The 144,179-nt window shown below is 39.8% G+C and overlaps 2 protein-coding genes and 2 long non-coding RNA genes across 20 annotated transcripts in view; 3 read left to right on the plus strand and 1 right to left on the minus strand.

Annotated features, from left to right (window-relative positions):
- Positions 1-426: 426 nt before the first annotated feature.
- PHYHIPL (phytanoyl-CoA 2-hydroxylase interacting protein like) lies at positions 427-56,482 on the plus strand. 8 transcript variants are annotated; one of them, XR_014948497.1, is made up of 6 exons: positions 30,128-30,330; positions 48,133-48,329; positions 51,666-51,840; positions 52,791-52,908; positions 53,427-53,623; positions 55,214-56,482. XR_014948497.1 is itself a non-coding variant. In XM_085553990.1 (6 exons), the coding sequence occupies exons 1-5, from the start codon at positions 30,225-30,227 to the stop codon at positions 53,604-53,606; spliced, it is 696 nt and encodes a 231-aa protein (XP_085410116.1). In that variant the 5' UTR covers positions 30,128-30,224; the 3' UTR covers positions 53,607-53,623; positions 55,214-56,482. The 8 variants fall into 8 exon arrangements, 7 of the variants coding, with proteins under 7 accessions (XP_015721481.1, XP_015721480.1, XP_085410115.1 ...); XM_085553990.1 differs by having other exon boundaries at positions 53,507-53,623; XM_015865995.3 differs by lacking the exons at positions 30,128-30,330; positions 53,427-53,623 and adding an exon at positions 427-555.
- Positions 56,276-92,843, minus strand: FAM13C (family with sequence similarity 13 member C). Of its 6 annotated transcripts, none has more exons than XM_085553982.1 (14): positions 92,651-92,843; positions 88,794-88,966; positions 87,023-87,206; positions 84,082-84,203; positions 80,778-80,841; positions 74,442-74,592; positions 70,532-70,742; positions 69,655-69,793; positions 68,901-68,982; positions 66,536-66,747; positions 61,573-61,668; positions 60,212-60,408; positions 58,984-59,085; positions 56,276-58,176 (listed from the first exon to the last, which is right to left on the minus strand). In XM_085553982.1, the coding sequence occupies exons 3-14, from the start codon at positions 87,095-87,097 to the stop codon at positions 58,053-58,055; spliced, it is 1,575 nt and encodes a 524-aa protein (XP_085410108.1). In that variant the 5' UTR covers positions 87,098-87,206; positions 88,794-88,966; positions 92,651-92,843; the 3' UTR covers positions 56,276-58,052. The 6 variants fall into 6 exon arrangements, with proteins under 6 accessions (XP_085410108.1, XP_085410107.1, XP_015721473.2 ...); XM_085553981.1 differs by having other exon boundaries at positions 60,212-60,411; XM_015865987.3 differs by having other exon boundaries at positions 60,212-60,411; positions 88,910-88,966; positions 92,651-92,832.
- Positions 92,844-123,990: 31,147 nt separating this feature from the next.
- On the plus strand, positions 123,991-132,499 carry LOC107315540 (uncharacterized). Of its 3 annotated transcripts, XR_014948498.1 has the most exons (4): positions 125,550-125,687; positions 130,363-130,411; positions 132,084-132,272; positions 132,441-132,499. It is a non-coding gene; the product is annotated as an uncharacterized LOC107315540 (long non-coding RNA). The 3 variants fall into 3 exon arrangements; XR_004307700.2 differs by lacking the exons at positions 132,084-132,272; positions 132,441-132,499 and adding an exon at positions 123,991-124,109 and having other exon boundaries at positions 125,481-125,687; positions 130,363-131,095; XR_014948499.1 differs by lacking the exons at positions 130,363-130,411; positions 132,084-132,272; positions 132,441-132,499 and adding an exon at positions 128,293-128,398 and having other exon boundaries at positions 125,549-125,687.
- Positions 132,500-137,966: 5,467 nt separating this feature from the next.
- LOC146759938 (uncharacterized) overlaps positions 137,967-144,179 on the plus strand; it is a 7,558-nt gene continuing 1,345 nt past the window's right edge. The window contains exons 1-3 of one of the 3 annotated variants that reach the window (XR_014948858.1): positions 137,999-138,501; positions 142,053-142,202; positions 142,920-144,179. The exon at positions 142,920-144,179 is cut by the window's right edge and continues 1,345 nt beyond it. This is a non-coding gene — a long non-coding RNA (uncharacterized LOC146759938). Of the gene's footprint in view, positions 138,502-139,800; positions 139,909-142,052 lie in introns of those variants that run through there. The other 2 variants (XR_014948856.1, XR_014948857.1) reach the window with 2 other exon arrangements.

Below are 144,179 nucleotides of genomic sequence, written 5' to 3' on the forward strand. Positions count from 1 at the left end.
TAAGCTTCTCTTTCCTGGGTAATTTCTCAAGACCTTCACTGTTACTGTTAGAAACATTTTGTTTTGTAGAATGGTGGGAGGAAAATGTTGAAAGTGACTGAAGTGGCTAAAGGTGGCTTCTGACATCGTTTTCCTCTTAGTGTCTTTGTTTGATATAAGGCAGAGAAGTATAATTCCAGCATTCTAGGGCCATACTCCCCACTAATCTCAGATCAGCAGAAAAGGCAGTTTCAAAGCAGAAACCAAGCTTATCCTTGGCACAGGTTCCCTGTCCCATTTCTGAACCATTACAAATCAAAGTGCACATGTTCCTGACGTGCAGACGCATTGTAAACCACAAATAGCAACATACAGGAGATTTCTTTTGTCTGAAACAAATGCCAAAATGCCTTCAGTGGTTTTGGACTTTTTTTCTTAGCTCTGCCTCATCATAACAGCCTCATATTAAAACCAACACAAGCTCTGAGATAACTTTTCATCCACAGCTTTCTTCTGGTGGACTGTGGCAGCATTTACAGACTGAGCAATGATTTCTTGCCAGAAATGCAGCCAAAGGTAGGCTTAAGCTTTCATGGCAGACTGATCCAATTTTCCTTGAGTTGCATGAGACTGAAACAAAAACACTGACCACCCAACTTGAGTATTTCTAGGTCTGGTGTGTCTTTAGAAAAATAACATTAAGAGCATTTTATGTAAACCACAGAGTTAAGTAACTGCTTTTTGTTGTTGCTGTTAACCACAATGTCTGAAATGTTTTGATCTCTCTATTCTCTCCACAAGTGTCTGGATTCATCATTCAACTTGTAGCGTATTATGTGAGGGGAAAAATAACAAACCTTAAAACAGACATTTTAAACGCAGGACTCAAAGAGCTGTGTGTGCTCAGCAGGTCACTTCAGCTCTAAAACACTTCTTTAGGTCTATTCAAGTGCAGCAGATTGTGCAGCCTCTTTGGTAGCTTACAGATGAGGTGGTGGGCTGGGATGTACTGCTCCACACTGTCCTGTAAGCTGAGGGCAGGGAGAGGTGCTGCTGGGGAGCCACTGAGAAGCTTGTGTAGGCTGGTGGTTGAATGGTGTTATAGCTGTAGAGCATAATAAGTGTTTTTGAAATCCTGTGAGATAAGAGATGTCATATAAATGTAGTAGACTGGTGTGAAAATTTTGTATCTATGCTTATTGTATAGGTCTCATTCTTTTCCTTTAGTGCAGTACTCTTTTGTGATAGAGAGTAACTTATTTTATTCATTTGCTTTCAAAATACTTTTACTCTTAGCAAGGCACAGTCACTGAAGCCTCCTCAGTACTACTGCCTTTGTCCTAATTTCCGCCTTGAATGTGGATTTGGACGTGGGTGATTCCCTTTGGACTCCACTGTAATGTCCTTAGGCAGCAGCTGGGATTCTTTTGGCTACCAGCCTTTCTTTCCCTTTCTCAGCTAGGGGTTTTGTGTGTCCTTTTGTCAATGTGTCTCTAGCCAGTCAAAACAACGTCAAAGAGCTGAGGTCAGATTTAACATCTGAATGCTCTCCTCAAAGAACTGGGTACTGTTTTCCCTTCTGATTCCACGAATTGGTGCAATAAACTTTATCAAGCTCTGTATAGCAATTCCCTTTTAAGCAGCAAGACATTCCTTCTGGCTCCCGTTTGCATTGCTCCTGATGACTCGGAGGTCTGTGGAGCTGCTTCCCCTGCCGGGCTCACTCTCGGTGGGATGCTTTTGCAGCTGGTAGTTTGGATGCATGTGAACAGACGTGTGCTGTTTTCCAAGGCAAGCACCCATTTGTTAGCACGAGCTGCTCGCGCTCTCCTCTCCATGGGAGCTCTTCCCTGCTGAACTTTTGAACCACTGAAGCAAATCAAATTGTGTAGCTCCACAAAACAGAAACTGGCATTTGAGCTGTTTCAAGGAAGTGTTGCAGCCTCAGCACAGTTGCCCCGGGAAGCAAAATCAACAGAGAAACACATTGTCAGGGATGGCAAAAGAATAGCAGCCTGGTAAATGTGTCTTTTTTCTCAAGCTTCTTGTGTCTTACTTGTGCTATTTCTTAGGCACGGCCATGTATGTAAGATGATAAACTTGTGTGTGATTTTTCTGTTTGGCTGTGCAGTATCTGCTAATATAGTTTCCTGGGTTGGTAAGAGAGTAAGAAGCACTGCCTGAAATAATAGACTTTAGTTTGTGAAGTCCTTATGTGTTTCCAGTCTTGTGACCAGGGAGCATGCCAGAACTTATCAAATTGCTCTGCTCCCTATGCAGGAGATCCCCTGAGGCAAAGCTGAGTGGTGGGCTGCTTGCTGCCCTGCCATCCAGTAGCTCCTCAAGTGACAGCAGGCCACATGTGGGCACGGCAGTGAGCACTGTTCACTGAGCAGTGTGCCTGGCAGGTCAGGCATCCCTGTGTTCCTCTTATTTGGCAATCTGAGCAGCAGTGTGGCTGGGCAGAAAGGAATGGTAGTGGGGCACCCAGCCGACAGTGAGCGCTGGGTGGATGTGCTGAAGGAGGTTTAGCTGAGGATGCTTAGATCTGACAGGTTGAGTTTGGTGAAAAGTGGAGGCAAGAAAAGTAATGGGTTTCTCTTTAAGCCTGCAAATAATGATTGAAGAAAAAGGGGCTGATCTGTTGAATGAATCACTTACAAATATCAGCATTAAATAAACTACACTTGGTGCACAGCTCAGACCTACCCCTTATATGTGGGCCTTATATGAGGGCCATACCTGCCCTCAGAAAAGCTGTGGAACTGGAGACTTACAAAACAGATCTTGACCAGAGGCCTTTTGTCAGCCCTGCAGAGTTGTGTGTTGGAGTAAAGAATCTTTACTAACTGACATTTGAGAAAGTTGTTTCCCAATAATAGATTAGCTCAAATCCTGTCACACTTCAGGTCTATATTCTTCAGTACAGTGTCCTCAGGCTTGAGAGAACAGCACTGATTCAAGGAGACTCAACTTAAACGCCTTCATCTTTCGCTCAAAGATTTGTGTGAGCTTACACAACAGCACTGAGTCATGCACATAGGATCATGTTTTTATTCATCTAGCAAAAGTAAAACTGGTGTTCTCTGACCCCAAACCCAGTGTTCCTATACATGGAGCGTACATAATGGATCTGCCCCATGTCCTGGAAAAAAGGATGGATTTTAGTAGGTGATGAGAACTCCATAGTGGACAATCATTCAATATTAACGCGTTTTTCATGTTCCTTTTCCTTTCATCCAAGTGGAAATGAATCTGAATGACATTTCTGCACTTCAACTGGGAAAGGAAAGGTCAAAGGTGCTAAAAGGCCCTCTCAGTATATGAGATACTGCAAATAGAGGTTTGCTCTTTGTCCTTAATACTACCTTAATTAATCCCGTTAAGGATGGTGTGTGATTTACACATGCTTTAACAAGTGAACATCAGTCTGTGACTGAGGATTTGGTAAGTCCCTTTTGCTCCTGCCTGACTGTATGAATGCAGTCATCTCATGGAAGTGGGCTGCAGGAATGCCAGTTGTAATGCACCGCTGAAACAAGTCCTCGGGGCTGGATCAGACTTGTGGAATTAAGGAAAGAACAGCAGCTTTCACTGCAGCTGGGATCAGATCTTCTGTATTTGGTTTTCTAACTTGCAGGTTCCTAGCCACAGTCAGTCATCTGGATAGAGATTGGCTGGGGAGATGGTCCCAGTGCAGTAATGGCTAGTGTGATGTGCTTGTCCTATTGAATGGGTTGTAGAGGGGCTCTATCATATACATGGCTGTACGTGGCTAGTGAGATAAATGCTGACTCTTCATTGCAGTCATCAGCTCATGCCAGTTGTATAATCAGACCACACTGTAAAAAAAAAAAAAAAATAAGAAAAAGGCACGTTAAGCAAAAGATACATGGCAGCAGGGAGTTTGGTCTTTCGGATTTTTAAGAAATTATTTGGATCTTTTAGTTGTTGACCAGTGACATGGGATATATTTGCTTTCAATTCTAAATTAGATTTCAATATGTAGAAATACATCATGCCATGTCCAATAAGCAGCCATGTTGTGTAACACTTGAAAGCACAGCCATTCCAGTTCAGTGTATTTTCCTGAGCATTACCTTTCTTCATTATGTTCAAGTAGGGACCTTTACATGGTACAAACTTGAAGACAGCATAAAACAAATGTGTTCTGTGTTACTATTGTTGCTCAATCATTTTCATGGGATTACACTGGTTTTGTACTGAATGATGTTTAGACATGAATATCCATGGTTATAGCATGCTGACAGCAGGCAAAACAGAAAATACGTGTGCTAAATTTGATATACAAATCAATAAATCATTTGTCCCTTTAAATAAAATGAAAGTAAGGGCTTGTATTGATCTACATCAACTGTGATTAGCGCTGCATGGAATTCTCTTTTGGAGGAAAAAATAAAAGAAGCAGGATAGCTGCTGCTAAGTGAATTATAAGCATCAGCTATTGCGTGGCTGGCTCCCATGGCAGTCAGTTAGAAGATCTATAACAAGTAAGAATCCACAAGACTTTTCCAGCTTCTATAAAATGTTGTGCATTTGAAAGATGGGATTTTAAAGTGTATTTTCTACAGCTCAAGTGTTCTGCTGATGGTAAGGAAAGCACCTCAAACACATAAAGAATCCTATACCTCTGAGCTAAAGAAGTGTCAGTGCACTTTGCAGTTTAAGATTTTGATTTAAGGCAAGCATGTGAAGTACACAGTAACCATGCCTACAACTCCCATTGTATTCTTGAGAGAAGGGAATGTCTTCCCAACATTCATCTTCACTTTCCTATGGCACATAGATTTTAAAGTAGGGTATCTGTCTGCTCTGCAAACTTCCATGTTCTTATTTACTGACCTGTGCTGCTCTGCTGGCTTGTGGATGCCAGACTGATGTGTCTTCTGCAGCCTTCCTTCTGCATGGGAGTCAGGCTGGGTAATGCAGCCTGCTCCAGCTCAGGCACTGATCAGATGCCAGGACTTCACAGAGCCCGAGTTCTTCTCTGGCTTCCTTTGCAGCTTGTTCAATTGCTTTTATTTGTGACTTGGGCTTGAACATGGCATGTATCTGATTTGTCTGCTTTGGAAACGCTTCATCATCAGAACTTGTTTTGAATCAGTTTCACTTTGCCCTTGATTGCAGATTTCTGTTTGCATATCTTTCCAGGAGTTGTGTGTGGTGATATTTTCTAGGGTGATATTAAAAAGAAGACACTCTTGAGGTTGTTACCTTACATTGAAAAAGATTAAAAGTCTTGCTTTCCTCTAGTGTTGCAAACTTAATGTCCCCCCTATACCTGTGTGTATTTTTCCCATCACCTTACCCCACCCCTCTCCTGCTGTAGATGTAGAGAGATGGACAGATTATTATTATGGCATGTAGCACCCTAGCCACTGAGGCTGTGCTGAGGACCTTAGTCTCTTCCTTAGCCCTGGTCTGTCAGCTAAATTCTTTCAGTGTTAATTGTTTTGCAATACCTCAGCTTTGCATGAAAGTAAGCCAGTGCGTCTTGTTCATGTTGATTTCAGTGATTGCTCTAATTTCACAATATGTGTTATTAAAGGATATCGCATCATCTTTTACACAAAAAAGCTTTTCACAAGTTAAACCTGCACACCCTTCGCAGTGCGCAAGTGGCTGATTTCCATGCCACGTCTCTGCAAAATGGCTTTCCTGATGTACCGTACTGCAGGATTACTGGCAGACATTTGTGAGGATGGAAATATGTTGGCATACTGTGGGGGTTTTTTTGAGCCTGAGTTGGAGGAGCACATGTGAAAGAGGAGCAATAGTAGTTAATGCTCCTGACTAATGTTTGTACAGAAAAACACAGCTGAATTTACTCCAGGAACAGAGCTTGGGAGAAATACTGTGCCATTCATGGTTTCCGTTTGTCTCATCTTCATGTTTTTCTCACAATCCTCTAAGAACTGCAGGCAAATCAATTAATTGAAGTTGCACTTTGAAAATAGTGCAACTCCTTTCCTTTATCCGAAGGGAATTTGGTGTGCTGCACCTCCACAGGCACCAGAAAATGCATCCTTTTTTAATGTAGCCCTTTCTCAGTGGTTATTGTTGAATACTTTTTTATGCTGATTAAGAAGTACTGGCTGCCCACAAAAGATTAAGAATCCATACGGATCGCTTATCCAAGCTCAGATCTTGTCTGCAATTAAAATCCTCCTGCAATTTTAGCTTGGCTTTGAAATTCAAATGGATTAAGAGAAAAGCTTCTTAAGCAGATTGCAACTAGTTAGATATTTTATTGTGTGTAAATTGTACGTACATGCTTACAGACAGATATGCATAATGCGATACTATAGTTTGCTTTATCAGATCCATAGGTGGATTTAGGAAAGTCCCCAGTTCCAAACTAGCAGTAAGTCACACAATGTCTCTCTGCTGCAGATAAGATCCGTATGTTGTCCTTGTTCTTGAAAAATCACAGATACTCAATGGTAGTTTAAACTTATATGCAGAGGCTATGTTTTATGTCTGACAGCCCACGGAGCAGCACATCAGAGTGAAGAGGCAGAATACTGCTGATATTCATTAGGAATTCAGCTGCTAGATCCTTCAGATGCTTTGGAAAAATTCCCATCCAAACATGGAAGAAGGAGAGATGCAAAGCAGATATAAAACTTGCTTGGAACAAGTTTTATAAACATCAGACCGTGAAGCAGTTTTGAGGCCCTTCCTGTCCCAACACTCCCCATTGGTTCAGTGTTAGACACATCCTCAGCTCTGTGGAACAAAATTATGTACTTTAAAATCTATCACATTTTCAGGTGTGGAAAGCCACTTTTTCTGCTCAGATTTGAACAGAACCTCTTTTGGGCTTCAACTGAGAGGTATTTTGCAATGAAATGGCTGTATTTTAATGTGGAGAGTGGGCTGGTAGTGCTAGCAGCCTGAATCTGCTCAACAGAATAAAAACAGAATGAGTCCCAAGAGAGTTACTGGACAGAGGGAAGAGAGAGTAATTACAGGTGTTTAATGGGTGTATTTGTTCAATAGCTCTGTGGCTTATTGCAGGATATCACTTCCAGGCATTTCCGGCTGTATGTGAAATATGTATGCTAGCCTTGTCTGTTTTCTGCTTGGATATAATGCTTCATGGGAACAACAAAATTGGTAGAAGTCAGAGATCAAAACTGAATGCTGTTTCCCAAATAATAATGATACGCTGAATGCTGTCATGGAAACCTTCCTTACAGAGTGCCCTTAGTGTAATGGGCAATCATCCCACACTATGCTGCACAAGCGCTCATCTGTCACCACATCAGTCTATAAACTGTAGCCACAATGAAGCCACACTGTTTACTCACATGATACTGCTCACCTTGGATAAATGCTGCAGCCTTCTTTTCATATCTGCATACCTGGCTATGCAGTGCAAAGCTAAGTGATGTCAGATGGACTTTATTTCCTTAAGAAAATGGGAATTTCACCTTTTCTCTGAAATCCATATTAACTTCAAAGGTTTCATGAACACTTCTTAGCTCGCTCCTGGTTTTGGGTGCAACTCCTGCTTAATCTGTTCCACCAAGGTCAACATCCCATTGCTATTCACCTATGTCTTAGTGGTCTTTCATAAAATCCTTTTGACTATTGGTTTTATCCTGAATTCAGTGATCCCGCTTTAGTACAAAAATGCATGGTTCCAGATTTCCAGACAATATATCAAGGAACATTTTATCAGTGTCTATCAGTGCAGGTGGTTAAGTGCCTATAGGCAATCTGTGAATATTTAAAAGGATTCCACTAATTAGAGTGCGTCAAAAGAAGATAAATCTAATTTTGCATGGTGGGATATACAGTGAATCCTACTACTTAATGTAAAGAAATTACGAAGCTGTTAGGGGGTAAGCTTGACTTATGATTCTCTACAAGTTGGACAAAGTAGGCCTTATGGAAAGGAAAGCTCTTTTCAGGTTGAATATGTGTATCTGCAGTGGTGTTACCTCATGCTGTGCTTCTTACTTCAGAACACATTGTTGATGGCTCAGTGTGTGACAGATCTCTCTATGCTGACTGACCACCTGCCCCGGTTCTCACCTTCTGTTTTAGTTACGTTGTGATAGTTGCAACAAAATGGGATATTTAGAAAATGAAAAAGAAGGTCTAAGTTGTATGCGTCTTCCCTGCCAGACTCTAGGAGGCTCTCCTTATTGTATCAGAGGGAATATTCATCCTACCTGGCTTCAAGGCTACACAGCTGCATCAGGAAAGAGTATTTTTCCCCCAAAATAAAGATACTAAATAATAGCAGCTGGCTTTCTATTTAATATTTAAATAGCTCTGAAGCCCCAGTAAGTTTTGGAAGAGGTCTTCTGCCTTCTGCTTTCATTTCCTCCCATGTAATAGGAAACTCTTTGTTCCTGCTACTGAAAGTGAAGGAAAGTACAATTCATTAAGCCTGCAATTGTTTAGAACTCAGAAGTGTAGATTGATTAGCAAATACTCTACAATAACTCTTATAATGGAGAGCTCTAAATAAATGGGTTTAAAACTATTCTTACTGTTCCTAGTGCTTTTTCTACAGTCTAAACATGCTGTGTACACTATTCTTTGACTCTGCTGTGTTCCTGGAGGGGAATGAATTGGAATATTCTGAATGCCTTATGTAACGTGTTTAGAGAACTTTCTTGTTTGTATCTTTGTTTGAATTTCTTGGACGGAATTAATTAATGGCAAAGTATAAAGGGCAACTTTGAAATCCTAGCTGACTTATACACTAGAGCTCAATTTGTATTCTACATCAAGGAAATGCTTGGATTTGAAAGAAGGATGCCATTATCAAAAAGATTTCTGTAGATGGCTCTGTTCTTCAGAGCACCATCTCTTCACCACAGAAGTGCGGTTTTAACACTTGGGTGATTTAAAAGGAAATTGATCTTTTTGATCAGAGTATGTATTTAATTCCTTATTAAAAAATAAACGCAGAACAGGAAAGAGTAGCTGATTTGGGAAAGGATAAATGTTACAAAAATTAGGTTTCCTTGAAGCAGTCTTAATTTCAGAGGGATCACAAACAGAATAAAGTCTGTAGCCAACACTTTTATGGTCTTGTGAAAATCTGACGGGGTAACAGCTTTTCAGAACCATATTTGCGTTTTGATTTTGTAACTGGATTCCTTTGTACAAGATCACAACAATGTGTAAGATGTAGTTCCTCAGTGGGTATAAATTTGTCAAGCTGTACTGAGGACGGTGGAATTAAGATAACTTGCATCAGCTTTTAAATGATTCCTGCAACAAGCCAAGAGGTTGGACAGGGACATCCTGCCTTTTGGCCCTGTAGAGAAGGAGCTACTTGGTGAAATGCCACATTGTGTTTTAGAGACAAGCAAAGCAGAGTCTGGCAGTGTGTACACAGGGATATGTGCTTTACCCTGCTGTCTGCTCTGCAGTGGGGTGGGCTGAAGAGAGGAGCTGGAGCTGCTGCTTGCACACTTACGCTGCCCTAAGTTTCAGGTTCTGCGTTCAGGGCAGGCTCTCACTGCAGGCAAGGCAACTCCTGCAAGCAGTAAATGAAGAGAAGAAAAAATGTGATTGTTTTATGGCACATGCACCAGCGCCTGCTGAATCTACTGGAATTTCCCCAGAGTTTACTGTGAGAGCACCATTAACTCTTGGTCTGTACATGCTGGGACCCTAGAGATGTCTGACACCCATACTTGGAGAAGTCAAGAGCAGGGCTGGCGTGACAGCTGTGTCAAGGGAGAACTGCTGAACCAGGAAGGCCAGGGGATTGCAAGTGAAGCTCAGATCATACAGGGGAGACTTTTCTAGGCTACGGATGTCGAAAGTTGTAAAGGACCAACAGCACTGGCTTCCTTCTGGTCTAGCTCTGTGTTCTTGGGCTTTGAAATTTGTACAAAGGGGAGAGTAACGCACTGGTAGTGCATACATAGTGCCTAGTGGTAGGGTATTAAGCCTCCAGTGCTGATGAAAGGTCTTGTCTCTGTGCTTTCCAGGATTAGCCTGCCTGGCAAAGAGAACTTAGATGGGAAGGCGGAGGGTGTTAATAATTTTTACTACTTTTGAATACTTGTACAGTATAGAGAGGATGGGTTGGGATGGTCTGTTCTGGTTTTAGAATTGTTTTTTTCTTGCCAGTGGTAACTCCTTTTTACTCCTTAAGCACTGTGTATTTTCTGCCTCATTTATTCATATTTGCACAATGGCATGGTCCTGAGAAATGCTAAACATTGTCTTTAGAAACAGTGGAGCATCACACTGAGTGAGAATATTTTTTGCAATCCAATCATAATCTCTTGTCTCCTCTGATGCCAGAAAACTTCCATGTTGTTGAAATAGATAGTGGGTTGAGATACAGGCAGTAGTTGCTGGTGTACAGAAAGGTGCCCAGTTTCTCTAGTCTGTTTGACACTGGACAATTGTGGATTTCCTCCAGCACTGTTGACTGTGCTGTGGACAAGCCTGTGTTTATGCTCAGGCAGTACAAAGTGAGCAGTGGCACTGAGGTTGCTGCTGGTCTCCTGCCAAGAGGCTCCACAAAGGCAGCCAGATCATCTCTGTAATGTGAATATGATGAGAGCTGTGGCAGGACAAGCGTGGTTACAGCCTCCTCCCCCTCTGTCCTCCCCAGTTCTGGTGCAGAGTGTGTGTGTGTACCTACCAGGAGGTCTCCAGGAGTACTGAACGTGAAGGGACCAGGGGAGGCAAGCTGTCTTCTGAGCTAAGAGCTCACATCTGCATGGCTTTGGGATGGTACCAGTAGCATCCCAGATCCTGCCTGGCCCTTCATTTCCGGTGCCTTTGGAGTCTGGCTGTTGGCCACAGTGGGCAGGGCCATTCCACACAGGGGCCCCAACACCACTCCAACAAAATTTCTCTTTGCCTAATGAGGGGACCAGCGGGAGTAGCAGCAGAAGGCAGCACAGAGCCCTCTGACAAGTGGGCATCTCCAGCATTTGTGAGGGAGGCTCCTTGAGCAGGGATCCAGCCATCATCCTGTGCATGAGGTATGGTGGTCCTGGGGCAGAGTGAGACTGGGAAGAGGGAAGGAAGGGAACTACAGCAGAGCTGAACAACCAAGAGAGAAAGCAGGGAGAAAATGGTGCAGGGAGGAGCAGGATTGTTGTAGAATTAAGGGATTGGTGCAGTCCTGAATGAAATGCCTGAGGGATTTGGGTGGGAATGCCTATGTTGTACGGATATATCTGATGTGCACTTTTCTTTACATTTTTAGTCTGATGAAATTAAGTAGGCTTGCTGGATCCTGTATCTCCAGAGTTGAAAAACATACAATTGCAGTCTTCTATATTTCTGATCTTCTAATCCATGGAGCTGGGAAAACAACTTTCAAAACCAGTTTCTCCTCTTGAAATCATTAAGTAAAGGATCTGATTCATCTCAGGCCATAGGTCTTCTCATCTGTTTGAAAAGTTATGACTCTTTTTGTGGAAAAAAATGCATTTTATTTTATTTTATTTGGAGGTGAAGAGAGAGTGCATGAATGTGATTTGGGAAGAAAATGGAACGGATAGTGTCCTCTTCTGGAGGGATTGTTAGACCTGCTCTTTAGCATGTGATGAAGCTCAGACACAATTTGTTCTCTTAGACATGAATGCCTTTGAATACCAGATGCTCTAGGATAAAGGTTTTCTTGTTTGTTTGTTGTTGGATTTTGTTTTGTTTTCTGATTGGGGTTGGATTTATTTACACATGTGCAAAATGATCTGATTTACTGTGTAGGATGTCAGACTATTTATGTTGATGCCTACTTTTGGGAAGCAGGTGATTTTACTCTGCAGCTGAAGTTAAGTCTTATGGTTGTAAAACCCAATGGCATGGTGGGACTCTGGAAAATGAAAAATGACAAGCACTTGGCTTCGTACATTTCTGAACACTTTCTATGCTGCATAAAATCCCTGCATTTCCTTCCATTTTCACAGATCTCATGTTGATCAGCATGCTCAGATTTGATGATTCTTATTTTATTTTATTTATTTAATTTCTTACTGGAAAGCTAATTATGTGGAATATTAAATTCTGACTATCCTTATTATAGAATCACAAGAATCAGTAAGGTTGGAGAAGACCTCTAAGAGCAACCATACTCTAGTCCAACCATCTACCTACCACCAGTGTTCTCCACTAAACCGTGTGCTTAGTGCCACATCTGTGCATTTCTTGAATTGATATTTCTTCAAAGATCTGTCTGTTATTTAGAAAAACATGCTGGAGGCAGCTGGCCAATACAGCCAAGCTTTAAGCCTTCTCTTAACTGTATTAAAGGCACAAAACATACAGAATTGAAAATGGGATGGGATCGCTATCTTGGGAGTTGCTACCAATCAGACTTCACTTACCAGATAGTTTTTGCTGGCAGCAGGTAGCAGAATGCTACATCTCAGCAGTGGACTGACCTCTCACTGGCAGGAAAAGTGACATCTGCCCCCACCATGTTCTGCCATGGCTGCCTGCTGCTAAAAGCAGTCTGCTGATACCTCACTTTCCGGAGCAATGGTGTAGCATCTTTGTTTTCATTCAGAAGGTGCAATGTTGTATTTTGATCTGTGATGTTAGGGAATGTTGCCGTTTGGTATTTCTCTACCAATATAAATTTCAAGCTTTTAGTCTTAAAGGGTAGAGCAGAAAAAGAATCTTCCTTCTTTAAGCTTATGGCAATCAACTATAGTCTACATTTACAAGGCTTACCGAGAGCATCGTATTAAGGAAGTACAAGCCATTAACTTTTCAGTAGCACAACATAAAAGGCCCTTCTTATTATTTGGGTGGGAAACTATAAAACTTAATTTCCTACACATGAAAATACATTTTTAACATGGCAGTAACATAAGCACTGTGATGTTTTCTTAGTTTGAAATAGTAATGTCATTTAGTGCTGCCTTTTCTTCCCCTCACCACCCTACTTTTCTAAATTCCTTTCTAAAAGGCAGTTATGTTTTTTGCACACTTAAAAATACAAACATGGGTGATGTGCTGTAGGTTGGCATTATGTATCCTCATTTTGGATGCTGGTTTGGAGTCTGGATTAGTGCTGTTAATGAAAAAAGAATTATCTCTACTAGTAATGTATAGTTTCTCTGTGGATACATTTTGTTGCATTTGTTTTAGAATTTCTTGGTGTTGAAAACTATGCTTATCGTGTGGTAATATCCTACATTTTTGTGAAAGAGAAGCCATTTCCTTAGTCTTAAAACAATAATTTTAATGTTCTTCCTATTCCTAATCACAACAAAAACATGCTGGAAATCAGAGTTCTTCTGTATGGTTGGACATATGAATGACACGCAGAGACTAAATCTCACAGTAACAGATTGTTATGTGCCCTGGCCTTGAGTCTGCTGGGAAAAGGTGCAATGGTGAGCATTACACTGCTCTTCTCTGGGTAATGCAGTTTGTGGATTACTTCACTATTATTTCACTGGTTGTGTGCGAGATTTCAAGAAAGCAGTTTTTGCGTATACGGTATTCTAGCACTGATGATGTCCTGCTGATAATTACACATAGAATCCTGCTGCAAATGCAGACAAATCTCAGTTTCTTCCTCCAAAAGGCTAGTCAGGTCTTTGCATATGACGAGAGATTTGTTGACTGCAATGATAACAGCTACCATATTGCTCTACTCCCACATCAACACAAATGCTGGCAAAAGCTACTGTGCCAGCTGCCCACTTACACACTCTAGTGGCACCTTTGGTATTCCTCAAATCCACAAATTGCCATTCTGCTCCAATTAATGCTCAAACACATTTTTTTTTTGGTCTCATATATTTAACAGATTTTTGTGAGAAAATAAAAGATGAAGGTAGATACGCAGCAGTCTGTCAAGCCAATAACCCACCTGGTACCACTAAGCCTTTTTTAATGCCAGGAAATACCCTAGCATTACCTGCAGAAACATTATGAAAGAGCCACAGATTAGTCCAGAGAGTGAGGACATGAAACATTAGTTGGAATGAGTGCCGGTGTTCATTACAAGACATGTAGCTATACTTACAGCTGTGGTGGTGCTCCCTGCAATCTCAATGGTCCTGCCTCTCATCTTACTCAGGGACTGGCCTTCCTCAGTGTCTGCTTGCAGACACGTTGGTTGGGTTGTACAGGAACAGGCAACTAGAGAAGGCTCCCCATGGCATGGTGCTTCTCTGTAACAAGATAAGATGACTTCCGTAATGGCCATTTTTATCTAAACTGCCCACACAGGCTTTGCCCTCCTGCTCCCAGAACATGCTTTTCCAGCCTATGGTTTATTTACTGGCGAATCAAGCATGCATAGAGGCAGAGGATGCAACCATTTGTGATAACTTTCCATCTCTAGAAGTATTTCTTTCAAATCTAAATCTCTGACGAAGGAACGTGCAAAATATGCTGCAGGATCCTATTTAAGACTAGAATTTGTTTCTGTTTTTATTTTTACATGTGTTTGCCTGATTTTAGTGGGGCTACATTTCTCACATTTGGGGAAAAAAAAAAAAAACACCTAAAAATCAACAGAATTTGGTGTGTGCCATTTCTGTGGCTGTGTAATCACTTTTCTCTGTCCGTGAAGCTTCATTATGATTATCATAAACTGTTTTATGCTCTGTAGATTTGTGACAAGCAGGAGGTGTGTAAAGATCATACTGTGGTTGTTGCTGACCATTGAAACAAAAGGAAAAACCTGCAACTTTGCTGTGCATTCTTTAAGAACTTGATGGCTGCTTCCATATTCAGAAACAGAACACTGACAGAATAACAAAATAAGTTAATGACATGCCAAAATGCAAATGCTGCCTATCTTGTCTGAAGTTTGTGTGCTAAATCAAGAGGGATTCTTCTGGGGGGTTGAGTGCTCTCAAAGCTTCTGGTCTTACAGTCCATCACTGTTCGGTATTTTATTGTCCTCTGCAGAGTGCTCACTTTGAGATGAAATACGAGAGGGCCATAGTTAATCCTTTTAGCAGTTCTAGTTCTGTCGTTGCAGCTGTGTGAAACCATTTACTCTTAAGTAAAAACCTCTAGGGTGTGTACATTGCAATGGTATTTGCTAGTATTCCCTTCTGACCTAGCCCATGTTTTGGTGTGATGTTGTTTTGTGGGATGTTTGAATAGTTTAGAAGCAATGTCTAAAAACAGGCATCCACACGCATGCCTCTTAAAGCAGGGCTCGTTTTCTGCCTAGGCAGAGTTTCTGATATCCCCTACTGAGGGGTTGCTGCACAGAAAATGTTCCTACAGATCACTACAAATTGCTTGTTTACAGTTTCAGGGCATGTTGCCTTTAAACTACTTAGATTGTGTCATAACAGGTAAAAAGTAATTATTCTAGTTAACATTGAAATATGGTGTTGTCACGTTATGGGTGTCATTTCAGAGCATCTTCCTGTGAAAATTCTTCTGTTGAGGGTAATTGGGCCGAATGGTTTTGTTGAGACCTGTGCACTGACATCAGCAAACTTCCTTCCTGATAATCTTGGTGCCACCGGACTTTTTGTAAGAGATGTATTATCCTTCCGCTTGTCCTTACCATCTGTTTCTTACTTGGAAAATACATAGGTGCTATTTAATAGAAATATTTCCACATTTATGCTTGGTTATCAGGTGAATAAGTCAAAAAGATAACTTGGCAAAAGAGAGTTGAGAGGGGGAGAATGAAAACCATGACTTCAGTATAAAAGGAATAGCGATAAGTTTGTAGAAGCAGAGAGAATGTGTCACTTCAGAATTCTAATATGTAGTTATTACTGACTTTTAAAATAGTTGTATCTTCTAGGGCATGTACAGAGGAGCACTAAGAGAGCTCAGCTTTCTGGTGACTGCCAAATGACACTGCTCTGCAGCCACTGCCTGCAACACAAATAGCTCAGCTACCCTTAAGTATTCATATTGGAGGCAATCAATCACATCTGAAACAGAGCAGCCATAAATAAGATCTCCTGTTAGTGCACATTCTGTTATTTTTGCAACTAAGCTGTATTGTGTCCAAAAGAAATATTTGAATAACTGAATGTCTCCCTCCTAAAAGTGAGTGGGGTGAAAAAGTGTGAATTGTCAGTGTAGGTCAAGAAATAATTAAAATTCAGAATTCAGTGTCTGGATGCATTTCATCTTCTGAACCAAAGCACTGCCACCCTGTGCAACCTTTCAAAAGACATTGGAGCCTCAGGCTTAAGTACCTAAATGTCACAGCAAATGAAGAGATCCAGACAGCCAACTTACTGCTCGTGATGGAAAAGAACACTGCAAGTGGAAGGAGGGTGAGCTCTGTAGGAATGTTATAAAAACTGTAGAGATAGCTCAGGATTAATAGAAAAGGCATCTTGGAGCAGGGAGTTCCTCATGTCTCTATTTCTCAGTTGATAGCAAAGCTCTAAATTTTTATTTTTTCTATGTCTGTCCCACAAAAGAGAAAGCTTGGTTTAGAAATCCCAGTCAAGTATGTACCTGCACACTGTTGGTTACCAGCTCGGCAGAACTTGCTCAAGGAGTTTATCTCAAGTTGGATAACACAGCTGTATCCATAGCAGCAGCAAGGAGCACAGATCCGGGTGCTGTGCACAGGGCAGCAGAGCAGGAGGCTGGCAGCACTGGGTGGCTTTTATCAGTAGTGCTGAGTTGCGGAAGTAGAGAGCTTGGAGGGGTTGACATCATCAGCTGCTGAGGTGACACCTCAGTCACATGTGGTAATTCAGTACTGAACATGTGCAAGTCTCTCCGATTGACTAAGTCCAGCTACGTGATCAATATGTCATAACTGGTTTTCCTCTGTTAAATAAGAACATCTCCAACTTCCAAATCGGGTGGATTTTTTTTTCTTCCTTTCCCTCTTTTTGGCAATTTTTTCTACCTTATACTTCAGAGCTCTTCTGGAAGCAAAGATAGGTGCAAATACTGTGTTTGGATCTGTTCCATCTGTGACATTTTGTTGTAACTGAAGCCAGCACTGAGAGCTTTAACCTGTTTTTCCTTGACTTTGCCCTTAATCTTCTTGCCAAAGAAATGCACACCAACTCACGTTGGTGTTAATGGAAACAGGAAAAATTGCAACATTTTGAAAAGAAATCTTATTAACTCTTTTGCTTATAACTGATATAGCAAAGCATCGGTGAAATTTCCTTTCTTGCTTGTCTTTAAGGTTCTGGTCTTTGCTGTTGCATTATTCCAAATCATTCACCGAATAATTTGCATAATGATTTCAGTTTCTGTGAATCTCATCACCAGACAAATTTGTCTATTAGAACATATGCGAAGGACATTGCTGAACTGAATTGATTGAAGAGTTTGAGCAAACACTAGTGAGTGCTCTCTTGGCATATTCTCACCTCTCTTCAGTACTGATTCAAATCTCAAATTAAAACTGGTGAAAAACAAAATTCTAGGAACAATCACACTGAGATTTGTAAATCTGCCAGCCTTCTATGCCCTGTGCATAGAAATAGAGACAAGACAGGCTGCCTCCTGATTCTGACCTTTTTTTTTCCGTAGATGTTTTGCTGAGTTCTCACGTTGTTCCAAGCAGCCTCCGCCCATGGGCATTTTTAATCTCTCTGGCGTGTTCAGGTCTTGCATGTTGGTGTTTTGCCAGTTTATCTGAACACTGTGTTCTCAAAGCTTACAGGGTGATAAATGATATCACAAGGAAAGATAAACAAAGCTGACAGTAATAAGTATGAATTTAAAGGGGAAAAGGGGGAAGATCGCATGTTGGGGGAAATTTTTCAGTGTGACTGTGATGAGGAGCTGAAATAAGCTCCCTGAGAAGCTATGGCTGCTCCAACACTGGAGGCATCAAGGCCAGTTTGGATGGGGCCCTGGGCAACCTGATCTAGTGCCTGATCTAGCAGTGGCAACGCTGCCCATGGCAGGGGTTTGGAACTAGATGATCTTTGGTGTCCCTTCCAACCACATCCATTCTGTGACTTGGTGATTCTATCAGTAGACCCTCTTCCTGATTGCTGTTCATTCTGCTACTCTTGCTTCTTTCTCCCCTCTTTTGTTCTCCTCCCTGTGCCACTGCAATTTTAAACAGTTCAAGTCCTTCCTTCTCTTTCCCTACTTTAAACATGAGTTATAAGGAAGGAACATCAAGGAAGGAATGCAGCACTCTTTCTTAGGATCAGACAGCAGCGTGCTTACAGCAGGAGCCTCTGACACTGCACACACAGAGTCTGAGAACAGAGACAGTAGCCTGGCACCGGTTCCTAAATCAGCCTGCAAAAGGTGTCAGACTGCTTATGTCAGCCCATGATAGCTGGTTAAGAGAATCCATTCCCTTTTCTCCAACCTCAGCCTACCCCAGGAACAACCCATTTGCAATCTCTAGACATTACATTTTGGAGCTTTTCATTCTTGTTTTGGTTTTACTTAGGATTAGAATTTACTTGCTTAGATACCTGCCTTTGTGTGGACTGAACATGCACGTAACTAAACATCAGCTAGTGGATAGTCTCACAGGATTCTGTGGTGAGATAAAACTCTTATTTAATTTTCTTGTATCTATTTAAAGTCAGTGAATTTTATTTCAGTCGGCTCTTTTCTAGCTTTCGATACTCAGAAAAGACTGTTAAGAACTCAATACCTGTGCTGAGGTCTAGATCCCCTGTGGGCATTCTACTCTGCATGTTTGCTTTCTCAGTCCTTATGTAATGAGATTACATAAGCTAAGGCTGTAATGTTCAAAACCATTTACCATATTAAAGAGCAGCTACCATCAATGGATCTTTATCAGCTGCCTGAAGCAGAAAGGATGCACGTGGCTGTGCATTTGGAAACTGGTTGTTTACAATATTCATCAATGCTTGTTGCCAATCCTGGGCAGATGTCATCAAAAGTCATTACGCAGATCTGAAAATAGAATCAGACTTGACCTAGCCAGGCCCTTACATGATCAATAATCTGTCTCTGAATGATGCCAATGTTGGCCCGTTCTTTCTGTGAGCATTCTGTGGCTCACAGCCCCCGCAGACTTGGATCTAGGGCAGTGTGAGGACAGGTAGGCATTTCAGTGTGTGTTTCAAGTGAAGTTTCCTCACATGTAAGAGTCCGAGTATCTCACTGTGCTGCAATCTGTCCTCACAGAGAGGCATGTGACCTGCATATGTCTGCAGAACAGAGCCCTACTGCACTGCTCATTACCTCCACATGGAAAGTTACTTGTGCCTTGTGTTGAAGCTCACTTTTTGGAGTAGGAAAGGCAGCCTTAGGAGCACCGCTGTGGTGTGTTTCCTTGGCTGCCTCAGCCACTGGGCTGTGGCCTGGGAAGGGAAGAAGCAGTGTCAGGGTGCACTGAAACTCACGTGCTGTTATCTTGCCTGCTTTTCTAAAGTGTGAGAGCCCAACATGGACAGCTAGCTCTGCGAGGCTGTAATTGTTGTGTTGTGTGTAGGGGACAGCCTGCCATGTTGTAATGTTCATACGTTTACTCAAACCTGACTTCTGCTTAGCTCCCATAAAAGGAGAAAGAGTGCAGAAAGCAGTATTCGCTCACCTTCATTCCCTCTGCCCTCACATGAGGCTTGGGAGGAACATTGCATTCTCCTTTCTTTTGAGAAGTGCTGGCAAGCACAGGCTGTTACAGTCCACCTTGGCATCAGAACCAGTCAGCTGCTTCCATGCTCCCATTTGCTTGCTGGCATGTGGCAGAGGGCATGAGAGAAAGAGAAGCAATGCTATACTCCTGAAGTATAGCACTAAAGTATAAGACACAGCAAATGCAGCCTGCCCCTGGTGTTTGTCTGCTCTTTAGTTAGAGGGGAGGACAGGGCAAGGGATTTGTGCAGAGTTCCTGGTTGACAGGAAGAGAGCACAGTCGTCCCATTGTTGGTGAGGACTGGTCATCTTTTCAGTATTTGTTGCTCCTCCTTTACAGTCTCTAAAAGTGTGCATGTGGAGGGGTTTGCAACCTGTCCGCCTTCCCAAAGTGCCCTGCAAGAAAGACATCACAGCAATGGCCATAATAATGTTGATGCGAATCAAAAGTTGTTACAAGAGACATAACAAGCTATGCTGTTATATTTGTGCAGGGAGTGATCTTTTTATTTAAAGGCAGTTGCAGCAACTGCAGAAATATTTGTGATTACAGTTTCTTTTTATTGTTATTTTTTTTTTTTCCACTTTAAAAAGCATTCTTCCTCTCCCTTTTTTCGTTGTTCTCCCTCAAGTTCTGACATGAGATCAGGGGAGCTTTAAGAGCTAAAATGACTTCTCAGTGTACCATCATTTCAAGATGAATAAGCGTTCATGGAGACAGCCTGAGGGAGGGGAACTGATGTACTATTTAAACACCCTGGCTCATAATTCATAGGAAACTCAGCAGGAGTGTGCCCAGTGCTGAAAACTTTGCCTTGGGGTCCACATGGATCAATCAGTGATAAGATTGCATGAGGGTGAGGGTGAGGAAGGAGAGAATATTTAAAAGCAGTGAAAGATGTTCCCAACTATTGTTGCCAAACTTTTTCTCCCATAGCCTGTGGAACCACCACAAGAAGGGCTGGAGAACTGGCCCTGCTCTGTGGAATCTAATCCTACTGCTTGGTCCCTTTTTTATTATTATATTACATTTTTTATATATTTACTTAGTATTATATTATATTTTTTCTGTGTTGATGTTCCTGGCACCCCTTATGTTGGTGTTCTGCAACCAGCAGCCACAGGTTGGGAGTGAGCAGCTTTGCCCCAAGTGGCTATTACTTTGTGTTGTTGGTGGTAACAACTGTTCTCAGAAGTCTTCTGTCTCTGTAATCACTCCTTATTCCTCCTAAGCGTGAGAGAAAACACTGAACACATCTTGGAACGCCCTACTGTTTTTTCTCCCTATATTATTTGCTGTCGTGTTTTTGTCAGATATCCCTACTGTTGTGATGGAAGCAGTAGGGTTGCTTGCAATTCAGGTAGAGGCTAGTCATGCATTTTTAGTGGTTGCGATAGACCTGTTATTAACTCCTGAAGGGGTGAGACTTAGTGATCAGGCTATAGATAGCCTATGGATCTTATATCTAGTAATCTCATTAACCTTGGATTTAGCTTGATGTGTGCTTCAGTTGCCCGCCCGACTTCATAGTGGCATATTATTCAGCTTCAAGAAATAATGAAACCACAGGGTAGACAATAAAAAGTGATGGCAGAGCATTTTTGCTAAGGTCTCAAACTCTGCAGAAATCTATGGAGGATTTAGATGTAATTTAGTGCCGCTGGCATCGTTTCTATTGCACTATTAGGCAAATGTGAGAAGTTCTTGGTCAATGCTGAAGAATTTCAGTTTTCCATCTGTCTTTTGGGTCACTCTGTGCCGTGTCTACCTTTGCTGAATACTTCACTTGAATCAATTTTATGAATGTAAATATACAGGTAGTGGTATGTGTCTAGATTTTTTTTTTTTTTTTTTTTTTTTTTTTTGCTATAGAGGAACATTTGGCTCTGCTCTCAAAATACACACAAGTTTCAATATTATCTTCATACCAGGGCTAATTTGGTTCTGGCAGGTGTTTGGTGGCACAGCACAGAGAAATTAAGGGTACTTCTGAGTGGTTTTTCTATACAGTTTTTGTATTACTTCAGCTGTATCACTTTAGACATGTGTATAATTAGGCAGGTGCAACCTCTAAATTAATTTGATGTAGCTATAAAACATATTTTAAAGGGTGGTGAATATTAAAAGCAATAAAATAAGGAAGTATACCATAGTGGTGTAGCTATTTGCCAAAGCTAAATGGTGGAACTGATCTAGGTGATTTAACTCCAAACTTCCATGTAGCTCCATCTCATACAGTTTTTTTTTTTTGTTGATCTGCTATTCTAAAACTTTCACTTATATGCAAATTTATATCTCTACAGCATGACTAGGAATATGTTACAGGACTGATAAAATCCACAGAGACAGCTTTATTGTTTAGCATCTGCCACTGTAACTAGTCATACTAAGGACAAGACACCAGTAAATTTAATTTCACTAAAAAGAACATCTTCAACGTTGAGAGTAATTGCTTGACTTGTTGTCGTTGTTGTTCTCTACCTCATTTCTCCTCCCCACTCAGAAATGAGCAGGTGGATGTCATGTGGTTCAAACCTTCAAAGTATTGTCAGTGGCTAAACTGAATTTATGTGGAGATACGTTAATCAGAAGTTGGTGCTGAGATGGATGAGGTTAGACGTGGTTAGCCTAAAAACTGAGAAAAATAAGACAGAAGATGAAAAAGATGAAAAATATTGATACCAAAAGGAAAAAACAGAGAAATAACTGTAGTGAATGAGATAAGAAGAGCTCATACAAGATAACAGGTTAGCAATTAGTGAAAGAAAATTAGAACAAATGTACAGATGACAAGCTTTTGATGTGAGTTCAGCAGGTTACAGATAAGCAGCATTCAGACCAATCAGAAAACAGGTCCACCCTCCATCACACAGGACCACAGTCAGATCTCTGCCATCAGGCATCAGCTGTGCCTGGACAAATGACTGCTTGCCCTGTTTTGCAGCCAGCACCATCCCTGCAAGTGTGTGATGTATGTTAAGCCCCCCGAACTTTGGACGGGGAGGTGAGAGGCTTTTAGGAAGGCTAACATTAGCACAGCAGGTACAGCTTTAGCCACATTTGTTTGCTGTTCTCGTTTCTCATTACAGAGTATCCTGCAGATTATCAGTGGCAGCTGTTATGAATATATAAGAATAATCTAGGGGGTATTCACAAAGACTAGCTTTAGTTTCAGTATGCTTATCTCTTTCACCATCCTGTAAAATCAAGAGAAAGCACTTCTATGGGGGTAACTGAGCACATCTACAAGGCGCTCTTGTGGAGACTTGCTGTCTGGGACTTTACTGCTCCCACTGGCTGTCAAAGGATCCTAAGGCTAAGAAGCCCCTTTGGCTAACAGCAACCTTTGCAGTAGTCCTGCTGTGCGGCCTGCTGTAAGAACCAGGAGCAGGGAATCATTCACTAAACAGTTTTGGAGCAAGTCTGTAACGACTGCAATGGTGAAAATAAATAGCATCCTGTAGTGCTGTCATACATTCAGAACACAAGTAACGGCGATAAGATATTGCTCAGAGCAGAACATGGTTTAATTCAAATACTGGTGAATGTTAAAACAGTGCTATAAAGCTATGGTTGCTTTATTGTTTGCATACTCCCTCTATTTTATCTGCCTGGATATGGCTGCTGAAACAGGCATACACTCCTATAAGAGCAAAAGAAGACTTGTAAAACACCGCTCTTAATTGCTGCTTCTAATGCGTTTCTTTGTGAAATTCTAATTGTGGATGCTGTACTTAATAATCAGAGATCTGAAAGAGAGTATAAAAGCTAGTAGTAAGTGACTATGAGTCAAGTGAGTGAAATATAGACTAGTCCCACTGCATATCTAGGCTCTAAGCCAAGGAGAGGGAATGTCTGGGTGTTCCCCTTCTCATTCATTTAGCATAATTTTCCTTCTGTTTCCTTAGCAGTTAATTAGCTTTTCTTCACAGCAGCAGCGGGGAATAAGACAATGATGTCTTTCCTGTCTTACCACATCACCTGAGCCGTAGTAGTCTTGATGGCACAAAAACTGGCAGGCACCAGGATTATTCTGGGATGACCATCTTCTGCGCCAATACAAAAACAAACCTAAAGCTATGTAGGTGTAAGAGAACTAGTTTGGTAGATGACATTGAAGAACCACTCAGACTTTCTTTATTCCTTTTATGTGTCGCTTCCTTCATGGATGTTTAGAAAGAGTTTCTATGTCACCCAATGAAGAGGTGTAGTCTTATGAGGAAAATCTAATGTGCAGAACCATTCAAAATAATCATAGAAAGTCCTTCTGGAAAGGGGAAGGGCTGTGGGAAAGACTCTTAGTTACTGTAATGGAATGCCAGCAGAAATGTTGTATCTTGTTCCAGTGAAACTGGGAAATACTGAAGAAATGAATTGGTCACTGTGGGCTGCTTAAACAAGTAAAAGTAAAATATTAACTACACTGAAAACTGGAGGGCCACCAAAATAGGCTTTTACATTCCAATTTAGTGCATGTGAGAAAAATAGGAATGGGCAAAGGATACACTGAAATGGCTGCCAAGAGGTTAAAGATAATGTGAAGAGACTGCTTTAAGTCCTGAAGGCACAGTACAGCAAAATGACTTAACCAAGGAAATACTAGTGGTAATTAATTTGTAATGGGGAGATAAATTTTCGGACCAGTTCTTATCCCCACTAAAACTAATTGGACTTTTGCCACGAAGTTTATTGGGAAGGTGATTAAACTTTGAATAATGAGTTGGTTAAGAAATCGTTGATGTAATTGTGAACTGCTAGGAAAAAGTAAGTAAGAAATACATAATGAAATATCATCACTTGAACAAATATAGTTGAGGTGTCCCTGTGGGTATTTATGGAAGTGATGGAACATCTAGTTAAAATATCACAGGGAATTGAGGAGCTATCAGGAGTATAATAAGTGCCAGCATGACGCAGGTCTTTAAAAATTGAATTAAGACTGACTGTGAAAATTATTATTTTTAGAGCATAGTTCCAGTGCTGCAGTAAACTAAGCCGTAATAAGAAAGTTCCTTCCTGCATGTATTTTATTTTTCTTAAAATGGTGACAAGTTGGTAGAGTACAGACAGGCATCAAAACTTTACAAAGACATTTGATGACCCATTGCAGAATTTCTTTAGGGAAATACTGGTTCAAGTCAATTTGGGCTAGAATTCATTTAAAGGTATTACAGGCTGGCCTCAGAACCATAGACAGAAATTAAATCTGAATGGAGGTCAGCATGTTTAAGGGTGTGCACTCAGTATTATCCTTTAAAGGTCAAGTTATGGTTCAACATTTGGAGGATAAATCACTAATTAAATGTGAAGATGATGCTAAAGTAAGGAGCATGGTTAGCAGCAAAGATGAGAGAGGGAATATAAAAAGTTCTAGTTGTTCCCCAGAGATACTATGGATCTAGTAAAGCGGGGCTGAACTTAAAGAAAAGCAAATAAATAAATGATAATGCCAAACATTAACAGTACTTGGTGCCCATTAGGCAATAAATAAATGTTATGAAGCCACAAACACATTACAGTCATCTGTGACATAATCTGTCTTTTCTAAATGCTTATTTGGGCTTTATAAAGCAGATGAGAAAAGTGAAATTCAGAAAGCACCATAAATAGCTTTAATGAAATGATATTTTGCTTGATGTTTTTCCATTAATCTGAGAGGAATGTTTCCTTTTAACTGTTTACATTGCTCAGAGTAGGTTGGGAGTTGCAAATCCAGATGGTACAGCTGGAATGTGGCATACTTTGGAGTGTCTGTTATGAATGGGGATGAGGTAGGGAATGGGGAATAAAAGGGGCAGGTACCAGGGCAATTCCTTGATGTGCTGAGTCAAACCTAACATCTACCAAGTCCGTCTTCTGCAGTGGTTGTACATGAATGTTGAGAGAAGATGAATAGCAGGATAAGCACATGTATATACTCAGTAACACTTCCCCAGTCTCTAATTGTTTTCAGCTCAGGGACCTTGAATCACTTGCTCTTTTAGTAACTCTAAAGGATTTCTTTTCAGCCTCTCCTTGAACTGAGATAAACTTTTAGCATTGACAGTCTCCTTTGGCAAGGAGCTCTACAAGTCTAACCACTGCCACCTCTTTCTGTTTGTTTTGGAGCTGGTTGCTTTGAAGTGCATTTGACACTGTCTGATACTTGTCCTGGGAAAAGAGTCAAACTTTGGTTGCCCTGTTTGTGCTAATTTTGTGACCCTCTCTTGCATATCTGCAGAGTTGCCTCTTTCCCTCATTGATGGGTTTTTTGCTTGCATAATAGACTAGTTTTCCCCACATAGATTCCCTTCCCTGCTATACAAAAAAACTAGGTTCCTGAGTGCATCCCATGGCACCAGAAAGTCGCAAGATTACCTCAGAATTTTGTCTTTGATGTTCAGTAGTATGCTTTAGAGCCTTGCAAGAATAGCCTAAATGCATGAACTGAATGCAGTTGCTGCAGTGAAGCCTTCTTAAGAGAGAAGGAGAGATATTTGAAGCTGTGTGAGCTATTGTATTTATCTCACTGGACAGTTTCCAGAAACTTTGAGGGCTTCCCAGCATCTCTAGCACCATCAGGGAAGAAAGCAGCAGACCCCTTCCAGGAGGACTGCAGCCTGCCATTAGGGTGCCTGGCTGCAGTGCTCACCCTGCAGAGATGGGGGGGGAAGCTCAGGAGTGCTCTGCAGCTCTGCCTTGGATTTTCCCAGAGAAAAAAGGGTGCCAGTTACCATCACCCTCCCTGTCTGAGCGTTTGAGGGGGCCCTTGCTATGCTCTCTGAGAAAAAGCAAAGAAATTCCCAGTGAGATACTGTGCCTAGTGTGCCAAACTGTCATACATCAACGTCTTTCTCAGTGTAGAAAAGGAAGCTGTGTCACACTGCACATTAACTCGGCACAGTCGTGGCTTTCACTGGAGGGTCTTAAATCTTTTATCTTTTTTTTGTCTTCCTGTCATTACTGTGAGGATTTTCTTCACTCCTGTGGTGTTTCAAGAATATCTTGTATGCAATGCTTTGCAAGTATGTGTCTTTTTGCCCTGGAACACTGCAATGTCCCCTGAAGACAAAGAATGGCTGTGAAACCGTGGAGTGTTTTTCCCAAGAAACTTCAGGAGTTAATTGCTAAATTTAGTCAATGCTCCTTTTTAGGACTGATTCAAAATACTGGATGGTATTTTTGACCCTTCCATATTTCTGTCCTTTAATGTTTTGCTCTTCTCAAAAGCAACGTATTAATAGAAAAAGAAAAAAAAAAAGAGGCCTTTTTTTCTTCCTTGTTTTCCTTTTCTGAAAGCCATGTCTGTAGCCTTTCTGCCTTCTGTTTCCACAGCCCATTGAGCAATGACATAAGTCTTCTTTATTCCCAAGTGGGCAGGAATAGTTGGAACTCTTGCTGAAGTCTGAGAAAGGAGGTTTCTTTTTCAACTCTGCTAGTGTGAACTGTGAAAGTGTTTTCAAGTAAGAACAATGCGGTTGCCTTACTGCTCCGTGCTGCTATGGGGTGGCTTTCCCAAAGTGGGGTGCTAAATAACAGTGGCAGGACTGAACTTGTAGTAGGCTTCTAGGAAAGAAGCTACGCACTTGTGCAGGGGATGGCTCTGCTTGTCTGCTGTACATGGCAGCCCTGCAGTGAGACCTTTGTGGCAGTTGCACCTGGCCTGGCACAGGGTGTGTGCCACTGCTCATGTTCCTGGTAGGTGTAATGTGTTAGAAAATGCTGCTGCTTTCTGCTTGCACAAGTTTGCTGTGATGACAGATAAACTCTTGTTGAGCTACAGGAACTGGGAATACCCTGTTTATCTAATGCCGAATGTGCTAAAGGTTGCTGTTCTGGTAAATCATAAGCATTTGCAGTTCTGGACACATGACGCTGTTGTCTCTAGTATTCTGCTGCCATTGGCAGCCATCCCATTACATAATGTTGACCCATATTTGTGGTATGTGACATTTTTGCTAAACACTGTCAGGGATAATCCATCTCAGAATAAACTTTTTGATTATAGCTGAGGCTCTGTCATCCCTGAGCATGAACGTAACCTGTCTCTCAGATAGTACTATTCCTTGTTCAGGAGACAGCCAGAGTACAGCTCTTTTAGGTAAGAGGACCACAGGCATAGTTCTGTATGCTTTGAGACTGAAATATCGACGGTATCACCAAGTGATTCCAGTACAGCAAATGGAATAAAGTCTGTGAGCAATTTGAGCTATAAGAAGTGTTTCTGTGTCGCCCAGGTGATGGGAAAAGCTGTTGGCTGGAGGAAGCGTGTCAGAGGAGTGACTGCAAAACGCTGTCACAGGCAGGTCTGGCTCATTTTGTGCTTTAGAAGGGCAGAGCTGTGGAGTAGGTTTCTCTGTGGCACCACTCCACAGAAGTCTGCCACTGTTTGTAGACTAACTGGTCTTTTCTTCAGAAAGAGTCTGATGGTCTGGGGAGGTGAATAGATGCAGCTCAGTCAGGGGTTATTGCCAAGAGGCAGCTGAGAAATTAGAGGCCTTGGAGGAATGGGAACACTCCCAAGGCTGTCTGCTTCCAAAGATCTACACAAAATCCAACAGTTCTTAAAAACTCAACCTCAATAGTGCAAAATAAAAAGTAGGGGAAAGAAAAATGTACAAAACAGAGAGAATAGTAATTTTAAAAAAGCAAATTGCCTCAATATTCAGCAAAAATGCTTGCTTCAAACAGGCTTTGTGCAGTGCTTTGGCAAATAAGCAGCTCAACTGTGTGAGCTGCTGCAACATTTGACATTGTTGTGGGAAGGAGTGAACCTGGAACATAGTGCCGAGAGACTAAACACACCTTCAGTCATCAAACAGAAATCACCCAGCCTTATGGAGGAATGATGGTGTGCTAAGAATGTTCGCAGCATTGAGTAGGAAGGGTTTGCTTCTGTGTGGGAATGAATGCTTGTCAGAGCCAGAATTAAACCTGATGAATGCAGTCTCACCCACTTCCATTTCTCCCCTCTCGAATTCTACGTTTGTCCTCATTCTGTCTGTGTGTTCATTCACATGTTCCTCTCCCTTCCCACCTCCCCATTGACTCACACTCCTTCCCTGTCTCTTACTGCTTTCCTTTCATTTTCCTTCAGGTTTCCTTCCACTCACTCCATTTTTCCTCTGCCTGACACTTCTGTTCACATTTTCATCTGAGGTAAAAAAAAAAAACAACAACACAAGAGAGAGACAAAGAGGGAGGATCAGATAGAAGGTGAGTAAGGAAGCAAAGTGCAGGCAGTGCGAGAAGGGCTCTCACTTCTCCCTGTGCTGCACCACAGACGTCTGAAGGTGCCAGGCCAGCAGCCACGGCTCCGTTCTGCTCCTTTTTCCCAGACAGCAGCTCGTGGCTATGGCTTTGTGCACAGTAATGCCAGAGCTCATTTCCTCAGATTAGTGTCTCTAGAATCCTTTATCAAGAACAGGATGATCCTGCAGTCGGGTGGAAATCCACCTCTGTGACCAGCATTTGGTCATGTGTGGAGCTTGCTGTCATTTTGGAGCAGAGAGAGAATGCTGGGTGTCTCCTGGCACTGCAAAGCAGGTGCAGACCAGGCGTACCTCAGGCTCACAGCAGGGACTCTCAGACATTACGCTGTGTGCTGCCACAGGGTGCAGTTTGTCAGTGGCTCTATGGAACCACATATGACCGTGAAAAAGCAATTGATGGGTTGGGACTGTTTTGTGCACTGCAGGGCGGGATACAGGCTTACACTGGCTTCTCAGGATACAAGCTTTCCAGCCGTGCTCTATCCCAGAGCTGGCTCTTGTGGAAAGCACAGTGTGCTCGCAGGGGCCTAGGCCTTCATCTCCACTGAGGCCTATGGAGAGGGATCAGGGTTCTCATAGACAATTAAATTTCCTCCTTTTGAGCCCAGTTCTTGTTCCTGAAGCTGTTTGCTGAGATGGAATTGTTTTTCTCTGATAGAAATGAAATATGCCTCTTGCAAAAGGCTGGGCAGGGTTGGCATGGCATGGGGTTGGTCAGTGGGGGTGGTGTTGATAGGGATAGCATTGGTAGCAGTACTGGTGGGGATAGCGATGGTATCGGTGAACTCTGGGTGTTATTTCTGCACTGAGAGCAAGAGGAATGTGTGCAAGGCAGGCAGGCAGAAATGACTAATTCTTGCACCCTGTCCTGACATGCATATCCCTGGTTTAGCAACAGCCAACATTTCTTTAGCTCCTTGCGTAACTAAAGGCACTGCAAGCAGCACTGCAGTTCCTCGCCATGCTGGGTGCACCCACCCTGATTGCTCGCCGTGGGAAGCCAGGGACCGGGGATAGTGCTGCCCTGCTCGCGGGAGCCCTCGGCACGGAACCTCAGGCGGCACAGGGGAGGGAAGGGAGGCGGCGGAAGCGCTGCGGAGCCGTCCTGCGGGGCGCCGGGGGCACGAGCGGCCGCGGCCGTTGGTACCGATCCCCGTTAGTAGCGATCCCCGGCGCAGGGCAGCGAGGGGCCGCCGGGGAACGAGCGTGGAGGCTCCGCCGGCGTTACATAAGGGCGTGGGGGAGGGGAGCCGGCCGAGCTGCCGTCGTGCTTCGGCGGCGGCGGCCCCTTTAAACGCGGCTCCCGGGGTGCGAGGAGCGCGTCTCTCTGCTGCCCCCTCCCCATCTCGCCGCGGCGACAAATCCGCTGCCGCCCGCCTCCTCCGAGCCCAGCCAGCCGGGCGGCGCCGGGAAGCGCGGCCGCGGCTCTGCACGCCCGAGCTCCAGCCCCAGCCCCACAGCAGGGAGCGGCGAGGGGCGCGATGGAGGCTCCGCGCTTAGCGCACGCCGTGGGCAGCCCCACGAGCCCCTGCGAGGAGGTGATCAAGAACCTGAGCCTGGAGGCGATCCAGCTCTGCGAGAGGGACGGTGAGTGCGGCTCGGCGCGGTAATCCCCGGGTGCGCGCTGCGGCTGCCCCGGCGGATGTAAGGCGCGCTAATCCCTCCGGCGTGCGGCCCTTTGTTAGCCCCACTGCGGGGAGATGTCCCCGCGCCCACCCCGCCCGCCGCCCTCCCGCACCGAGAACAAAAGGCGGACGGAAGGCTGAGACTTGCGGGAGGGAACGGAGGGCGCGCCGCCGCGCCCCGAGCACCCCCCGGTGCGGCAGTGCGGCTGTCCTGGCGGGGAGCTGCGGCACGGCCCGGTGTGGGCCGTGTCATCCCGCCGGGGCTGGAGCCCCGAGCTGGTTCGTGTCGCAGGGCAGCGCCCGGGTGCGTCCGCCGAGGGCGAAACTTGTTGCCGATGCCGGCGCTGCTCGGCGCGGAGAGGGACCGCGGCTGGTTCAGCACCGCGGACAGCACCGCGCTGGGTGCGGGAACGAGCCGCCTGCTGCCACCACGGCGATGGAGATCGCAGTCAATGCTGAACGCGTGTCTTAGTGCACAAGTAGCAGCGACCGACCAGACTGAGCTGGAGGCAGCGATGTGCAGAACAATGAAAAATTATTCCATAGGAGGGCGGAGTATCGGTTGTGTCGGTGTACCGGGCTGTTCTCCTCATTTGTGTACGTAGCGATCAAAAATAACTTCCCGTTTCTTAACGTGATCTGTTTCGATCGTGTTACCTGCTAAATATCCCGGGGGATGGAAATACCACATCAGTGAGTGAGATAATTGAGGAAGCTATTTCCTTGTTGTGATACATCTTTGGAACGTAAGTGTTGTAGGTGATGTTTATGGCAACAGCCCAGCTTCCTCAATTACTGCTTTTTTTTTACTGATTATTTGTGTTGAAATTCTTCACTTTGATGAAGATACACTTAATAGTTACAACATTCTCTTGAAATATCGAAGAAATCGCTGTGGAATTGGAAACTCTTTTTCATCATCATTTTTATGGTAGCTTTGGAAGTGACTGGATTCTCTCAGCGTTTGATCTAAGGCAGCATTACTCACTCCCATCCATTCATGCCTAGCACACCACACAGAGAAACTGATTGGCGTATATGGTGTGACTGAGGCCGGGCTGTTGTTTTGCTGAGATGCTTTTTCAAGTTAGCTTTTTTTTATTGCTTATTTTATAAGTTATGCACTCCTTAATATTTGTCTGTGGTGAAGCCCTCCATTTTAGCCACTGCAGGCAATGTTTAATTTGACACAGCATAGTAAAGCACTGCTTGATTTCTATGAAATAGCCTTATACACACCAGCAAATGGAAACAATGCAGTGTTTTTAATTTATAATTTTAATTCTCATTTGAATAGACTGTGCTACAAAGCAATGTTGTTCCTATAGCTCTGATTTTAGAAAATGGTCTTCATCAAGTAAGCCACTATCATACAGGGTCATTGCTTCCTACAGTACAGGGTTGAATTTCTGAAAGAAAAACCTGTATTGGACATATAAAATATGCAGCTCGATGCCTTACTTGGCACAGGGTTGTATTAGAACATATTTCAATACTTCCTACAGGTGGCACTTATGTATCAAAAAGATTGTTTAAATGGGATCGTAAAAACAAGCAAGCAAAGATTTGGCCATTAATCTTTCTAGATAAGCATGGAAATGCATATACAACCCATTTAGATCCCTAATTGTGCACGTGGGTTTAGTTAGCGCATTTATATCATGATTTATTTTAGGATATCCCAATTGTGAAAGAGTTAGCTCTCAAGGTAGTGTGTTGGTATCACCAAGGTCAGTCAAAGTTTTGCAATTAACATTAATGTATTACCTGTAGCGAATTAAAAATAAGCTAGATTTTAACCTTTGGAAAATGCCCGTTGTCCCCCAGCTGTAATTATGAAGGCATCCAGCCAAAATGATATCCTTACAAATTCAACCATGATGAATTCTACAGCGCATTTAATTTAGAATTACAGACACTGTTTTAACAAACATAAGCAATAATGGAGCATTTACTCAGAGACCAAAATATTTTGTCTTGTATTTTTTAAGATGAGGGAATTAATATTGAACAATGTTGTGCTTGGAAAATGGGGTTATGCGTCCTGTAGTGGAAAATGCAGGAGCCAGAAATCCAGGAATTGGAACAAGCAATTTATGATATTATGATTCGTATTTTTATAGTATTTTTTTTTTGTTTGTTTTAATGTTCTTACAAGCATCACCACATCTCATAGTGAATCAGACCATTTAGAAGACTTAACAATTTCAAACAAAAATAAACATATGCCTTTTGGAAATCTTTGAATAAAAACATCTGGTAAGGTTTGGCTTAAAGTGAAGGCAACATTACAAAGCCAGTTATCAGCTCTTACTTTCAGTATGTTTTGTGATCTGTGAATATATTTAGCATTTCTTATTTTCAGTGAGTCTACAGGTACAGCTTTGTGTATGTCTGTTGCACAGTCTAACGTTTAGCTCCTTACAACTCTGATGGGTTCATCTTGTGTGTTGGTTCCCTCTGTCATATGTAGATGGTGCAGCCATGTTTCTGTGGACTTTGGCCAAGAAAGAATGTTTGAGTTGTATTAAAAATTCTGGTGACCATTTCATAAATGTTGTCTTACCCCTACCTGGGCATTAAACCTTCAGTAGATACACAACTTCTGTGTCATAAACAGGCCAGTTCTATGGAAATATATATAGCAATGTAAAATTATAAACCTTTTAAAAAACAGCCCCTTCCAGATACTTGGTAGAGCAATCTTAGGTTTTAACATCTGAATTTCATGAAGCTTCACGTTATTGTTGTGCAGGGCTCCCCCTACAGATACTGCTCTTCAGCTGCTGGCCTCCTGCCTGAGGGAGAGCAGCGGCACTGTCTGCTCTTACAGTTGGCAGAGGTGGTTGGAAAGAGAAGACAACTTATGTGTAGAAAGAAGAACAGAGTAACAAATCTTCAACAAGTATTTTGGAGCTTGGGTGGGTTGGACTGGGGAAAAGAGTCAGAGAACTGACCCAGAAGGCACGTAGCTTTGGAGCTAGTAGAGACAGGCTGAGGCTGGTCAAGGGTGGAAGAACAAGAAAAACTTAATAGGTGGAGATGTTTGTGAGGATTAGATTGAATGTGAAAACAGAGGTGGGAATAATGACTGAGTGAAGAATGAAGGAGCAAGGGAGGAAATCTGAATTGAGATGGGATGCATGGAGAAATAAAGTTGGGAAAAAATATGAGGTTATGTTCATCTAGTTTAGATGGGTTTGATAATGGAGAGTGGAATTAGAAAAGGGAGCCTGTGAAAAGTAAACCTGGAGACTTATCTGCAAAGAAGGAACAAGGTATGAGAACGTGGAAAGGGGAAGTACAGACAGCAGAGATTAGGAATAAATAAATGTAACTGGGTCTTGCTCAGTGAAGAGGCCAGGATTGAAATGGCAGCCTTAGGAATGAAGAACAGGACTCCTGAATTGTGACTGGGGAGTAGGAGGGGTGGAATGCAGATGAGCTCAAGAAACAGTACAGAAGTAGCTGTCTTTTGGTGTGATAAACAAAGGTCAATCTGTATGAGTGTATGCAGACTTCAAATGCCAGACGTGATCCCAGGATACCTTGTAGTTCTTGTTCATTTGCCAGCGAAGATATTTGAAATCTACTGGCAAAGCATGACAGTCCTTTACTGTATTTGTTCATTTGAAGGATGGTAGTCTGGTATGGCTGATGGTCAGTCCTTCAGCTGAGATGGTAGCTATACGGGGAGATGGCTGCTGTGCAACTGGGTGTTCCAGTATGTTACACGTATGAGAAGTGAGATGAAGATATGAGTAGGATTTTACTTGTTTTTTCTTTTTTTTTTTTCTTTCTTTTTTTCCTGATGTTCTGTAAATGCTAAGAAATTGCAGATATAGTAGATTACCAAGGTATGCACTCAAAGCCTGGAAATGGTGAAAGTTTGGTCATCCTCTTCACAGGCAGAACTGGCATGGTGATAGGATACTTCATGTTGTACAGCAAATACTGGATGTTTTGAGTGGCATGTTGGGAGGTAGGGGAAGAAATAATGGAGAAAGAAATTTTAGTTCTGACCTGAAGGCTATTTCAGACTTTCTGCATGAAACTGAGCAAGAGCTACCTAATTTTCAAAGTGGGCTGTTACTTGTTGTGTTCCTCCTTTTTTGCTTGCTTAATTCTAGTAACATGGAATGAGGCTTTCAGGAATACTGAGAGTCAACAGTGGCAACTAATTTCATTGAGTGAGTGAGACTTGGAACATGTAAAACACAGTGCTAAGTGCTTTGAAGAAAGGCTAGGTTATCCATCTTAAATAGGTACTGAAAATCACTATTTATCTTAACTTTTTTGTGCCTCAGTTTTCTCTGTGTAAAATGGAAGCCATACAATTGCCTCCCCTCCAAGAGATGTTTTTAAAATAAACTAATGAATATTTATTAAGTATCCAGGCACCATAGTCGTCTGGAAAACCCTTGAGGTGCTTGGAAAAGCCCATGATGAAATTCATTAATTTGTCTTCAGAGCAGACTCTGAATAATGTGTAGCAAATAAGTCCTGGAAGTACTGAACAATGGTGAATAGCTGATAAATGAAAAATAGTTCATTAAGTACACACTATTCATTATGCTGAATGAGTCAGAATTTGTGTGGAAAAATAGTATGTAATCATACAATTAAAGACTGTGTCATAATCTGAACGTACAAAGGTGCCGATCTAAGGTTATTCAAGTATGTTTCATTCCAATATTTCTCCTTCTTGATGGCTTAAGCTATACAGTCTTACTAATGTCCTTTTAAAGTTGTTTTTTCTGTGTTTGTTTCCAATATATGAAGATAATATACAACTATCAGGATCACAGTTGGAATTGGTGTCTTGGCCAGTCTCAGTTGCATAAATCAGTTTCATTCTCATCCAAACATTTGAGACCATCAAAACAGTTATGTTTAAAAATCTTACATAAATGTTTTACAAGATAAATGTCATTTCTGTCTTAGGTAAACTATTTGCATCCCTTAATTTCCCTGTTTTTTGAGGATCTATCTTGTTTTCTTATTTATTTCAGAAGTTTTTGGTTATGCAGAATGCTCTGCTTATCCAACAACATATTTTTATGGCTTGTAGGTGGGAGAGATGTTCTTGGCCAGGTCATGTACACGTTTCCCTTTTGTACAGAAGGGATATAGTGGCATCATCCAGCCCCTGAAACCATTCTTCAAATCCCTCTCTGAGCTTTATGAAGCAGCATCATTGCTGTTTCGGAAATGTAATCATGTAAGTCTCAAAGACAGGAAACAATTGAATTTCTAGATGGACTCTCACGTGAAGGACAGCTGAGAGGTCCAAGTTTGACATTAATTGTTAGTGTCCTGAATGGTGCAACTTGCATAGGTTGTTGCTGAGTTTTATTTTAACTCTGAGAGTTCTGAGCATAGAAATAAACAACCCATGTTTTCATGTGAAGTGATAATAATAGAGACTCCTGTACCTGTGACACCCAGATAGGACACAAAGTCAAAAGTTATTGTTGTATGTAATTACTGTCACTATTGTTCCTCTCCCAAGTTACAGTTCGGAGAATTATGTAAGAGAAGGAAACTTGTGATTTGCTATATCTTTCACTTCAACTCACTGTAAGAATATTGTTTCTATCATAAGCAACAATGCCACTAATTAGCTGGACTTTGCTAGAAACTGACTATTCAACGTTCCTGTATCAAGAAATACAGTTATTCCCATTCTTCCTTATTGTTCCTTAATTTTTGGAGTCATTTTACTTCCTTCTTCCTCCTTCCTCATCTCTTTTTAGTGCTTTTTGCGAATCTGTGATTGATCAATAACTCTTTTATCTGTTAAAGACCGAACTGTATGTGACTAGCTGTCTAAATCTTGTCTGCTTTTATCTGTGCCCCTAGTTGATCCAGTTACTGTTCACTGAAACTCTTCTAGACCTTCTGTAAGTCAACTGAAATTCTTGGTGTGTAATTATGCCGGATCCACGTACAGAAGTACTTTCCTTTCCCAGTACTATGAGCTGATATTACTAGGTTGCAACTCAAAGATATATTTTTTGCAGTTAATTTTCACCCATTGTTAGAACTAGGGCATTTTAGCTGTTACTGTTTCACAAATGTCCTTTCTTTGTGTCTCTGTGTGTGTGTTCATATTATTATTTCCAAGTGCATTATTATTTATTCTGAATCCATTTATTACTTCCTGTTTTCCAAGTTTTGTGTTTGCAGGTCCTTCTATTTTAATATCATCTGCTATACAGAAGGGTAATAATCTTTTTTTCCAAACATTCATAAAAGTGCTTATTTAGGCTGGGTTCTATGTGCTTATTTAGGCTTATTTCATGGGTTCTATGGTATAGCCCATTAGACTCCTTAACTCCTTGCATGCTCTGCAATTGTTCAGCCCTCCAGATTGGAAGTTCTTAGTAAATGCAATGGCAGGAGGAATCATTTAAGGAAGAAAACTTCTGCTGCCTCCAGCATTTATGAAGCTGGACAATCTCAAACACAGAAGCTGTTTTTCTTGAGTAAATGTTAAGCTGTTAGTAACTTCATTGTCTGTTTCAGCTTCTATCTTAAATTATATGCAGTTTTCTTCTCAGCCTACTAATTAATCTGATGGTTCTGCCACATCTGGTAAACTGTTCTGGGCTCACTTCTCTGAATTTTCATTTACATTGCAGTCATGCCTGTATAACTAGATCAGTGTGTGCTATGTGCTGCTTCAGCTTTTTCAGGATATTTCCAGTAAGCTTCCTGGTTACAGAGCCATAGGTTCTTGAACAAGAAGATTGTTTTCTCACCTAAGGGAGGGAAAAGAGGGACTGTCATGTTCTTATGTAGAGATGTCTAGAATTTCTTCATTTATTTTTGAATTCCTTTGGCAGACATCACTGTTCTAAATTATCTCCAAAGGCTTATTGAACCTTACCTTCCTGACCTTGGATTTGCCTACTGGGCATCTGCCACGTTATTTCCCATTTTCCCCCTCAAAGATCTCCTCTCTTATATATTCCTTGTAATTTTCTCTATCTCTTGCTATTCATAGGTCGTATATAGCATATATAGCAGGGCTGACATCCCCAACCATAAGGTAGATTTCACTTTCCTTTGTGTTGCTGAAGTAGCATCAGTGTCTTTAACCAAAGTTGAGGAGATAATCTTTAAAAGTCTGTACAGTTTGGGCTTGCTTTTCTTAGTCTGCTTTGTATTGTAGGTATGTCTACCATGCTCCAGCATGCATGGCCTTGTGTGCTTTATGTGACTTTGAAATGCTGTTTTTAATTTTAGATGAACACAGATGAACATTTAGATTTAGATGAACATTTTAGATGAATTATCTGCTGTTTTCTTGTGTCTCAATGGAATTCTGAAGTGTTCCTCCTGGAGTATTGTTTCCAAGTATTTAGAAACAGTATTAACACTGTCAATCCATGATACATTTATAGAAATATGCCACTGTCATGGTAAAGTACCACAAATGAAATACTTATGATATTGGAACAGAAGAAAGCTCGGCTCCAACCTCAGTTCCTGTGATTTCCACACTGCATTTCATTATACAGTGAAGAATCCTTTATTTGACCTTGAAAACGTTTCCTTCAGCACAGAAGGTTTGTTTAGAATTCATTGTAGTGTTTGTAGCTGATCAATTCTCGCAGTGGTGTTTGTAGTTGAATCATTAATCCATTTTATTTTATTGTTTTCACAGAATGTTCTTGTTTTATGTATGCTTGAATGAGTAAGCTGTTTTGTGTGGATGTTTTCAAAAACAATGATTAGCTATACTGCTTTTCTAACCTAACAATGATTTCTTTGAGCCTTGGCAGTTCTTGCTGCTGTCAAAAAGGGGAAACCTTAAAACTAGTTCAGTGTTACTTTTTTGTTCCTACAGAGTAAGGGGTAGTAACAGTTATCAGAGTTGCCCTCTCAGTTCCAAGTACAGAGTGGTATCTGGAGATTATTTCTTCAATAAGCCAGACGCAGCTGGCAACAGTAGGCAGACAAACGTGGTCTGAGGAATTCCCATGTTACGCTTTGTCTGTGAATATACTCTAGTTGGAAGAATTGTTTGCCAGAGGTATTCCATATGTTTATACATTTATTCTCTGAGCTGTTCTGTTAGGTTTGAGAAAACTCTGAGTAGAAGTAAATTTGGATTCATTCAGTTTTAAAAGATTATCCTTTTTTTTTTGCTTCAACTTGTATCCAAAGACATATGTGCTTCAAAATCAGCTGGATGAAAAGATCTTTAAAGGCTCTTTCCATCTTGGGTAGCCATAACTACAAATACATCAAACATCAGTGGAGTGATTCATGCTGTGTCTCTGGTCCTTTTAATCTCAAGGAAATTATACATCAGTTTATGTAAACTAAGGAGTAAAATTAAGAATAGAGTATGTAGCAGGTTGTATTTCCATGCTATTTTTAAGGTATATCTGGTAACATAAAAATTGTGTACTTTTATGATGGAAGTTATGCTGGTAATTCTAAATAGTAGTAAACATGGATGATAAATTGCTAACCTCTAAGCTTTCAGTGTAGTTTGAAGATACACCTCTATTTGCAGGAGTTGAAAACCCCTATCTTCTCAGAGACTGCATTACGTCAAGATTTTGTTGTTTGCTTGTGGGACACAGTGAAATTTTAGCCAGTGTCACATGTTCTCTGGTAACACAAGTGCCACCTTACCCTTCCCTAAAGGACAAATTTGAGCAGTAGGACTTCATGCATACAGTTTGTTGGAATTCTTTCAGCTCTGCCCTTAAGTAGACTTTGCTTTCTGTTCTCTCCCGGCTGGAGGCACCTGAAAGTGACCTCAGCTGCTCCTTGAGTGCAGGAAAGGCAGAATTAGGTCCTACATGTGAAAAATGAAATACTGATTCTCTTCCTTCTATTTTTGTATATTCTGTAATGCTCAGCTGCTTTCTGGGTTGGTTCCTTGAGCAAACCATCAGCAAACTACCTAGACTGTCTGGTGAGGCTGTCAGTGCTAATTCAAGTGTGCAGTGCTTGAGATGAAAGCAGAAAGACCATACAGTGAACCTAAATCCTTCAGTGCATCTTAGAACACTTCTTATATTTAGCTCTCATGGTAAGGAGTGTGAATTGGGAAACATTACTTACAGTGCTTGTATATGTTCTAAATCCAAAACATGAAAAATAAATCTGACTGAATCATTTTTAAGTAACATATCCAAGGAGACTTTGTTGACTTAGTGAATTTGTATTAGGTTGTGCAGCTATTCCTCTACAGGAAGTAATCTCATTTTATCTCAGCACAGTTACGATTGATTCCTTGTACGATCCAACAATTATATGATAGCTGGGTGATAAGACTACAGAAGACTTTGTAAGAGAAACTATTTAACATGTCCAGCTCATATGTTTTATGTATTTAATAATAACTTGGGTGCTATTGAGGTCTGCAGATTCCCAGTGGATTTGAATCTGATTGTTCGGAGTTGTATATTTCTTTTAACTTAATTGTGTCAAGATTTCAGCTTGAGTTTTCTTCTGTTCATTTGGGCATCAAGGAACCTGCATGAGATGTCTGTTACAGATGCCATCAGGGCAGGAAAATGATGAGCTGGAGTCAAGTTTTCTCAACTTCACAATTCAATTACAATTACGTAACAATTCAAATCACAGTTAAACTGCATAAGCTGGCATAAAACAAAGTTGAACTCTATTCCTTACAAATGATTTATCCGTGTGAAAGGCAGGCAGCAATTACCAATGCTTTGAAGTAAAGAAATGCTCATTCATGCTGCAGGCTGCCAGCGGATCCAGTGAGTCACAAAAGCCCACTCGCACTGAGCACCCTGCTTTCTCAAGAAAAACAGTTTGTAAGATTGTGCCATGACTTCTTCCTGCTGCCCTTCAAGCAGTGAGTTTTGCCTTTCTCTGCAGGCTTCGCTTTGCTTGAAAGGAATGTGAGTTCTAAATGAAAATTCTTGTACAATTGAGTCAGCTGTAGTTTTCAGACAAGCTGGCAGGTCAAAGCTCATGTGAATATGAGGCTGCCTCTCCTTGCTAGCCTGAACTCACATGACCTGACTTAAGATAAGTAACACATCTTTAGTTTTTGATTAAGATGCAGCTGCAGTAAATGGCACAAGTTGTTGCCAGTCAAATAAGAACAAGGTAAAATATGTATAAGTGTGAGGTTCTTAATAATCAGCTAATTGGTGTTTGTTTGTCTATCTGTTTTGCTCAGTGAAATGTGAAAGTAGAAATCATGTCCAAAAGGCCGCTTGTTTCTCTAATACACAATTAATATTAACAGCAGTAGAAGATTAAGGGCATTGCTTTGCCCTTGGTTACACTGTTAGACGAAGAGCATTGGAGCAATTAAACCAGTGACCTAGAGCAGTGTAACTTGGATAAGAATCTGTCCCCAAGCAATTTTTCCAGGGTCATACAGTCAGTGCCTTCACCTATTAGATCCGTTTTCTTTCATTGTTAGTCTTGGAGGCATGGACTGTTCCACAGCCTCAGAGAGAACTGTACTTGTTTATTCATCAGAAGAGAAAAACCTCATATTCTAAGAAGCTCCAGATGCCTTCTTGCTCTGAAATCTATCCATATCAGAGGATTCTGTTACATCATGAGAAGCTTGAGAATGGATGAGTGTAATTTAGTAAATAATCACAAAAGGTAACTTCAGCTCTTGGCTTATGTGACCCCCCCTCCCTCTCTAGTCAGTGAAAAGAACTAGGTTCCTTGGGGCAGAGTTAAATGAGCGAGCTAACTGTAGGTACTCAGACTGTCCAATTTAGGAAACTCTCTTTCTTGACTGAACAGAAAGTGAGCCTGAGGAGTGTGGTGTCCCAAGGCCTTTGCTGATAGTTTCTTCTAAGCATAGTAAAAATGAGTGTTTTCCATACTGGCACATCTTATCAGTAATGCCCATGAGCATCACTGCAGAAAATTAGTTTCAAATCTTCTACACATCAGACCTTAATTTGTAAATTAGAGGACCATCTTTGCATAACATTTATTTAAGGTGTAATCTATGCTATTATGGCAGGAGTGAATGTTGTTCTTGCTTTTTCTTCAGTGCTTCATCTGTTGTCTTTAAGTGTCAGATAAATGATTGGGTTTTGTAATTTTTAAACTCAAAGAGGTGTATATAGCCTAACAAACCCACTTGTGAGAATTTCGAAGCAATGCCTAAATTTATATTCCTTATATTCCACAATTTTTTTTTCTGTTACTAATTACAGTAACTTTTTCTTACAGTTGTACTTAATTTCCTGTTTAACTTGTTGCTGCATTCAGCGTCTGCTGAGAAAATGATAGTGCTATAAACCAGTCCTGTAGTGCTGCTGGCTGTCCATTTTGTCATGCTTGCACCACGTATTAACATTGGTGTGAGTGGAAAACTTTGCACATTTCAGCAGAGTAAGCTCCTGAAGACCCATCAGCACAAGGTCTCAACTATGTGATATTCAAGTGATTTCACCAAGGGCAAATGAGGATTTGATTTGAATAAGTATTCGGGCAGATGGCAAACCTTCAAGACTATGTTGAGTACTTTTCTTTCAGTTGCTGTACTGTACCTCTTGTCAGGTAGCAGCCGGATCAGCGAGCCTTCTTCATGCAAAGCGAGGCTGCCTGAAAATAGTGTTTTAGTCTGCTAGCTGACAGCAGGCAGTGAGAAACGAGGTTGGGGAGAGGTTGGAGCACTGCTCAGTAGGAGCTAAGAACTACACATTTGTTGCTGTCAGTTGCAGGATTGAGATATTGGTCTGCTCCTGATTTGTCACATGGGACCATTTGTAGAACACATTTGTTCTCTATAGGAGGAAGAGTTGAGCCCTTTCTAAGAGATTTTTTTTTCTTTTTTTTTGTCTGAGAGAAATTCCCTAATACAGAAACAAGAAAATGTGTGTTGCATTCACAAGTTCATTCAGCCTCCAGTTTCTGCCAGTGGCTAAGTAACACTTCAAGGAATAGCTCAGTGAACTTTACATTGTCACAGTTCTTCTATGGCATCAAGTGGACTGCAGTCAACTGTACTGAGGACTCATTTGTGCTCACAGTGTCTAGATTTGTTCTTTTCATTTTGCAATGTATGGAGCAGTATTTCTGCTGAACATGGTGATGTAGATTAAGAGGAAAGAGCTAAATTATGCCTTGAGTTAAACCAAGTAATGAGAATCTAAATATACATGAACATTTTGAGACCACTCTGTAAATATGTATATTACAGTTCTAAACTAGTAATGCTTGATTTTCAAAACTGTTCTTTAAATTTTGGATAGAGTAGTGCATGTCATCTTACTAGAAAATGCTCAGCAATTGTATATCAGACATGGGGAGGAAATGAGAAGAGTCAGAGATGTTTATCTCTATAATGGGATTTATTGAGGCAGGAATTGGTTTAATAAGGATGCTTACTTAGAAAATATTCTTAAATATGTTTAGATAAATACAAAAAACTGTATTAGGAGTTAGTTTACCCAAATTCTATGGGAGGGAGACATTGAGTAGCCTGAAACAATTTGCTCATTTTTTAACATGAAAAGGTGCAGAACTAAGTGATGCACAAATGCTACTTATGTGGCTATGAGTAGGAAGTTGAACTCTGAAGTAGGATAGCCCTGCTGGAGAGTATCACTTACATGGCCTAAGAACTATCAGCCCATCTGAAGCTGACACCTCACAGAAAAACCTGCTACTATTGCTTGTTTCTTTTTAAAGACAGTGCAGGGCAGCCCTTCCTGCGGTGTCTTTTGTGTGACAGCAGCATAGATAACCCCCAAACTATCTGAACCAGCCTAGAGAACTTAGATTAATGTGGACCAGCTCTGTGGTGATGTGGCATGACGTCTGTTTCACTGGCTGTCTTCCCATTGCTGCTTGTGGAATATGAGTGACTTTGCTGTGCTTTTGGCATTCCCAGTTTTCTCACCTACCACAAAAAAATTGCAACAACTTAGAGGCTGCTTCGAGTTGCCTTAGCACAGACAGCTGTTGTTTGGATGAATGGAGCAATTGCCACTGCACTTAGGCTTTCTTTTCTGTAGTATCCTTTCAATCTTGTGCCACAGATCCATGTTGGAGTTGGTGTTTTTTCAGTAGCTCTGTGTGCTATGTAGGGTACGTTTTACTGTCTGTATAGTAGCCCAAAATGTTAAATTATCTTCAGTTTAATTATCTGGAAATTACCAGATTCCATGACTTTTAACACTGTGTTTGTGTGAAATCTTAGATGTATGAATTTCTGTTGGAAAACTAAACTGTGGTTTTGAACACATGTATTTTGCAAAAGATTGTGGAGCCAAATTTTAAGAAACTACTGTCCCCAAGTAATTAGTTGTCATCTCCTCGGCTGGGAATGGGGTAGTGAACTTTTAGGACTTTTCAGTGTGGCTTAGAGCTGGAAAAGACTGGCTTGTAACTGGAAATAGCCATCACTAACAGGCATCATGTTGTTTGTGTTTTGTTTTAAATCTAGATCATATTAAGTGCAAAGTTTCATCCTCAGACAAAGAAACTTCTTAATAGCAAGTATTTAAATGGAGGGATGAACATGAAATTTTCAAAGCATAACTTGATAGCCTAAAATGCTTTGTTGGTTTTTACTGATCTTTTGGGAGTGTGTTGTCAAAGATTCAGGGCAGTGATGTTGGCATTCTCAGGAGAAGCACAATAGTGATTTTTTTGTGTGTGTTGCTGCTGCATAAGTGTCAGAAGACCATGTTTCCCACAATGTGACTGTAAAGACAATGAAGATTTACCCATGAGTGCAAAGAAACTTGAAACCATGTGGCTTGATTTTGTCTGCACAACTGGAAGTCTTCCAGTGTAGTAAAAAATGAGGCCTGTGTATTTTTACATGTTGAGTGGGATTCATAATGCCTTTAAGTAGAAACGTAAGTTGCACAATCACTGAACTGCTGCATGTTGCAGCTTGAGAGACAGAAGGAAAATGCATTAGCAGGAAACTGTCAACAGTCTTTAGGGCAAGGAAAAGCTGTTTCATCTCTTTCTTCTCTGTTGGCTGCTTTTCTGGTGTGCTTGAGTTCCATGATGTGTAAGGTCCATTTACATCACTTGAAAGATGTGTAACTCTCCGCTATTCCTTAGGACAGCTTTAGATCTGGTTGAGTATCTGTACTGTCTGTGATATCTCTGTAGAAGGACACTGCACCACCCCTCTGGGCAGCCTGCTTCAGTGCTTCCTCACTTTTTCCACAGTTCTTCCACTTGTTATTATGGAACTTCCTATGTTCAGTTTTTAGGCCATTACTCCTTGTCCTATTGTTGCACACCACTGAGAAGAGCCTGGCCTCATCCATTTGCCTCCCACCTCCCTTTAGGTATTTATAAACGTTAATTAATCAATTACTGAAGGGAGAAAATGAGTTCAGCTGACCTTTCCTTCTTTTAATCTTTCTGAACTTAATGAGCATCATTGCAGCTGAATGAATATTTCACGGGTTTACTTCACACCTGAGTACATGTAATTCCCCTCACTCTGCAATATTAGTAGTTTTATTTTCCTCTTGATGGGTGTCTATTATGTCATTATCAGTCACTTGCAAGTTCTGTTTTCTGTCCTGTCAGGATTTCTTTTGTGGATAACAAACAATTAGATTGTGAAATGAAGAATGAGCAGGCAAGTATTCTCTTGTCCTGCTGGAAAGTTCTGCATTTTTAGAGCTAAGCAAAAAGACTATTGGGAGTGCTCAGTAAATACCTCTTGGTGTCTGTGTCCCAGTTTTTCTTTACTGTCTTGCCACTGCTGCACATGTCATGGTTCAACCGCTTGTTTTGAGTGATGAGGCAAATAAAATTTAACAAAAATTAAACAAATAACTAAATAAACCTATATCTTTTTAGCATGGACTTGGCAATTTCCAAGTCTTATCATTTGTCTCCAGTAAGGACAGATGAAAGCCGGGAATGTACAATGGGAATATTTTTGCCTTTTTCCCCCCATTCAGAGATAATTTATGTAAGTAGAAGATATAATGAGGATACTAAATTAAGTGTGTCTGTGTGTATATAAATAAAATCGGTTTGTTATCCATTTGCCAGCATTTTGGCTCAGCTGCAGCAGTGACTATCATGACTGCTTCAGAATTGATGAGACAATTTAACTTGTAATTTAACTCTGGATATGGTAGAGAGAGATAAGCCTGTGAATAGGACCGTAAAACATGAATCTCGCAGTTCTCCAGCTGATCTCAGTGAAGCTGGAGTTTTGTGTTTATTTGGCTTTGAAGAAATGGAATATCTTATGCTTCCAGTGTAACCTATGTACACTTGAGTGGTCTTTGACTTTTTTTTGTAAGGGTCAAGAATCACCGAGCCCTTTAGCTTATTGCTCATTATAAAAATAAGCTTTGTTTGTTTGTTAAAACTGAGGTGTTTCTGCTGTACACAGAGATTACATGCCTATGTTTTTTTGGCAGTGAAGAGCAGGTTTGTTTGGCTTCTAGCTCTTCTATAATTTTCTGCCTGAAAGAAACCAGAAAGCAGTGTTTCTATCAAGACCTGCAGTGGCATCCACTGTTTAAGCAACATGAATGTGCAAAACAAAGCAGCCATTTTAATTGGAAGCTGATCTGTTTCCATTTGATATGAAGCTATTCAGAACAACATTTTCTATGCCACTTTTATTTTCAGTTTTTTGTGTGTTGTGATGTTCTGACAAAGGAAGATCAATTTACCCTCAGTGAAGTGGGAAGACAAATGACATGAAAGCAGATTGTTCTAAGTCATTTTCCATCTATTTGGCATCCTAACTGTACTAACTTCCTTTCAACTGGAATTTTGAATTCTTTAGGGCAAACGTATGCTACAAGGGCTGCTCCAAAAGTTATGCCTTCTGTTTTATTTGGCTGTATGGCAGTAGGGGTTGAACCTTCACACCAATATGCCATTACTTTTTGTTCCTGTGTGACAGATGGCAGCAGAGGGGCAGTCTGGCAAATGGTGTCTGGCATGGAAGTGTGTATGAAGAAAAGATGCCACACTGAATTCCTCCATGCTGAAAATTGCCACTCACTGGCATTCATTCATGCTTGCTGGTTGTTTTTGGAGATGAAACAGTGGATGTGAGTATGGTGAGGCTGTGGTTGGTGCATTTCAGCTGTGCTGATGAACGTGAAAGGCAAACCATATTCTAGATGGCCATGCACAGCTGTCACACCACTAAATGAAAGTGTGTCTTGGTTAGCTCATCTGGGCAAATCAGCTAATGGTGGTGCCTGCATTGAAAAGTAGTGCTTTGTAGCTGAGAATTGCTCCATCACATACTGCTCTTTGTGCTCTTTGTATTTGTTGTAGCTTTCGTGGAAGTAAAATAGGAGGCATTTCTTTTGGAGCAAGCTCTGTATTTTTGAGGAAGTTCAGCTGCTGTTTGTCAACTTGGTAGTTTTCCTGTTTCCCAGTGTTCTTGAGCCCAATATGAAGAAGAAATGTAGACATGCTTTCCAGTATGAAAACCAGTTCAAAGCACAAGAGAGAAGAAGAAGAGGAACAAATGTGTTAATTTGTTAGTCGGTTACATCTGTGCGTGAGGAAAGGTGATCCAGTACCTGCACACACGGTCATTAGCAGTTTCCTATACTGTCTTTCAGTAAACGTACTCAAACTATTCAATTCTTAAGTAAGGGAGGAGGTAAAAGGATCAGGAGCACAAATATCTAAATGTGTATCAGATGCTTCCACTTATGGGTGTTCTTTTGCTCTTTGGCAATCATTAATATGCTCTGTAATCCTTTCTCATCTGTTACTTTATATTTGCAATCAGTGCTGCTTTGCTTACCTCCTGAAGTTTAAACTGTCTTGACTGTTTATGATATGGCTGGAGCCCATCAATATAAAATATAGAAGCTCCATTTGAAGCAGACAAGCTACACATTAACATATCATGGATATATGGCTGTATATGTGCTCACATCATTATTTTGTTATTTGTTGTGCTGGAGCCTTGAGTTCAACCAGTTCACCAGGAGATCTGAGAACCTCAGCAGCATCACCCCCATCTTCTCCTTTAACTTTTTACCTGCTTCTTTCTCTGTTATCTTCTCTTTTATTTATTCACTTTTGACTCAAGCCTGATGCACTGCAAAACCCCCTAGTGTGTCTGAGTTTTAGTGATCACTGTATGCCCTGCAACAAGGTTGCCCTGGAACTAAAGGGAGACCTCATTTTGGAATCTACAAAGCCCACAGAAACTGCCATGTGTGTCACATAGGCAAATAAAATGGAGAGAAAACAGACAAGAATGTGACACTAGTATATGCATCCTTTTTACTATGGCTCACTAAAAGGACCATTGTGGTGATTGCTTGATTGTGAGGGGAAGTATTTTATAGGTGTGTATGCGCACACACCATCTGTATACCTTGAAGAGGCTGGTTTTACTTTGTACCCGAAAAATACTTTCAGGATGAGTGTGATTTCTGTTTGTTCTTGTTTCTCTGTCAAGTATGGATAGGGCCATTATGTGAACTGTAGCGTACACTGGCATCTTAACTATTGAAGAACTAGAAGGCTTCAGTTATTTCTCACTCTCAAAGTGTAACTACACACACAGTAGTTATGGTACTAACCAGTCTGTGAAGCCCACTTTGTGTTATTAGTACTTATTCAATATTTCTAATCACTGAAATTGAGGTTTCCATAACTGTGCCTTACTGTTACTTCTGAGTACCACCTGTGAGGTTTTGTGAAAGACTGTTCAGAATTGTCATCGTATTGGACCACAGAAAAACAATGTTTAGTAGGCCTTTAAGTTAACTAACCAATGTAACTTAAATCATACTTATTTTTTATGCAGGAAATAAATCACAAGACAGTGGGATTGCAGAGATGGAAGAACTTCCAGTCCCACACAACATCAAAATAAGTAACATCACGTGCGATTCCTTCAAGATTTCTTGGGACATGGATTCTAAATCCAAGGACCGCATCACTCATTACTTCATTGATCTCAACAAGAAAGAGAACAAGAATTCCAATAAATTCAAACACAAGGTAATTTAAAAGTCAACGTGGACATATGTGGCTTTACATAGATGAATCTTGGTGTATCATTAGCCTTTCAAAAGCAGGTAATGGACATCTGGCCAAGTTGGGTTTAAGTTTATCTGACTGACAGTGTTTTTTTACTCAGGACACCTATGCCTCTACCATATATGTACATATATGTACATGCAAATACATTTGTTTCATAGGGAACTGAATATTACCTCTTCTACCTCATTTGGAACTTAAGCAGTTTTTTGAATCCATGCATTTATTTTAAGGCAGGAATTTTTATTCCTGACTAGTTCTTAGTAATTAATTAAACCATTTATGTATTCTGTGCTTGTCCATAATCAGTGACAGACTGATGAGAGCAACACGTCGTTTCAACAGAAGAGTCAAAAATTCTAATGCACTTCTAGGAAGGCTTCCAGCAATCTCAGTTTGTAGTGTTCAGTGCTGTGACCCAAATATTCATCTGGTCTCTTTCATCAAACCACTAATGCAGAGATATATTGAATATATTGCCAAGTCTATTGTTATCAAGTCCAGAAAAATTTGCTTCGATCTCAAAATAGTTCAAATACTGAGATGTTTTACAGAAATGGGATGGAAGAGGAAATTAAATGCCTCAACCATCTGCAAAGAAAAAATATTTAAGTCTTAGCAAGATCTCTAGAAGATAAGGTTTGCTTTTGTTTGCACAAACAACCTTGGCAAACCACGTGTAACTGGGAGAGCTACATTAATATTTTATCCTTTCAGTGCTTTATCTTTTGGTGAATACATATTCAGCTTGTTTAGGGTGCATATTGTTTTATTATTTATGACAACAGACATCATATTTGGTAAGGAGGAGATTTGTAGTAATATGTGAATGCTAGAATTCTATTAAGACTGTATCCTTTTCTCGATGCAATTTCTACATGTTTCCAGTTTTGTGTTTTTTTTTTAAATATTGAAGTATGATTATTTCCATGTGAAAAGTAGAGGAATGAGGCTCAGACATACAGCAAAACTAGAACAAGAATGGAGTGTTGAATTCCTGCATTGTGTCATATGAGCGGACTTGGCAAAGGGAGGGATAAGATGAAATAGGAGACTGAAAATTGAAATCTGCTTCTTTGGCATGGAAAAGGAACGACACAACAGGATCCTATTCCCAAAATGAGTGAGGTAGTGTGAGTGGTTTACCTTGCTGCTTAGTCATTCAGAGCTGGCAGGTTGTTCTTATTGTAGCCTAGGTACCTTTACTGTTGTGTATTTAGAAGCCCTGGTTGAGCAGTTGTCTGCAACTCCAGGTTCCTGACTGTCTTTGAGCTGGCTTGTAACTTCCTTTGCTCTTCTTTGGGGCCTCAGCTAGGAACAGAGGTCAAACACCTCACAAATAGGTATGCAGACAAAACAGAGATGCTTAATGCATGCTTTGCCTCCGTCTTCTACATCAGTGATGGACCTTGGGACTCTTGGATCCCCGAGTTGGAGGGCTGTGACTGCACTAATGATGAACTCCTAGCCAACCTCAAACTTGTGCAGGATTTGCTGCTCCAGCTGGATACGCCTAAGTCTATGGGGCACAATGAGGTTTACCACAGGTTACCCAAAGAGCTGGCTGATGTCATTGCAAGACCTCTTTCAGTTATTACACTCGGGAATCTGGAGAGTTCTCAGTAGCTGGAAGCTGGCAAACATTGTCCCAGTTCTCAAGAAAGGCAAGACCCTGGCATTTACAGGCCTGTTATTCTTAATCCTGGTAAAATTATGGAAAATATTATTCTTTTTTCTTTAGAAGTCACTGAAGGACGCCTGAAAGACAGTGCTATCATTGATCATGGCCTACACAAGGATCCACAGGATAGTGGTCACAGCACCATGCAGCTCAAGTTCAAGGAGCATTAGGACTCTCAGACACAGGGTTTGAATTTTGGGTGGCCCTCTGTGGAACCAGGAGTTGCACTCAGTGGTCCTTGTGGGTTCCTTCTAATGAAGGATACTTAATGATTCTACAAACAGAAAAGAGATGAAAATGGAGAATATCCAGAGAACTTTATAAGTATTGCTTATAAAATGAATAACAAATTAAAAAGAGGAATAACAATGTTATGAAAAGCAAATTCCCCCCTCACCCCCGTGCTCTCCCTATATCCCATCCTATTCTCACCACCCAGCCACACAAGAAAGAAACCTCTCAAAGTAATTTTGTGGCTCTGGCTTCTTCTGGTGCAGTTAGAAGAGCTTTTGATGTGCAGCTGGGAGGTAGAGTTTTGAGGCATGGCACTTTAATGTTGTTTGAACACTGACAAAACTAAACCAGGACTGTGTTACAGGCACAGACACTAGACTTCAGTTGGAGGCAGTTTTTATGGCAGCCAAAGAAAAGGCAACAGGAAGAATAACAATTGTTAACTGTAGCATCTGCTGACTGCATTACCATAGGTAGATGCAGTCCTGTGGGGTGCTTTTACAATATAGTTTGAGGGTGGTAACTTTAAATATCACTCGGAAATTTTTATTTCTTTTTCCCCATAATTTTTTTTATTTTTTAAACATTTATTTCAGTTTACAGATCTGAGTTCCTTACAGAGACAATTTCCTCCAAGATATATGTTATTTTGAGAATTGACTAGCATTTATGTGGAAAGTTACATATGTCTAAAATATCTAAAATGTTTCCTTGTCACATGGCAGCCAGCCATCTTCCTGTTCTGTGCTGGCTGACAAATAGTCAGTAGGCATCATTTGTTCTTCTCCTTGGTGGTCTGAGCTGCAGAAACTGTTTCAAGAACAAGCAACTGTACTTCTGTGTTGCTCTATCATGTGCTGCGCTGACAGAGCAAAACAGAAATCTGAAATGCATAAAGGAGCAAGAGGTGCAATGGTGAACACAGAACATCCAGCTGTATGTTTGGCTTGTTTCTGCCATTCTCTGTATGTAAGGTTAATTTGAAATACGTGGAATTCATGAAGCTATACTGCAATGCGTTTGATTTTTCTCTTTTGATTTTGGAAGATACCAACAGCAGCAATATACATGGACGTGATGAAAGCAGGAATTCTCTTTGGTTTCGTTGACTGAAAGAAAAGCTTGGCAATGAGAGCACAAGAAGCTCTTCAGGTTAAGATGCCCTTATGCTCTGCTTGCACACTTAAGCAGACCTTAGACCATTGCCCTAGACCATCCTGTTAACTTTGCAGCACTAATGGACTGTAAGATGTAGCTAGTACTTACACAGAAGAGCCCAAGGAGGGCTGGGGATTATGTTAGGAGGATGACAAAGGCATGGTGTGTTGGCTTGGTAGCTGTGCTGACTTTTTTGTCTTGTTTTGTTTTCTTGTTCCCATTAGGACGTACCCACTAAATTGGTGGCCAAAGCTGTTCCTTTGCCTATGACAGTCCGTGGGCACTGGTTCTTGAGCCCAAGAACAGAATACACAGTAGCAGTGCAAACCGCATCAAAGCAAGTTGATGGCGATTATGTTGTTTCAGAGTGGAGTGAAATCATTGAGTTTTGCACAGCAGGTAATGTTGCTGAGAAAACATACACCATAGGACATATGCAATTAAGGCCAGCTTTGCTGCATGAATGGATTAGCCATCTACCAGTGTGATGTAGCCTGGTGGGCTTATAATATTTACACTCGGAAACTGGAATGCTTGCTTTATGCTCTGTGTGCACTCAGGTTTGGTGTATTAATGAGAGAAAGAAGGAAGCTGTAGTCTCCCTTTGTTCTACAGTAGCTTAGATGCCTTGAAGTGCTGTACCTGGTAACATTGCTTCTCCCAAACTAGGCAAGGAGACTGGTGAACCAAAGTGGAGCTGGGCTGTTTGTGTGCCTCTCGCTGGCTACAAGCCATTTTGGAGATAAGAGAGTAGCAGATTGTTCAAGACTTTCTTCTGCTCCCATTTCTCTGCATGCTCTGGAGCTTGAGCACCGCCACCAACCTGTGTTAAGGACCAGTGCATGTGCAGTGTGTTGGATGATGGCCACCAAGTAAAAACACGTCTACCTGTGTGCAAGTTGAGAGCTGACACACGCTCTCTGTGAAGTCTGTTGGTTGAGATGCAGTTGAGGCTGGGTCCTAAGCAATCTATTTTTAGTTAAATGACTTCTAATTTGTTTGCAACCGTGTACACTGTTGGAAACAGTCAATCAAACAATTCTGTCTGAAAGCAAGGCAATGCTCAGCTCCTCTGCATTTCCCAGATATATATGCCCTCTAACACAGATAATCCCCAGATGAAAGTGACTAAAGGCTTGTAAGGTATTCATGGGGAGGATCAAGCATGCATGCTCCTGCCATTTGCCTTTTGCTGCTGCTGGAAAATGGTGCTGGACTTGATAGTTATTTATAACTGCTACACGATGTGTGTTGCTAATGCTCAATTCCCAGTTATTTCTGTAGTTTTGGAGAGCATTGTGGTGGTTTTTTTTCCTCTCTCATACTAGCAGATTGTCTTTTCTTCTTAGATTATTCAAAAGTTCACTTAACACAGCTTTTGGAAAAAGCTGAAGTGATTGCAGGCCGTATGCTTAAACTGTCTGTATTTTATCGGAATCAGCACAAAGAATACTTCGATTATATCAGGTAAGAATGTAAACATATGCAAAATGGTTTGGCAAATTAAAGTAGTAATGAAAATTTGTAAGTGGAAGCAGCTGTGCTAAAGCTGGATCAGAATGTCTGTGCACTGCATTGCCTCTTCAGAAGGGAAAAAACAAAAGGTAACTCATTTCTTCCACCCTGCCTGGCTCAGCACTTAAATTAGGGAATAAAAGTTTTGTGGTTTAGAGCAGAAACTTGAGTATTCACAGGATCTCCACCCTTCTGTAGTCCCTGTGTTTTTAAAACACTTTGCTATGAAAACCAAGTTCTGCTCTTGTATTAAGAAATTCAAGGAGAGCTGTGTAATAGTAGGAATTGTATGTATAGTTAGATATGAAATCCTGTGTGTAGACAAACACCTGTCTCACATATTAGCTCTCTGAATACATTTTTATGCCCAGATGGAGTAAATAGGGCTCTGAAATCCCAGCCATGATTTACAGATGATGCTTTCTTGGGGAGGAGGGATCTTTAGACAGTTTGAAAACACTGTTCTTCAGGTGGAATGAAGAAAGGGGATAGCTGGAGATAGGTTCCTTATTCCTGAATGGAGACGGTGTGATTTTGCACACACAAACAGAAACATCATTACAGTAGAAAATACTTTTCAATGGAAGGAGTCAAAACTCATGTACTGGCTGAGCAGGAACAGTCACCACACAGCAGTAATCTGCTGTTAGAAGAACGTGGATGAGAGGTAAGCAACGTGACAACCTCTGTTTCAGTACTGATGATGATTCTTTGATGTATATTAAGAGGCCTGGGACTGCTTTTCTGCCACAATTCCTGTATGTATATATGTTTGTGTGTCATACTGTACAGAACTAAAATACCAGTATGTCCACCTTGAAAGAGCAGACTGCACCACTCTTGGAAATGTTTCAAATTGTAGTCATGAGTATGAAGGGGACACCAGGATTGTCTCATATATTGAAGAGCATGAAGTTTGCTCCTAGGAATTACTTTGATGCATGTAGTAAGAGAGCTGCTAACTGTGGAGATAGAGTGACTTGCATTTTCAGGTCTTTGAGGACCTACTCTGTCTCTGGTGACATACTGAACTAGATACCGCAAAAGAGTCCTCTACTGTTTCTGATTCTCATACAGTTTTACTGTATGATACAGCTGTGTATCATAGTGCTTTTGTGTATCACATCCTTTTGTGTTCATAGGGCTTTGAACATTGCTAGTTTAATACAAGGAAAGACAAAATTTGTTCTTCTATTAGTGAGTTAGAGATGAGAGGCTGACTTTTGTTAGGTCAGTATGAAGCTAGGATACCCGTAACTATCCAACAGCAGTCTTTGATCAGAAATGTACCAGGCTAGACCTTCTGAATGTTGTGTTATAAACCCTAACCAAATGATTGTCGCACCATTCCTTCCAGTGGCCTTTGTGTTTTATAACTATTAAACAAGAATGAAAAAGCATATAGAGTAGCTCAAGTAGGAACAATAGCTAAAGCAGTAGCCCTGAAATGTAGGGTTGGGTTTTTTTATGTATCATGTTGCTGCTGCTTTCTTGAGCTGGAAGCACAGCGAAGTATCTCAGATCCCTGAGATGAGTGACCTATAAATAGCATAATTGGCCACTGGATGTCAGTATCTTGCCACAGAAATGGAACTGCAAGCCTTTTCCTGAGGTTGCAGAGATTGTGGTTATTCAAGCTGATTTTTTATTTTCCTTTTGCATTCATTTCAGTTGTAATATACCAACTGAACCCCACTCTCCTCTCACCCTCTCTCTCCTGCAAAACAGAAAGCCAAACAAAACCCACCACCACTGTCTTGTGAAATAGAGCTTGAGACAATAATTATTGAAATGGCCAAGAAAGTCTTTAAAGTCTGAGTCAAATTAAGTTATGCTTCTGAGGAACCTGGAAATAACAACAAAAAATCAGACGTGGAGGCATTTCTGTGTTGATTAGAAGTTTTCTCACATTGCTATGAGCAAACTGGCTAATTAGAGATATCAGTGCTTTGGAGGCTTTTTTGTTTGTGCTATTCTTTGCACTGACCTAATAGCCACAGCTCTCAGCTGATGGAAAATGCAGGTTGGAAAAGAAGGGCTTTTTTCTCCTTGAGCAGGAATTATTCCACCTGAGTGAATCTGGCTTTGCTTGATTTTCTTGGTTCTAAAATCATGACTCTAACCAGAGTTCTCAGAGTTCTAATGATTTTCCTTTGTGTTCCTTCAGTACTGTTGCAAAATAGAGTGCAGTAAATGAGTCCTGACTTGCCATTCTTGTTATGTTACAAAATAAACAATACCCATCATCCATTTGTAGAGAGCACCATGGGAATGCTATGCAGCCCTCTGTTAAGGATAACAGTGGCAGCCATGGCTCTCCAATCAGTGGGAAGTTGGAAGGCATCTTCTTTAGCTGCAACACTGAGTTTAACACTGGGAAACCACCCCAAGATTCACCTTATGGAAGATACAGGTTTGAGATTGCAGCTGAAAAACTCTTCAACCCAAATACTAACTTGTACTTTGGAGACTTCTACTGCATGTACACAGCTTACCACTACGTCATTCTTGTTATCGCCCCTGTCGGATCACCAGGAGATGAATTCTGTAAGCAGCGCCTTCCTCAGCTAAATATAAAAGATAATAAATTTCTGACCTGTGATGAAGAAGATGGAGTAATGGTTTACCATCATGCCCAGGATGTTATTCTGGAAGTAATTTACACTGATCCTGTGGATCTCTCCCTCGGCACAGTTGCAGAAATCACTGGTCACCAACTAATGAGCTTGTCTACTGCAAACGCAAAGAAAGATCCCAGCTGCAAGACCTGCAATATCAGTGTTGGACGTTAAAACTTCCCTCATTCCTTAGGAACCTTCAAACCTCTGTTGTCCATTTCCATAGTCAGCCAGTTTTGTCAGAAGCATGCACATGCCGCTGTCACCGAGAGCAAACATGAGTCTCCAAACTCTCCAAGTAGCCTTTTTAGTATTTCTTCTCCCTCTCTTTCCCTTCTGTTCCTCCAATGCTTTAAATGATTAGAAGTCCTGGATTGTTTTTTTTTTTTTCTCTGGCAACCATTTATACTTAGATGCTGCAAAAATTGTTTTCTGTTTCTTGCCAAACATAACAAAATCCTATATAAACTGCTTTAGCAAAATAAAAATAACGGCTTATAAATGGTGTTTAAATATGCATTCATTTTAACTACTGAACAAATACTGGGATAACTCCAAACAGCATGAAAGGTTGTAATTGCAGCATGATTTAAATTTCAAAGCCTAGAAATGTCAGCACTTCCAACGTGTTGTTTGACAGTGTTATTTATGTTATTTATATTAGCTAACTGAAAACAGAAACTGTGTCTTGACATAATAAATATAATAGAAAAATATTTTATTTGTACTGTTGTATAAAATATTATACAATCATATAGAATATATAGATTACGTTTTAATATCAATTGTATACATATGTCATGAAATCATTTTCCCTTATCAAAGATGTAGTTTGTAAACTTCAAATAGCTCTGTATCTGTTCCTGTTGCTCTAGATGACTTTAATTAAAACAGATTTATGAAGGAGACCATTCTGATTCATAAAATTCGAGTTACAAGTTATTAAATCGGTACAGCAAAACAACAAACCTCAGAAATAAAAATGTCCTTTTATAGTCATCGTACTTTTTCCTCCAAGCTACTTGAAAATGTGTACGTCTTCAAAAACATGCCCCATCATCACATACAATATAAATACAAACGTGGTTGGTACATAATAGGCTTTATAAAATGAAATTTTTCTTACCAAGATAGATATAAAACAGGTTCCTTATACTATATGGTCAATACAAAATGACAGTTAAACCCAATACACAAAACGTGTTTCGACTTACACACATCCCTTTTCTTCTTCTCTCATTCTTTCTTTATGCCTGGGCTAAGTATTTCCCAGAGTCCCTGCTTTTCATTTCTAGTACAAAAATGCTGATAATCCTTGCATTAACAGTTCACACTAATGACTTATCACAAATAGAGGGAAAATTTCCATAATATTACAAAGTCTGGACCTCTGAAAGTTAAGAAAGACGTATAATTTGAATGGAAAAATATCTTCTTTATAATCTGTTTTATAGTAAACAAGAAGTCTAGTTTTCCTCATCAGATAGCTGTGGCACTCAGTTATACACCAGGTACTTTTTTCATCTATCCAAAATACCTTAGTGAAATGCAATAATCTAATCTTTATATATATGCGGCAATTTATGCAACACAGGAAACAAATAACGACATTGTAAAAAGTGCATGCTTCTAAACAAGCTTTGGTAATCAGAAAAGCAAACATTATAGCATCAGGCAAAATAAAGTGCAAAAGTTCAATATGGAAATAAAAATTAGCGTATAATCGGTCTATTTCTCAAATACCATAAGCCAGGTCCTGTGAATCATAATGAAAAGGACGGCAATCAGTACCTTCCTGGTAAACTTTACCTGTCTTGGTAAACTTCCTGGTAAACTTTACCTGTCCTGTTTTGCCAAGTGCTTTCTCTTATTCCTGAAAAACAGTAATTCCATTTGGTGGTCGTGTCTCCTTCCTCTAAATCCTGTCATTTTTTTTCCCTCTTGAAGCTACTGGAATTAAGTGGCAACTCTGTCTTGAAAGACAGAATTTGTTGTTTTAAACTTACTTGTGTTTCTTTTAATCTAGTGGACCAATCAGCACACTGAGAACCAATAGGTATAGTTTTAATTATACCGCATGTTAATTCTGTTTAAAGAAAAACCATGCAAAAGCATGTGGTACTTTAATGTGTTCTAAGATGTACTAATAACCCAGAGAGTATTTCCTCACACTTTTTAAACCTAGAAACAGGTCAAACAGAGAGTCAACATTCTCACAGTGCACTTCAAGGCTTCAAAGGAAAAAATATATATATATATATATATATATATGTACTATATATAGTTCACTCACCCATGCTTATATTCTCATATATTGCTGTCATTCCTCATCCCAGCTTTTAGTATTGGTAAAGTGCATCAAAAAATCTCAGCGTGTCAAATAATTGTGCAGCTGACCAAGACCTGTAAAACTACTGTTTTGTTTCTTTTGTTATTGTTTGATTTGCTAGAGAATGATAGCACTGCATTGTATTCATTTCATATTGTTTTGGAAACATCATGCTTACTGATGAGAACCTCTATAAGCCTGATTTTGGCTTTTGTGTGCTTGTATTCCGAGTATTCCTCTGCCATTGGTATGCGATCTTCCTTTAGAGGACTCCTATAAAAAGCAAGCAGAAGTACAGTCACTTTTATGGATTAAAGGAGAAACAGTCTTTAAAATTAATTTTGCAATAACTAAAGAGGTTGGAGTCACAAATGCATGTATTTTTTCCTAACAGTAGGCTACTAAAGGTAACATGCAGGAATGAAACAACAACAAAAAACCACTAATAGAAATGAAAGGAATTGGATTTTAAATATTAACAAGCTTCTCATATACACCACGATGTTTTCTTTATCATCAGCTATGCAAGTGTAATTACTTCATTCTGAAATATGCAGGAAAGTTATTAAGCAGCACTTTGAAAAACGTTACTAGCGCATATCCCCTGCAGTTTTCAGCAGACAAGTGTGTTAAATGATAGGAAGAATATAAATACAGAATGAAAAGTATCTAATATTTCTGCATGAAGGAAACAGTGTTTTCAGTGTTTATATCTGCCCTTTTAGATATGGTCAAACTGCTCAGTTTAGTCCCTAAAGATTGACTTCTTCAGAAAGGATTCTCTGTGCCTCAGGAAAGATCCCATGGTGAAACAAACACTGGGCAGTTAATGCCCATTACAAGCATGTCCTGGGAAGATCCCAGATGTAGAAGGCAATCAAGGGTGCCCACATCCCAGAGGAGCTTAGCAAGGGGCTGGTCACCTTAGCAGAGACCAGACACCTCTGTTTTATCTTCATGTCCAAGTCTGCAGCTCCTTTGGTCTGCCCACATTAAGAGAACCTGTTCTCATAGAAACAAATGCATCTACATGGATACCCAAAGAAAAGGGGGAAGGCATTTGTCAAGTTGGTTATTTACCTTCCTGTCTGCTTATAGAATTGTTCTTCAAACTCTCTTAAAGCTTTGCGGAGCCTTTTCTTGTCTGCTCTTGTTTCTCGGAGATGTTCAAGCAGAACAGGCCTGTAAAACAGAGACAAGATGATGAAACCCCCATGTGCTCTGAGTGACTGTAAAAGCCATGGTTTGGGGTAACAGGCAGACCCTGCTGTGGGCAATGGCAGATGTTCATCTCAGTGCCTCAAGGTATGACAACGTATCCCACCAGGTATGGATATGGCAGTTGTACAAGCATATGTGATTAAACACTTATGTTCCTTCCTGTTTACTAATGCTACGTCTCACTCTTCTAATACAGGTAGTGACTGTGAACAACATGGTAAGAAAAGCCTTTGGGATTAAAGTTTGTTAGTGGTCTCAGTCCTTCATGGACAGGGCTCAGTGGCTCACCACAAACTCTTTATATTAATTTATATTATATTAATTCTCTCCCTGAATACAGTCACACTGCCAAGCCCTGCACTGGAAAGCAGCTGTCATTAAATATTACTGTGATTCAGAGGAACTGCTAATCGTACCCAGAATCAACTTCTTATTTTTGAAGGACATGTTTTAACTGGTATTATTTGGACAGTAAGGGTTTTTTGTTTGGTTGTTTTTTTCTAAGCAGAGTAATACTTTCTTTTGTTATGCTCTATCCTTACCAACTGTTTTTGTAAGAACACAACGTGAAGAAATATATCACAGCATTTGAGCACAGAGCTGCATCCATAGTTGTGTTACATAGGAAGACTTTTTTTTTTACTCTCCATTTTTGTAGTGCCTAATCAGTTTCATTTCTGCTTCTCAGAGATACAGTGAAAACACAAGAAAAATATCCTGTAAGCTATGAGAACAAGCCTGTTCCTAGAAGGCATATTCTTTAACAAGTGATAACTGAGTGATAATAGCCCTTGTGTATCTCGAGACCTATCTCATGCAACATGGAATTTTTAAATGCAAATCTTGTGGTGTTTTTGTTTTGTCTTTAGTGGAGAGCAGGAGGGCACTGTTAACATTCCAGGGCATCCAGACACCAGTAAATACACTTCTGTGAGGAATAAAATTATTTTTGGCCTTCTCATGGCCACGTAACACATTCTTCTTTCTCTTATCTAGGAAGTATGTGTCATGCATTTACAAATTGTGCTTCATTTATAAAGCCTATACAAAGCAGTAAAATATCTATGACTAAAAAGACAGAACTCACATGGTCGCCTCATGTAAATTGGACATAGATAAGGCTGTTTGTCTTAAAATTTTCTTTTCATTTGGAGGTGAGACATATTCAGGCTCACTCTCCTCCTGAGAGTAACACAGGTGCTCTTCGACAGGGATGCAGGATATTGGACCAGATGATAACTCATGGCTCCTTTGCGAATGGTCTTCATCTGAGTCTTCTTCTTCCTGCTTGTAAAAGATAAAGCATGATCATATTAGTCATTTACAGAACAATGTAACAGTTACTAAGATGACAACACAAAGAATTGGGCTATAATTTCCTGGATGCATTGACTGAAAGATCACAGATATTGCAAATTCTACCCAGGGCTACTTGAAAGTGTTCCAGAGCACTCTTGAGGGGCTCATGAGCTACTGGTTACAGTTCATATCTCAACAGCACAGAAAGCAGACCTGTTTCTGAGTAGCTCCAAATATCAATTTTCTGTTTACACAAAAGCATTTACAAGTTGAGAAGATTTAGAGAGCATTCTGCTTTTATGCAAGCACTGCTGGAACTTGTACTCCTCTTATTTACTATTTAATGCATTTATTATGCCTGGAAATTATGACTGTAATATGCACTGTGGGTAGGTAGAGATTTTACCTATGGTTTTATAGCTACAAATGTTAACTTCCAAAACAGAGCAATGTTGATGTCTTCCCCACATTCTTTCATCCTCAGAAGAAAAGCTGGGCTTTTAAATCGAGTGCTTAAACATAAAGTTCTGTGAAGCAGAACTAATAAGTAACACAAGAGACCTTTCAGTTAATTTTGAAATGAAATATCTGTGAGCACATGTACAAAGATTTCAGCTGGGATTTTCAAAGAAATCTAAAGCTCCATTAGCATTTATCAAGACAACGGTTGGTCATTTTTTGAAGCAACCCAGACAACTTCAAAATGGCCAGACTCCTTACAGAGAGACCAGCTGTCACATGACTTCTATATGTTATTAAATTAGTACAAGTGATATTTATGTGCCACATGCTTAATACAAGCCTTGCAATAAATAGAGCAGATATCTATGTTAGGATAGCACTTCATTGTCGTTTTATGTTGTTTACATCAACTGTAGTAGGAAACTCATGACAACCTTTGATCTCTTGCCCAGTGATTCAAACCAGCGGCCTAAGGAACCATTACCTTGTGTTATTGACCTCTGCTACAGCTGGAAGTTGAATTTTACAGATTATTCCATCTAACTAAAATATTAACACCCTGCTTTAGCTAATGAGCAGATTATTCAAATAGCACTGGCTATACTGCTGCCAAATTGATGTGCAGGCACAAGTCAAACTCATTTAGCATTTTATCTCAACAACAGCTACAAATACTTTCCAACTTACAATTGTTGTGATCAAAGATGGAGTTGCAAGAAGTTTCTTGATAATTCTGTATCTGTCGTATAGAGGTTTCATAAGACTCTTTTCTTGTTTAGTTACCTGAGGAAAAATCATATTAAAATATAATCATCCAAAATTAAAAATGAAAAATAATTATGTTTTTCATTTGATCCTATTAAGCTGAGAAAAGTATTGCAAAAGTATGACCTGATGTTTATTTTGCTTCTAGGATCCACACAGTATCTCCAGCCTTTTCCTGCATGAAACTCTGTTAACATAGATGCAGAGATTAAAATTTGCTTCTCTAAGATGCATCTTCTAACTGTGCAGTCTGCAGACTGTCTATTTGCAGAAACAACAAGAGGTAAAAATGCCCCTATTCCATTTCCCTGCTTTAAATTCCTGACTGTCTGTGACCTTAAGTCAATGCTGTTTGGCACATCCAGGACTCCCGGATGGCTCCTTAGCACCGCTGACCATCTCTTTCCTTATACAGTTAGCATCTTCTTTCTTAGACTCCTAGAGATGCTTCTACCTTGGGAAGAAATACTCTCTCTAAACCACGTGCTACAAAGCATGCTCTATTATTCTCAATCTTTGCATCTTCAAATCTCTTTCAGCTTTATACAGCACTAGTAAGTCCCCTCAGTCTAACAAGCTGGTCCTTCCTCAGATATGCTGGTTTCCTTCCTCCTCTGCTTGATTTTTTATGTTGGGAGATGGAGAGCTCTTGTGCTCTCAGAAAGGTGTCTTTAAGGAGCTGCCAGCTGTTCCATTCCTGTGTCCCTAAGGACAGTTTCCCAGGGAATCTTATTCAATAATTCCTTCTAACAGATATAATTAGGCTAATGAAAAAACATTGCATCCTTTTTGGAAAGCTTCCGGTGGTACCAACTATAGTCATATGTGATGTGGCAGTGATCTTTATGGGTTGCTGGATCAGAGCCTGTATTTTCTGGGGACATACTGGAAAACAATGCTATTTTTTAGATGAAAGGGAACAATAAGCAGCACGAGTTTGCAGCTGGATAGTGTGCATCTGTAGAACTGCTATGGAGAAGCTGCAGAAAATACTTAACTAACAGTGGGAGCAGATGTGGGCTTTTTCCCCACTCACACAGTCATTGCTCTGCTGCACTGATCACCACTCCCCCTGCAAGTGCTGAATTCCTTCTGCAGTGATGTTTCACAAGCAAAGTGCTTTTATTTTGTGATTTTGGAGCAAAAATAATCAGTGGTAGCAGAAAGAGAAATGTTGATATCTCAGCAATGTGATTTATTGGTGTTGGTGATTATATACCACTATACTTGTGTTTTGTGCAGAGAGCACACTATTTAACTGCTATTTTTTTCTTACCTTCCCTCTGTTTTCTCTTCCAAAGAAAATCTTCTCCTAACATGTCCATATTTTCATGGGGGTTTGAAACAGCAACGAGCATGTGAAGCTAATGTAATTTTCCACAGAGTCTGCCAGATCATGACAGATCTCTACAATTAGGGTTTACTGCTAGAATGTTTGGAGCAGAGCTCCTCCACTGAAATGAAGTAATGCAAAGAATTATGGAGCTAGGGTTGGGGGACACCTTTCTCCAGGAAATAACCAGGTTTTTTATTGACAAATAGGAGAAATATTAGTTAGCCATTTCTTTTCAAATATCCATCAAATCCTGAAGAAGTAATGCTCTTCCCTTGCTATTAACTTCTGCAGGAGCATAAGCCTTTTTGCTTGTTGTCCAAATGCAAACACAGGGCAAAGCCTCTGGTTCTTAGAGGCCTGCATGAGTTAATCACCCTGAAATTATTTGTCATTAATATTAAGAGAAGAGCTGCTAAACTAGAATTGAGAAGTATTATACGACAGCTAACCGTATTGCTTATTTATAGTTCTGCAGTTGATACAAGATTCATTCTTTCTAAAACTATTACGCCTGAAGCAGCTGACTGCTTAACAGGAAACAGAGAATGATCATTAATATTGATTTTACACATGAGGAACAATCTCAAGAGGGTTTAGCATTTGGGTTTATTTCATTAGTTCATTTCATTAGCAATCTCAAGACAGGTTTGTATTCAGCTGGGCTTAAAATGGCTGATAATTTCAGAATGAGAGAAGGCAAACTTCAGAATTGTCTCAGGCATCTTATGATTATAGACTGTGCACAGCAGCATGAAATTCAATGCTAACTAAATAAAAATACAGCTTCATAGCTAATGAAAAGATGAACAGAAATAAGTCTATAATTAATTCAGATTTTGTGATTTGTTCTCTTTAGACATAGTGGATGGTTTAGGATTCTAAACACCTTTGCCTCCCACCTTCCTCACATTTTTCTGGTATTTTGATAGGATGACAGTTGAATATTTGATGAACAAAATAAGCCTCCAAATGACTTGATAACTTTGGGCTAAAAATGAACAAATCTCTGTTCTATGAATCCTATTGTCAGTGAAACGTTTACCAAACCCAGTTTCACAAGTCACATTCAACTCTGCATCTTTTTTAAAGACTCTCATTCTCTCATTTCTATTGTGGGGGAAAACAAGATAATCTTATATGGAAATGCTACCATTGCCCCACATCTTCAAAACGAAACAAACAACCAATCTAAAAACATTAAAACAATTAGCTCCTCTTTAGCTTACTATTAGTCCAGTTCACATTTTGGTAGATAATCTAAATTCTATACACAAAACAAAATATTGCACATCAAATTAACAACAGAAAAACCAAAGCTGCATGTAGCTTAAGAGAAGCTCTTGATCTTTTTTCTAACCAGCAGACATCCTTGGTTCATTTTTACGTACTCATTCCTGTAAACCTGTCTGCCCCAGAAGACCAGAATCACTCATAACTGAAAATCAGTAATGTTAATGTTAAGCATGAGGACCTCATGATATATATTATTTTAATATATAATATTATAATATAATATAATATAATATAACACAACATAACATAATATAATATATATAATTATATCTTTTATGTGTTATATATGTATAATGCATAATATATAATAATATATAATGTAAACATATATGATATTTTATATATTAATATTATATATATATTATATATATATATAAATAACATAATATATATTATAATAGCTTTGTATAACTATTTTCAATCACCTTTACTAAACAAGGATAGATCTTTCAGGAATTAAAACAGTTGAAATTTACAAATGAGTGGTTTAAAATAATAATCATCATCATCATCATTAATTTTTGCAGACATTTAATTTAGATTACAGCTCTGCCATTGCACGGAATTAATAAAAAATTGCATGGGAAGTGTAACCAGCTTACTCTTGTAATCATAAGAGTTTTTCTAGATAGGAGTTCCTCACTGACATCTGTTTTGGTATCAGCTGATCCCATTTTTTGCATAACAACATTTTTTTTAACCACTAAAACTGTTAACATATAGTCTGTACTGCTGGGACTTCAGACTACAAGCAGAACTGCATACTTTTGTTGTTCTCTCGTGTTTTCTTACAAAGAAGTTATGCTTGTGAAACCCTTTTCCTCACATGATTTAAAAAATAGTACTCTATAAAAAGGAGGAGTTAAAATGTCAGCCATCTATGCAAAGCTCTAAATCTCAGCTACAGGAGTATGTACAGTTTGCACAGTTCTAATTTTAATACAGTAACTGGTTGTTAAGAACCAAGAAAACAAAACAAATCAAAAATTACCTCTGCTGGGTACTTTCTGCTATTGAAATTGATCCTAAATCATTTCTTAGTCTTACAATATTCTAGCGTTTTCTTTAGTGTATTGTTCTTTCTCCCTTCTCTTAGGCTTTCTCCCTCTCACCATCATTCCCATTTTCCTTTCAGCAGCCAGAATTCAGATGTTTCTGACATCTCTGAGATTTCAGGTATCTTTGGGAACAGAATTTGTCATCTTCCTTGGTTACACCGTGCCAGGCATAGCAACATCATTTGACAGCAGAAGTAGGAAAATGAAATAAAGCAACACAAAATAAAATAAAATGAAATAAATAAAATGAAATAAAATAAGCCTTTTCATAGACAATATGTTCTGTGGAACAGCTTTATACAGATCCTAAAATATGCCAGTAGCATTCTGTACAGAATTTTAACATAGATATTAATTTGAAAGAATAATTCAATCTGCATCCACACAAGTGCATTTCATGGGATATTATATCTTCTCTTAAATTGAGAAGAGTAATCAAGAATGTAGAAGAGCAGAGGCAATACAAATGCAAGTAAATGTAACAGTATCACAGGGCAAAGCAGCCTGGATGGTTGTGCTGCCCACGTGACATCAATGCAGGGCTATCAACTGGACAGATGTTTTCATCATTACCCAGGTGAAAGGGGATCTTTACTGTCCAAATAATTTCACACATGTTCCTAATTTCTCTACTTCAGAAACATTTGGGAGAGATCCACCAAACAGACCTGCAGTTTTATTGTCTACTAGGGAGGCCTCACGGGTCCTGTGCAGGAACCAAAGGTGAAGTCACCCTGTCTGCTATTAATGGCTTGTGTACATTTGAATTCTGCAATGGAAGACTCAGCAAAACACACTTTTTTACACCAGTGAGGACTGACTTAGTCACTGTGTCAGCCAATGGCCCAGGAGCCAGAAAAGCCTCCCAGTGTGTCCACAGGGAGCCCTTTGAGTGACTGAGTGGGCGGTTCAATGGGGGAAAGTCTTGGTCCCTCATTACAGCAAAGCTTCTGTGGACTCAAAATAGGATTACATTTGCTTTTACCTTGTTTGATACACTGAAAGATGCTTTTCTCATGTATGTAACCTCAAGTAGGTGAGGCTGGCAAATAATTTTTTACATCCATCTCTGAGTAAAAAGTGTTTGGCACTACTTGTAAAAATAAAAACTTCACCTCACAAGATGCGTACCCACCAGCATCAAATATCTGCTTCAGATGATGAAGTTCTAAAAGAAACAACCAGATTTGTTAATTACCTTAATAGTCTCAGGAATGTTGAAGTGTTGTCTTTTCTCCTTTAATCGGCTCAATACGTTGTCCATGGTTTCTTCTGCTGAAGGAGCTGGTTCCATGCTTGTGGCCTCCTGTGTCCCAGTCTCTGTGGAGGTCCCACTACTTTCACTATTATCATTTCTTTGGGGTGCTCTGGAGGTACAGTTTTGCTCTTCTGACATTCTGAGTTTCAGCTCTGAAAGGTAAATTATTTACTTGTAAATAGGTGAGAAATATTTGCAAACAAGTTTCCTTTAATACTATAAGAAGCAAAGCATCCAGTCTTCCCACATGCAGTTATTATAGTGCAGCTGTTTAGGACAGTAACTCTGCTTTGCTTCAACGTTTTAACATAAGATGTGTCCAGATCAGTGATACTTAGCAGATATCACAGTTATCTCTCTTTTGCCTCCTAACACATCTTTGACATAAGAGCATTAATTATGACAGAGTAAGATTGGAAAGGGACTGGTTTAATGAGTGAAGTCAGAGTAGGGATCAGCAAAGGTTTGCAGTGGAAATTAGAATGGGAAAGGGACTGAAAGGTTTATTTTATTTATTTATTTATTTTTCTTTCCGTTCTGTTTTGGTTGGGTTTGTTGCTGTTTTGGGGTTTTTTGGTGTTCTTTTTTTTAGGGGGTGGGTGGGCAGGGAGCAGAGAGTGGGAGGTTGGAGGGGAGGAGAAGGGAGGATTGGTAGCAAAAATCTCTCTCCCCCTCTTCTCCTCACCCAATTCACATTTGTCTAATACCTCTAAATGATCTGATGCCCAGGATAAGTGCCCAAGCCTGCCGTAGGGATTGTTCCCTAAGGATGCAGTCCTCTACAGCCATTTTCCTAGAGAAGGTGCCATCTGCCCCACTCTTAGCACTGTCCTGCTTGCTTGCCCCTCTGTACTTTTGCATAAGTGTAAGGGAAACTGCTGATCACAACCTGAACCTCTGATTAACCAACTGAGGCAAACAATGAGTCAGCTGTGGGAGCACAGTAATTCAGCTGTGCTCACAGAAGGGGTGGAGTTTGACTGCACCTCTCCTAGATCCCATTTAAGGGCTGGCCTCCGCTAAGGCATCTCTTTTTGAAGATTGCTGCTTTGTGGAGTTTTTGTGATGAGCTTCAACATTGGCGAGCATCCATCTCAACTGAAGGCCTCAGCACTGGTGAGTCTTTTCTTAGATACCCTCTGGCTATTTACTCTGTAATCACAACTATACACTTGTATTATTCCAACTATACAATAAGTAAGAAGGCAGAAAGTAAAGGCCTTTCTCTGAGAAGTGTTTTAATCAGTCCTACTCTTCTCTAATACAAAATAAAACATCAACATCATTTCCAGAGGCTGCATCACCATCCCAGCCAGGCTGCTTTGCTTAAAGGACTTCAGTCTGCAGAGCAACACATGAGCCAGGCATCAGAAGACAGACAAGACACAGTGTATCTTAGCTTCCTAGTCAGCAGCTGGTCTGGATGCAAGAAATATGTATTAGCTTGACACTAAGGCAACAGACTGGAGCTGCACAGGACAATGAGGGTGCTGAATTAAAGGCTGAAGTAGCTCCAGTCATATCTGACTGGTGCAAGACCTAGTATTTAGTGGAGACCATCCCAGAAGAAATGTACCAGAAGATGAGTTTTTAATTCTTTACTACAATAACACCTTTGGTATTCAAATGAGATATAAAATATAACACTAGAATTTAATTAGTAATGTGAGTCCTTTTATAATGAAAAAGAGCTTTTAGATAATTTATAAATAGCCTTTAGATAATAAAAATCAATCAATCCTGGTTGCATTCTCCCTGAAGGCAAGCATGTGATATACCTACAGATGTTCACGGGGCTGTGTGTAGACAATCAAGGGCAAAATGTGACCCCCAAAGACCAAATCAAATATCAGGGAAAGGTCTGTTTCTACAGTCAAATAAATAAAAGCTTTAGAATTGCATAACCTCAGTCAATGCTGTTGCTAAGAATCTTTTAACTTTGCAGTTCAGTATTTTACATTAATTCTAGTTATCTTAGGCCAGCAAACAGACACTTGGAAAGTACTCCAAATAACATTGCCTTTTACATGAATGTTGGTATTTATGAAGGACAGATGATGTATTTTTCCCCCCTCTTCTCGTTGCCTCGTTGTGAGTATCCAATTGACTTTGATCCCTGCTGTCAGGAATCAAGGCAAGTCATGTCAACTAGTGTCTTTGTTGTCATTAGGATACTTACTGTCATACAGTAGAGAAAAAGAAGCAGAGCACAAAGAATAGAGAACTAATTGTAAAATATTCCAGGTACACTCGTGCTGCTTCTAAGTGCTTCAGCACTAAATTGAAATGACTGGCTATTACGTACCTTTGAGCTGCTTACGACCTTTGGCCAAATCGTTCATCCATTTCAGAACTTCAGGATTGGAAGTCTTGTCACCATGTGAAGGCTGAGTATAAAGCACAAAGGAAGGAGGAAAAAAGAAGGAATTGAGGATTTTTCATTTTAGCACAGTCATAACATATCACAAACCTCCCTGTTTCATACTGGACACATCCGTAGCATTGTGATGTGTTTACGTGCTTATGCTACACTAATCACATTAAACAAACTAGCTTGATAACAAGCAATGATCTTGCATAAACTGCATAGCCTCCAGCATCTCTGCACCAGCAACACATCACAACTGATATTTCTCTAATCTCTTCCATCAGCTTCTATGGAGTTCTATGTTTTGGAAGTTCAAAGGGATCTTTGTAAAAGAAGGAATCTGCAAAGCAGAATGATAGTTTCCAAACAAATCACTTAACCATCAAGTAAATAATTGGCTTTCCAGCTTCTGAATCACTTCAGTTCATAAGCCTATCAGCTATGTTTAAGTGACTCACGCTTCTCACACATGTAGAAGATGCCTGTTTTATAATAAAGATAATACAAAGAAAATGCAGATTAGTCTCAGGACTACTGAATACACTGAAAAATGATAAAATATATTCCCTCATTGATAACTTTTCCATTTTACCAAAAAAAATTCTTCATCTTGCTGTTTACATAATTCCAAATACGCTGGAATTCCTGCCTTTTGCAGTATTTCCCTTTATCTTCTCAATGATGATCTTACCAGGTATTTTTTTTCTCGCTCAAACTTTTCTTCATACTTCCTAATTTTTCTCTTGAGACTCTGAAGATGCTTGGTAAGTTGTGCTACTGTTTGGGGTTCTTTGCACTCTTCGCAATTACATCTAGAAGAACTTCTTGGTCTGCAAAAGCCCAAACCATAGTCGTTGTATAAAGAACAGCTAAAATGCACTGTGCCTTTTTGCAGCACACTTAACACTTTCTTAGCACATCAGAATTTATACATAGGTTCTTTCACAGGTTAGAGGGAGTTTAGCTTTATGAAGTTAGCATGAAATAATTGTTTTTCCTTGATGGTATCCCTACAATATGCTAATATGTTTCATATATATCTTTCTCTTTAATTTTTGAATTTCTGAATATTTTTCAAAATATAATTTTTTTATAATTACAAGTCAACAGGTTTGATTGTTCTTTATATGCAGTTGACTGAACTATGTATGTATGCTTTTCAGTTAGAAACAATCATTACTTAAAAGTCATGATTTCTGGAGGTCACATATTGCTCATATATTCTATGACATTCGTATTTAGGAAATGACACAAGTTGTAGTTTTATTACTGGTAAAATCTGTAATATTTTGGACCTCAATAACCCTCTCTATGTTACATTCACTTAACAGAATAGTACTTAAATTTTAAATCTGTCACTGCGTAACTATAGATAACAAAGACTTGGAACAACGTTACACTGAGTTATTAGCGAAAAATGCTAGTTCCCATTTCAAATTCACCGTGCCAAAATACACTACAACGTGACATTTTCTTATTTATAACACAGGACTAACTGAAAGGCCAATAGAGTCAAAGATGTTCAAAATGAATTTAAAATACAGATAAATTTCAGTGTACTTCCTCACATCATGAAAGGTTGAGCACTTGGAGGAGAAGGGGCAGATTCTGGGTCTAGATTAAATCTCTGGCTTTGGCTAAAGATAGAGCAGCGTGGTGACAAAAGAGGATTGTCTCCATCAGTAATGTGATACAGCAGTCGGCTGGCTCCTAGGGAGCGATGTTCTTGTGGGCTGCTGTCCGTGTCATTCTGCCAGTCTCTATGGGCTGGTGAAGGCTCTAGAAAGGAAACACAAAACACTGTGTATTAAAGGTCATTTGTTAGGTACATCTACTTAGATAAACAGAAACCTGTTCTTATAGAAGGATTGAAAGTGCAAGCATTCAAAGTAAACAGCAAGTATTCCAACAGAGTATCACAAGCACCTTAAACATAATACTGAGGGTGAGAAAATACAAAGGGCACTTGTTGGCTTAACGTACAGTGTCTTCTAAGTTCCAAGGGAGAAAGTGGGTAGATATATTTCTAACTATGGAGTATTATATAAAGATGGACAGTTTCCCAGACGAGAAACATTAATTAGACTTTTATAAATATTTGCTTTTGAGAGCCACGCTCCTGAAGCAGAAGATAAATATACAGAACAAGATTTATGTTGTGACTTTCTTTCCTTTGGTCAGTGGAAAGGCAGAACACAAACACTGTATTTCCTGATACTAAGAACCTCCAATCTTGTTTGTAGTTCGCTAATTTCATTAGGTTTTGAAATAACATGCATATGAGTCTAACATTACACATGAAAATAAAAGTAAAAAAGCAAGAATATTATTTCACTGGACAGTATCCAACTGTTTTTGCTTTGCTGACTGTATACTGCATAATCACAGTTTAGTCTGTCATGCGATAGTTACATGTGACTTCTGTATCTATAAGTGCATTTCCTTCAACAGCACCATCAATTATTATTACATTAAGCATTTTATCATAGTAAGACAATGTTGGTGATTATTAATTCTAACCTACCATCTTTCTTCTAATTACCCCCTACTCTGTTGGAAAAATTCACCTCTAAAAGGTATGAGAGCAACTCCCAGAAGTTCTAAACAGAGCATGAGAACTAAATCCTCCCAAAGAGAGAGAAAGACATCTGGGTGAAGCATAGACACAATATGGTACCAGTCACAGGAAGTTATTTACACAGACAACATACAGTGATAAACATAAAAGTGCTGTTAGTTTCTGGCAATTAATCTTCCCTGTTACATTTCCTATGGCCCCAAAAAAGGTCTTAGTTCCAAATGTATCGTACCCCAGATACACTGAATTGCTGTGTATGGTTCAGAAGTGCTCAATTACTCATGACAACTTATTCATTTACATGGCCATTTTTACTTACATTTTAAGGCTGTTGTCCTGATACCAGACCTGTGTAGATTCTAAACCAGACACTGTTGTTTTATGAGAAACAAGCATACTAACCCAATGTCTACATGCATTCATATGTCTGACTAATTTCAGCCACTAATTTTGCTCAGACTGGGAAACATAGCCACTTCTAGTCAAGCTCATATGTTGCCCCTTAGCATGCATCTGTTTTGTGTCATTTATTCAGTCCAGCTTGCCACGGGCAAGAGGTCACCAGAGGACTCAAGGCCAGTATCTAGTACCTTACAGTAGGCAGTAAGCTCAATAATGTGGACTTCAGTCAATAATACAGGTTTTATGATACATATATTTCTGTTTAGTTTAAGTGAAATAATAAGACATCATCATCTGTTGTCTATAAAAATAAATACATTGATATAATGTGTTTCAACATTTGTGACATCTGTTGAATGCAGCAGCTTGCTGCTCAAGTCACATGTATACTCACATCCATAGAATATAACTTATATTCTGCTTTTTTTCTAGTTAAGAAATCTTGCTTATTACCCCTTTTCAGTTCTTCATGGACTTATTTTGCCAGCTCTAGTTCAATTTTTTCCATATCCAAAAGGAAACTGATGACTCGTTTCAGCAAGATTTACCACTGATCCCTTAAAATTTGTACTGAAAGTAGCCTGTCATTTTAACAAACTGCTGGGCTTTCTTTTAACCACACATGTAAGTGTACATGTATTTATTTTATGAAATACATTACACAAAGATATATTAAAAATATTGTACATTTTTTTTCTATTGCCTGATTGATTAAGCAGAAGCGAAAAACTAGACACATGGTGAATATTGTGCATCCCCTATATAGTCTGTTTCTAGACTGGTGCAAGTCTTTGGATGTCCATCCAAGTTCAACCTGAAAAAGCCAATAGTCTCATGTGACAACTGTACCTAAACTCAATGAATCAGATTCCGTTAATAATTTGAGAGACAGAATTAAGACAAGCACCATCTATAAAAAAAAGGAACTCAATAAGGAAAATTCAACCAATCACAGCACAGGTGTTAGAACTGAGATTCTATTAAAATCCATTTTAATAAGTAAACTTCAACTGAAGCACAAGTTTGAACTGCCAGAGGGACAGAGCATGCTCTGAACTTCATGGCAGGAATGCTATATCATCCAACATTTCTCTGTGTAGATGGAGATGGGCAAATAGGAGCTAGAGAGAACACCTGAAGTTGGTGTTCTCTACCAATCTAAAGCAAAAGCAAATAATGAGAAAATAAAAATAAAAATTAAAGGAATCCTATTATGAACCATCCTAACAATAAATTTCAAACTACCACAACAAAGTAATTTGGTAAACTGCATGAAGAGGAGGAAAACTCATCCTTGACATAAAGGAAGAGTCAGTGCAGGTTTTGGATGGGCTGCAAAATGTCTCTTCTTGTGCAGCACAGTTAAATCTTTGTCTGCCTTAGATCCACAGCAATAACACTATTGAAATTTCAATACTTGTACCCACAGCCATTAAGACGTTTGCCTAGCTGGGCAAAAGTACCCTTTTTAAAGCTAAAAACTCCATACTCAAAACAACAGGAAATGCAGTGTTCTTTACATTCCTTCTACTTGATCATAATTTGGATTCTACTTATCATTTCCCTTAATTTTCCAATACAAACATCAAACTTAAGTACATATAAAAGCTATAATTTGTCATCTTTTTAGGTATATAACTTGCTGTTATTTCTTGCTGAAAATTCTAAGCGAACAGCTTTAGAAATAAGTTCTTTTGAACCCAGCATTTATTCAGACATAAAATGTCAATTGTACAGTGATTACTTACCTATCTGCTTTAATTTGGACCATATATGGTCAACAGTTTAAGTGTTTGTGTATTCATGTCACTTGTCTGTGAGATTTATTAGTCATATTGCCTTTGGCCTATTTTTCACGAACCGTGATTCCTCTCCCAAGCATCACGACTATCAACCCAGTGACTAGAAGCTATGAATTGACAAAAATAGTGCAGAGCCTCTGGGCTATTTATTGCAAGGACTGGTTTCCATACTGAGGAAAGAGAGAGGTAACACAACACAGTTTGCCCAGATGAGTAGTAATAGAGAATCATGAATGATTAAAATGCACATGCTGTTAAGAATCACCTTCACTATCTCTCCGCTGATACATTAAACTAAAATCAATAATAGGAGAAATGAAGTGATATTGGTCTGACAAAAAGAACGACAGAAATAGAATTACATGATATGGCAGAGGATCTCACACAATACAGGCACAGGAGACAAAAAGCATAAATTCATTTGAATAAATAACAGACAAACTGAATAGAATCAGGATTCTTAAAATCTATTTGAAAGATCAGATTTCCCTTGCAGAAAGACAGAAGGCTATAGCTCTTTTTATCTGATCTTTTAACAAGTATCACCCCTTTTTACATTAGCGTTTGCATCAGGAAACAGTGCTTTGCATCAGCTCGGCACTATTTCCCAGAGGACTGCAAATCTGAGATTAGACTGCGAGTCACAAGGCTGTTTTATAATTGCAAATGAGAGCACATCATGACACGATCCCTTACCTCCGCTACTGGCCCCTTCAGCTTGCACACTGGTTTGGACTGAAGAAGGGGCTGGATCCTTGGGTGCCGGCAGCTGGGGAGTTTCCTCCTGGGTTGGCAGAAACGCAGAGCACAGATCGGTTTCGAGCGCTTGTAGCTTCAGCAAAGAATTCTGCAGACAAAAGCAGAACATTGGGCTAGATAGAGAGCAACAAAATACAGCGATAGCTCTTCAACTCACTGAGCCCATTAGGAGCGCCTGCAAAGGGGTGTTCCACTAGCAGCTCTGAGGATGTACAAAAGAACAAACAAGCACTATTCCACGAGTTTCTTCACTTCTGGTTATTTAAGTCCCAATTTAAATGGATTATTCATGACACGTGGGAAAGATGACATCGTCAGCAAAAGACAATTTATTCTAGGAAGCCAAACTGAGATGGTGTCCCTTTTTTCTTGGTCCTGAAGCAATACACCGGGTAAGTATTTCATTCATTGGGCTGACATCACGATCTGATGACATTATGTCCCTCCCCATTTACCATTCATTAAAAAAAACACACTCTCCCTCTTCAGCCTATTGTGCAGTACATAGCAGTGAACAAAGAGTTACTGAGAACACGCTGCCTCATGGGATTCTTGGAAGAGATATTACTTAATTGGCTTTTTTAGAGATGCTTCCTCATGTAGACATTGCTTTTATGTAGGTGGCTGCTGCTTCTGCAAAGCAACCAGATCATTTCCTATCTGCTGCAAAGGCAAAATTAACAGATCATTGTCACTTACTGCAGACAAATCAATGGGGACAAGGCTAGTTATCTATAACATCACTCCCAGCTACAGTGTCATGTTTGGTCCATTTCTCATTTTAATCTCGGTGCTGCGCGCAATACTCAGCTGTACAATCTGACACAAGTATCTTGCTATGATTCAAATGCTGTAAAAGCCCTAATCACCATTCAGCTGGGTGAAGTGAGTCACTATTGACATCCAGTGTATTCAGCTTCCCTTCCTCAAGGGAAATAGAACTTGCAGCATAAAACAAAAACACATACAGCTGTTTTAATAATCAGGCAGCTGATACATTCAGAATATACATAAAATGTTAAATTGCTCACATAGAACATATTTACAGAGAGTGTTTTCTGAAAGAAATCTGAGATACAATACAAAGAAATCCCTTGAGTTTATACCCTAAAAAGGTACTTTTCCTTCTGCATCAAAGATCAGAAACTAATGTATTGGTTCATTTAATGAAATAGTGAAATTATTTATTAGTGTAGCTTAATAGATCTGCTCATTATTATTTAATTTTAACAGAGCACTTATTATAAGTCTGAGGGTGGCAGTATTTTTGGCTAGGAAAAATAAAGGCAAGTGAATTTTACAGAGAACAGCAGGGAAGACTTTCAGCCTTGACCTTTTTGTTCCTTACATAGAACTCAGGCAGTGAAAAGGGAATAGAAAGGAGCTGTTTCAAGGAGATACTTCAAAACAGTGAAGTTTGGAAAAAGCAAGAAGTGAATTTTCCCCATGAAATTAAGGATGCTGTCTTGAAGGGATACTCATGGCACTGGTTTGTGAAGAGTCTTCATGACGTATCAGGCCTCATTTTCTACCACCTCTCACCTCAGCTAAATACTGCAGTTGTGTAATCACCACAACATGTGGACAATGTTTTACAGTTACTATTTGATTTACGGGCCAGGGATCATAGAATCATAGAATGGCTTGAATTAAAACGGATTTCAAGGATCATCAAGTTCCAACCCCTTGCCACAGGCAGGGTTGCCAGCTGCTACATCACATCATAGAACAGGTTGCTCAGGGCCCCATCCAGCCCAACCTCGAACACCTCTAGGGATGGGGTTTTCCCAACCTCACTAGGGACTCTGTTTCTTCACCTGAACACTTTCAGTTACAAACTTCCACCTCACATCTAATCCAAATCTCTCTTCCTTTGGTTTAAAACCATTCCCCCTTGTCCTGATCCCAGCACAGACCTCATTGCAACGACTGTGTATGGCAAGCACCCTTCCAGAGTTTTCAAGGCAGTCTCTAAGTCTCCTGTTAAGAAGAACATAGATGAATGACTGACAAAAAACTCTAACCTTCATGGACTTTGGCATTTGAATGAAAAATTCCCCAATCAAGATAATACATTCATTTGCATTTCTTATTATACATGTTAAACACTTCCAATTTCAACAATTTCAGCAGTGTAATTCACTAGTAAATTCTGTTACTTTCTGTGGTATTTTTCAGCGAGTTGTAGAAAGTGGGTGGATGGCAAATTTCCAGCCACTGCCAAATGCTAAAAAAATTCATGTAATAATGATAGAAATACCTTCTTTAATTTCTTGAATGTGCCCTTGACAGAGATTTGATGTAGGGAGAATATGAGTAATTAATGTATACCATTTTGGTGTTACCAGGGAAATTATGAAACTGGAATATACCATCAACCTCATCTCACTCTTAAAACACATCTGGGTACTATGATACTGACAAAGCACACCATACAGGAAAAGCCACCAAACGTTTGTGGAAACACACACAAAGAGACAGTTCTAAGCAGAGGCCAGGCAGAAAGCTACCTGGGGTCACAGGCTTGCAGGCAACAAGAGTGTCCTACTAAATGACCCCCCTGCTGCATCCCCTGCTTCTCTGGGGGCTGCCCAAAGCATCAACGCAGCCAGAGCTGCCGGGTGGATTCCACTAGCCTGGGCCCTCTCTCCCTGTATCCAGAGCGATGTGTCCCCACATCTCTACCTGCAGACCATGCAGGGCAGCAGGTCATGTACCCACCCTCGGGCTTGCAGGTATCAGGCCAACTAGTGGCAGAACTGAGGTTAGAAAGAAGTAAAAGTCCTGCACAGCACACACTCAGCAACACACCCAGTCTGAAGGTATGGTTAGCCCATATGCACACTATTTACAGAGCTCTCATGTTCCAGGACCTGCCTCTGGAGCCCAGCTAGGCCATCTCAGCTCCTGACTGTTTTAAAAATGTTACAGACCAGGTTAGAAGCAAATATTGATAGCTACAATATATAAAGAGAGAGGGAGGTGTTAGGTCATGGAAGGTACTATCATAACTTTTGGTAAATTCTCCCATGAAAAAGCAGTATCACTGAAGTAATTTAAGTCATGGCATATTAGAGCAGCTAATTAACTCAGTTCAAATCCTTCAGATTTGATGCTTATTCCGGTGTTATTCTGGTGCTTAACACTAATGTCACATAATAATCTGTGATTCTTGCTAATGTAAGTGGAAGGGCATTAATATTTAAAATGGATCCTTGTGTTTATTTGGAGAAAATATACATACTGCTGCCTCTTAAGAACAGTACTTTGCAAGGTTGAAAAAGAAGCATTTAGAATAGCCATCATTATTGTCCTCTTGAAGTAGTGACAACTTGAGCTATACCGATTTCAGTAGAAGAAGAAATCCTGCATTTTTGCAAGTCAAATATAATGGAAAAATAAAGACCTTTACAACAAGCCCAAGTGTATGGGAAACTGTTAATCACAGCCTGAACCTCTGATTAACCATCTGAGGCAGCTGTGGGAGCTCAGGTGAAGGTAATTCACATCTCCTAGATCCCATTTAAGGGCTGACCACTAAAGCAGCATCTCTTTCTGGAGATTGCTTCTTTGTAGAGTTTTTGTGGCTAAGCCTCAATATTGGTGAGCATTCATCTTGACTGTGAGCCTCAACATTGGTGAGTCTTTTCTTATTTACTCTATGGCTGTCCATTCACTTTGTAGTTATGTCTATATATTTGTATAATTACAACTATACATCAAGGAAAGCACAAGAATGTGCAGTGTGGCTTTTCTTTCCTATTTGTAACTTCTGCTACTGCTTTAAAAGAACAATCATGAAGGTATCACAGTCCTGCCTGCTGGGGAAAGAAAAAAGAGTGCAGAAGGGCTGCTGTTGACAGGAGTTTAATCTGCAGTAAAGAAACCATCTTTACAAACAAGCAAGTTTGTAGTCTGAATTCAGCCCTCCCAGCCATCTCTCTTTCCAAGGGACTGTTGAAAACCACGCAGCCCCACAAATCTTCCCTGGGCACCACCATGCCTGCTGATCAGTGACCACCCACAGCATAGAGCAGATGGATATGATGGCTGATAGAGAACCACTGCTGTTAGAAATACTTCTTCCCCTGAAAATGCTTTACCACGATCAGCTTCCTTTGATCACCAGGGTAGGGAAAAGCGTAGCATGTTTAGGAACTGAGGGAAGGGAAGGAGAGTGTGTTTACCACTCACATGGATCCCACCCAGGTGTTGGAGAAGTAAAGCTTGTGCTTGGTCCTTTCTGTACAAATACATCTACCCAACCATGCACAGTGTTTCTGAGTGCTGAGGATGGTTGCAATCTGCCCATGGGCCTGCCCAAGACTGGAGGGCAGTTCTATTATATCCAGTTTGCTGGTGAATTTACAGGATTTATGGCATCAGCTGGGATTGAGAAGTAGAACAAGCCAAGCTTTCAGTATTTAATGGCCTTTAGAGTGATTCATACAGGGGAAAAAAAAGGGTAAATATCAGTCTGTTCAATTTCTTCAGAGTAAGGAAATTAAAAGCAGCACTAGAACAGTGACATACAAAAGCATCTTCCTTGCCTTTTAATCTGAGGGTTAAGGTTAAAACAAGATAGGCATATTTTACGTGAACATAAATAAACCTGTGGTATCTGCTAGGGCAATGCTTGCGTCTTGAGGCAAATGACATTTTCAATTCAAAACTTCCCTCATGGGTCACAAACAAGCAACAAAAAGATGGAACAAGATATGCTCTGGGTCTGTATAATGTCACTGATGACTATTAAGGAGAGACAGTGCTTTTTCTGAATCCAAGAAGGGAATTTGCTTTGTAATAATGCCTCTCCATTTAGGTTTGCAGGAGACCTGAGATATACAACAATCTGAGATTTTTGCAAAGCTAACACCAGAGTGTAGCTGTGGCTCATTCCCCACAAATAATTTGCAATTCATTTCATTTTTTGAACTAATAATCTGTTTCAATGCTGTTATTTATTGTTTTTAGGGTGTTTTTTTCTTTAAACTTTTTTTTATTTACAATAATATTTACCTTAGAGGAATCCTTTGCAAAAAATTAAAGTTATTTAAATATACTGTTATTTAAATCTTCTGTGAAGACCAGAGTGGACTCAGTGATTTCTATGGATCCCAACTTGGGATTTTCTAGCTGTGGAAACTGGTGATATTTGCACTGGAGCTTCTCAGAAGAAACAATAACAATGATTTCTCCCAGAGCCTTAACTGGCTAGACAAGGGCTGAGAATTCTCCCTTACAGAAAGGGCCTTCCTAGTTATTATTGGGATTTTCAATTGTGAGCTGCACGACAATGACATGAATGCATGGGAAATAATTACAACTTTTTTTTTTTTTAATCTGAATTCCTTTAAAAGGACACAGCATAGTTTTCTCCTAATGTAATTCAGGCACATTGCAGAAACAAAGCTGGTATTTTATGCTTTGACAGGAATAGGTTTTCTCTTATACCCAATTCTTCCCCACCACATCTGCCCTCATTCTGTGGTCTTCTTGGGCTACACTTTTAAGGATCATCTGGTCCTTGTTTACATCCTAGCACATTCACTGCTCTTGCAGAATTAAGATTATATCTGCTAGTATACAGATACCCTGGCTTGTGGAATATGCTTTATGATGTTTCCCACTTTGAGTAACTGCACAGCTTGCTTTTGGCCTCCTCCATACTGCCTTGACGGTGACTATCCCAGGCTCATCCACTGTTTGTCTTGGTCACAGAAACAGCTTCTTTGTGTTCTACTCATGCAGTGCTCCTGCCATAATCGCTGTGAAAACAGCTCTTGTTTCAAGTATCACAGGTATTATTTGGCTTTCCCTGCTTCCCCTCTTTACTCCAACCCTCCCCTCCTGCTCTCTGACAAAAGCACTTTTCAGATTACATTGTTCTGTTCATGGTTTATTTATGTAGGATGTAGCGACCTTTGAGAACTCCTTATTTTTAAACAAAACATAATTGATTTAAGCAGTAATATGAGGCAAAAATCAAATCTTCTTGCAAGATGGCATTTCACTTAGTCAATATTGAATGTTTCATTCTTTTCTGGTCACAGATAAAATGTAGTGCAGTTCACTTAGTTTAAAAGTCTGACTTTTAAACCATTACAGCAGTCTCACATCGCATTTTTACACCTGTCTTCAAAAACATGGCCAAAATCATTCATTAAGAAGATAACCTAGGATTCTCAAGTGATTTTATTATTCCAAGTGCTGAGAAAAAACTCATTTGATTCAAAATTGTAACACCGTGTTTCCATTTGTGGTCACACTTACCTCACTTAGGTTGCATAGTTGCTCAGTTGCTTCATTTTGTGAATTACATGTGTTTTGATCAATTCTACAAAACAAAACAAGACTTTTCTATCAATAGGTTTCTTGTGCAACAGATGTTCTAGACTCTCTTCATCACATTTGTGTGTAAATTACCAGTTACAAGATATTGAAAAAATAACATTTCTATGAAACTTATTTCTGCTTTTTATACCTTGTGCAAAGATAAAAATAAAAAATGCCAGTGATTTTACTGAATTCTGTGAAGTCTACATTTAAACTGTGAATGGAAACTACGTCATTAAAATGTAAATTCGTTCTGTCACACTGAGACCATCAGCAGCATGACCAGTTCTTAGTGCCATGACAGCTGAAGCCAATAAGAGTTCAAACCTTTAAAACTAAACACAGTTTGTCTCACGTGCTTTAAGAATGAGTATTTTCCTATATCAGAGCCATAAAGAATAAGCCTTTCTGTATTGAAACTTGATGGCATTTTAAGCTCTCAACCTTCAGCTTTCTGCTTAAAATTATCTTCTGCAAATTTCACACAGACCTGTGGGACTCTCACAAGTAGATGGAAATCCTTTGAGCAAGAGAGATTTCCATGTTTTGTACTAAATGCCACTTAGCAGCCCTCAGTGGCATTCAGAGCTTTGCTTTTCCCTCAGCGAATCACTGCTTCTCCATGTGGAAATAGAAAAGGAGAGTCCTGGACCAGCAAGGGGAAAACCTCTTCCTGCTGACTGCTGCTGGTGTGAGGACTGTGCCACATCCAGGCCAATGCAGCCATAGCCTAAAAGGTTGGTGCCCATCAACCATTCTCTAGTTTTTACACAGCAGAGATGATAGTAAGAGACAGCAGAAGAGTTTCAAAACACTATGAAGGAGCATGGAGAGATCCAAAGAACTAACTCAATTGGAAAGAGTGAAATGTTATTTATAGTTTGCTTTAGTAACATGTAAGGAACGACCTACAAGGCTACAAAAAATATACAAAAAAAAAGAGTAATATGTAACACAGAGCTAGTACTAGACACAAGGCAGAGGAATAAAAGAACACATCAGCTTTGTATTCTTCTGGTACCTATTTGGATGACTCTTTTCAGAGTAATACTTCCTTAACAAAAGAAGCAGTTCTTACAGGCACTGTAGGATGTTCTGCACAACTCACAGCTATGTCACTCGTGCATCTTACACTTCAGTGAGTAAAATCTTCACAGCTCCCCTCCCTCTGTCATTCAAGGTGATGTTCTCACCTACTTTTTTAGGGATGCAGACATGTTGCATTTTTCTATTCTATTTTACTGAAAATACTAGAATGAGATGTTTTCAGTTTTGCATTCATGGGATTCTGAAGATGTTATCTTTGAATCAAATGACCACTTTTGTCTGAAAATGATTTAAATTAACACCTATATAAGTATGCTGAGCTGGTCCTATTCTCTGGAGTTCTGGGGTGTGCCTTTTTTTGTTTCCACTAAGAGCAAATGCTCCTCTAGGCAAATGCAGGTTATCTGATTGTTGTCAGGCAACGAGGGGCTTACAGTTTAATAACTATGGGCTGGATCCTACTCTCATTAAAAGCCTGATCTCACTCTTTGTCGAGTCTGGCAACTCTGGCTTTGGCAGAATTATCCTGTTCTGCTGTTGCACAGATGCAAATACTGAATCCAATAACATGTACATTGGAAGCTTGTGGACATTAAAAAAAAAAAACAAAAACAAAAAAAAAAAAACACATAAAGTTAATTATCATACCAGAGCTCCTAACAGACTTCAAGGGGCAGATGAATTTGCATGAGCAGTGAGCTGTTTGTAAAACAGACCAGAACATGTGAAGTACTGAAATGTGTGTGATACTAATATTGCTTCTAAACTCACATAAAATTCAAATAAAACTACGGAGAGCTAAAAACTAGGGAAAATATTTAAACATAACCCAAACGAATTTAATTTTTATTTCCCACATTTAAAGCAGAAAGGAGCATTACATTCTCTACTCTGTGTATCTCCAGCCTTTGTGCTCCTCCCAGTTTTATCTCTTAGATCAGGACTAGCTAGATTCCTGTAGTTACACTACCACTGTTGTCTGGAGTCCTATTTATATATGCTTTACAATGCCACGTGCACTTGGTATCTTGGGCCAAATATTGCATTAGTGATGCCACCAGTGATAATTCCTTAAAAGTAAACCACATCCCCTGCTGTGGAATGAATCTTCTTTTCCAGAATCACTTCTGGTCTATACTGGGCCAACACTCTTTTCCTACCTTCTGTCTTGCCATCAGTTTTACCCTGCCTGCTCTGACAGTGACCTACCATGTGAACAGCTCAGAAAAGGTAGCCTCCCTACCACGTGAGAGGATTGATTCAGCCTATCAACAGGTTACCCCACAACCAACACATCTCAGCATTAGGGAAACAGAAACATCTTAATGAGAATTTCAAGAAACAGCAAAAAGCACCATGAAATTCCAACATTGTCACCACTGTACTACGGGACTGCAAGTAAATGCATAAGAAATGGCAAATGAGGGCTGAACAGCAGCTGAGCATGTGAAATCCATAAAGCAGTGCCCAAAAAAAAAAAAAAAAAGGATGACTGTGAAGAGCACAGTCTTGTTTACACAGTCCAAGCTTCTTAATAAGAGCAGAATCTTTTCCTTCAGACACACCTTTACTGGTAAGTTGGATCATCTGGCTGAGCTGAAGCCCCATTTCTAGCCTTTAGCGTAACTTTGGAGGCTTGGGAATGGAATTTAGACTACTGGTAGCTGCTAGGTGAGTTACTTCATGTTCTACTGAGTTTCCTGCAGTCTAAAGTTGGCTAACACCTGAACCGAATGGCTCCCATTGAAGGGGGTACCTTTACAGCACTGAAACAAGAGGAATGAAAACTATGTGTAAATGTACGCCCATACCAAAATCAGGTATGTTGCTTCACGTTTCCATTTCTCAGTGAGAAAACAGCTTTGAGAAAGTGGTGCAAGTCACCACTGGGGAAAAACAGGAAAAGAAAAAAAAGAGAGTTGAGGTATTTTTGAAACTTGGCATGGAGGAATAGAAATTTCTGAAGCAAGGATGTTCATGCTGCTTGTAAAACAGGGGATTTAAAGGTGGATGAAATTTGCATTCTTATCTTCATCCCTTTCATTTTCTCCAAACAGTTCTTGGCATATAAATACAGAATATAACTCCCAACGGGAGACAGGAGTCTGAATATCTTATACAGCAGGCAGCAAATGAATTAGCCTTTCCTACAGTTAATTAGAAGTGAAATTCATTCTCTTATCCCAAAGCTTACCTTGGCTGAAATCTCACTACTGCTTCCTGGCATCTAAAATCCGTGTTCCATGCACAGTCATTAGCTGAAGATCCTGCCTTCCCTTGATGCTCTGAGAGGCCTGGCAATGAACTCTCCAGCTCCTGAAAGAAATAGCAGAAATGTTGTATGTCTGGTCAGTACTGATCAAATGTAGCTGAATATTTTGCTTTAAGGAAGAAAGAGATCCATGAAACTGGATTCTGGATTGCAGAGTTAATAATCTCGAAACAATTGGAAAACACAGAATGGTTTTAAATAAAGCATCATCTTCATTCTCAGAAAAGCACTTCTTGTAGCCCAAGCAGGCAAGAAGCCACTGTAAGCCATTCACTTTGTATTAGTTGGATAATGGATTTCAGAATATGGGCTAAGAGGTGCTATGCACAAAGGTCAATATTTTTTTGTTTGAAGATACATTTGCATTTCAATTGAAATTATTTGCTCTTAGTGAAAGGCTGGGAGGGGGAAATAAAGGCACATCAGCGGCCTTGCCACACAGAGAATGAAAACTCCAACAAACTGAGGCCAGAAGTAGGAATTAGAATGACAAATACTGATTATGTGGGTTTGACAAGTTATTCAGCATGTCTTACAGCTGAGTTGCAGCCTACCTCTGTTTCAGTGCTTCAGAAAGGTTACACATCCCCAGCTCCTAACACCACACCCAGCTCTAGACTCTGAAGAAATAAGTGCATACAGCATCCAGGGAACAGCTTTTCCTTAATGCTTTTGTATCAGTTGATATTTGGTTGGCTGAAGTCATTTGGTACTGAACTTTTATTAGATTTTGTCCTGGTATTCATCACTGCAAATTCAATAAGCTCTTACTCATCAAGATCTAGGCTACGTGACCACAGTATTGCAGCTCTGTCATAAAAACACAGGCACAAACGTCGCACTTCAGCACACTGTGAGCCTTGTGAAGCCCTGAATCCCCATGCTGGCCATCTTCCTCTACCTGAGCACAGACACCTGGTCCTGCTTGCTCAGTGTCATTTCTACAATGGAAATCATCTGGATTCTGTCCAGTAGAAATGCACGTTACCTTGTTTCCCATTCAAACAGATTTAAATCCTTTGCATACGTGCAGCAAACTTATTTACCAAAAGTTTCTTTTGATTTTAAAGAGAGTATTTTCTAGCTTGTAGCAGCACAGTCTTGAGTACAAAACACTCTCGGCTTATCAGGGCAACATCTTAAAAGAGAAACTGTCACTTCAATATTGCCACATTCTGCTTTTGATGTCACAGAAAACTTTGGCTAGGGAAGTGAGGAGCCCATTGAAAAAGCACTCAGTTTCAATAGAAAAATGAGGATGAACAGTTTAGTCACCGTTTGCAGTGCATCATACTTTTCTTTTACAACACATTTTGTAACATTAGTGTTTGTCATCTTGATATCAGCAGCTTTTATGTACATTATTTATCTCACTGAAAGGCTTGGTGGCAAGATGTTTCACAAAAGGAAAGTGTATACAGTTGCACAGTGTTTCAAAGCATTAATCTAGTCCACTTTTCCAGGTAACAACAATATACACATAAACAAGAGCTGAAATCACTTTGAGCTTCGAAATGGAGAGAGGCAGATGTGACTAACTAAAATTAAGGGCTGCTAACACATCTGCAATAGGGTTTTAAAGGTCACAACACAACAAGGGTCTCAGTGAGAAACTCTACACAGAAACAAACACATTCCAGAGCACTTCTGCAAGCAGAGCCCTGTTTTTCACAGGCTAAAATGTTAAACATTTTGTGTTTCCAAATTTAAGCCCTAGAAAATTATTTGCCTGACACTGTGTTTTATTCCCGAAACTGCAAGTCTGAGTTGCACTTGTATTTTATGACTGCCTAAATATATGAACAAGAAGTTTCCTATTAAAGAAAATTTTTAACATCTTTGGGACACATAAAATACCATGGAGCAGCAAATCTGTGCTGTGTGAGCTCTCACTGAGTGAGAGATGCAGGCATGACATACTTAGGAAGGGGTAAGACAGGAGACTCAGAGGTAGCTGAAAGAGGAAGAGATGATCTATGAGTCAGATCTTGCCCTTTCTTATGACTTTCTTGTAATTCTTTGTCTCACTTTGCCCTTCATAGGGCAAGATTTTCATATCATTTATCTGTCACTAAGCACACACACCAAAAAAAAAAAAAAGCAAAAGTTGGTACTTTATTACTTATATTGGGGATAAACTCCAGAAAAAGCACGCAAGAAGATTAGGGAGGGCTGATACTGATATGTCAACATCAGTGATCTGGTCATGAGAGTATCTTTAGCTGAAGAGTTAAACCTGGAGAAGAGCTCTATCCTTTACACTGAGCCTGAGACACAATGTGGTAAGCACCAGGAGGGAACAGAGGCACTACCAGGAAATGCTGGGGGTTGATAAATCTAAGTCTATGCAACAATGTACCTGAACCATCAGCTGCAGAGGATTCTTCATTTATAGCTTTTTTTTATATAGCTTTTAGAAAAGTTACATTTCTCCTCCCCTCCATTCATGCCAAGGAAACCCATGAGCAGAGCAGTGGTACTGGACTCCACAGTCTTCTGGAATTAATGTATTATTTAAGGATGAGAAAAACAGAAGGTGAGACATATCAAACCATAGGTGGACAAAATACTCATGTAAAAGATACTCTCTACTCAAGTAGTCACAGGTAATCTGAAAAGATTTGTACTTCTGGAGATGTGCTCTCTACTCACTGCTAACAACACCTGCAACCTCTCTGCAATTCCCTGCCTCCAAGAAATTGCCTGTTATTTCAGGAGTGCCCCAGAACTCCAGGTCCCTGACAATTAGAGTAGATTAATGTAGAATCATTATCACGTCATGGATTTCAGTTTTTAGTTTGCATTTCAAAAAGTGGCTCAGACATTGTGCCATAAACTTACCATTAGTAAATTCAGTCTTTACCTGACTTTCCTCATGGCTTTTTCCATTTTCAAACTTGGAGACAGGCTTAGGCTTTCGTAGCTTTAAGTTACCCATGTCAGGCTTCAAAGCCTGCTCCTTTTGCTGCTGAGTGTCTTGCAAAGGCAGCCGCCTTTCTTCTAAGATAGCTGTGTTGTCTGGATAATTTTCTTTGTTATCATCATCTCTGAAAGAGAATTAAAATGAGATCCATCAGACAGGACTTCAGACACCTGTCAAAACATTATGAAGAACAGCAACAAGAACTTAGCTACTTGGTGTTTCAATTTTATGAGGCTGTTATCTACAAACCAAACACTGCATATGTTAGTAAAATGATCATAAGAAGATACTGTTTATTGAAAACTTACAAGCTAGACTATTGTTCATATTATTACCTATTCAGTTAGGGGTTTCATTGGAATAAGACTAGTTTTGGAGGCACTCACCACCCTCAGTGCTACATTTCTCACTCCCCAAATAAAACCTGGAAATTGTTCATGCAGCAGAGCCCTCCCTGTCCAGTGCTTCACACTAATTTATAATCCCACAAAAATGATGTTACACAGAGTAATTTCTCCCTGCAGTCACACTTCCCTTCTGACACTTTCTTTCTCATATGTTGAGGCCTTTGTAGAGAGCAAGGGAGGTAGGCACACAAAGTAGGGTTTAAACAACAGGAGAGATGTTTGGGTAGAAGGAATAAGTAAAACATGCTACCAGTTTGCAGTAAGGTCCCCCTTTATAACAGCACATCTGCTGGTTTAAATAGACATTGTTCATGGATACTCTGGAAATCACTGAGTTTTGCTTACTCTACGGGGTGAAAACCTGCCCTAAAGAAGACCTTGCTGGCCTTACCTGCACCCAGCCAGTCCAGTCTTTGGCAGATGAAAGGTATTCCATGAGGAGCAACCCTGAATTGGGATGCAAGACTGCCTGTGCAGCTGGCAGGATGAGCAGATGGGCACTACTGCTTTGAAGTCCCTGTCTGCTGCTTAGTTTGTTCGTGGAATCTAGATGTTAGCTTCAGCTGGTCAAATAAGGTTTAACCAAGAGATGAACTCTTCCCTGGAGTGAAACTACCATGACCAAGGGACTCTAGGGGGTACTGAATTAAAATGCCCAGAGGTTATTTTTTTTAGAAATACTATCTTGCTAACACAACATTTTAACCTAAGGATTCTGAGCTGCCAAGCTCACTTTCCATCTGTGACCCAGCAGCCTCCAGATGGATGCTTGCAGGGTATTTACAGACTTAAAACCATTGCTGCCCACGCCTTCTGCAAGTGTCCTCCAAGGCAGTTGTTACAGGGTAGGTTGCTTTATATCCTGTGGGCATTTCAACAATGTGAAGTGTTGCTAATTTTAAGGTTTCGTCTGATTTAAAGAATCTTTCTGAAAGGTTACGTTGCATCCTCTAGAAATTAACAAACAGGCGCAGCCATGAGAGACTCATATGTCAAGAATACTTCAGTTAAATTAGTGCAAAAGATCATCTTTTTTTTCCCCACAAGAACTCTTCAATGTGTGTATCATTGCACAGTTACACAGCTCCACTTATTACTGCTTTGTACCAGGCACTATACAGAAGAACAGGATGTAATAGTATCAGAGCTGCACCTGAATGAAACCATTGTGATTTTAAGTTAAAAAACATAAAACATAATATATTTATTTATATAAAAACATCTAATTCTTATGCTATTTATACATAAATATCTAGGACAAAAATGCACTTCCCACAAGTACTAATAGCTATAGCACGTAATACCTTAGAGATTATGCATTCTCTTGATAAAAAAGGTTCTTTCTAATGATATTAAAAGATGCATTCTGGCAGTTTTACTTGTTTCCAGTGTATTTCAGACAGAATTTGCAGTAGAATACCTGGGGCTGGAACTGGTTGCTTGAGATCCACAAACAGAATCTGAATCCTCATCACACCTTGGAAATGGATACAAAATAATTGCTGATAAATAATTTCTGCTACTGCAGAAATTTAGCTTGCAATAATCATGATCATGCAACTCAAACAAAGCATAAACACATTTCATTAGCTGGTTTATCTTAATGCCACAGCTTCTCCACTGATCTATATCTCTAAGTCTAAATCTCAGAGGAAGAAAAGGATTTGAAATGTTAAGCGTACACAGTTTGGCGTACATTTTTCAGCCACCTGAAAGTAATGGTAACAAAGAATTCGGAAGTTACTGGGAAGATTACAAGACAGTCTGAGTTCTATTTTCTTTAAATATACTTCATGTAACCAAATAATAATTAGAAACAATTTATCCCAGACTCACAAAAAAACATTAACAGTAGAGCAGTCATTCCTTCTGCTCTGAGCAGCAGGGAAAGGAATCCCCAAATAAACTACAAAATGATCATTAATTTTGAAAAGTGAACTATCAGAATTGTTTAAAATCTGTGAAGAATCATAATCAGTTCCATCCCATTAGGTAAAAAACAGCACAATTGCCCTCAGATTGCATAATCAAATGGAGAATTTCTGGATAAATATGCAAAATACCAGTGATGAACAGTACACCGGGCACTAACTTGAGGGGATTAAACAACTTCAAAGCCAAAACCCAATTTTTCTTCAAATAAATATGCATGTATTCATCCGCACAAACTCCCAACAAATAAATACATACCCTTCCCAGGTAAAATTTCTGGGGAAAAGTTGGGGCCCTCTCCTCACCCTCTGTTCATACTCACAAGGCACAGCCACTAAGTAGGCCTGGATCACTGGAGGTCAGCTGGCAGAAGAATCTCTTCATTATGGGAGAAGCAGCTTGGACTTATTAAATATTTAGAAGAGCTGCCCAGCTTAGGACAGAGCACATTAAGTGATAATTTCATAGCTCTGCATTGCAATTTGATGGCAAGGTTTTTAACATATTCCTCTTCCCTGCCAGTCTTTCTCAAAAGCCTGACTGCTGCAGAAATTATTTAAAGGGACACTCAAGTGTTCACACTTCCTGAATAAATCAGCATTTGGATGAAAGCATTTGCTGCACGCAACTGGAAAATATACCTACAGTTGCCTGATCCACCTTATCACATAACATTCCTGCAGTGGGTGCAGTTGTGCTCTTCCCTCTGAGAGGATGGTGGGCAACTGAATACAGCCAAGTTTGTGCGTGCGTGTTTGTGTGAGTACTCCTAAAATTGGACAAGCCAAGGATCACCTGCTCTCAGCTGGCTGTAGTAAAGGTGAGCTGGAGAAGCAGGAAGCCTAAGTAAGCATCTAGTACCTGATTACAGTCATAAATGAAGACAAGTTACAAATATTCCAGCTGAACTTGACAAAATGTATTTGACTAACTAGATACCAGTAGAAAGAAAGGATTAGCACAAATGAATCAGAGAAGACAGTGGCCATCATGCGTTGAAAAAGACTGTGAGGAAGTTCAGCAGCACCAAGTCTGGAAGGGTGAATAGTTTTCTCTCAGCAAGGATAAATATTAACTGAGAAAACTCACTCACATAAGACACTGCTTAAGGCCTAGTCCATCGTAGGATCCCAATCCACACAGACTTTACTCTGCCTCTCTAGCAATGCCTCTGTATTCCAGAGGTAGTTTAGTGGGAACATCTTTTTAATTTTTTTCCATTTTCACCTTTCAATAACAACCATTTCACTACAGCTGGAAAACTGCTTCCTTTTGCAGACTTGACCTTTAAGATGTTCACGTGAACAACTTCTCCACCAGGCTGCATGCATGGCTTCCTGGGAACACAGCAGCCCCGGGCACTTGCCTTATCTGGAGATATGTTCCTGAAAGTATTGTTTCACTGGTTTTACATCGTTCAGAGAAGTCAAATGGGGATGACTTCCATTGCATGGCAAACTCTCTGTTTCTGCTAAATAGAAGAAACCTATTTTCAGATATGGTCAGAGCACAAACAATGAGTGCTGAAATCTGCAGTAATTGTGTGTCCTCACAAACAGGCTTTGGGGGCAGGCTTTAAACAAGATCTAGGGAAATCAACACTGGAAACCAAGTCAGACAATGCTTTTTGAATGATGTTGTCTGTCTGCTTTGTTTTCTAAAAGCCAGTTTCTACTTCCATGTTTGGTAAGATAAGATTATGAATTAAAGGCCCTGGAACAACACCAACAACAGCTTAAATGAAGAGATTCAGCCTTCAGACGACAGCCCAGCTCTGCCACGCAGCTGCCTCTCTGTTCCACACAGCACTGTCTGCGCCCATCTCCCCTCCCTTTCCCCAGGGATGCCACTTAGCCTTTCTTCCCTTGTCTTAATGATCACACAAAGCTGCAATGAGCAAAACCATCACATCCACATCCCAGAAAACCTCAAGGGTGAGGGAGGCAGCACCAGGCCATGACAGGGGAATCTCTGTGTGAAACACAGATGGATGTCAGGGGACAGAGCAAAGGAAGAGAGACAAAAAAGGAAATATATATATATATATACTACCTGAAATCTGGCTATTCATTTATGAATTTTACATACCACAGCTCAACACTTAAATAACAGGGACACATGAAAACAATTCAGAATGATGTGATGATTTATTATCTCCCATTATATCTTTCCATATTTACCACAATCACCCAGAAAGAACAAGTAACTTAAAATATCAAAGAAAGCAAGGCAAAGAATGTAGGAGGGAAAATTTATTTAAACCCTCTCAAGAAATGTTGCTTACCTTCTCCTTTAGTGATTTTGACAACACTGAGTGATAGCGCAGACTAAATTACAACTTGGCCTGCTTTCAGAATGCATCCCCGTAACACTTAAGCAAACAGATCACAGTCCAGCCAGGGTTTTTTAAATTATGAGCATTTTAGCAGTGTAAAACTCATCTAATGTACAAGCAAATCTATAAATCACTTCCTTCCTAAGATACTGCTTGGTGCATTACTGCCAAAGAGTCTTCCCTAAAAGGTTTTGAAACAATCAAAAGCATGCAAAATAACACAGAGCATATCTAAATCGAAGCATTTCATACTGGAATAAAAAAAATGATCATTTTATTTGTAATCCTCCCTAAAGACATTGCCTTTGTAACTTTCTAATGTCCTCACCCTCTTCTGTTGTCTCTTTATGACAACAACAAAATCAATGCATATGTCCTCATGATCACAATAAAGATGAAAACCTTCTCAATGAGTTTATGGAAATAATTACAAAGAACAATGTGTTTGGTGCCTGCTCTGTCTAAATGATGTTTCTGTGTTTGTTGTCTTTTTTTCCCCAAAAAATATTTTTAAAGAATTGTTTTTCCTAACGCATGCAGGAAATGCAGGGCATGCGTTCTGACATGCTTGTGTTTGTCAAGATCATCAGTACCAGAAATGAGCAATACAATCACTGGAGATTTATCCTACACTGAAATCATGCACTTAAACATTTGTGAGGTATATTAAATTTATATCCTCCCAGAAAAGTACTTTGTTGCCAAATGGTCTCACAAAATGTAAAGGCGTCTGTTTTATGCAATTCTTTTCAGAGTCTCAATAATATACTGAGATTAAGATTAACCTGAATCAAAATACATGACAGAAAGCTGGGGACCTCTCACACAGTACTTGCAATTATTTTCTACCACTCTTATTTAAAAATAAGGCACATCTTTAAAGTGTCGACTTACTCTGCTAAAGCTGTGGTGTTGAAGGAATTATCCTGAATGCTGAAACAGAAACAAGAAAACATCAGACAAGTCAGCAAGGCAGGCAGGCTCCCTGTTTCCTTCTCAGTTGTAGAAACACATGCACAAACATGGCATTGCAAGGCAAGTCTGTGTGTGTTAGCTCTACATGCGCGACTGTACCTTCGGCTGCTCTGCACATGCTCATAATCAAGGAACCACGGGGATTAGCCCTACAACACTTACAAAGCCCATCCAGCAGTGCTTTGAATAAATATGAGGATGCAGGTAGCCTGTGAGGCTCAGAGAAGGATCATATTCTGTTACAACAGTAACGCTGCCACTAATAAAAGCTGTAGGTTTACAAACAAGTATTTGGCATTCTGCTCTTTAAATGATTGCAATTGGCTAATCAAACACAGTGTTATTTTTATTTACTTAAATAGGATTGTTAAAATATCTGGAGGTCTTTTTCTTCTCATTTAGAAGTCTTTTATACACTCAGCTCATGGTCAGATCCCAAGGGAAGCAACGAAAAAATAATCTGGGAGAAAGAGCAGTTCAAGTAGCAAAAGGTTATTGAGCAAACAGCAAGGAATAGATGAAACCATTCCTAAGAAAGGAATAGGCTGCTGCCCTTTTGCAGCAACATTTTTCAGACTTGATGTAATACGTTCAGGAAGGGTCAGCTCAGGATACAGCAAACGGTTGGTTTTGAGGCAGCGGTGGAATTCCCCCTTAAGCAACACCTCTCAAATCCAGTTGGAACATTCTGAAATGTTAGCAGCAGAAAACAAACAAAATCCATTCTCACTGAGACATATTAGGGCAGGGAGGAGGAGGAGAAGGTAATACAGGGAGCTGCGTCTTACAAGCACTCCTATTTGTGACAACAGCACCACACAAAACCCAGCAGCACATGGAGCAGGGACACAGAGAGGCACAGCATCCCTTCCCCACAGCAGCAGCAGCCAGGGCCACAGAAGTGACAATTTCCCTTCTCTGCCGAACAGTGCTGGCAATGTGCCTTATCTTCCTCTCTTCCCAGCCTCTCTACCTGCTTGCACACAGTGTTTGCTTTTTTCTATATTTGTATATACAGCAATTTATTTCATGGCACAAATTATCAGCGAATCTGTCCGTAGGGACTCCAGCCCTACAAAAAAAAACAGGTTTTGTGAGTGGAGGTGAATAGAAAAAAAGAAGGAGGAATCACAGCTTTTAATCACAACATCACATTCACAAGCATCACAGAGTGATTAGGGTAGATCTTAAAGAGACACTACATATTTATTCCCATTCCCCTTCCTACATACACGCACACACACACAAGGAGGAGATGGAAAATAGAATGATCTTGTGAACATAATTTCTTCATCTCTACTTGTTAAGGTGAAATTCTCTGCTAATTCACCCCCTGTACAAACATACTGCAGTGTCTTGTTACTACCATTAACACAACATGACTGAAGACCAGTTTGTGAAACAGAGATGCCTTGGACTGAAACCAAGTTTAAAATGTCATCTCTTACATTGGTTGTATGAACTTTGGTGCTATACAGCTGTTAATAAATCTCTTTTAGGCAAGCTCTTTACATTTATTTCAGGTCACTCACAAACTTCAATTTGTTTTAGTGATAAGACAGAGTAACATCAATAAATATGTGAAAATAGAGGCCTGCTAAAACTGGGATCCTGTTTCAGAGCTAATCTTCCCATCAGATAGATTAAGCCAACCTTCCCCATGGGGAGCCCAAGGGAAGGAGCTACAGTAGACTCACAATAACTTTACATCCTGTCTTTTACTCCCAGAAGGAAGGAATTTCTCTTTAAAGGGAAAAGCATCTTTCACAGATGGTGTTGACCAGGGCCTATGGCTACCCCCCGTCCTTTTGCATGTTTCCCATGTGGTCTGTATAATGAGCTGGGACCAAACTCACTTGAACTTGTGTCCTTTCCCTCTATGCTCCAACTGCAGACACATAGTGGGAAAAAATAATATGGCTGTTACCTCCTCCTTTTCAACAATCAAGTTAAAGTCACTCAGGCCTGAAATGCTGTAAAACCACTCTTCAACTTTAAATTTTATTCCACGGTGTACAAGGTGGTTGTGCTGAAATGGCTGCACAAGAGACAATTGTGTTTCACACTATGGTTAGGCCATATGAGGGAGCTGCAGTAGATGGTGCAATGGAGGGACACAAGAGATGCAGTGTGACACACTGCCCATGGCAAGGAGGCCACAGTGGCTCCTTCCTGTCTGGGAAGACATTACTCATGTTCCATTTCCCAAATAAAGGGAAAGTTGGAATGAGCTCTCCCCTATTGCCTCTCTGAATTAAGTCATCTCTGCCAGAACCAGCTGAGCTCGGAGACTCATAAAAATATTGAGCAAATTTGTTTGCCTTCGAGTACGTGTGTTCCTGCCAAGTAGCAATGCCCTGAAGTGCTCCAGAAGTTCATTATCTCTCTCTCAAATTGTAGCAGAACACAGATGCACTCAATCCTACCTGTGCAGATATATAACATATTCTCCTATAGACAGAATACATTAAAACCCACCAAGAGCGGATTAAACACATTTGCTTGTCAGGTTGCACTGCTGCTTCTGAGGTCACAGTTACAACTGAAAACTTATTTAAGCAGAAAACAAACAGATGGACTCTGCAGTCACTTCTCTTCACCCTCAACAAGTCCTTTCTCTTCTAAAGCACCAGATTTTTATGGGCTAAGAGTAAGGAGGATAGTTCTGCAGCACAATGTTAGCGCTGTGGGTCATTTCAATGTGTGTTGTCCTCTCTTCAGAAGTGTTCCTGCAGGATACTTCTGCTATTCTCTGATCACAAAGGCATAAACAGAGGAACTGTTAACTGAGAGAAGTCACATGCTCCTTTCTTGTAGTGAGAAATACCAAATGCTACACCCAAGCAGCTTAAAATATTCAATTGTTCTATGGCTTGTTTGCTTGGCACACAGTCTGCCTTTTTGTGGGTAACACTCTCAGATATATCAAAAAACTGCTTATGACAAATTAAACTAAAATACTGCAATTACATGCAGAAGCCAGTTTGTGAACACTCAATCCAGCTTTCTGTATCTTTGATTTTCTCAGTGACCTAATTAGCACGTCATCTGAGTTAATGGCCCTGGGGGAAAAGGAGGCATTCAGCTGATCCTGCTGTATATCTTAAAATGCACAGACATGCTCACACAGGAAGAGACTCCAGCTGAGCATAGGTGCAGGCACAGCTGTTGTAATCCATTCCAGGGCAATTCTATAAGGTATGTTGGATTGGATAAAGTTTTGAGTAATTGCACAGACATTCAGGGCTGTATTTGCTGAATACATGTTAGTGAGCAATTAAGCTGCATAACACTTCCCTACTTAAACCCCCTAAGCAGCATGCCCATAAATTCTTTTCATATCGCCACAGTACATCCAGGTTTGTACTGGGGGAGGTATGACTGCTCTTGTCCAAGTGGCACAGCCACACACCAGTCAAATCCCTGGTCTTTCAAAGAGAAAAAATCTAATGGAATTAGATTTTGAACAAGTTTGTTCAGACTGGAAATTCTGATTTATAAGCCACTTAGTCCCATTAGGTTCCACTGACCAGACTGCATACACCTGCTGTACTACTGGTGCACTGGCCAGTTAACAAAAGCAAATATCACACAGGTCTGTAGACTAAATTAATTGTGCTATGTTATTTTATTTTGGAAACACAGAACTGTACTTTAAAACTCATTATTAAAGAACAAGTGGCTTCATGAAGTCCATTCTGATTTGCAAAAAATCTGTAGAAGGGAATCCCAAGAATCATTATCCAGTGCACTGGGCTGTCTGATAGACTCAGCTCTACCATTCAAATTGATGCTAGTGGCTGAGTCATTAAAGACACTAAAACTTGGCTGACTAAAACCTGCCGTCATCCACTGCAGGTAATTTGGTACTGCCACAGAAGACAGAACAATTTCCAACATGGTTGCACAAAAAATCAGGCTAGTCTCAAAAAAGAACTAATCCAAAGTTTTTCTTCCGAGTATTACAAGATGGGGGAAATATACACACACATCTAGTTCTGATGAGGCATCCAGAATGCCTCAACAGATCACTTAACCTAAAAATAAACATCCTTATTTAAGAAGCTTTGTTCTTTAGCACCACTGACTTAAGACATCGTCAGAGTTGCACGAAAGACCTTTTTGAAGGAACTTCTCCTGATGTGTCCCAAGCTTGCCATGTTCCTTTTGCTTTGTGACAGTAGGAAGAAAAGAGAGGTAGGTATAGGAAAGGTGCTGTGCAAAATAATACTTCCCTGGAGTGGTGCATATGGGAAGAATGTGTTTAGATAACAGTAGCAAATGTGTTCCTGCTATTTTGCTTTTGTTGGCTATAGTTTTTTAATAGACTGTTCCATCTTTGTTGTTCCATACAAAGTGTTGTTCACTGCAGGGTCAACACTTCTACACTCGTAACTGATTTTGTTAGAGAACTATAAACAGGATGGAAAATATTAAGAGTATTAATTAGTGTTACATACAGTAAAGTTAGTACGAGGAGAACCTCACGGACATCAGTAGCAAGGAAAGGCAGGACTAGGGGTGTCCCATAGTTTGTGTTGTATGCAGCCACACAATCAGTTTGGCTCAAGGTAAACCCAGACATGAAAATGATACACAGTGTTTGCATGAAGATGCCCTCATAACTCTTGGCTTTTTCTTTGAGGGATGACTGTTACCATCTCGAACTAGGCTGACTCTACTGGGCAATCTGCTTACTTTCTGAAAGGAAAAAATAAGCAAGGAAGCATGCATACACTTTTACTCAGAATTCCCTTAGCAGATCTCCACCTGCTGGGAATCCAATTGTGTAACCTGCGTGCATGCAAATAATTGCGCATGTGTGTACAAACATGTTTCAGTTATTCTTTCATACATCTCTCTACATACATACTTGAAAAGGGAAAGTATTGTAATCTTTCTTTTTCCTGCAATAACCTCCTTATTTACGAGATACTTTGCAAACACCCACGTATCTAACACAGCAGTACACACCGCATTGGTTCTCCTGCAGCTTTATCCTTTAAATGAGCCAGAACGATACAAAATGAAATCTAAACCAATTTAGAAATCACATAAAAAAACTGACAACACTGCTTGATGTCAGAGTTTATTCTCTGTGACATATAGGAAAAACCACTTCAATTAGCATTATCAAAAAGCTCCATCATTGGTAATTATGTGCTTTCAGCTGGCAGCTGGCCTCCTCCTCTAGCATGCACTGAGCAGTACATGACAACTGCTGATTCGTCCTAGTGATGTCTGAGGGACAGTTCAGGTAACATTAAAAGCAGATTCACACACCAAACCCCTTTTCTAGTTTACAAAACACTTGTGTGCTTTCCTAATGCTCAGATTACAACAGCATGAGGCTGCTCTCAGAGGGCCAGGCAGGTGTACCAGTGGTCCATACAGAGTTATGCTGGTTTATGACACCTGAGGAGGCTGCACGAGTATTTGTAGCCTAGCACGTCCAATCCCTTGGATCTGATGTGCCAGAACATGTTCTGGGAATAAAGCCAGACAGACTCCTCTAGTCTAAGAATAATTCTTTTTTTTTAGCTTACTTCCTACTTTCTCCTAAGCTTTTTGGTTTTTGGGTGTTTTTTGTTTGTTTTTTGCACTGCAGGAAAATCTAATTGGCTCAGAGAGATTATGAAGTATTAAAATACGTACTAATCACAGATGTGAAATGTAGAACTGCACCATTCTGTGCTACTTAACTTCAACATAATTGACTTTCTATTTATGAATTTTGATTATATTCAGAGAATTCTGATTAACTGCTGCTGTTCACATGACAGTAGAAATAATGACTAAAACTCAGAATGAGAACAGTAACAAACACAGCTAACAGCTAATAAACTGCAACGTAAGAATCTTGTAGTATAATAAATAAACAGAACTACTTCTCACCTGCAAAAAAAAACTGGTACACAGAAACACTTGGATGTTGGATATGAATTGAGCTTTACCTCACATTGCCACATATTGAAAGTCCAAAAAACTAACAGTAAGATTGATTCCTACATTCCATGTAACAAAGATTCTCCATTTGCATGGAAGATACATAGGGGGCAAGTCAAAAGATCTCATGGAGAGCATTTTAACCCCATTCACTTGAGTAAGTATCTCTTCTTTAAAAGTAGAAATCTTCTAATTTCCTTAATGAACATTCATTTACTTAGAGTATATTGTGTAATTGTATGGTAACTGTTGGGTCACAGCTTGAAGCACTTATAGAGCACCTGGGGAAAGGACCCAGTAAGCCTTGGAAGCACAGGTGAAGGCAATTCAGCTGTGGGACTGGAAGTGGTGAGCCTGGCTGCACCTCTCTTAGACCCCATTTAAGGGTGACTGGGGGAGGATCTCTGGTTGGAGATTTCTCTTTTGTGGAGCTTTTCCCTGGGTGCCTACATCTTCAGAGACAGGTAAGCACTTTTCCTTTGTAAATCCTTTCCTTTTGTTTTAGTTCCTTCATTATTACATCTCTTGTGCCACCATTCCACTGTGATAATCTTTCTGTTCGTTGCAGTCATTAAGCCAAAAATTGATATAATGTGTTTATTTACATGTTTTTTTCTAAGCTTGCTTATGTCCCAAGTGTAGAAGAAACATAGTTTCAACTTCTCATGGGCACCTTTGGGACTCTTCCAAGCCACTTTACTTATGGGCACTGGCTCATCTGATCTTGAAGTGGCTTATGAAGTTCCAGTTGGTCATTCTCATTTCTACCGCAAAAAAAAAAGTGTGACCTTTTCTTTCCAAGCTGTTTTGAGAATCTATTCATTCTAATATAGTCATGATACTTAAAACCTCTGATTCAGACCATTAGATTTCCCAATATCGTGATCTTTGACATCAGAAAAGCCACATCAGTTATGGCATATTCCCCAGCAGTTGTATTTCACCAAAAAGCTGTGAATATGCCAGTCAGCATCAGCCACAGTCAGTGAGCAGCTCCTACAAAGCTTCTACCTTCTGTTTTAATTTCTTCTCACAGCAAGGAGTCCTCTTTCATTTGACTTCTATCCAGGCTCCCAGTCCAACCACCTACTCTTTTCAGTTCTTGAAAGAGCGATGCATCACTCCCCAGCACAGATAAAAGTTTACTCTTCAGAAGTTTGTGGAGATGTTCCGTGCTTCACCCCCCCCCCCCCCCCCCCTCCATTAAGCGTATCTTAGGTGAAAGGAAAAACAGGAAATCTCTTTTATCTGAACATACACTCTAGGCAGAATGTGCCTTTCTGTCAGGGCAAGAAAGAAAATCACAGAAATTAAATAAGATAATTTTATTAAATAATATTCAGCTTTGTGGAATAAAACCAGGACTGTATGGAAAATGTAAGTAGAGAGCATAGAGATGCATTACACAAAATGTTCAAAGTTAACTTTTCAATATTCAAATGCAGTTTCTTTTGTGTTATGGCTGTTAGGGAAATGAGATAAACTTGTGGCATGCACTGAAGCACAGAAAACATGGAACCTAATTTTGTTACAAAGCTAAGGAAGTATCCACATAACTATATGCTGTTGGTATTTTTAGCTTTGTGTTCTCCTGACATACCACATGTTGCTTAAGAGTGGGTTCTTTCATACTGTAAGCTTGGCTCCCTTGCCATGCAAACAATCTTCTGAGATAGCAGTGAGTTCAAGCACGTTTGCAGACATGCCTCATGCATGGGACATTTCCATTTCTTAGGTAGCAGAACCTTGCCCTGTTACCACACAATCTGACTTTTGACATAGCAAGTCTGCAGGTGATCTGTCACCCACAGCACCACTCAAAGGTCCTTATGTTAATCCTTGATTTACCTGGTGTCAAACTCCACAGCTCTTTCCAATTCTTGAGTGTAAATACTCTTCCAAGAACCAAAACAAACATTAACCTGGTTTTGCAAGTGCCATCTTTTCATGCTGACTCACTACCTCACTGACATCTCCAGAATTAAGTCTGTGAACCACTAGCACACACTGTGGACAGCAGTTGGCCCTTTGGTTTTAAAGTGATTTCCTTGTGTTCTTTTTTTAGTTATTGCTTTAAAAGCTCACATCCTGGTTTAAAGTGGGTTCTAGGGCTTGAAAAGAATTTGAAAGCAATTATTTTTCTCTACAGTGGCCTTATGCAGCTTTACAACAACTGATGATGCTGGAAAAATTACCCCTTCCTAGATAAATGTGCCCTCTGTGAAAACTATTTGTGACTCAAATATTTCCTGCATAAGATCTTCAGAAAGGAAGCAGAAACATATGAGAAAGTCATTTGTTCAACTAGAAGCTTTACCATTTTGCAATAGTTCTTTTACAAGAGGACAGTGAAAATTGCTTTTCCCTTTTGAGGCATTGGCATTCTCTTTTGCAAAGCACATCGAGTGCTCTTTGTGACATCACTGCATTTTCCAGTTCAAATTGTTTGTCCCTTGACCTCTTTGATAACATTGAGAACATTTTTCTTGGTTTTATATTATTCAGTAGAGAAGAGAAAGTAAGATGTTTTTGTTTTAGTTTTAGTAATAATTTTTGTCCAGCAGTCATGCATGACCAATTGACATGACATCAGCCATGAAGGAAACATAATTTCTAGGTAAGCTTTCCATTTTTGAGAGAATCAGAGTCACTAGAAAAATTTACTGAAGTAGAGCCAGTGAGAAGAGTAATAAGTTATTCTATTTTTGTTGCTGTTCATGGAAAAAGAGCCTTGTCTTTGTGTTAACAAAAGTGCCAACAGTACTTAAAACACAGCAATGCATATTGCAGTCTAAATGTAGGCATATTCAAAAGTATTCAGGGCTTCAGTAAATCCTCTCTTTCTTGATGCTTGAAGAATCACAGCCTATGTTTTCTAACCCAGAGTCTCAAGCCCACATGGAAGCACCTACACAGTTTCAGACTAATTTTAGGTAGCCACCCAGCTGAAAAACATTTGGCCAATGCATGTTATACTAATTTTATTTCTGGAATGATATCTGTAAAGGCTCTGGGATTATGCCTAACACTACAGCTGTGTTGATGCACGCTCACTATAAATATAGAGGGGAAGGGAAAAAAAAATCCTGCATCCAAACCCAGCTTCAACAGTTATGAAGCTATCGACACAGTCACAGTTTCAGGACAATTTTTTTAGCTCCCCACTGCGTTTGTTCAAACTCTTCTCCACAAACTATGTTGTACAGCCATCCCAAAGCTCCCATCCCAGCTACTGTGGATGGCTAACAGGCTCAGGTAAGACACAATGGATGTTAATACATCAAATTAACCCCCAGGGGAATGGTGCAAATCACAGGTTGATGGAGAGGTCCTTTACTTGCTCTCCCTTATCGACCCAGCGTTTGGCACACATTTCAGTATTTTATGTGGCTGGCAACTTAGTGGTTGAAAGAATAGGCCAAATAATGACATCACAAATGTAAAAAGGTATTCAGATAGGGCATCCTACACAGTAGGGAAAAAGCATTCTCCTAAGCAGAAATGCATCTTAACACAGCATTACTCATAGCTGTGTGGAGAAACAGGAAAGCCAGATAATGTATGGATACAAAAAGTAAGCGTGACTCACAACTGAAGTGACTCACGGTTGTGACTAACCTGTTTAATAGCTCTCTTTATAAAAGTCAGCCTTTAAGTCATTTTTGCATGTTTGTTCTCAATTGCCCTGCATTCTCTAATCTTGGCACAATTACTAAAGCAGAATCACAGCGTAAGTCTAAGCAAACAATTTTATATAAATGTTTCTTGAAATTTGAATGAAGTGTAGGGAAAGTTAGATTCTAACAGAAATAAAAAGTACTTTTAATCATAAGCCAGGCAAATACAGTTTAATGTAAGACTGGAGGGATGAAAGGTTGTGTCATTCTGGTATCAGGTACCTGTACCCCACCTGCAGGTCTTCAAGTCCCTGCTCGTGTTAATGTTCTGTGCAGTGAATTTCAAGCAGAATGAAAGTAGTTGAGTCCTCAGTCAGAACCAAATTCATCTGAGCTCAGGAACAGCTATGCTTTTAGGCAGAGCCTGAGGGACAGCCATCTTCTGGCAGAAAGCATTTTGCATTGATAAAACAGTAGGAATATCAAATCTGCAGAAAAGAATAACGTTTGGTGTTCCTTCATTATGAGCCCACTCTCTTCAAAACAGGGTAAGCATTCCTCCTCATACGCCTTTAAAATGATTCCCCACTACTTTAAGAAGTTCAGAAATCCATAGCTAGTCTTTGCATCTGGGACACTGAGTGGGCAAATGAATTTATTACTAGTTCATTGTCACAGTCACGTACTGAAGTCAATCAGCAGGCAGGAGAAAAGAAATCAAATTAAACTTGTTTCCCTGGTTCTGCATCATCAGACAAAGCTTTCCAGTTTCAATTCTTACAACAGACTTTCCTATCATCCTTTGCAGCAAATGATGCTTGTGTGTACCTATGCAGCCAATGCTAACTTAACGGCTCATTGCCTGAAATCAGCTGAGGAGATATATGTAACTGTGATTACACGCTGCTGCAAATCATCTGCTATTCTGCTTTACATCTATCACAAAGTGAATTTATAGAGGTATCATGTTTCAAGATTACACTTACACCTAAACCTACACATATAATAAATCACCTGTATAACATTTTTCCAAGAGTCTTTAATCAGGTTTATCTGACATTGCCACTAATGGAAAATAGGATGAATGAGCTTTGTTGTTATTTACTGTTCATGCCTTGACTGTATAAATTCCAGTTCCTTTCCCCAAGTTGTTGCCGTAAGCCTTGATGCAAATACCTACTTACAGCCTTAAATGTGGGGAAATGCAAGGATGAGGACAAAAACTTTGTGCTATCAGATGGGGGGTGAGTCAGTAACTAATGAAATACTGAATTGAATCCACAGTGTAGGAGCATTTGGTTGATTCACTGAATGCAGGAGTAGGGTAGGCAGGCATCTCTCTGCTCTCAGTGAGAAAAATTTCCAGGTCAGTGGTCAGCAAAATGTTTAATTGTGTGTGCTGATGAACTCCTGAGTTTCCTCAGCTCGTGCACTGAATGCTTTTTGAAAACACTGAAATGTTTCATACTCAGAAGTATGAGAAGCTGATTGCAGTTAATGAAACAGTCACGGTGAGAAATCATGTAACAAAAGGTTGAGGGGTGTTATCTTATGCATCAAAGCTGCATATGCTCTTCAAATAAATAAGCCAATACGCTTGCCCAAATACCTTTTAATTCACAGCAAATTAAGACTATCAAGAATTTCACAGAACAATTCAATCATAATATGTTCTGAGTTGGAAAGGACCCACAAAAATTATCAGGTTCTCAGTTTATTTGGGGAGGTGGTTATTTAATTTTCTGGGGGGGAAGAAAGAAGCTACATTATGCAGAAAATATATTATGCAACCCTACATTTCATTAATATTTTGTTTGTTGGCAGAAACCTGTTCTAGTTTTCAAAATCCATTACAAATGTAGGGAATTACGCTCATGAAAAGGGTGAGTCACAACACTGCTGCCACTCAACAGGAATAATCACTCACTTTTATCATAATGCCCTCTAATCTGCTTAAAAGCAACTTTCTTCTTTAATGTTACTTTGAAGAAAGAGTAACGCCATAAGAATGTGTCTCAGACTTAGTCAAGAAAAAACAGTGACATTTCCCCATATTAATTAAATGTGAGTACTTTGTCACTGTTTTTGTGTGTCTTTTTCCTCCTGGCCTGTATGCAATGTGTCATGACACACCAGTTGTAAATATACAAACATAGGTATCTGCTTTACTTAAAGGTCAGTATTAAGCAGCACTGTTGCCTTTTTCCAGCCCTATGAAATCCAGGTTTGTTTATCTTAAATGTTTTAAGACCTGCTTCTTTCAGGCCTCATTGACATTTTTACATGATGCAACAATTCAGACCCACCGGGCAATCTATTTAAGTCTTTAATCTGAGATTCTCAGTTATACTTTTGCAGTGTCTCTCCCTTTTAGTACAGATTCTTAAATTTTTTTTAACCTGCTTAGTGAATACCCTAAATATGTTGGGTACATCCATAATGTTATAATGGAAAGAAAATCCACAGCAGCTACCCTTAACATTAATTCTCCTTCTCTCAGCTGTGAGTTACATATGAGTTCCACAATAAGATGGTGCAGTTCCTCTCCTTCGGAGACACAGGTCTGAGATGTGCCCAGAAGAGCTAAAATACGCAGTAATAGAAACCTCTTGCCTATATTTCCTGGAAAGCAGCAGCTTGTTAAGTGTGAGATTCTTTGCTCTGATGCTCTCAGGAGATTAACTTTCAAATTAGCTGGATGAAGAACAAAGTTGTGTTTTGCTATACGCTCTAAAATTACTTTGCTATCTCCCACGTTTCTTTGCTTTCTCCACCTGCTTCATTGCCTCTCTTCTAAAGTCTCTGAGAGTCTCAGGATGACAAACCTCAGAAGTTTTTACTTAGGTTGTCTCAGGCAATTAAAAAGATTAAGGAAAGAAACTCAAAACCTCTCATATATAAGCAGATCTCTTTGCTCTTCCCAGGAGAAATGAAGATACAAGAAACAAGTTTGCTTACAGCTTGGAATCACTGTCATCATAGCACTGATGCAGACAGCACAGTCTAAGTCTGGGTGCAGAGCTGCTATCTAAGCCATGAAACATGCTAGGAATCTTAAGAATCACGTGGTTTCCATAATTCAAACCATCAGCCAGCCATCTGTGTTTCTATATATGTTTTCACAGTATGCAGTTTTCAGAATGTAATTTTTGCTATTGCTGAGATCAACGTGATACATTCTTCTGCAGAAAGAAATCATCCAGTTGTAAGATTAACAACCACACAATTTGAGAATCTGAAAGCCTGTCATTAATCTAGGAAAACATTCTTCTGTTCCTGACAGAGACAAAAGGCAACATCTATATCATGTACCTTCTTACTAGCATTCATGCAAACATAAATTAGAAATATATAACCACTATCCACATGAAGCTTTATATTACACATTTACTTTGAAACATGGCTTTAATGTGGTGTATGGGAACTGCTGAGTTGGGGCCTGAAGCACTTATAGAGTAGCTGGGGAAAGGACCTGGTCAGCCTTGGAAGCACAGGTGAAGGCAGTTCAGCTGTGTGAGCAGGAGTGGAGCCTGGCTGCACCTCTCATAGGCCTCATTTAAGGGCTGACTGACACTGAGGAAGGATCTCTTTCTGGAGATTTCTCCTTGGCGAAGCTTTCCCTTGTGAACCTGGAATCTTCTGTTGTGGGTGAGCAATCTTCACTTCCTTTATAGCACCTTTTTGTTATACTGGTTCTTCTGTTATCACACCTTTGGAATAATGCCATTCCCATTGTATTGATCTGTCCAATTGCTACATGTGGCTGTTAAATCCCTAGGTCAAATATGTTTGGATCTTGCATCCTAGCAGCCACTCAAGATGAAAACTGAAAAAGGCTTGGAGCTGCAAACATAAATAGAGGCGAAGAAAGCGTTGTTGCTTCCTTCAAAGTCAGTCTAACAGATGTCCCAAGTTTCCAACTGCCAAACTAGCATCTTAGAGACAAGTATAACCTGCAAGAACACAACAGCATAACTGTATTTAACCTCCAGGAGGACTACATTCTGAATGACTGCTCTTAGGCTTAATGTTAGCTATTTCCAACTAGTAGCTTCTTCCAGCCCCTGTGCACTTGAAAAAAGCCTTTTGATTGTGAAGTTAAAACCAGGGCAGAAGCATCTCAGAGCAGAGTAATAAGGAAAGTTGAAAAAATCTGATTTATTCATATGGAGTGGAAGATGCATTGAAATCTGGGCAGGGGGGAATTGGTCTCTGATTGAGCTAGGAAAAGAGAAGAAATGAAAAGACTGAATCCTGATGATCAATTTTCTGTAAGCACAAGAGGAATTAACTCTGATAACAGAGAAATAATAGGCTAGTAGAAAAAGGATGGATAGGAGCCAAAGTAATTTATCTTCCCTGTGTTTATGGAGACCCAAAAATTGGGCTGACTTTTTCTGGGCTTTTTTGTTTGTTTGTTTCCTGTTTGTTCTGCAAAACCTGCAAACCAAGTTGTTTAGATGAGCCTTCTTGTGAGTTACCTGTTCTTAACAATGCGTTGCAAAGAAACTGTTGTGGTTGACGTGATTTCCAGCTGTACCCAGAAAGACTATAGAATCTCTGAAAATTTACAAATCTAATTGATCCAAGGCAGAGTTTGAGGTTTCTAACTATACTTCCTTTATTTCACATTTCATTTAAAACACAGATGCACACACACGTAGCTGTTTAATTGTTTATCTTTTTTCTGCTGAATTAGAGCTAGGGAATATGCGTGACCATAAGAGACCATCGTGTAGTTCCAGGCATGGAATCAAGTTTAATATCTGCTCTTTAATGCTAATAATGCAGAGAGTTAGGATGCAATGCTTATGTAAAATGTACACAACCAGTAACTCATGCAAACTTGAAAGCACTATCTGCATTTCTCCACCATGTATTCATTAAACTGTGCTTCTGCATGCACAAATGATCAGTTGATTGAATAAATATGTGCATAATGCCTATTTGCAACTAATGCATGTTTTATGGGAAATGAGTATTTTGCCTATTTTGATTTTCTGGCAGCTCACTATTACTCTGGTTTTTATAGCAGTCTTTAGAGTGCAATTTATAACATAACCTTTGTGAGTTCTGAACAATTAAAAATAATTACAGAGCTGACTGATAAGAGCTTGGATTAAAATTAGAACTACCATAATATCATAAATACACATATTTTGTTTGTGCTCATTCTCCCTTCCAGATCTGATAAAAAGCCAGATTTTTATTTTTTTTTTTATAAACAAAGCATTTATTAACAGAATTGTATGGAAGATTTTTCACATACTGCTCACTCAGATGTAAGATTTATACTTCAATTAATATCAGCTACTGCCAGATTAACATTTGTATTCATTCTCTCCTGCTGCCAGCTCTGATTTGGCATTGTTGGGGAATGTAGACTTGCACTCTAAAATAGGAGCGGAAATTCTAGCGTGCTCAGTGTTTGTCCAGAATTCATATCTGCAACAACAGGGGCTGAGCAGATAGGACAGATAAGCAGATGACACTACAGGGTTTGAAATGAATAGAATTGCCTGAGTTCTAATTTGTTTGGAAGCTCGTATGTTTGCATCAAAGCAGTATGAAGTAACTGTTTTCCATAGATGGAGTACTGCTGTGTAGCTAAGATAAAAACATTTCAACAATACTTTGAATGGATTGATTTCCTTTCATTAAGAACAGTTTGATTTTTATTTTTATTTATTTATTTGTTTATTTTGTCAAATGCTAAGGAATGAAAGCAGAATGAGCCAAACTAATTTAACACGGTAATTAAGAGTAACCCTTCTATTGCTTGCTAAACATGCCTGTTTAGAACTCTATCAGTTAGTCAGTAGTGACAAATGGACAAGAAGCAAAGAATGCCAGCTCAGAGTACCTACTTGCAGGTTATTTTTTTTAAGGAAAAATAAAGTAGCCTTATTAAAAGTTACCAAAAAAAGAGAAGAAAAAATAGAAAGAAAAGAGATGCTTACCCTCCCCTCCTCTTCCTTTTTCAGCATCTCAGTCTCTTCCTACCATTCCTACATTCATGTATTAATGACCAGGCATCACAACTCAACCTGACCTCCTGGAGAGTGAATATGAAACTTCAGCTGTTCATCTTCAAATAGCCTCCAAAATTCTGAGCTACAGAGAATGATTCTCTCGTGTTTACATTCTTCTGTTTGTATATAATTCAACACAAGGGAGGACTAGGACTCTGAATGCATCTCTTAAATTAGGTGATATTCAAGTTTCCTGTGTGAATCCCATTCCCAAAATGAAACCTTATAAAAATATTACAAGAAAAATGGGAAACATAATTAGTTAGGAGTTTAGGAGATATGAATTTTCACTAAAAGCATTCACAGACAAGTAATATCTAGATTACCAGTGCAATTACATTGTTTTCAATGACAAGAATACCCACCCACCCCAGTCCCCCAGCCAAAAAAAGCACATACATAGATGCATCCAGTTTTACATCTTCTAATATCCACCTTTAAAGGCATCAGAGATTTAAAACCAGGACCAGACCTCAGATGTTTTGGTAGCAATGAGTTTAATTTTCTAACCACCTGCAGCAGCTCTCAGGACTGATATCATTTTAGAAGTAATGGTATTTGTTAGAATGCTAAAATCATACATCTGGTGCTCAGTTGCATCAAACAGCATAGAGCACACAAAACTGTTTTAAGGACAAATCTAGCATACGTTCAGGAAAGAAGCAGGTCATAAAGTTAGAACCAACACAAGACAGAAATCAGGTTTTGACTGATGCAAATTAGAAGTGTTTAATTGATTGTTTCCAGTGAATTAAATAAAGATGTTCTTTCTGCTTAGCGTACTGCAGGCATTTCCACTTAATATTTCGCATCAGATGGATAAATCCTGTGTCTTTTTGCTTATGGAATACCTTGACTCATTTTCCCAGCACCAATTCTAAACTTTAGTGTAACACTTTTGTGTGCAGTAAGTACAGATAAGTATATAAAAATGACTTGGCTTTTAACAGATATAAATATTTATAAAGAAATATTTATTTTAAAAGGTAAAATGGAAGCAATGTGCTCTGAGGCCACCTTATGTTCAGCAAGCTGTGCTCAGCACACAACCTCAGTGGGACATGAGCGACACAATCTGTCACCATGGCTGGGGGGCCAACTGATACTGCGTTCAGGTACCAACAGGCGCGTGGATCTTTGCATACAAAAGTTGTATCCCATGTAAGTAGAGCAGAATCACTGCCATGCCCTTTCTCTCCAATATGCCCAGCATAATCCAGACTAGCAGAAGCTGCAGCACAGACTTGTTTTGCGTGTCTAGGCATTATCTAGAAAATAGATTCTGCTAATTTATAGCCAGAACACCATCTGAGCATCACAAACTACTTCCATAAGTCCTAGTGATGGGCTCCATTAATTTTATTGAAACACATTAGATTTTGGATCTGTTATTTTGACAGAACAAGTAATGTTTGGGCAGATCATTTTCTTCACTCATACGTTATTATCTGGTAGGATTTATCTGCTAGGATACACTATATATTCTATGCCAAAATACATATTAATGATATATTACTCCCAGTAGTATCCTTATGTACAGTGAACAGCCTAAGAGTTCCTAAATTATTTGATACTATGTGCATCAGAAGCAGAATTTGCTCAAATTTCTTTAGTGAGATGCAGTTCTAAACCATTTCCAAGTCAGAGTGCATTTGGTTAACACAAGGCAAAATAAAGTTTTCTTTTGGTCTTCACTTTCATATTTTAAACTAACCTCAAAGAGCTGAATCACCTTATTTTACCTTCAGCTCAAGTCACAAATAAACACACTGCAAAAGCTATAGAACTAAAGCAGGTGACAAAAAGCAAAAAGTAACCAAAGCTAAAGAAGAGGAAGATAAATTGATTAAGTGTTGGAGCAAATTGTCCAGGGACGTTATTCATCCTTCATCTCTGGCACTTTAAAATGAGGTTAGACAAATGCTGGTATGGAATGTTTTAAGTGGAGTTTACCTTGCCTTCAGGCAGATGTATGGATTTCACAACCTCCTGAGGTTTCCTCTGGATCTCAGAGTCTATAAATGTAGCATTAATCACTGTCTGTCTTTGGAGTAGCCTTCATGGCCCTTTTAAAACCCAGGATGATGCTCCAAAACTGCAGCTACTATAGCAACATCACAGAGCTACTTCACCTTCTTCTCTAGGGCAAAACAATGGTAGTCAGCAATAATTACGAGACTTGTTATAACCTGCTTTTTTTCCTTCTGTTGGCTGTATCTTACCAGGTAAAAAAGAGTGTTTTATGGGATTTCAAGTAACATGCTCTCTAGCTGGCTGGCAGGCCATTATAAATTATCTATGAGAAGCAAAAAGCAATGCATTTCCTCATTGCACTGTGGATTTGTGAGTTTGAGAGCTGCTTGAAGGGAATGAGGACTTAGGGAAGGCTTGTTGCACCTGTACATTGCTGGCACTGCCCCAAGACCATCTGTGCAAAAATCTGTGGGAAAGAGAGTTTTATCCATTCAATGTATGAACCATGTTTGCTGTTCTGCTTGGCTTTGGTGTGCTCATACAAGAATTTGTTCTTCTAAAATGCCTTTCACCTTTCTATAAAGCTTTAACAAACTGAAATAATGCCTTCAATTTTAAAGATTCCTTAGCTGCTGCCTTCCTTAGTAGGAGTTAAGAGGAGGTGATAGCAGTATGAAAGCCCTGCATTCATTTTTTATCATCTACTCTCTACCCAATATCTCCAGGTCAGAAACAGCTTTTCAATTACTTTGGCATCCACAGCAAACCTGTTTCAGGAACACACAGTTCTATGCTAGAAATCCAGATATAGAGGCAGCATCTATGGAACAGGCAGACAGAAACTGATACAGTAAACTTATGAATGTTTTAGAAAATAATGGAAAAGATTTTAACTAAAATAATTACGTCTTAAGCTGAAATTTTGTCCAATCTATAACTAAAGTACAGCTTGAAACACAACAGGAAAACCACAGAAAAAAGCTTAATCAGAGTTTAGTTTTCTCTCTTTCAAAAGATGCTACAAAGCAAATTACAGGTGATAAAACAGAAAAGTAGTCTGCTATATTAACAAGAAGTAAATGAAGCAATTTAGACATAAGAAAATGGGATTATAATTGCATTTTATTCTCTTGGCTTTAAAGTGAGTCCCTGGCTGAAATGTTACAAACAGTCTTAACAGTGAAGATAACTTTCATCTGAAGAAATATGTACAATGAAAAATATAGTTTTGGAAACAAAATGGCATTCAAACAGGTGCTAGTGTGAAGCAGGACTTTCATGAAATTAAATAAAATATCCAAAAGCAGAATGATTAAGGAAGAACAAAATATAAGGGCCTAAGAAACAAAGATGTCGAGAGATCACCAATGCCATTTTGGTACATCCAAGCTTGGAAATCTTTTTAGGAACAAGGCAATGTTTTTCTATCTAAATTTATTTAATAACATCTGTAGAAACACTAGGCTACTGATATGTGGAGAAAAACCATTTGGGGGAAAAGCAGGGTCATCTCTATGATACATTAGCCCTCTTGATGAGTGGTAAAAATATCCCAGATTTTCTGAACAGGGACTGACGCAGAGTTACAAATGCTGTTCTTTTGTCCCACTGCTCAGATAGCAAGGTTTAAACCAACCTTAATAACAAGACAAAACTAATATTGCAACTCCCAGAGTACCACAAATGTCTAAGACTATGTTCAAAATTACACTGATGGTTGCTAAACAAGTTTCCAAGTCATAACACAAAGCTTTTCCTTACAGACAACCCAAAGCATCTGAACTGCAGCAATATAGCCTTTCATTGGCTTTGCCTCTTTTTTCCCCCCTCCTATTTTTTCTTTCTCAACAAGTAGCCACCAAGTACTTTGCATTCATTCTGGAGTCATTAATCTCCATGGCTGACCTAGTACAATCACTATTAACTTGTATTTCACTTACACTCATAGTCTTTTAAGTTCTCCTGAACTGAGAAGTTGTTAATAGAACTATTTATTACAGAGACCATAAATGTACTTTCATTCATAAAGAAGAAAAATAAGCACTGTACTTAAAAGTAAAAATATTCCAAAAAAGCCCAATATAATTCTTCACTACCAGCATCTTGAAGAAATCAAGTTTTCATTATTAAAGTGGAAGGCAGAGTGGTGACTGTCATACAATCAGAGACTCATTGAAATTCTATTAAGATGCAGAGCAGCAAACACTCTTTAAAATCATTCCCTCCGCTATGCAGACCCAGCTTTGCTAAACTGCTCCAGAAATGTCATCTTCTATGTTATTTCTGGGAATTGACATTTTCTAACCTTGACCCTGAAGCATTTGCGTTCTGGGCTGCAATACATTTCATTTTTATGTAAACACAGACGTGCTGGTACATGCAGTATATTTATACCAATTATAGAAACTATTTGTTTTCCATGTGCTCCTTGTGCAAAAGCACTACCTGCAGATAGATCTTCCTCAGGCAGGTTTAACTGACTCCATGGTAAAGATTTGCCCATCCCATCACTACCAGGCTTTTTGTTTTTTCCATTAGCTACCTGCACAAACTGCTCTATTTATGTGACAAACACACTCAGGTAAGACATTGAAATGTTCATAAAAAGCAGTATCAAAGGATCACAACAATGGAAACTGTATCCCAAGGCAAATTATGTACTACTCGGTTTCAGCACTTGTGTTTCTTAGTGTTATCCACACATGCTGTGATGTTGTTCTAGAAAAAAAGCTTTACCAAAACTAGAGCTGAGATATTATCCAAGTAACATATGTATGAATACATGTCTTTGCTTTTTGACATTTTACATCAAAGAACACCAAATCCAGGAAGCCTGAGACAAAGATAGAAAAACCTATCTTTATACTCCTTGTCACAGCATGAAAGGGAAACTGCATGAGGAATCCAAAGCCCTCCAACAGCCAAAATGAAAGCTTCAGTTGAATTTTGAATCATCTGGTTATTGTGAAACAGAAAACCCATCTCTTTAAAAGGAATTAAAATTCGATGTGAAAATCCTTCTTTGAATCAGAGAGTGAGAAAGAGCAACCGGCTCAGATGCCTGTGCTAACTGGGCAGCTGGGTGTGAGGGGTAGTCTAACAACATTCTAGATGATGGACAAAGCATAAGACACCAAATGTGATTTCAAATGTGATTTTTTTTATCCTAAAAAGAGTAAATAAGGAATGGCAGTCATCTAAAAAAATTTGATTTATATGTGTGCTGTTACAAGAGCTGCACAGCTAGAAATACTGACTTCTAGTAGGAATATCTCAGATGGGCAAGCAATAAAGGAGCAAATGACCATTTTGCCATTTTAAAATTGAACTGGGAGAGATTTTTGCTGATACAATAAATCACCTTAAAGTAATTAACTATCTCCAAACGAAACTGTTCTCATCATTTCAACTGTGGTTAGTTGCTGCTTCCAAATTTCAGTTTAAGAACTAGAGTAAGCCATGTTGATAGTACATGATGTTTGGCTTTCCTCTCAACTGATATGAAGATACTTGTACTTTGACACGAAAAGTCTATCTGTGCAAGACAGCAAAAGAACTAAATGTTTGTATTATTGAGTATTATTTCTGGTTATTTCTGCTGGTTATTTCCAGCACATTTTTCCTGAAAACATGCAACTACATCTTCTGTGGTCACTGCTACAACTGTAATATAGCATTGTAGATACAGCCAAGTTCATTTTCAATTAGTTAATTCAACTACAGGCACCTCATGCTCCAGTGTGCAGAATGCGTGCAGAGCCAAGCATGGGTTCCATTGTTTCAGTGTTTAACCAGTTCCTAGTTTGATTTTTATAATCTACATGGCGATCTAAATTAAAGTAAGGTTAGTTCAGCTAATCTAAGTTAACGTATCTCACAGAATCACAGAATGACCCAGGTTGGAAGGGACCTCAAGGATCATGTAGTTCCAACCCCCCTGCCTGGCAGGGCCACCAAACCTGTTCCCTTACAAACACTATAAATAAATTTCAGTTACCACACTGCAGGAGACAAGTAGACACAGAATCCTTTAGAGGGAAAATCCCAAAGCAAATCAAACCATTGATGTACTCCACAACCATATAACTGATGTAATGATGTACTTCTCAACCAAGTAATATAACAAATGCTGTGCTATTTTTGTTTTGTTTTGTTTTGCATGAAACAGAGAAAACACATAAAATATATGAGATGGACAGATGAAGTTGTTTCACAGATAGAGAATGAAATGCAATGTTGATGTAACATTTCTAAGATGCCCATATTTTTTCAGTGGCCACTTCATAATATTTCCATTAACCTGCCTCACACCTTTCAGCTCCATTGAAGGGAGACTAAACAAGCTGTCACAGAATAAATTGCAGGACAAGAACGTCTCCTCCCATCATGGAAATCAGACACAGGCTGTCTGTACACTTGCTGCATGGCTGGCACATACACCCTACTCTGACTGCACCACAGCCTTGGCAGCAGCCAGGAGTAAATTTACCCCTTACCTGGCAGCCCGAAGACATGTGTCAGCAACACTGTAAAATGACACTGTATTTTCCCTGGGGTTTTGTGATACCTGAGACTGCGGGCTTTTTATGGATATTATCCAGGAGTCTTCCCACACTGTACTCTCACCATCTGTTTTTCAGCACAGCCATGTTACACTTTTACAGGCATCATCAACTCTTGTATGGCCTTTCTTGGTGCTCAGACAGGACCAAGCTGAGAGCTTAAAATATTCTCAGAAAACAACATTCTCCAGTTTAGCATTTTAATTCTGTACAGCTTATTCAGTGCTCTGCCACCGTCATTCAACGCAGTCCCTCATCTTCTGAATAAATCTTCTAAAACAAAAAGAAGGAAAACAACAAACCATGATGCAAAGCATTTCCAGAAGGTGGTGTGGACTATGAAGGGATATTGTCATTTGAGCAAATGAGAGGGGGAAAAAAAGGAAATAAAAAGAAGAAAAACACTCAATTTTCTGCTCCACAGAATTAAGAAAATGAGAACAAAATATACAGAATCTAAATCAGACCTGGAGAGAGTAAGGCAGCTCCAGCTAATTCCCTGAAAACCTCTGTCACTTTGCTTCCCTTTAGAGCAGATGGTGAAGGAGCTGTTGATTTGATTTTCCGAAGGGGGAAGCAGAGGAAAAAATGCAATAATTTCACTGGAAATACATTTTGTGTGAGAGAACAGCTGCAGCATGCAGGTTTAATGAGATACTGTATCTGCGTTTCTGCATTATATTTCTAATCTACCAGTGGTAAAGGATGAAATCTGACAACTGCAGGGGCTCAGCTAAACCTTTTCCTTGGATTTTCTGTTTCATTGTGATGCATAGTCATAAAACAGCAAAAACGACAGCCTGAATTTCAGTCAGAATGAAGTCTTTTCTGTTAACAGTCTTGTTTAGTCTCCAGGGCAAGCCAGCCAGAAACATAAGCAGCAGAGACTTCTCAGAGCTTTCTCTGAAAGGCAGCCGGCTGTTTTGCTGCTGAAACTAGAAGTCCAGTGAGACCACACCACACTTGTTTTTTGCTACACAGGTACTTTTTACCTTGACAATTCTAACACATTTATTCATTTTGCTCACATTAAAAGCATTTTAAAAACATTAAAGTTTGATATCAGCCTTCTCAATGTTATGTATTACAAAATCATCACACATAGCAAGCAAATTATATATCAAAATTGATTTTAAAACAACATTTCAGCAGTGTGATTGGAAGCTTGCTGCCATGCAATCAGCTGTCTTTAAAATGTGAAGTCTCCCACCTGCAGGCTATTAGATTTAGTGCTTTGCAGAGAGAGTCAAAGGAACCAATAAACAGAAAATACCAGCTCTTCTTGCCATCCAATAGAAACACTGGAGGTGACACCCAAAGCCAGCCAACATGAAGTAGCTCGACATGGATTTTCCATTAATTCAGGAATGTGCTATTTGTCTGGAAAACTACTGAACCTCAAATCTAGAAAGAGAAATGCTGCTGCTGACATATGCATTTCAACATACTACAGTGAAACCGTAACAGGAATTCCTGAATGAATGTTGTTGGGAAGGGCAGATGGGATAGGAAAACCACTTTCATTTTTTAAAAAGAGGGTGGAGAAATCAGTACCAGAGAAAATAATAAGCATTCACTGAAAAAATAATAACAACTTAAGCTGCTAAATTGTGGATTGACTGAAATGCATTGCCTGCATATTCAAACACATCTCTGAGTGAGACCGATGTAACAGCTGCCTGAGTTACACCGCACAAGATACCAGCTGTAACACAAAGTTAGCAGCCTTCCACTAAGTTGGTACTTGACCAGAGCAACAACAAATAGAAGGATGAAAGCAGTGTTGTGGTGTTTGGTGCAGTTCGATACAGATACTCAATGCAGTGCCACTGCTTGTGGGTACTGAGACAAGTAGAACCCTCAGGCTCTAAAACACTGCTGGGGTGTAAACCAAACCCTAGCTGCAGTCTTGTTGCGATGTAAGGTAATGTTTCTGAAGCACCAAGGCTGTCTTCCTAAGCTCTGCTGGCTCTGAAGCCAACTGCTGCAGCGATAACCCCAGCAGGAGCCTGAATGTACCATCCGCTCTGCAGTGTCTTTCTCAGGCACAGACAGATTGCTTGAGATTTGTCTGTCTTTGGGCTACAGGCAAACAACTCATGTCACTTAGAAAGCCTGCAGCCCATGAAATTAGAAAAATGGAACATCCTGTGTTTCCATTCCTTCCCTCAAGCAGTAGCAAACAATGCATCAAAAACTAGGGTAAACATTTTATTCTGCTTCTTTTCCCCACTAGCAGAGGTTTCTTTTAAAAGCCTCCTACAAGTCAGGATCAGGCTTTTTACTCTCAGTAGCAATGTGGCCGAAGAAAAGAATGATAGCAGAAACATTTTCCTCTGTGACAGAATCCAAGCAGTGGACAAAATTGCCCTTTCAAATTGAAATAAAACCTTTTTTACCTGTTGGCAGTAGCATCATACAGGAAAAGGGATCTGTGAGTGCATTACTCCATCACTCCAGGACTGTGCTGACATAACTTCTCTGGTAAAAAACTAACTAGACTAACGTGTCATAACTCATATATTAAACAGTATCCAACTAAGCAGTTACTAATGAATTATGAACTTGGCTGTACTCAAGAAAAAATTCACGGCCACCCCAGGACATCAGCTGTCAGCTGTAACACTTGCAAAATGCTTATCTTCTATCAAAGAGCTGGCTAGGAAGTTTTTCATTCCATGCTCAGTCAAGTGTCACCAAAACATCCTACGTTATCAGCAAAGGAACACTCTGCAGAGAGATATGGGCCCTGTGAAAAGCTTTCTTTCAAGAAACCTCTTTGGATTAAGAACTCTTGCAAAACTCAGCTATGAGCCACAATTATCTGAAAGTAAAAAGGTCTGTGCAGAAGTACAGGGTGCTGAATAGTCTCATGAATAAGTCAAGCTCCTGAAGAACTAAGAAGTATGAGAAAATGAAACTAAGTTTCTGTCTTGAGGAGGAAGAGTGAAAGATATTAGAGAAAGAAAAAAATATCTTGTTAAAATGCAAAGCAGATAAACAGAAGCAGAGCTCAAGTGAAAGAGGGCAGAAGGAGATGGGAAGAAGGCACGGTTCACTGAGGACAGCTTCCTGCTAGACCTCCTGGTTGTGCTGAAGGATACTGACTGCAAGCATCAAGATGTCTGGTCTGGATAAGGATTTATTTATTGAGAAACCACGCAAGAGGAACAATCTTAGTTTGTACATCAGAGAACAGGGATTGAGCATTGAGGAAGTTTACTATTATTACTGATTCCTAAAAGAAAGAAAAACAATACTGCATAAAGAAATCTTAAGAGACCCTTTTCAGCTGCTTCCTTCAGACATCACACAATCCTGAGCAATGAACGCAGATTAGAGTGCACCTGGAAACCCAGAGAAGCCCAGTCTCAAGGAAACAAGGAGTACTGGAAGCTGAGGTGAGTTACAGACATCTTAAAGAAACCAGAACTGGAAGTTCTGCTTCACCCAAGGACCTGGCATGGGGCAGGAAGCCAACGTGGGTAATACGCACAATGGTGCTGAGGGCATTTAAGGCACTGGTGGTGTACAAAAGCCCAAGCTCTTTTCTGTCACTCTCAGTTGTGGCATTTGCACAGAAGTTTTATAGCACAGTTCACACACTGCACACCACATATGTTGAAACAGGTCCTTTAACTTCAAACTTAAAGAGGGTAGATTTAGGTTGGCTGTAAGGTAAAAGTCTTTTTCCACACATCCTTTCCACAGAGAAAGTGTGAGGCGCTGGAACAGGTTGCCCAGAGATGCATAGGATGTCTTGTCCTTGGAGACTTTCAAGGCCAGGCTGGACAGGGCCCTGAGCAACCTGATGGAGTTGTGCACGTCCCTGGTCACTGCAGGGGAGCTGGAGTAGATGATCTTTAAAGGACCCTTCCAACTCTGAGGATTCTGTGATTCCTTGCAGTGGGAGTTCAAACTAATTTTTTCAGGTACAAGCACATGGCACGTATCAAGAGGATAATGGAACATTTAATTAGTATTTAAAGATCTTTCAACCTTCTCTGCAGACTGAAAAGCTTGTCTTCAAGTCATCTGAGTTGTAAAAGAAAAGGGATGCCTCATTAATAGAGTCTCCACAGCATCCCCATCAGTCATTTCAGAACACAGACTTCATTCTCTTTATTATCTTCAAAAATATTTCATCACAAATGTTCAGAGGATAACATAATGAAAATCAATAACAAATCATATTTTTGTTAGCAATCAAAATTATTTCAGTACTTCATAAAGGGCCAATAACTTAATTTAACTCATCCAATGAAGTTAATCATAATTGAGCTTTCAGCTTAGAGAAAAACCAAAGCTAGACAGGCAGTACTGCAACCACACACACTGGGGAAGCCAGAATGTTGAAATATTAGTACAGATCAATAATTATTTATGGAATAGAGGGAAAATCAGAAGCTTTGCATAGTGCTCGTGGTTTGTAAGTATCTTCCAATCCGAGGTTCAGAAAGCTTCATTAAACTTGAAAATTAATTAGTGGGCCTAATGATTCCCTCTTTGGCAATGTGAAATGAACAGGAACAATTTTTTCTGGCCACATTTGTCCTCTCTAGAAATGTTACAATAACTAACCAGCATTTCTGCTCTCCTGTGCTAAGACAGGTTTTTTCAGTTTTCTTTTTTGCACCACTATTCTCATTACTATATGAGTCCAAAATACTCAGATAGAACTGAACAGCTAAATGACTTATGATATCAAAGAAAGCTTCAAGGAATATCAGGGACATTCTTTCCCTGTCTGCTGAATTTCTGGTCTGAATAATAAAGCAAGATCAGAACCAGAGCTGCATCACAGACCAGTATTCGTGGAAAATAACATTACCACTGTTTTTATGATGACTCATATCCTATGATTTTCAACCTCTCTTGACAGCCACGCTGAGCCACAAACAGCATTAATGTCACACTAGAAGAAAAACGCAAATCCTAAGTGCCATTTCTGAGAAAAGCTAATCTGCTCTTTTCCATGCTCAGCTCTTGTAAAAGGTAAACCTGCAGGACAGTAACAAAGTCAATGGGCAATGCAGACTGTCAGTACTCCTCAAAATAAACATCACAAAATAGAAAACATATTTTGCCACAGAAATAAAAACAAACTCCTGAAGAATTCCATACTAATACTGTCATTGTATGAAAACAACTTTGCATGCCACCTTTCCAATGCAGATTGAGTCATGAAAAATAGAATAAGTTGAAGATTGTATAGAAGAAGCTAAACTAAATTCAATCAATTGCACAGTTCCATTCTTTAACCTTGTTTCAGCAGCAAATAAAATCATCCCTGAAACACTGTCTTTTATACCCATCCTGCATGAAGAAAGATTTACTCATTAACTTCCTCTCAAGCTAAGGAACTGCTCTAAAAGCAGAACCCAGTACCATGTTGTGTTAGCACAGCTGCTTACACTGGCAGGGACTTAGGCATTCTCTATGCTTTTGCACTGCCCATTAATACCAGAACACCGCTATCCCCCTGAACCCACAAGATGGCCCACGGATAGTGTGCATCTATTGTACATGCAAAAAGAGTTGGCTATTTATGTATTTTGCCTATATCGCTGTAACAACAACGTGCTTTATAAAGCACTGATGAATTTTACAGTAATTAGAAAGCCCAGTCAGGGGAGAAATCTGAAAATGCAGCAGATTTGGTTTGATGCAGTGATAGCTGAACAGAGAAGAAGAACTGGAAGAAAGAAGAAGTATTTGAAATTACAGACAAACTAAGCCTGTAATTAAAAGTATATGTAACATATGTTTGAAATCTGTTCTTCTCAACAAGGGCTCTGACTTGGGAACATGTTTCTTGACTCTGTTCTCCAGCGCCTTTCCTCTCAATGAAATAACTGGCTCATAGTTTTTCTGGAGATAAATTTCATCTCACAAGAAGAATTATCAAGAGCTAATAGCAAATGCAACTTCGGCTTAGTAAGTCATACGCCATCATAAAACATTTCTGAATACAGATACCATCACATTCGGTTCCCAGTCAAGATTCATCGACTAGCTGGATTCAGAATTGCAGTCTTGTTATTCCACAGAAGCAAAGAAGGATGACAGCTTTGAGACACTGCTATTTAATGTGACAGACAGATTGTAAAAGTGGGAAGTAAGGCAAGCCCAATCTCAGATTTAGGACGAATTCTGAATTTTATAGCTCAATGCCACCCGTTGTGCAAATTGGTCTGGTTTATCTTTTTACACACACAACCCAAAGTTCTTAATTTAAATCAACTACATTTTCATAAGAAATCAATAGGGAGACAGTTTATGTAATTCTAGTTCCTCAGCTCCACCCCCACAGCTGAGATGACTCACAATCCTCAAAGTACTTTCAGCATTCAGAGTTATTAGTGCTTTGCCCATTCAATTTACTGTGGTATTAGTTATATTGAGATGCATACACCTGCTTTACAGCTGCATGAAAAATAAGCTGCTCGACAGCAAGGTAAAACCTTGCATAACTTCTGCAAGAAAAAAGAATCTGATTTCTACAGTTTGCTATGCTCCCTGAAGAAAGGGTGAAATGTCAGCAAATTTTAATGAGTTCTCTTAAGGGAAAATGAGAGAAATCTGAAGAATTATACTTGCAGATTAAAATATGGTAATCTGAAATTTCTGTAGAGCTCTAGTGTCAAACCCCAAAGCTGGAAGGGCACCCAGTGAACTACAATTCACAGCGACTGCCAACTGCACTTCCCAGGGATTTTGCACATCAGTTGTTAGCGGATTATGTTTTACTAGAGACCGGGTGAAAACTAATCACTCTCACTTGGAAAATACTCCAATTTTCCTTCTCCCTTCCGCTTCCAGTGAAAGTTAAAAACATTAAACACGGTAATTTATGCCTGAGTCCTCATCAAAAGCACTTGAAATACTTCCTGCTGCATACTCTGTATCGCTATGCAGAACCCAAGGGTGCACACACAAGGACAGATAGTTCAGAACTGAGCTGGCTCTGGAAATTGGATCACATTGAGCTACAATCATTCATGGTGAACCTTCTACATATCTTTTAGTGAAGACATGCTTGCAACTGCAGAGTCTGGAGCTTTCCCTAAGTACCTACAGAATGCTTAAATGATGGGACTTGTCTGCCTTTGTCCAGCCCAGCTGGTGAAACAGAAATGATTAGTGGAAACAAAATCACTTTGTGTTTGTTTGTTTTTTTTAAAGAGGTAAGCAACAGGGTAGCAGCAACAATGAAAACAGGTCATTCTAATTGGGTGGAATTGTGGGGAAAACTGCAGCAGTGGTAGCATACCACATTACCATGGTTTAAGTGTACACAAGCATGTGACAGGGAAGTAATAATAAGCTGACTTACTTTGTCTAGTGCAAAAGGATGTGTGGATGCATAGCCCCTTAGCTAGGTTTATTTTTATTTCATTCATATCAGCTAGAAATGATTCTTAAGAGAAACTAGACATGCTTCCAAAACCAAAGTTAAAAACATCAGTGAGGGTATAAAATTACTCTAATACTGAACTAATCCTCTGTGCATGAGTATGCAGTGTATGAACATAAAATACAGCAGATTTCTCAAGACCTTTCATCTTGAAGATGCAGAAAGGTTATATGGGAGACCAAAGCAAAGCCAAATTTTGCTGATTAATATATTTTAAACCTTGACCACACTACCAGGAAAACATCAATCCCAATTTTTCCATTTTATCTATGTTATACATGAGGAAAATGTACACACAAAATCTGCAGCATACTATAAGGGGTGCTGGTATCTGGAGCCCACAGCGTAGGTTGTTCTGGAAGCAATGCCTTTCTTTCCATCCATTCCAAACTTTTTCCCTGGACTTGCTTTTGAGATATAGTTTCTGACTAATTGTTCTTCATAGGTGGAACAAAGCACACCAGTTTTACATTGCTAGAATCTTATACTTCATGTTTTTTGGCTGCCTAGCACATCATTTTTCAAAAGGAAAATTGGGATTACGTTGGCCCTGGGAGATGTACAATGGAGTTAGGCTGGACAAAAGGCCGGTCTCTCATAGCTATAACTGTCTCATCATAGTACTTATGCCTAACAGATTCAACTGTATTTAGCATCATGTACTAAGGACAGTACCTTGCTTACAGCGTGCTACCCTGCAGCTATTTTTGAATTCACACAGCACAGTTAGTAAGTCTAATTGTATTTAACAATTACTTTTACAACAAATACTTTTACATGAAAAAAAGCAACAGTAAATCCCACAAGATTAATCTGCCACGTCAACTATTCTCAAAAGACAAACACCCTGGAGCATTTCTAAAATCCTATAAATGCTAGTAGTCTGCCACCACTTTTCCACAATGAGAGGAATCTCATAAAAGTTAAATAATAAGAAAATGTTTTCATTCCAGAACATGAGATTTTTTCTTATCTGATAAGCTTATATTGTAAAAGAAACTACTGCTACCGTATGGGTGTACTGAACAGCAAATACCATAAATTTGCATCAGTGACATGAAGGTAATTTAGTCTTGCTCTCAGTTCAGAGCCTTCTAAACAAGAATCTGTTGCACTAACTCAAGCAACCCCTCGACCTACATGTTATGGATAGTCCTATTTCACTACAAACAAACTGCTAAGCATTTTCACTACAACAGAGTGGCACTACCAAACAGGGTTACAGCTTTGTAATTGGTACCTCTTAAGGGACTGAGGGTCTGCCTGGTGCATGTTTACCAACATCACTTGCTCAGTCTTGTTTGAACAGAAACCAAACAAAATGAGGAAGTTCATGAAAGCAATTGGCGTACTCGTTGATACATTTTAAATAAATAAGATACTTGCTCGCATGTATTAAACAAAGTAATGCTTTATGTATGCTAAGTTTATTTTGCAGTTGCAGAAAAATGAATACTGTTGAATACTAGGTTTTTTGAGACGTGAATCCAGCTCTGCCTCAAAGAGACATCAACAAAGCTTAGATTTTCTGCAGAAGTTTCATTTAGCAAGAAAAAAAACTGGATAATTGATTGAAAAAGAAATATTTATGAATGAGGTTAAACAGTAACTGCTGAGTCACGGCCTGAGCTGCTGATTGAGCACCTGGGGAAAGGACCCAGTCAGTCCTGTGAGCACAGGTGAAGGGAATTCAGCTGTGGAGCTGGAAGGGGTGGAGGCTGGCTGCACCTCTCCTAGACCCCATTTAAGGGCTGACTGCCTCTGAGGAAGGTTTTCTGGTTGGATTTCTTTCTTCTATGGGGTTTTTCCTGTAAGCCTTGATCTTCGCAGGTGGGTGAGCACTTATTTTGGAGCACCATTCTGTTTATGCTAGTCTATTTGCTGTTGCGCTCCTGTATTGTCTTTCCAACGTTTTAATCTTTCTGCTTTTTGCAGATTTATTTATTTCTTAAAACGAAATCTATAATGCTAACTTAAGATAGAAAATTTTATTTGAATTCTACTCCCTACTAAAGGAGATATGAACTTAAAGCTCCAACTTTAGCAGTAGAAGCTCAGCATTTCCAGTCTCCTTATCTATGTGTTCCTCTGTATATAAAATACATGTGTAGGTGGCTTTTATATTCAGTGGAACAACTAATGTATGTTATATTAATTATATAAGTAGTGGAATGTGTCTATATATACTCACTGTGGGTACTGAAATTCCTCTGTTTTGTAAACCAGGTAAGCATTCAAACTGTTACTATGTAAGTCAGGAAGGAGTCAAACTCAGAGTGATCAGAAAAAACACCCAGAACTCTCCACTGTATCTCAGTTTCAAGTTAGAGTTAGAACTACATGCAAGTCCTCCACCAGACCTAATCAATCGCTATTTTTTAGAAGATGCCCTCTCAGGGAACAGATGATAACTGCAGTGTTGCCTGGAAGTTTCTATGGCATTAAAGGCTGAACACCAAGAGGTACTTACTACCTTCTGGTAAATAGAGCTAGTACCTTTTTTAAATCTTTTCTCGTGACTTTTGTCTCCAAAACAGTGCATTATAGTCTTGTACTGCTCTATGAGTATTTCATCAGCTTTTGGGAAGTGCCTGCTTGTCTCTGCTTCAATAGCTTTGTTAAAGAAGCCTTGAATTATCTTTCTTAGTTCTGTCAGAAAGCTCTTTCCTAACGAATGTTGTTTATTAACATGCTGTGTTTCTGGCAAAGCAAGCAGAATATCAAGTGGGATTAAGTAGCAGAGTCTGGTGTTTCTAAACATCTGGGAAATACTTAAGATCTCAGCCATGACTACTTCACCACTGCTTTTTCACTGCAGAGCACAATATACTTAGCTTCCATTATGGTGTTTCAGTGAACTCTCAGCACAGATCCCACAAAATCTAAGTGATAGAAATATGTGCCATGATTTTCCCAGTCAATGTTATCTTACTCCAAGTATTTCTACTACAAATTGCAAACATGAGTGGGATAACAGTACTACATTTTTAAGCTTTATTCATAAAAACATTATCTTGGCTAATCTACAGTCTTGTGGTCAGTCAGCCCCCACGTCACATGCTAAAGAAATGATGGCTGTCTTGGGCATTACAGAATGCTGCTTGTTTATATAAGCATAACCCTCATGAAGGCCTAATCTTTGTGACAAACACAGCAAAGGATTTCAGCTTTGTTTATGTACCAGTTTCCTTCTCTCCACAGAATTTAACCATCTGCGTAAGGCAGAGTTTTTGTCCACTCTAATCTGCTTGAAAAGGAAGCCATGAAAATGCTGACTTCACTTCTGGAGTAGCCCTCGTACTCCCTGAAACCAGGAAGGTTCACCCTTGGAGATTTCATAAATCCAATACATGACCTGTGATGAAGATAAGTACAAGCAAAACGAAAAACTAGAGGAAGATTAAATGAGTAAGTAAATAGATAATAAAGGATACGAGGCTTGCTCCAAAAGTAATGTTGCTTATTTTATTATGTTGACCCATGATACAGAGGTGAATGTTTTTGGAATGGTAGTAGAGGCTGAACCTTCCCATTAAATTCCCATTAAATTCTGTTGCCATGCAACAGACTGCTTGCTGAAAGCTTATGGAGACCAGACAGTGGGTCTGAACACAGAGAGGCTGTGGGTGGTGCATTTCAGCAGTGGTGACAGCAGTGTGAAAGAACAAGCCATGTTCTGGACAATCATGTGGATTTTTACAAGGGTGGCGTGCAGGCTGTTGTTGGTAGGTGGCAAAGATACATAGCTAATGGTGGTGACTATGCTGAAAAAGAGTATTTTGTAGCTGAGAAATTGGTATTTCAGGTAGTATTATTGGACTGTATGTATCTGTTGTTGTTTCCATGGAAATAAATAGTAAGCATTACTTTCAGAGTGACCTATTTAGATCTGTTTGGGGTCAGCAGGTGACTGCTGCTATACTATCAGTCAATTGCTCATATGAGTTATGCATTAAGATTTTGAGAATTTTTACTTTTTGCTCTATTTCTCCAACAAAAACCTGTCATTATATTGTGAATATATATTATACACATTGGTAACAAGGCAACAAAAGTTTCCCCAGAGCCATTAAATAGCAGATGCTTTTATCCTACCTTAATAACTCAGGTCTTTCTTCGTCTTGTGTTCACTTCCGCATGGAGAGAAGAAACAGTGTACAAGACTGGGTTTCAGTTAAAGGGCAGTCTGCTCTAATGTTTGGTTGTAGTGTTCTTGCCAGTTTTCAGGATAATTATTTCACAAACCCTTCTGGTTCATTTAAGTGTTTGTAATTCTCGTCATACTCAAAATTGCTCCCTGTCATGTTTTTTATTAGCTCACAGCCCATGTGAGGGTGTAGGAAATTAAGACAGTCCTAATAGAAACAGGTGAAAAACTGTTATGTTTAAAATATTTAATAACCATGAAATTTAGTGGCATTTTTCTGCATGTAATAAAGCAGTACATTGGCTCAGTTGAACAGAAATAAAGGAAAACTCCAGACTACTCAGCTTACTTGAAAATAGCATCTCTTGAGAGAGAGGAGGAGTAAACATGTCACATACATGGAATCTTTTCAATTCAGGGATCCCACTGTTCAAAAGCTATGATAACCTTACAAGGGGTAAAAGCTGAGATGAAGGGAAGGTAATGGAAGGGTGGTAGGACTAGATGATCTTGTAGGTCCCTTCCAACTTTGTGATTCTATGATTCCGTGATATCAGTTTAAACAGTAAGATGTCTTAGCTGAAAATGAGAAACATCTAGGGGAGTATGGGGAACAGTAATATAGCCAAACGCTAGGGATTTTAGAAGACTATCCTAAAACTATCTGGCCTTTTTTCCATTTAAGACATGACTAGAGTTTAGCTTTAAAAAAAGTCTCATTGGGATTATGTTCATTTATTTTATTAGAGATAGAGTTTTCAGTGAGATGGTGCATTATCTGGACCCATTAGTCAGTGATGTAATTGTAAAAATATTCTTCTTTACTTTGCTATAAACCATTTCTGTCCTTTTATCCTTCATGTTTTTTGCTTTTGCTGTGCGATAGCCTAATCCAGAAAATTAGGGCATCACAAATGTTTGTAGTTTTGCAATATAGACTGAAATGTTATTGTATATACTTCTGTGACATAGTTATTGTGTAGTAATGAAGAACTTATTATCCAGTTAATTAGCGAAACCTAAGAAGAACTTGCCATGCTCAGAAAGTGATCAAGTGAAGTGTTATGCAAGGTCTTAAGCAACTTTGCAGTAATTATAATAACAATGGAAAATCTGTGATTTAGGCTTCAAGACAGGAAAACACTCATGCATGTACTTAGCATTTTTAAGTTCTTACAGATAAGTGCTTGTAAGTATGCTGGCAAGCACTGGACTGCTTCCTTAATAAAGTAAGATCGAAATCTTAAACGCATGCACAGAGCAACCAGTGCCTGTCAAGAGGGATTTTAGGCATAGCGCTCAACTACACAATCTCCATTTATTTACTTTATTAATACTAATAATTCTCAGGTCAAAGGGAAGGAGATGAGCTCAGCCACGCTTTGGTAAATAGTATGTGAGAAAGTCAGCCTGGAGCCCCAAGCCTTCTAGAATCACAGAATGGCTTAAGTTAGAGACCTCAAAGTACTATCTGCTTTTACCCCCCTGCTGCAGGCAGGGTTACCAACCAATAAATCAAATACTAGAGCAGGTTGTCTGGGGTCCCACCTAGCCTGGTCTTAAACACCTCCAGGGATGGGGTATCCACAACCTCTTTGGGCACCTTGTTTCCAACACCTCACCACTCTCAGTGGGTATACCTCCCTAGCATTTAAATCAAATCTCCTCTTTTAGTTTAAATCAGTTCCCCCCTGTCCTATCATTACCTACCCGTGTAAAAAATACAATTCCTTCAAATATTGGAAGACTGTAATGAGGACTGCCCACAGCCTTCTCTTTTCCAGACTGAGCAAGCCCAGCTCTCTTAGCCTGTCTTCATAAGAGAGGTGCTCCAGCCCTCTAATCCTCTTTGTGGTCTTCCTCTAGACCCTCTCCAAAAGCTTGACATCTTTGCTGTGTTGGAGGCCTCAGATCTGGACATAATACTCCAGATGGTACCACACAAGGGCAGAGAAGAGAGGGATGATTGCCTCCATCTCCTTGCTGCCACCACTCTTCTGATTCAGCTCAGGATACTGCTGGCCCTCTGAGCAGCAAGAGAACACTGCTGGCTCATGTTAAGATTTGCATCAACCAGGAATCCTCTATGCCCTCCTCAGCAGGGCTACTCTGTCTGGTCTGTATGTGTATCTGGGATTGCCCCAAACCAAGTGTAAAGCCTTGTGCTTTGCTGAACCTCATTAGGTTCACATTGGCCCACCATTCCAGTTTATCATGGTCCCTCTGGGTGGTGGCCCTTCCTTCTGCAGTGTTAACTGCACCATTCAGCTTGGTGTCATCTACAGAAGTGCTGTGGGTGTGCTTGATGCCATCATCTGTGTCATTACTAAAGATGTTGAAGACTACTAGTTCCAAAACAGACCCCTGTGGCACACAGCTCATCACTTGCTGCTACCTGGTAGCCTTTTTCATAACTTGAAAAATGTAATAAAAATAAAACAAGTAAAGAAACAGATTAATAGAAATGTGTATTGAAACGACAAATACTTAGGTATTCACTGCCATAATCAGTTAATTCTAACTCTAATCTCCGAGTTTATTAGTGCAACTTCTGTATGGAATATTAAGAAATAGTAAGGACTGAGATTTTAAATGTGAATCTATTTTCTCTCTTATTCTAAGTCCAAAGTGATAAGTCTGGCTTTTCTGGAATTAGGATATAACCTCAATTTGCTACAGCCTGGATATATATCTAAGTTTGTAATTTAATGGCATGTCCTCATTTTTTAAATAGGTGGGAGGTGTGTAACAACACATCCTAAAATATTTAAATGTTCATTCATTTTATGAGGCAGTTATTTTTAATTCCACATCCCCTAATCCATTGATAAAAACCTGGTATCACCCACTACATTAGCAATTATCTGACACTGAGGTAACTGCAGATTCAGCACTCCTCTGCATCCTATATGGATGAAAACACACTATACTCCTGGCTAAATATGGCTATAATAATCTTGCTGTTATTTTCCTGTTCTGGTAGACATGTATCAATTGCACTGTTCAGATGCATGTTAACATCCTACTCTTCTGGTTCCTTCTCTGCACAGAATTTAAGCCCTGCACTTTGAAGCACCATAATGCCACTTCATCACAGCTCTTAAAAAGCCACATGAGGAGAAAATGTTTGTCCTGTTCAGTTATTGTTTGGGGTGGCCTAGCAGCCAGCTACCAACCTGCCTCAAATTTCAACTGACACATCTTCTCACAGGGCACAATTATTTTGACACGCTGCAAGCAAGCTAGACAAATATTTTGGAGATGGTGGAGTTCAAACATTTCCCTTTGGGCGTCTTCAAAAGTTCTTGCTAATACCTCACCTATAAGCTTCAGAACTGGTTTGTCTTACTGTACTGGTTAGCTGAATGTAACTGACTTTTTGGGGGCAGAATGTGGATGCATTTCATGACTAGTGTGATTTTTGTGAACCAGAAACACTGGCAATTGCAATAGTGTAGGGGCTGGTTTATTTTTGAATTCTATATTCAAGTTACTCTTGTAACTTCTTTCAGTGCTGTTTCTTGTCCTGTATAAAAGACTACACCCTTCAGCACAACACCCTCTTGGAACAGACAATATTGTTCTGCTCAGCAAATAAGAAAAAAATAGGAAGTACCTGTGCAGCTACTTGTTACAATTTAAGTTAAATAACAGAGAGGGCAGAAGAAAGGCAGTCTCAGATGGTGCTATGCAGGGAAAAGCATACTGCTACATTAAAGATGTGCTTTTAATTAACTTTTATCTGAATGATTATAATTAAAGATTTTAACACAGATGTTCCTAGAATAATCATGTTCTACTTCCTTGCTCAGCCTGCATTTTAAGAAATGGGAATAGAGCCTATTTCTCCCATCCAATTCTTTCTTAATTATCTTAAAATTTCTGGCTCTTCAGAGGTTTTACTATTGAGATTTTCTTAATGCTTTTCTTTTTCAGATTCCTACTGGGTTTTCCAGGACCTCAGACAAGTCTTTCAGGTGGCCAGGTGTGATAAAAGGCAGAATACCGGTTGCATTTTATTGTGTTTGCATCTAGGAAAGCCAGTTTATGTAGAGTTCTAAATTTATCTTTGAAGTTGAGAATAAATTGCTCGCTTTTGTTTTTGTTGCTCCGCACTGGTTCTATTTTCCTTCAGTTTTGTTCTGCATTTATGAAGCTAAAGATCTCATTTGTTATTGTGTTCGTTCACAGGTCTCAGCAGGTGATTTTGTTGCACATTAACTGCTGTGATGTGTATTGGACATAAAAGACATAGCAAATCTTGATTTATGCAAAGATTAACAGTGTCTCTAAGCACATCAATTAGCCATTCCTTGATTTCGTGTTGATGTTTTTGCCAGTAATGTAATGACATTGTGAGGTGGCAATTAGAAAACACAGGCAAAGAGAAGCAGGATCCTGCTTCACTTGGGATTCAAAGATATGTAGGATCTTCTTTAGAGTTTTATTTAAAAAATGAACTATGAATTGAGAACAGAATAACAGGAAGATATGAAGATAAGATTTAATGAAGGGAGGAGAGGAACAATGTATGAAGCAGAAAGACTTAAGGCGAAGAGTCCTGCCCTCTCTCACATTAGATCCTGACAGATCCACAGCAGTTTCTAGAATATAAGATGATGGAATTAATTGTTTCTTAATATATGTTACAGCCTAGGACAAAGAAGAACCTAAGAATAAACAGCATAATTCATCTTTCTCATACTTTTGTCTATCCTAATGTTATCTTAATACTGAACAATATCACTTAAACAACAATCTTGCTGTAACTGGAGGGGGGAAGAAAAAGAAAAGGACTCTTCTGAAATAAATGTTGAGATTTCTGTGTATTGTCTTCCAAAGACAGGCAGAAACATTCAGTGTGTGTTTGTTTAAACTTTAATCCAAAATAAGACCTTGTTACTGTTGGCTCTTACTGAGTAAGCCTAGAGCATAAAGCAGCTTTTGCCAAGAAACACTGGGATTCTTCCTTGTAGAGTAATTCCCAAGCTTCTGATGGTCTTGTTCCCACAGTGCATCATTAGCTAGAGAACTGAAGAAAATGGATTCTTTTACGTAGGAACAGTTATTAATAGAGTCCATGCTCACTTCTGTTGTATGCCATGCAAGGACACACAAATTGACCAACATAGATGACACTTTTTGTTTTCTTAAGTGGCCACTGAGGTATGCAGGGATAAGACAGAAAATAGCAATCTTAGTGGTGATTAATTTTGGGGTCACAACAGGGGTACTAATGAGATGGAAATCACGTTAGAAGTATTCACTGCATCTCTGTTTCAAGAGTGTTGGGATTTTAGGCTTGCACAGAGTACATTTGACACACATTTTAGCAGGATTATATTCCAGCTTGCTCAGGCTGTTAGATGACAGTTGTAGTTAGGTTACCAAACTAAAAAGTGGTTCAGAAATCAAAAGCAGATCTGCTGAATGGCTTGTCACTACCTGGTTCTCCCCATTCCCTGTGCATCTCCTTTTTTCAATGGGGATTTTTGCTGAGACATCTATGAATCGTTTGACCCTTCTCTTGATTATTTACAGTCTTCTATACAGCAGCTCTTTCTTTTATTATGCTAAGAAAAGCGGAAGAAAGAGAAATCAAAGCTTAAAGTAAACTATAACTTTTAAACCTGTCTTTTAAACTGTCTGCTCAGCAGCCTGGTTCACATGCAGTTCCTGGTTTCTGCCAGCAGTTTGCGCCGTTTATCTTTTTCGCACCCAGAAGCACAAGACTTCCAACAGAAATCTCTCTGGAGCTGCAAGTGTGACAAACAAGAGGAACACGAAGGCTGTAAAAGAGAAGCTTTTGATCCGCCTCTGGGTGGTGTATTGAAAGTAGGAATCAGGTAAATAGGGACTTTGTATGAAGATTAAGTATCCTAGGCTTTGGGGAGTGTCAGAAGAAAAGGACCAGTGGGACATGTTGACATCACTATAGTTATTTCTTGGAAATTTGATTAATATGTATGCGCTTGCTATATAACTTTCTAATGCTTCTGTCCATTGCATGATAGGAGGGGTGATCCCCCATGTGCCCAGCGCTGAATAAACATGTACCTGCTTTGTAACCTAATTCAGGTTATAGAGTCTGATTCCACACTTCAGTATGAGAGTGAAACATGAAGGTAAGGCAGGAGATGTACAGTGTAAGCACTTTTATGTAACAAAGTGCTGCATTCCCTAACCAGAACTGCATGATTTAATGTGGCCCCAAAGTAAAACATGCAGCTGCATATATCAATTATTTGAAGCAGCCTAAACAGTTTACAGCCTCAAAAGTCATAAGAAATGATGGACCGGGGAGGGGGTGGAAAGCTTTGGAAATATATTCTGCAGTACAGTACAAAACAACCTGTTATTGGCACACCCCAGTCTTGTTGTGAGACTTTTCTTTTTAATAACACTGCTTATAACTGTATATGATAATGTTAAGCCCTCCAAACACACACACACTTGGTTGTTCAGCTGACAGATGGGGTCTTTATTATGAACACCTATGGAGCCTCTGGAAGCACTGCTTTCTGTAAACAAAGCATAGCTGCTGCCTGGAAAATAGCTCATGCAGGCAACTTGGTGACATGGCGACTATCTGGCTTCTCAAGTATGACAGGAGCTGACAATACTCATTTCATACCAAAATCCAAAAAGCTTAGAAGCTGAAACAGGTATATTTAAGCTATCTTCAAATGCTCAGTATCTAAAAGCAGTATTCGTTACGCAAGTTTAAAGCAGTAGACTGTTAAAATTTCTCTTTTGCCCCATTTCCAATCATTTTCCATCAGTCTGATCCTGTCCATTCACCAGCCTGTGTGCTTCCCCTAATGCTTCTAATGACAATAATATGAAATCAATCAATCTTTGAGCCAGTATTACTACTATCATGCAAATATCTCGTGGAAGAAATACTGCACAAAAGGTGTCTGTGGTATTTGCCACATTATCCACTACGTACAAGCAAAGCAGAGCTTAGAAAGAGAGTTTAACATTAGAGGTGGAAATGCATACAATACTTTCACTCTTCCTCCTCTTGTGATGTTTTCCTTCCCTCTTTTTGTGCAAGAGAACAATAGGGAATTGCTTTTTATTAAGTGCAGAACTTATGTTCTTTGAACACTGTGGAGAGCGATGTTAACTAATTATAATCTAGTCCACCACCACTGAATGTAGAACAGGATCAGAAGAATAATGTATTTTCACTGGCAGCAGCATTATGCTGGGAGTCAAGTGGGGAAACAGGTCTGAGACTTGGCTGTGCTACCTGAATGAGAGGTGTTCTCAGTCTAGTTTTAATGAGAAATTCCACCAAGGATAAAAAAATAATTTCAGAGTAAAGTCTTATTGAACTTTGCATGCAGCTACATTCAGTTTCGGCTTTGATAAATTAACATTTCTGATCTAATGCCAGGCCTGCCAAAGAAACCTGCCATTCTTTGATTCACACAAACCAAGCAAAAACCGTGAAGAGCACTGAGTGATCACAAACTTACAAGTTCTACTGAAACAGCAGCTATGCACTCCCATGTCTGTTTCACAAAAGCAGAGGTGAGAGAGACTCTTGCAACTACTCCAGTGGCACTGAAAGCTAGAAAACATCAAATATAGTGGCAGCAAGGAAAATCCATCTATGCAGTATAATTACATGTTAGACCTTTACTGGCTTGTAAAGGAGAACTTGAAAAAGAATATGGAAACAGAAAGCTTAAGTAGTTCCATAAGTAATGCCTCCTATTTATTTCCATAGAAATTACAACAGAATACAATGAGATAGCAGGTTGCTGCTATCTATTGCACTGTAATAAAATGTAATGGAATATTGGTGGGAATGTTCAGCCTCTATTGCCATACAACCAGCAGCTGCCTCTGATGTTGCTGATCAAGATCACAAAATAGGAGGCATTACTTTTGGATCAGCCTTCATATGAAAAAAAATGAATGCATCATACTGAACCATTAATTCAGCTCCTCCTGCAATGTGCTTTTGTCTCTCGTTGCTGCAGTTAACAGAGAGTCTATGAAACTCCAAACACAATTAAGTCTTGGCAGAAGTGCGGTTGGAGGCTACGGCAGTTTCTATAGCAACCCAAAAGGCTCAAGACTAGTAAGAGGAGATCAACTTTAAGGCAAGATAAATACATAAATATAGCTCTCATTTACCATTTCCTTTGCTTCCAAAGGGCAACATGTTTTCCCCCTAAACAATGCAGAAATACAGTCAAATGTCCCATTCGTTATTAACCAGGGTAAAAATAATTTTTACAAACATTCTGTTAGAAAAATTCTAACAATTTCACAGTTGGGAGAATCATCTGAATTTCTCTTATTAATCCAGTCAAAATGGAGAGCACCAAACGTGAATGCTGCCAGAAGACTTAGAATGAGGCTTCAAAATATGTAATGTGGCAGTCATAATAAGAGATTGCTGATGCTGACACACTGTGTGCTTATGAACAAATTATCTCAATGCATTTTACTGGATTATGCTTTGGATCAAGTTTTAAGTTTCCAGAGAGGCAAAATAAAGTATTTTTGTAAGCATCATTGACTTTTTCTTTTTATAAATACTCTGTCTTTGGTGAGAAAGACAATAGTGAATAAACTTTATCCATTGTTTTCCCTGGCACTTAAGAGCTGTGATTCAAAAGCTCAGCTGAGACTGCAGTCACTCTTCTGAACTTCCATCCACCTCATATAACAAGCCCACAAAATCCATGAAAGAGATTCCCTGACTACTTCTCCGTTGTACCAGTTGCTCTGAACTTGTTTCATTTCATCATTTAAAAGCACATGATAAATGAAAAGCTGTTCAGGTAACACAAGCATATTCTTGTACTGCCTACGTTCTCTTTTGAACTGTGTAATGTAGAGCTAACTCAGACACCTCTTCATTGCATTGGGTTTTCCTTCATAGTACTTGCTAGCTTCAGGCTAATGACAGATAAATACTACCACCCCACCAGTGAAATAATTAAGCACTTAGTTAAATTACAGTGTGTTCCAAGGATTATAGTGCTTGTCTATCTCAGATAACACAGATCCCTAGTGCTGACCCAAAGAGTCATCATTGTGCTCCCTATCACTATCACAGAATCACAGAATGACCCGGGTTTGAAGGGACCTCAAAGATCACAAAGTTCCAACCCCCCTGCCTGGCAGGGCCACCAAACTTCCACAATTACTAGATCAGGTTGCCCAGGGCCCCATCCAACATGGCCTTGAACACCTCCAAGGACGGGGCATCCCCAACCTCCCTGGGCAGCCTGTTCCAGGACCTCACCACTCTAATTATGCCTTCAATGCCAGCAATTATGCCTTCAAAAGCAATTATGCCTTCTAAAAATATATGTAGTTTTACGTATATACTAGAATTTTTGGCTGGAATTCAATGAGTAGTTGCCTTTTTGAGGAAATAAAAATGAAGATCCTTGTGAAAATTTCAAGTCATTATTATGCAATTCAGAATGCTTATTTCACTTCACATAAGATTCTCCTGAGTTCCCAGGATTATATCCAAGCACCACCTAGAGTAATGAGATTGGTATAGCAGTAGAGTTCTCTTCTGCTGTGGTGGAAGATCACCAGTCACAGATATGGAACATAAGAAACCAATCAGGTGGTATTTTTTAATCAAAAACATGGCCTCTTTTCTGCCACAAGTAAAATGTCCCATCTTGCAAAATGCCTTGAAAGCATCGTGGCTCAGAAATAGTCCTCTCTTCTCCACAAAATCAGTCCAGAGTCAAAAAGTAATTCTGCCACGTCAATTAACAAACCAAAATAGAGGTGACACAGGAATAACCTGTTCATTGGCACAGTCCACAGTGTGTTCTACTTCATAATAGCAAGGTTTTTCAAGTATAAAATAGTTCTCACATGATGCATGTCATTTCAGTGCCATGAACTTCGAGCACTCATGTACATCACAGTGAAAGCCAATAAAATATCTTTTGGTTCTAAGTTAGAAAAATAAGATATAGCACAAAGAGCCCCATCTGTAAAAGTGCAGAGGGAGAGCTGCAACTTGAGCAGTGAGGTTTTAAAAAGCACGCTGAAGTAAAACAAAACAAAACAAAACAAAACAAAACAAAACAAAAACACTTTCTAGCCACCGTGCACTGTCCTGTATGGGTCAAAAGTGAACTCTGAGAGCAGCAGAAATCTCCCTTTGTGCTGAACTGCACTTAGAACATGTTCTCATTAGAAGGAAAAGAGATCCAGAAAAATGAAAACTGAGTTCGCAGCACTGTCACATGACTAACATTGTTATTATCCAGCTCCCACTGAGGGCTTAGTAAAATTGAGGGCTTAGTAATGACACCCCTTATTGTTGGATCTCACTATAAATAAGCAGATGGTGGTGATTTGAGGTACAAAATGTTACTGTCACGTGCAAAATATCTTTCAGTAGCAGGAGGAAAGAATGGATTTAAATTACAAATTAAAAGCGTGTTGAATTTTGACAAAAATAATAGTGTTGGAATCAAGAGCAACAATACTATGTGTATGAAAAGCCTTGAAGTCTGAAGTTCTGTCAGTGTTTTAAAGCAAAACGAGACAATACATACCTCAGGTTACTCAAATGAATATATTGGAAAATCAGTGGATTCTCGCTGATTTAGAGCAGTAGGGTTTTGCTCCTTTGACCTTAATTTCATGTTAAGACCCCAAATACATGATTTGCAGGGCGAAGGTCTAGCTGTAAGCCTCTTGTGAATGGCTCTTGCTTCACAGTTTGCACCCAAAGTACACTGTTATAAATTTTTAATATTTACTTTTAGCTGACTTTTTAAACAGAGGTGAAAATAGAATCACAGAATCATAGAATCACAAGGTTGGAAAGGATGTACAAGATCATATAGTCCAGCCGTCCTCCCATTGCTGTAGCTACCACAAGCCACTAAACCAGATCTCGTAGCTCCTCATCCAGACACCTCTTGAACGCTGTTAGGGACTGTGGCTCCACCACCTCCCTGGGCAGCCATTCCAGTGCCTGACCACTGTCTGAGAGAAAAAGTGATTCCTTATGTCTAATCTAAATCTCCTCTGGTACAACTTGTGGCCATTTCCTCAGGTCCTGTTTGTTGCCTGGGAGAAGAGGACAAGCCCCTCCTCATCACAACCTCCCTTCAGGAAGTTGTAGAGTGCAATGAGGTCTCCCCTGAGCATCCTCTTCTCCAGGCTAAACAATCCCAGCTCCCTCATCCACTCCTCACAAGACTCGTGCTCCAGACCCCTCACCAGTTTCTCTGGACACATTCCAGGGCCTCGATGTCTTTCTTGTAGCGAGGGGCCCAAAACTGAACACAGTGCTTGAGATGCAGCCTTGCCACAGCTGAGTACAAGGGGATTATTACCTCCCTGCTCCTGCTGGCTGCACTATTTCTAATGCAGGCCAGGATGTACAGAACCTTTTGTAAAACTATGCTTCAACTTTCACTGCTTGGCAGTTTTCTCCAGTGCATCATTAGGGAATTAGTCACATCATTGCTCCCACGTTTCCACTGTTGCCTTCAGTCATGTTTTCTCCATCAGGTACAATTATTGTACATGTTGAACAAATGTTTGTTATTGTTGTTTGCTTTTGGACGAAGGGAGAGGGAAGGGGGAGCACAAACAGCACACAGCAGGGGCCACTGGAAACTGTTAAGGCCCCCGGCCGGTGCTAACGAGGCAACGACTCTCAGGCGCCGCGGCCGCCCGGGCGCAGCTGCTCCTCGTCGGCAGCCCGGGGTGGGTCCGCCCCTAACGCCTCTTAAGCTCCTCCAGAGGCCGCAGGGAGCCACGAGAAGAGCTGCTGGGACTCGGAGCCGTCCCGGCCCGATGGTCAGCGACTGACGGCGTGGTTCAAGGGGGATCTCGGGCGGTTCCTTCAAGCAAGGAACCCCCGGGTAGAGGAGAAGCCCGGCAGCTGACGCAGCCGCTGACTGAGCGTGGGCGTTGCCTGGCAACGGAGGGAGGTTTAAACGGTCACAAGGAGGGCAACGACTCCAGCGACAAGGAGGGACCGGTCGCTGCCCACCAGAGACCGACAGGAGCAGTCGGGGTTCTTGCACCGCCTGAATTCCTGTTTCAGTGCTGGTGAGTTTTCTGCTTCAACATGGTTGCTCCCCGGTGGAAGGCTGCTGCCAGAAATACCGTGGAGGCCCAGCCAAGGGTCCCATACTCTCGGAAAAGGGAGGCAGCAACCAAAAAGACTGTGGGGACCCAGACTGAGGTCCTGCACATCCTGATAGGAAGGCTGCTGCCAACAAGTCTGAGGAGACTCAGACTGAGCCCCCAACCCGAGGTGCTGGTGTGCAGGTCTCTGGCTGTACTGAGTGCCACAGCCTGGCCCTTGCAGTGCTGGGTGAGGGGAGCAGCGATTGTGGTGTCATTGGTGACTCTGCTGAAGGGAGCGGAAGGGCCAATATGTAGAACAGAGGCATACCCCTGCCGAACTAACAAGGCTAGGGAAGTAACAAAGATTTTGTTACAAGAAATAATTCTGAGGTTTGAGGTGCCAGGGACAATCTCTTCAGATCGAGGCCCACATTTTATTGCTAAAGTGGTTCAACAAATCAGTACTTTATTGGGAATCAATTGGCAGTTGCATACACCTTATAGGCCACAATCAAGTGGCCAGGTGGAAAAGATGAACCACTTGATTAAGCTGCAAATAATAAAACTTTGCTCCATCTATTCTAAATAATAAAACAATTTCCATTGGATATGATACAGATGGAGATCATCACCCCATTTGATTGGCATAGTGTGGACAGGACAGTCCCATTGCCTGCCCAAATGGTGCTTTTTGAAAGTGAGTGGGAATTGTTAGTACTGTCCCTATCTGGATTTCAGTATGATATGTTCGGCCTCATCTCTAGGCAGAAACTAGTGTCCAGTTTTCATAGTGACTGGGACTGTGTGCTTCTTACTGATTGGTATTGCTATGTAACTTGTTATTCTGCAGGTAATGGTGTGACATAATGGGAGAATTTCTAGTATTTCTAGTATTATATATAGTATATATGCAGTCTCAGGAATTGGAATTATTAGGCATTATCCAGGTTACTGTGTGTTTCTGTTTTACTAGTGGATTAGTTGTGAACCAAATAGGATCTGATGTTACCAATGCTGGAATCTACAGGAATAGTAATTTAATGTATTAGTAATGCTCAGTTATGATGCTGTTAGCCTATGAATTAGCCTTTTCTTAATTGGAAAAGACAAAACCTGGAAAGGAATCTTAGATGAAGGGGGTGGCCCTGTATCACAGAGTGATCACTTCTTCTCATCTCACTAATCAGGATTTTTAAAATGTGACTGTGCATCACTTGAGACAAAGGTGCACGCTAAGAGAGCTGATTTTTATTGGCTTATTCTGTTTTCCAAGCAGGTGTTCCACATGGGCTCTATATCATGCACTGGCCACGCAGATATAGTGTACAATTGGAAAATAAACTGCAAGAAACAAAAGCAGGAGAGAATCTGTGATGGGTGAGAAAGGTAAAGTGCACTTTGAAGCAGGGGACGCCCTGCTGGCACAGCCTATGGCATCCACCTCAAACACATTTTTGGCACGTTTGCCTACTAATAATGATTCTATCTGACATGCAAATTAATAAATTTGTATGACCATTAATTATGTTTAAAAGGCACGGTTGTGAGCACTCTACAAGTATTTGCTGCATAAATTTTAGTGATCATTTGAATCAATATATCAGAGTATGCAAAAGTCGAAGGTTGTTTTTATTTTCTAATCAGTTACAGATCAACACAGAACAGGACCCCTTAGAGATTTATTTCCAGGTTGCAGTAAAATGTTTCTGAATTTCTGAAAACTGGATTTTCCCTTGACGGGGAGCTTTGGGTTAAAATTAGTACAAAACTCCAGCAGACTTCTACTGTTGATGACAGAACGGCTGCTAAACTGTTGTCTCTTTGGTACTAAATAATGGTAGGGCTTAATCAAATTTGACAAGGAAGGATGTCTTCAAACTGTTTCTCTGTTCCTGCCTGGATTCAACCCGTGTCCCTCCCCCTACATGCTGTTCTTCTACCTTCCTCCCCTAATGCTGCGATGCTGGCCACACTCCCACTTCTCTGTTCCTGCTGCTGGGAGTGGGCCTGTCCTAGGTACTATCTTTATCTGGCCCCAAATAGTTCGTAATACACGCGTGACTGCATAGCTTGCTTGTTGGGCAGCAGAGAATGCGAATCGCACCTCCTGTGTGTCACGGTTTAAATGAAAAAAAATCTACCTGCGTCCATAACAGGGTTTGAGTTCAGCCCCAAAAGTGGGGTCTGGAAAGGGCAAACCCTTCCAGTGTACTGTTTTTGCCCAGGGTGGGTGCACTTGGTGGGTGATGGACAAAAATGGTAATGTCCATTGTGTACCACAAGGGAATTTGATGTTGGGGGAGTGCAGCCAATAATTTCTTGTATATACAAGTAGAGCCTCAGATATTTGACCAATGTTCAGTTAGGTACAGGACTTAAGTTAGAGTGGATTAATGTTAAGGAAACACTTTTTCAGTATACCTTAACTAGGCTTTCTGTAAGCAAGTTTTCCATCTGGGCTCTATGTTGTGCACTGGCCATGCATGTGTAGAGCACACATGGAAAGAAGTATAATTCAAAAGGAATCTGCTGTGGTGGCTAGGAAAGGATGAGTGCACCTTGATGTGGGGGACGCCCTACTAGCACTGCCTTTCCCCTCCACCACTGTCATGTTTTCCTTTTTCTGGCAGTTTTGCCATTTTTCTCAAAACTAAGAAATAATAGTGAGTTAGGTTATGAAGTTTTGTTCTCAGCTTAGGGATTTGTGTGGAATAGATATAAATTGTTAAGAAAATAAGGTTGCTGATTACTCACAACTATACATATGAGTGCGTGTGTGTATTAAGCATAATGTGATGATGTAGAATAAGGGGTGGAATGTCATGGTTTAATAATTTTGTAAATTTATATTTACAAAACTTACTTACAATATATTTACAATAAATATTTACAATAATTACAAAATCATTAAACCATGACATTCCACCCCTTATTCTACATTTAATAATTTTGTAATTTCGCTATCAGTATTCCACATCATAACATCATATAGAGCATGAATAATTTTACCAAATGTGCAACTTACAGAAGAAGACTAAATATTCCAGAGAACATCACGGTCAGAGATAAGTCATGGGACCTGGACGCTATATTATCTCACTCCCAGGCTGCACTGACGTCTTTCGAGTTCTGGCGTTCAGGAGAGCCTGTGGGAGCCTTCACCGTTTCACCTAGAGTTTACAGTAGGCCTCTCCTTTTTGGGACTCATTCTCTCTCCTATTTTGCTTGATTTGTTAGCTCAATTTCAATTATATTATATTGTGTTATCCTGTATTTTGATATAGTATTTAGTAAATAAGTGTGCCTCCTTAGATCGTTGCTGCTGTTTTCTTTTCCTAATTAACTTTTCCTTTGGCCTAGGGCCAACCTTTGGGGCTGAACTTGACCCCCTGTCATGGACGCAGGTAGATTTTTGTTTAAACAGTGACACTGTGCACTGACTGATATAGCTGGTACACTGAGTTCCCTTGACCCCGGACTGACTCAGACTAAAATGGTAATGGGCTTTCTACTCGCTTGGACTGCTCTAGGTTGTGCTGAGATGGAACAACACCTAGACCTGAAAGGATTCTGCTGACTTGACTTCAGTGCGAATGCAGCTTTGGCCATAGACAAGATCCAACAGGAGGCGAAGGACACAGATGACTCGACGTTCCAGATAATCAAGGACAAGGACTGAGGTATCTTTTCCAATTTGCTTGGTCTTCCTAGCTGACTAGAGAATGTTCTTACTGTGGGTGTGATTGCTTTAGTAGTTATCCTGTTTGCTGTGTGTTTGATTCCTGTTATAGTTCATATTGTTCACTGTGTATTGGATTGAGTGGTTAGTCACCTTCTTGCAGTTAATTTAGTTTAATCTAATTTAATCTGACCCATTCTTACGTGCTTTTGCGAGGTCGGTGGAGTTTGTGGGATCTCATCTCAGGGGAGAAGTATTGAGAAGAGTGTGCAATTCTGCAGTTCTGACCTCACAAGGCCGGGATGTCTGGGTAGTCTAAATAGCTCATACTGTAAGCAGTAAGACTTGCATGACTGTAAGGGAATTGCCAAATCAGGGCCCAAAGGCCCGAACCACCCACTGAGCACCTGGAAGAAGAGACAGGGCCAGGCTTGGGAGCACAGGTGAAGGGGATTCAACTGTGGAAAAGGAAGGGCTGGAGCCAGGCTCTTAAACCTCATTTAAGGGCTGACTGCTACTAAGGAAGGATCTGTTTCAGGAGATCCCTCCTTTGTGGAGTTCTTCTGTGAGCTTATATGTTTGGAGACAGATGAGCATTCTTCTTTTTGTGATATCTCTGCACCAGTCCCAGTGCAGTTACAAAGATGTAATCTGAATCCCTGCCCTTTCCTTGCCTTTTTTTCCTTCTACTTTTCCTTCTATCTTTTTGTGCGTTGAGAACTCAAGAACCTACAAACTGCTGAGAAAGCCAAAATCAGGTAAGGATGTTTCTAAGACCTATTCTCCTTGTAATGTTTAGTTTTATTTTCTAATATTAAAAATAACAATCTTGGTTTGACGTGAACTGTGGAGGTTTGGGGGGAGGGTCTTTTCTTCTCAGCTCGGTAACCTGAGTTGATGTGGAAGGGAGGTTTTTGTGGATGTAATTAGCACAGGTGAGCATAGAAAGTGGGAAAGGTTAAATTCTCCTCAAGTGCTGCCTGGTGAGGGATCTGTGTTCCATATAGACAATAACAGAACAAAGGTTAGATTTTTAAAGCTGCTCGTGATCCAGCACCATTTATTGTTGTCAGGCTTGTGTGAACTAATGATTAGGGCTTTTGTTTCTCATTTCTCTTTTTGTTTTTATGAGAAAGTGAAGACAAAAAGGGAATTCCTGACAGAGGAATACACTTGTACAGTCTGGCCCTCTGCTTAAAGCGAGGGTAAGGAGAGTTTGTACCTCTATTTGTAATGAAAGACAGTACAAAGGCCGGTATGAATGCTGGAAGCTCTGTTCTGAATGCAGGCACCCAGGAAATACATTATGATCCAATGGAAGAGTTTTGGAGGGTTTTTTTTTTTGTGTGTGTGCGTTTTGTTGTTGTTGTTGGCAGTTTGCAGCTATAAAGCCTAAAACTGTTCTTTGTGCTTAGTCATTTTGGATTAGTAATGATAGGGTACATAATATTAGTGATACTCCACAAAAATGGATCTATGAAATGAGTTGGATTGTAGCAGCTAGAAATACCCAACTTGTGGAAGAAAACATTTCCTCGTTAGCTGCCAATTTATTTGTGATTTAAATCAGATTTTATTCTATTTCTCTATTAGAGGGATACATCCATTATCTCCAACTATCTACATACAGTATGAGTCAGTAGTTAATATGTCGTATGTTTTTTTTAACTGTACTTGCACACTTATTACCCTTGAGGAACATCCCCATTGCTTGGGAGAGAACACCTTTGGACTAGTACCAAGCACAAATTATTATCTTTCTGAGTAAGTAAGGAAGCTGCGCAATGCTGGAATAAACATACCTGCTTTATAACCAACTTCTGTCAATATTAACCTGGGTTTTCCTAGCTGTATTAGCAGGAATTGTTGCGTATCTGGCCATTATTAGCATCTCTTACTAGTGCTCGTTACTGTACATTTGAACTAAGTGTTGAACCAACAACTTTGATATTTTCTGAGAAATGTTGTACCTTGAAGT

This window comes from Coturnix japonica, chromosome 8 (assembly GCF_054131305.1).
Source record: "Coturnix japonica strain WE chromosome 8, WE-NBRP24, whole genome shotgun sequence".
Classification (NCBI taxonomy): Eukaryota; Metazoa; Chordata; class Aves; order Galliformes; family Phasianidae; genus Coturnix; species Coturnix japonica.

Bases quoted from the DNA above. Each gene is read 5' to 3' on its own strand.
- FAM13C (XM_015865987.3), bottom strand. From the start codon at position 92,712: ATGTTTTCTTGTTTCTGTTTCAGCATTCAGGATAATTCCTTCAACACC. The intron at 87,207-88,909 runs GTATTCTACTGC...ATTCTCTTTCAG, and splicing joins GCAACCAGTTCCAGCCCCAG to AGATGATGATAACAAAGAAA. The intron at 70,743-74,441 runs GTAAGGGATCGT...TTTCCTTTCTAG, and splicing joins TGAAGGGGCCAGTAGCGGAG to AGCCTTCACCAGCCCATAGA.
- PHYHIPL (XM_015865993.3), top strand. From the start codon at position 30,225: ATGGAGGCTCCGCGCTTAGCGCACGCCGTGGGCAGCCCCACGAGCCCC. The intron at 30,331-48,132 runs GTGAGTGCGGCT...TTTTTTATGCAG, and splicing joins CCAGCTCTGCGAGAGGGACG to GAAATAAATCACAAGACAGT. The intron at 51,841-52,790 runs GTAATGTTGCTG...TTTTCTTCTTAG, and splicing joins CATTGAGTTTTGCACAGCAG to ATTATTCAAAAGTTCACTTA.